Genomic DNA, 123,354 nt, shown 5'->3' on the forward strand with positions numbered 1-123,354 from the left:
TCTTCTTCCAATTATTTAACATTAAGAAACAAAAACACAAATGCAGTGCAAAACAGATATTTCCTAATAGACAATGCTGACATATTTTATTTACTCATCTTTATATATATTATGTGTGTGTGTGTGTGTGTGTTTGTGTGCATATATATATATATATATATAATATTTATATATATATATATATATATATATATATATATATATATATATATATATATATATATATATATATATATATATATATATTATTAGATTCTTTATTTCTAATTGTGATAGTATTTTGTAGATCACTTTGTATATGTCATGGTTGTTTTAGTGTTATTTTATCTGTTTTTCCCTTACTTGCTAGAAGCAGCTGGCTCTTTGAGCTAATATATATATATATATATATATATATATATATATATATATATATATATATATATATACATACACACACATTGTAACGTGCACGGGGGTAGGCAGCAGTAGGGCTGGTAGGTGACGTAATCACACACCAAAGACATTGTATTTGTAACATACCTATTTGTAAAATAACATAACTGCCAATAAAGAAAATGAACTGTCAAATCACAACATAACAGCGACACCTGGAGTGGTCCGGACCACTGTGACGTCTCAGCACTGAGTGGTCTGGTCAATCACTCGACAACACCCACAGTACAGAAATGTTCATTAATGATCAACAAATTGAGAATACGTTTTAAAAAAATGATTTAAAGTTGTTAGATTCGTATCTCAGAGAAACTGGTGAGGAACAGGAAATTAAAACAAGGTAAAGGCACTGAAACAATACGTTTAAAAACCCTAACTGTACTGCTGAAACTCGTCTTCTTTATATTAGCATCACAAGGGTATCCATGTATTATTAAAAAAAAAAAACAATAGATGAGCCTCTTCAGTGAGTTACAGGAAAACAATTCCATCTCGGGTTTCTGTGAAAGTTTAGAAATTTATGACGTCACAGAAACCGTAAATGTTATTATTTTCCAGTAACTCACTGAAGCCCATCTAGATATATTTTACTATGCCTGTAAAATATTTGGTTCCCTTGGTCTTTATGGTCACTAATGTTCATGTGCACTTATTACTACTGTACAGTAGCTCAGTCTTTGAATGTTAATATGATAGTGCTATTGATCTTGAGAAATGCGGTTTTAATTTATTTTGCCTTTTTTATATCGCAAAATATATTAATCAGTGATAGTATGACTAATTTAACCAATAATAAGCAAAGCTTATTTCCTCTGCATATTTAAAACTAAAACTTTTATAAGGGCTGTGCTAACAACCCCCCCCCCCCCCCCAAAAAAAAATATATAAATATATATATATATAGTAACAGAAACTCCAGCATTAACATTACATAGCATTCAGCGTTAAATAGTAACAATAAAAATAATTTTTAAAAAAACAAACAATACCGTAACTTATTTCTTGGAAAATATATAACATATAAATATCTGTAGTACAATATCAGCGTAAATAGTTACACAGCGCGTCGTTTTTAGAAAGTTCTAATATTCGCAGTGCTACAGTATAGTATAACTTACAAAACAGCAAAGAAAACGAACCTATTGGACCTATTTTCACATATAAACTATGTGAGAAATGTCAACAGAAATGCATTTCTTTCTTCGGGATCGTTGCTACAGAAGCACTAATGCCAGGTCCTTATGGGCAACACCCATGAAGAGGAGCATTTGTGTTCAAGAAATCTCAGCGCCTACCTTGAAAATACACTCCTGAGCAAATCTGTAATATTCTGGGGAGGGTGGATTTGTCCAGCGATGCAATGTAGTCCTGCAGGGAGACGGGTTCGGTGGTCCTCGGTAGGACAGACATTGCGACGGTCGGTCAGGCGAGTTCAGTCGATATAATCCAGCGCTATGCATGCATGTGCACTACAGTCTACGCGAACTGCGGTTGTGGCTAAATGCACACTAACAAACTTCTCCCTTTTTTTTTTTTTTTTTTTTTTTTTTTTATACTTGACGTACAATGCAGGAAATCCCCAGCTAGGCTTGTAGACAATCTATCCATTCCGCTTCTGTTTCAGTTATGGAGCTAATAGGATGTGTGAAAAAACAGTGGTCTGATTTTTACATTTGTGCCACTGTTTTAGTGGAATAAAACCTTCCAGCATTCACCACCTGTGAGCTTGTGAGGAGCGGGGAGCTGGGCACTGCATAGCCTGGGCAGTAGGGGTGGGCCGGTATACCATTTGCAGACACACACAGCACGTAAACACACATACACAGAAGTACAGTATATACAACACAAATGCCCAGATCGTTACACTGCCCCCACCTTAGTCTCTTTTTGTACCCAAAAAGTCTGTAGGGCGCAATGCAACTCGTAGCCGCAACCGGCCACCTCCTCCCTTAAAACACAGCCCCTCTCCCCTCATGTCCGGTTTTTACCCCCCGGATCCTTGTAAGGAGGTTAGCGGGCAGCGCTGTGATGCAGGCGGTCTCCTCTCCTCCTTCTGCCAGGCTGGGTCTTTGGTCAGGGGCGCCCGTTTAACCCCTCTGGTAACCCCTGGTCTTCTGTAAGGGGGTGCCCGTTTAACCACCTTACTACCCCCAAAACCCGAGTGACTTTTGCCCCGTCGGGGCTCCTTCACCAAGGGTGGCAATGCTGTCGGTGGCGCGGTGCACTCCAGCAGGGACAATGCCGGCAGTAGCAATGCTGATGGTGGCGCGGGACCCTCCGGTGCTTGCAGCGGGCAGCTCGGCAGCGTTAGCGCGGGACCCTCAGACAGCGGCGCTGGGCAGTCAGGTGGCAGCTTCGTGCAGTCAGGCGGTGGCGCTGGGCAGTCAGGCGGTGGCGCTGTGCAGTCAGGTGGTGGCGCTGGGCAGTCAGGTGGCAGCTTCGTGCAGTCCGGCGGTGGCTCTGGGCAGTCAGGCGGTGGCGCTGGGCAGTCAGGCGGTGGCTCTGGGCAGTCAGGCGGTGGCGCTGGGCAGTCAGGCGGCAGCTTCGTGCAGTCAGGCGGTGGCACTAGGCAGTCAGGCGGCAGCTTCGTGCAGTCAGGCGGTGGCACTGGGCAGTCGGGTGGCAGCTTCGTGCAGTCAGGAGGTGGCGCTGGGCAGTCAGGAGTTGGCGCTGGGCAGTCAGGCGGCAGCTTCGTGCAGTCAGGCGGTGGCGCTGGGCAGTCAGGCGGCAGCTTCGTGCAGTCAGGCGGTGGCGCTGGGCAGTCAGGTGGCACCTTTGTGCAGTCAGGCGGTGGCGCTGGGCAGTCAGGCGGTGGTGCTGGGCAGTCAGGCGGCAGCTTCGTGCAGTCAAGCGGTGGCGCTGGGCAGTCAGGTGGCAGCTTCGTGCAGTCAGGCGGTGGCGCTGGGCAGTCAGGTGGCAGCTTCGTGCAGTCAGGCGGTGGCGCTGGGCAGTCAGGCGGTGGCGCTGGGCAGTCAGGCGGTGGCGCTGGGCAGTCAGGCGGCAGCTTCGTGCAGTCAGGCGGTGGCGCTGGGCAGTCAGGCGGCAGCTTCGTGCAGTCAGGCGGTGGCGCTGGGCAGTCAGGCGGTGGCGCTGGGCAGTCAGGCGGCAGCTTCGTGCAGTCAGGCGGTGGCGCTGGGCAGTCAGGTGGTGGCGCTGGGCAGTCAGGAGGTGGTTCTTTCCGGTAGGCTTTTGCAATATCATTTTGTAGTTTATTTGTTTACATTATGTTACTTTTTTTTTTTTTTAATTATGTCTCAATCCTAAAATTTTAGGTGATGGAAAACTTTTGGCTATAGCTACAGTTCACGTGACATATTGCCAAGTGCGCTTCTAATTTTGTGATTATTACACATTTGGAGTTTGTACAAAAAAACAAGATTTCTTCACTTACCTGAAAAAGTTAGCTTTGAGCTACCACGCCGCAGTCTCTTGTCTCTGCTAATCGAGACATTTGAAACTATTATTATTATTATTTATTTCTTAGCAGACGCCCTTATCCAAGGCGACTTACAATTGCAAGCAAATACAAATACATTATTATTATTTTATTATTAGCTGACGCCCTTATCCAGGGCAACTTACAATTGTTACAAGATATCACATTATTTTTACATACAATTACCCATTTATATAGTTGGGTTTTTACTGGAGCAATCTAGGTAAAGTACCTTGCTCAAGGGTACAACAGCAGTGTCCCCACCAGGGATTGAACCCACGACCCTCCGGTCAAGAGTCCAGAGCCCTAACCACTACTCCACACTGTTCAAGTGTGACAAACCACAATTCAATAATACAGCAGATAATAGTGATAGTTACATCAGGATATGATTAAGTACAAAATACTACAGGTTAAACACTTGGCAGATTACAATATTCTGAAGTACAGGATTAAATGCAGTAAAAAAGGGGGCAGATAAGAGCAAAATAAATCACATTTAAATGAAGGGTGATAGTGTCCCAGGATACAACAGAGGAGTTCTACAGGTGCTGTCTGAAGAGGTGAGTCTTAAGGAGGCGCCGGAATGTGGTCAGGGACTGGGCAGTCCTGACATCTGTAGGAAGGTCGTTCCACCACTGCGGAGCAAGGGTGGAGAAGGAGCGGGCTCGGGAGGCAGGGGAGCGTAGCAGAGGTAGAGCCAGTCTTCTAGTGCAGGCGGAGCGGAGAGGTCGAGTGGGGGTGTAGGGAGAGATGAGGGTCTGGAGGTAGCTGGGTGCAGTCTGGTCAAGGCATCTGTAGGCTAGTACAAGAGTCTTGAACTGGATGCGAGCGGTGATCGGGAGCCAGTGGAGTGAGCGGAGTAGTGGAGTAGCGTGGGCGAAGCGAGGCAGAGAGAACACCAGGCGGGCAGCAGAGTTCTGGATGAGCTGGAGCGGACGGGTGGCGGACGCAGGGAGGCCAGCCAGGAGGGAGTTGCAGTAGTCTAGGCGGGAGAGTACCAGGGCCTGGACCAGGAGCTGGGTAGCATAGTTGGTGAGGAAGGGTCTGATTCTTCGGATGTTGCTCAGGAAGAATTGGCAAGTGCGTGCCAGAGTGGAGATGTGCTGGGAATAAGAGAGGCAGGGGTCCAGGGTGACTCCAAGGTTCTTAGCGGAGGAAGAGGGAGAGAGTGTGGTAGATTCCAGAGGAACAGAGATAGAGAGATCAGAGGAGGGGGAGGAGGAGGGAAAGAAAAGGAGGTCAGATTTAGAGAGGTTGAGTTTGAGGTGATGTGAGTGCATCCAGGAGGAAATAGCAGACAGACAGGTAGAGATACGGGAGGAGATGGTGGAGTCAGAGGTGGGGAAGGAGAGGAAAATCTGAGCATCATCAGCATAGAAATGGTATGAGAAACCATAGGATGCGATGAGGGGGCCCAGGGAGCGGGTGTAGAGAGAGAACAGGAGAGGACCCAAGACTGACCCTTGGGGGACTCCAGTTAAGAGTGGGTGAGGTGTGGAGGTTGCTGCACGTCAGGTTACCTGGTAAGTGCGGTTGGAGAGGTAGGAGGAGAACCAGGCCAGAGCAGTGCCAGAGATCCCCAGGTCAGCAAGAGATGATAGTAGAATAGAGTGATCAACAGTGTCAAAGGCAGCAGAGAGGTCGAGGAGAATTAGGACAGAGGAGAGAGAGGCAGCTCGGGCACACTTAAGTGAGTTGGTGACAGACAGGAGGGCGGTTTCAGTGGAGTGAGCAGAGCGGAAACCAGATTGGAGAGGGTCAAGCAGAGAGTGGTTGGACAGGAAAGCAGAGAGCTGGCGGTGTACAGTCCGCTCGAGGGTTTTGGAGAGGAAGGGTAGGAGGGAGACAGGACGGTAGCTCTGGAGGGAGGTGGGGTCGAGGGTAGGTTTTTTGAGGAGGGGAGTGATAGAGGCTTTTTTGAAGGCAGAGGGAAAGATGCCAGAAAGTAGAGAGGTGTTGAGGAGTGAGGAGATGAAGGGGAGTAGAGCAGGAGCAGCAGCTTGAAAGAGGTGAGTGGGGGGGGGGGGGGTCCAAGGCACACGTGGTGGGTTTGTGACCCTGGAGCAGGGAGGAGAGGTCAGAGTCTGATTTCTCTCTCTTTCTCCTCTTTCTCTCCTCTCTCCTCTCTCTCTCTCTCTCTCTCTCTCTCTCTCTCTCTCTCTCTCTCTATTTATGTATGTGTGTGTATTTAGAGGTGTGTTGTTGGCTCCAACCCCAAAAACCTCTTTAATGGCAGCAGATCCACTATGTGCCTCTGAAGACCAGCATACGCTGCTCTCTGTCCAGTTTCAAACCAGTCCTGCTCAGACCTGACACCGCATTCCAAGTGTTTCACCCCATTGATGTCTTTGAAAACTAGCCTGGTGCTTTGCTTTGGTGGGAAGAGATGAGGAAGTAGTTTGAAGCATGAACACACCCTGAGTCATCGTTGCAAACTGCTGAAGATCATTTTGCATGTGGCTTCCTTTTTCTATTCTGAGGTGATTATTTTGGGTTGACCACCAGCCAGTATTTTCACAGCTCAGAGCATTTTTCTTTCATTTTTAACCGTAGTCATTTTAAAAATATATATTTAATAATTGCAGGCCTTCTGAACTTTTTCAGTGCTTTTGTCGAGAAACATTTACTCAGAGAGAGTGGCCTACCAGGTGAAGTAGTGGGATCTAAAACACTGGGAACATTTTTAAAAAGACATGATTCGGTGCTTTTAAATGAGTTCCCCCCAGTAAGGGAGAATGGTGTGCTAACAAAGGATGAGACTTGATGGGCCGAATATGGGCCAAAAATTGTACTTTGTCATATTTTATTTTCACTTTCACTCTGATGAGGCCACAGTATCATACCCTGTGCATCTGGTATTAGGAACCCGCCTGGAGACCAGGAATGGAATGCCCGTGCCCTCTAGTGGAAGATCGGGAGATTGCATGCATTACCCCTTATTTGTTAAATTGTAAATTAATTTGGCTATACAGTCGTCCCCAGGTATACGGCTGCTCTCTATATCCACAAGCTATTTGGTATTGTATTCACTGTACATAACTAGTATCATTGCGGATTGTCATTTGGTGGCTGTTTGTTTAGTTTATCGGATTTTTAAAAGTGCCCCCTACATTGTCAGTTTGCCTCCTGTCTTGTATGTGGCGCTGTAACACGGGAGGACTTTATACATTGTCTATCACGTGATTAAGGAATGTCTGTGTAAGTTTTGTGACTTGCAATAATCAAGGCTTCAGAGTGGTTGAAGCTCACAAACCTATTCCCTCGTCGTACCTGTACGTCTCAAAAGTAAAGTTTTGACAAAGAAAAAAAAAAAAAAACATATTATAGTAAACGTGAATTTGTATTTAAACCATTACGTCTGCCATCACACTGGGTTTGAAGAACTTTCTGTTTGCAAGCCGCACTTCCAGTCCGCGTTGCACATGCTTAGCCCTTTCATCTAGAGAGGGGAAATGGTCCCCACCCCTTTTAACAGCTTTTTTCCTGTCATTAACCAATCCGCTGCTTCCCCAAGTGACTGACATGCATTTCAGCCAGTAACATGCTTTGACCCAGAAGGCACTACTGAGGTGAAATGACCCAGGAAGTGCAAGTGTACCATATCCTAGGAGTAAGGCACAGAGAGCTGTCTTTAACCCAGAGTAGTACCATATCTAAGGTTTGAAAGTGAAGATACATGTTTGATATAACACAACAATACTCACGTGAGACCCTGTTAGCTAACACAAGTGCACAACAGCTACGATTTAGAATTATTTTGTTAGCTACAATTATTTCAAAATCAAACATTTGATTACCTCTCATAACAATAACAATACGTCCCTTGCTACTGCCCAGACTGTATTTACACTCTAGATGATGACACAAGTTTATCCTGACGCCACACTAAATCCATTTCCTGCGCATATAAGGGCTCCACTGTTCTGCCTCACAACTTGGTCTGGTAAAACAACGGTACAGTTAAACCAAAACAATGACAAAATCGTGCCATATCACTGTCAATAATGTGTTCAGTCACCATGGAAACCCAAAACGGGTCTAAAGTGTTTATACTGGATTCATTTTTTAGATTGTTCCTAATTTATGCAGTCTTAGATATGGAAGCCCTGCCAACTTGTCTAAAACTGACGTGCTACAGGGAGATTCAACTTTTATATATCGCAAAATACCATTCAAACAAACTTCTCGCTCGAATTGTTTAAAGACTACAACTCCCAGATGACACCGCATCGATAGGGGCGCACGCAGCAAAATGTGCCGCGGTAATCCCGCCTCTTTCCCAGCATTCCTTGGGCGAGCGTGAATGGAGTCCGAAGCAAGATGGCTGCGAACGAGAACGCAATCAGCCCTCTGTTTGATTGTCCGACATGGTAAGCAGAAATTAAACTCAGGAAAGATACTGGAGGAGAATGAATAAACACGCGTGGGCGGGAAAGCGCTCTCGCAGCCGTGCTTTCGAAACGCCGCAGCGAAAGAGAGTATGGTTTAGTTGGCCGTGGTATTGCATGGTCTAGTTATGAGGAAAATGTGCTTAATTAATTTGTGTGTGAAGCAGTAATGCTTACTTTAAAAGTTTATACTATCATTGTTGCAGGAGTTGCATTAAACGTGCATTGCTGACGTAACTTTTGAAAGCGGTATCGTGCAGATGTGTGGGCGTATACTGCTGTGTCGATAAATAGTGTGTGTTTGTTTGTGTGTGGTGGGGGCTGGGTTGGTTTGGCTGAAAGTGTTACGCTAAATTAACCTACCCGAGGTAAAGTTACGTAACAACTGTTTACTAAGTAGCAACCCTTTCACGAATAACATAATCGGTGAAAAAAAGTTTTGGACACAATAAATCTATTTTTCATTGAACGTGTTCGTTTTTTTCCCATTGCTTTGTATGGGAGGGAGGGGCGGCAGGCATCCATCCATCCTCGTATGAGACTCGTGTATTTGCATGTCCCCATAACGACTAGAAGAGAGGTTTTGTATCTGTCACCATATGAGGTTGCCATGGATGAAATGGTTCAGCTGGAAATCACAGTGTGTCAAACATGCAACAACCGTATACACCCAGACGGGTTCATATGGATTACAGAGCACTTGGTGAACTGAGAAAAATCTGTCTCATGTCCTTTTGTAAAATGGTGTATTCCCCGCAAACGTTTTATTCAGATGGAATCCTCGTTATTATTTGATCTCCAGATGTTTAATAACATTGTGCTGCACAGCGGCCCCCTGCAGTGCCATGCTTGAGTGTTGGGGTTGAACACTTACCTGGTGGCCACACTGCTAATTTTTTCTAAAAAGTATTTTGGATGAAAAATAAAAACAAAATAGACATAGGCACTGCTAAATGTGTTAAACTATGTTCCTGTTCTAGTCACATGCTGCACAATCCCAGCCAAATCTAACAAAACTAACAATTTGCAATGCTTTTCAAAAGCTTATTGAAAAAAGATCCCAGAGGAATATGTTGTGAATGCTTTGCTTTACCCCACTGAATTAACTGTAAAGGAAAGGAAGGTCTCACATAGTTAAAGAAACACTTTTCTTGTGTGTTTCAGGCAAAAACAGCACAAAAAGTAGAAATCATTTTTTATTTTTTATCCCTGCCTTTGTTGTTTCTTCTCAATAAAATAGCATCGAGACACTTCTTTTGCTGTTTTCTCAAATGTATCTTAAACTCTTAAAATAAAATAAATGTGGAAAAGGGGGCATTGTACAAACCGTTTAGGTTTTCGTTGAATAAATTCAACACAACAGAAAATAAGATCACAACATGAAACACAACGCTGATATGTAACATTTCATCTACCTTGCAGTTTGGGTCAGTGTTTGGAAAGCGTGAAGCATTTTCGACTGACGTACCTGCAGCTGTATCACCCCGGTCTGACTCGCTTGCCAAATCTGAAGCAGCACTTTGTTGATCTTGTTTTTTCATATGTTAGTCCCACACATTAGATAGTGCTTTTTTTTCACTTGCCATTTCTGAAATGTCCTTCAAATCTGGCAAGGTGGTGCATACAGGTATTTTCCCAGCACTAAAGATAATATATTATTGCATACCACTATTTTCACGTCGCACTACTAAAGCCTTCTCTCGTTGATCAACCAATGAGCACTGACATGAGCAAAATGGGCTCTGAAATCTATTCAGAATGAAAGCTCAGCCAATCAACTTGCAGCGATTATACTGATGTCAATGCTAGCCAGTAGCAGCTAACAGAAACAGAAGCAGTATGAGGAATCAAAATGCAAGCAGAATGAAATGTGCCGGATAGCGGCGTCGATTTTAAGGTAAAGGTTAATTAATAGAGGAGCGGCTGTAGCTGCACAAAATCACGCTGGTCTAGGGGATCTGTGGACTCCTTTTGAACAAAGCTTGCCAATCTTTGTGTCAACAGACAAACAAACATGACCAGGGATGGAAGTAAGACTTGTATAGTGTATATGTTTTTAATATTGTATTTGAAAGAAAGTTGGTCTAAGTTATTAGGCTGTTTTTGCAGCTTCTTACCTCTTTGAAGCACTCTGCAAGACTCTGTATGCTGCTACTTTTCAATTTGAATCAAATTGAATAAAAGCTGCTTTTTGTGGAAAATAACTTATTGTAACATTTTTCATCTGGTTATCGATAATAGCAATGTAATTCTCCCACCACACAAGTACTGAATTTACTGCTCTTGTTTACAGGGCAGGCAAACCACCCCCAGGGCTGCATTTGGACGTTGTGAAGATAGACAAGCTTGTAGAGGTAAGAGCTGATTGTCATTTAAAAGGTAAGGGCAAACAACACAGACGCTTTTATTTTATAAGACTCTCCAGCTGTGCCATTCACTTGTTCAGTTTATTTATTTTTTTAACATTGACTTCTCTGCACATTTCAGTCAACCTGGGTTAGGGGACACACATGACAAGCTTTTGCCCCAGTGTAAACATTGCACCTCTTTGCTAATGTGAGTGGGAACGTGCATATTGCAATAGAAATGTATGTACCCAGAGGCTGGATCCTGTGGCAGTGACTGTGCATGCATACACCTGTATGTTGCACTTTAGGGTTTCATATCTGGTTATTCAATTGTGAAAAATGATTTTAGAGAGCACGTTATTTGAAGTATCAGAGCCTCGTGCTGTTCTGTGTTCATGCACAGTACCAACATAACTCACCTGCGGCTCAGAATTTCTTAACCAATTGTGATAAAGCTTAATTTCAGCATTCTGTACTGCCACTTGAGAGTATTAAAATCTTGAATATATTGGAAGAACCTTTCTATACGTCCGTGGATGTGGATGTAGATCTCATTGTTCGTGATGCGTAGTTCTGTATTTAGCCACATGTCAAAGGTGCAGGTTCTCACTGGAGTGCAAGCTTTGTATGTCTGTCCCAAAAAGTTTTGATTCCACAGCCCTCCACTACCCTGCATGAAAAAGCATCATGAAAACAAAGTTCAAGAATGCAAATCTGAGATCTTCTTGCATGTGTCTAACTGAATGTGCAACGCATCGTTGTTACTGCACACTAGGGATATAGTGGAAGTGCCTGTATGTATGTATGTATGTCAAAACATTACTGATCAGTTGCAGTGTAGTGAATTTAGTTCACTTTATTATTATATTTATTTGGCAGACGCCTTTATCCAAGGTGACTTACCGGTGTTGCAGGGTTACAATGTAAGATTCATATTTAAATACAGTATGGATTACAATAAGTGCAGTAATACTACAAGAATACAATATAGTCCAGTACATAGTAGGAGGGGAGGATCAAGAGATCTACAAGTGCAGTATAAACAGGTGTGTCTTGAGGAGGCAGCGGAAGGCAGTGAGAGGAGCAGAGAGAGTGAGAAGGGGTGTAGGGAGACACAAGGAATTGGTAGGAGGAGCAGTGTGGTGAAGAGCGGTAGGCAAGAACAAGGGTCTCACATTGAATGCGAGCAGAGATAGGTACCCGGTGGAGGGTGCGAAGCAGAGTAGTAGCATGAGAAGACGAGCAGCAGAATTCTGAATGAGCTCAAGGGGGCGGATAGCTGAAGCAGGGAGACCAACAAGGAGAGTTACCGTAGTGCAGTCTGGAGAGGACAAGAGCTGGACCAGGAGTTGAGTCGAATAACTAGTCAGAAAAGGAAGGATTCGAAAGAAGCGGCAAGTGTGTGTGATGGAAGAGATGTGTTCAGAGAAGGAGAGGGGATGGTAAAGAATAGCACCTAGGTTTTTAGCAGAAGAGGTGGGGGGAGAGAGTGATAGTCAAGGGATACTGAGATGGAGATGTCACAGGAGGGAGAGGAGGTGGAATTTAGAGAGGGTGAGTTTGAGCTGGTGAGAGTGTGCCCAGCAGAGGGATTACGTAAGCTTGATCCACTTGCTTGGACTAACATTAGTACCACTGATATCTCAAAATACAGCGTACCAAAAGTTAGTCAGCTCATTGGAATCATCAGTTAAACTAGTCCAGGTTTAGTTCTGATCGCAGTGTACTAAACCAGACCTTTGCGGGCACAAAAAAGACCCACATTAAGTGGATTAAGTCAGTCCTGTGAGGTCACAGACTACACTAGTTTGCATGTTGTGGTCTGTACCCTTTTCCTCAATACTTGCGTGCAAATCTGTTGAATATGGGTTATACACATGACAGCCGTGTTCTTTCCATTCTGTGTCAGTGTTACATCACAGCGGATATAATACCACACATAATGTATATTTTTATAAGTGTTTTAAATTTCTAATGCATCATTGCAGCACCATCCCATGTTAATGTGACATGATCTTGTGCTTGCTTTTCCAGTGCTAATAGAGTGCATGTACAGTGTTTTTATTACTCTGCTGCTGAGACTAATACCATACCTCCTTGAGCATCGTGCCCAACAGTGCTTTACAATGCGGTCACATATTATACTGTGCTATTTTATTATTATTTATTTTAACTTAAGCGTTTATTTTTCATCCTGTGTTTCTCTTGCCAATGTGAGGGGAGTTTATTTGAAAGAATATAAATATTGTTGCAGCTTTGTACCTTTTTATAATACAGCGATGGCCAAATGTTTTGCATCACCTCGAATTATTTTATTTATTTATTTATTTGTTTGTTTGTTTATTTCTTAGCAGACGCCCTTATCCAGGGCAACTTACAATTGTTACAAGTTATTGCAGTAAAAAGTATTGAATTATAAAATATCACTTTACGAGATATCGTAATACAGATAAGAGCAGATATGAAAGCACAATAAAATCAATTCAAGTAAGTAATATATATTTACAAGTCCTGTCTGTTAAAAATGAATAGAGAAAAAAATGTGGGCTAATTATCATTTCACTGCAGGGTACAGAAAACACTTTTTTAATTGTCTTAAGATCCTGGATTATATTTTCTGTATAATAGTCTATTGGTTGGTTCGCATGGTTGCTCTAACTTGGTCCACCTGATCAGATCAGCTGAACTGATTACCTGCATGTTCTGATTGGTACACTGCAATTGGAATCTGTTTTTGTCAGTTTCTTTGAAGTGGGCTAAACCACTGGTACACTGCAAGAGTTCTACATAGATCCTGAGCACTTCTTATCCAATTGTGATTGGATGTGGTGACACCATTGAAAGGAGTAGAACTCTTTTACTTGTGTGTGTGTGAATAACAGTATGCTTTTTGCATCTATCCAGTATGTCCTGAGATTGTGTACATTACCACATACAGTATTTTACAGTGACCTCATCTTAAAGTAAAATGCATAGCTGTTTGATTTATTTTTCATAGTTTTCCAAATATTTAAAAAAGAAAATTGTAGTCAAGCCCTAATATTCTTTTTTTTTTTTTTTAAAACTGTGTTTCTTTAAATTCTATACTGTGAATTAAGTTTTTTTTTTTTTTGAGGGTAAACATACATACTGTGCATGGGCCCAGGAGCTACACAAAATATATATTTTAAAAGTGGCAAACTTCATATAGCTTTGGTGACTGCAGCACCTGCTCTCCTCTGCATTTCTATACCCAACATACTCACAGTAGTTCTGATTGAGTATTTTCTTTTTTTTGCAAAAGCGATTATTAAACTGCACCAGATACTAACCTGCCTGTCTGCCCTGCAGTTTCTTTTAAACTGTCCAGTGCTGTGCGATTGCTGGGTCACTCGGGTGCAATATCAACCCTTGCCATGAGATGTAAGCTCAGAGTGCAGAGAGGACACCCTGCGTTAATCTTTTCAGTGCCTCTGCACAAACCAGAGGCACTGAAAAGATTTTACTTAAAAGAGCATTGTGTCTGTTTCATTAGTCATTTTATGGTCAAGTGCAGATTGCTACACAGTACTGGTATGTATGTCATGGATGGGTAACAGATATCACCAAATCAAGCACCTAAAACATGAAGAAACACAGATTTGTTTACTAGAGAACATAGTTTATTTTAATCTTAATATATTCACATCCATAGCTAAAACACTCAACAGAGTTACATTTCGAGATACAAAAGAAATTTCATGAATTAATTTACAAATGTTTTAACCATCTTTTTTCAGTGTCTGATATATTCACCCATTTAACAGTAACTGATATTTCTTAACGAGATTGTCAAATAACACAACATCTAGAACTGTAACCCATGGGTGTTTATTGAGTTGTGAGTGGCTGTTGTGTTGAGCTGTGTGGTTTCAGTGGTGTCACTAGTGGGCTAGGCTGAGACCACCAAACTCCTTTCATTGTGACCTAAACTGCAGAGAAACCCAGGCCTCCAGACGTGAAAGGCTACTGAATGGACCCTGTGCGATATGCTAGAGACCATGGTAAACGTCTTTAGTACAAACCCAAGTATCTGTATACATTTTCCTCTTTTAGAAACTGATCATTGATGAGAAGAAGTACTACCTGTTCGGCAGGAACCCTGATATCTGTGACTTTACGATTGATCACCAGTCCTGCTCCAGAGTGCATGCAGCCTTGGTCTACCACAAGCACTTGAAGAGGGTGTTCCTTATCGACCTCAACAGCAGTAAGTGATCGAGAGCCACCGCAGCCTTTACCTCACTCTGTCCTGCACAGCCTCATTTAGCTTCCAACAAGCTCTTTTCTTCACCCTTTTATTCTGTTGAAGTTTGTTACTTGTGTTTTACACCTTGATTTATAATACGCAGTCCAAGACAATGCTGTGGAATTAGGAGTTGCTGCCACCCTGTGCTGTAGGTCAGTTTTACTCCAGTGTTTCAGCTATAATCGGTCCATGTGACCCACAGCACAGGAAGTGATTTGATACTGGGAAGACGTTTTTTTTTAAAAATCTGTGTTAATGTAGAAAAAACGACCAGGGATGTACCGCCCATGTTGGCCACCCAAAGTTCAGAAACCAGCAACACCCAGTGTTTCAGCTGGGTTCTCTTGGCATAATAAGCTCTTGAGTTGTCTGTTTTCACTGGGAGCTCTTGAATGAAGTGTCTGTGCTGTGCCCTGTCTCCCTCACAGCACACGGCACATACCTGGGGCGCATCCGTCTGGAGCCCCACAAGCCGCAGCAGGTACCCATCGACTCGACGGTGTCGTTCGGAGCCTCCACGAGACTCTACACCCTGCGAGAGAAGCCACAGACCCAGCCGAGCACGACCACTGGGGACGCCAAGACAGGGGAGGACGAGGAGCTGAAGGGGCTGCTAGGACTGCCGGAGGAGGAGACCGAACTGGAGGTCAGTGCAGCAGAGACACCAGCCCTTGTGGAGAACCACATTAGCAGTTAAAATAAAAAATGGTGGTGACTATGATTTGCTGTTTTAGAAGTAACTGAACTTTGCCTCACACCACTTCATCAGTGGTCATATGTAGCCTATCTGGTGTCTGCTTAGGGATGGAAATAAGACTCCCATTGAATAGCAGTTTCATTCTTTCCTGGTTTTAGTGTGAGTTTAGTAAGACACACCTGTCCTTGTTACACTATGCATTGTGGCTAATCAAGCATGTGTCAAAATGCAGTAGGTGTCTTTTTTCCATACCTGCTGCTCTGACAAACTGGGTGGGATTTTAACGAGGTATGAGCTAGCGTCGCGTTTCCCTGGCGATACTATTGCAGGATATATGAGAAGAGCTCATGGTCTGTTAGAGGTTTTTCAATCGGTTGCTGGTGAGTGAAACTCAGGTGGTCAAAATCCCCAAACTAGGCTACTGGATTTCGCCATTTCAATACACCCAAACTGTTTAAGAAATCACAAGCACTGCATTTATTCATTCAAAGATTCTGAACAGTTTCTCATGCTTGAACAAGCATTGGTGCTAACATTGAGACACATGCTGCAGCTGCAATGCAGTCCTGATCCACGAATAACGATGCTTTGGTAGTTTGCTATGCTAATTAGTTTTAAGATGCAGGCCAAATATACATGTGTTTTCATTTAAACACATGTGTCTTTTTCCTTACACTTGTAGTCTGAAATTTAGTCATGAATTTTCAATAAGTTCAAGTTTAAAGATATGTTCAAGTTTAAAGATTAAATATGTTTATTCCTAAAATGTAGTTAATGTATCCGAATCTAGCACACCTCATGTATGTATGTATTCCGCCCTGGGTTGGCTACTACAGAATTATGTTTTGTTTTTGTCAGATTTGGATTTCATTGCATTCACGATGCCCTTTGGAATTTTTTCCATTTCAATTGATGACAGGAGTGGAAATTATAGTAGAAAATGCCAAAGGGCATGTAGAGTTGTTGGACAAAAAAAAATATAGATAAGTTTATGAAACTATAGAAATGGGACTCCTGTTGCACTGCTGTTTGTAGCATTCCAGGTTTTACTATGGACCTAATTACACAGCTGAGCGCCTCACGTATACACTGTGACTAATTAAGATCCTGGTAAAACCCAGAATGGAATGGCTATGCAATGGGAATCTTATTCCCTGTACTGCTAATAGGGTATAGGGGTCATCCGCAGAAACATAAGCAATGTGTATAGTCTCTGGTCTGGAAGCACGTGCCAACCGAGCACCTACTACTGTATCTGCGGTGTAGCATGAAAATAACTCCTCGGAACCGATTTATTACCAGAGTATGTTAATAAGTGTCAAAACCATCGGGATTATGTTGAAAAATATATTTTAGGAATACGTGCAACAAATGAGGAGGTTTGCGGAAGCAATGCGTTGTGTTTAAACCCTACAGACCGTTCAGTAACACTTGAAGATTCACTCCTAGGTGACACTAAGGGGTGCTGGCAGCTCATGTACCGCTCATCAGTCATTTGAAACTCGCAGAGGTGTCCGTCCTTGTGTCACACTAAACGTATATACCAACATACTAACAATCTATCAAGTGTTTTTTTTTTTTTTTTACAAAATAATTTTGCTACAGAACACCCTGGGTGAGCAATCCATTTTTAATGTTCTCTGTGTATGTATACACTGCAGAACCTGACAGAGTTCAACACAGCACACAACAAGCGAATCTCCACTTTGACCATCGAGGAGGGCAACCTGGACATCCAGCGACCGAAACGCAAGCGGAGGAGCTCCAGAGTGATCTTCAGCGATGAGGAAGAGATCATCAACCCAGGTACTGCTTCAGTCATAGTACCCTGGGGACATCGTGGTCACCTCAGTATAGCACTCAGAATCATGTGTAACCTCCAAGTGCATCTGGGGTACCTGTGGAACCATGAGCATTCCCCCTGCAGCACTGCCCTTCTAGTGGATATAACACACAGCACATTTGTTCAGGACTATATGGTATTTCTCACACAGCTAAAAGCAGGGTGTGGCAGGGAGACAGGTTTCACTCTGGTGCACCCGAGGTACTTGGAGGTTACGTGATTCTGGGAGCTCTACTGAGGCTACAGGGGTGCTTTAACCCTTTGCGGTCCATTTATTAATCGCACGTCAGGCACGTCAGGTCTAATTAATTTTCACACGCGCAGTTAATTTTAGACGCGCTGTTTAAAAGTATTTTTTTCCACAGTCAAACGGGTTTAAATGGCCCTGCATATCAACAAAGCACTCACTAGGCATCTCCAGCCCCGCCCCACCCTTTCGTTTGCTATAGCGTTCACCTATGTAAGAAATAAATAATAATAATAATAGTCGTACATACCGATCGATCATCTCCGGATCACTCGTTTTATCACCAAACTCCTCAATAATGCGATCCAAGTCATTATTTTATTATTATAACATCTCAAAAAAGCTCTGCAAATGTCTGTGTTTTCTGTGCGCTGATTCAGTCAGCCAGTTTGTTTACTTACGACCGCCCCCGTTATCTGATACCAGATACCATGTATGACTATTCATGAGATACGCCTTTTTTTTTTTTTTTTTTTTCCCGACTTGTCTCGGCTCCTGTCGCTCCCACTCGGCAATTGAATGGTTTTCTCGGCTTTTTCCGGAGAAAAAATGACTAGTCACCCGTTTATTGCGTTGCTATAATGATGTTGGACCCAGTCCGACAAAGGACCTGTGAGGAATAATTGCAATGTCGGACCCATTCCGACAATGGACCGCAAAGGGTTAAACTTGTCACCAGGACGTGACAACTGAACAGTGATACTAAATGAAGCTTAACAACAAAAGTATTTTAGTCAACATAACTGATATTCCACATCCTTGCCATGTTCTTTAGAAATAACCTTTTATATGATGAAATTTGATAGTATCAAAAGCAGAGTACTCCACCGCTGCAGTGTGTGTAATGCTGAACCACTGATTTGATTTTCGTTCTGCTCTTGCAGAGGATGTGGATCCCTCAGTTGGTCGTTTCAGAAACATGATCCAAACAGCTGTTGTTCCAATAAAGGTGAGTGTGTGACACTTCCCAATATCATCAATGATCCAAGGCAGTAGATAACTGCACTTTTACAAATGGAAAGATAGATAAAATACAGTGCATTTAAATTATTTTATTTATTAGTGTGGGCTTCTATTTGAATTACTTTAAAACCAGTTCATAATTAGATTCTCTTTATTTGAGTGATTTCAGGATAAGCGGTGTAACTGTTATTGCGTAGTATACAGGAAATCACAGTTTGATTAAATGGACATCGTAGAATTAGCTTCAGTGAATAGTAGTCTTAATAAAGGATGCCAATTAATAGTATCTAAACAGCAGATCATTTTGAACTCTACTCTTATCCTTTGCTGTTCAGTCCTAAAGTAACTTCCTAACTAACCAGCATAATCGGTGAGTGGTTTATAGTACCGTCTGACTGTGCTTTCTCTTCGCTCTGCAGAAGAAGAAGCTGGAAGGTCACGGCACGCTGGGGCTGGAGGAGGCGGTGGCCCGGCGCATGCAGAACTTCCCCTTCAGCACAGGGCTGTATGGAGACCTGCCCCCCACCAGCCACGAGGCAGGGGGGCACTCCCACGGGGCTCACGGGGGGACCACCATCCTGGGGGGACTCCCCATGCCGTTCCCCAACCTTGCCCCCGACGTGGACCTGACCCCGGCCTCAGTCCCGCCCACCGTCGCCCTGAACCCCACCCCCACCCCCGGGGCTGGCTTCCCCTCCGAGACACTCAACGAGCCCAAGAAGAAGAAATACGCCAAGGAGGCCTGGCCGGGCAAGAAGCCTACCCCCTCCCTGCTCATCTGACAGGGGCTCTGGACTGTGTGCCATCGGGGGCGCCCTTGCGCTGTGTTTGTTTTTTTATGTGGGAGGGGTGGGTGGGGCAGCAGGGTTTTGAAGCCGCATGACAGCTTTAAAAGTTTGAATAGCAGTAGTTTCATTGACCAAAAACATAGTGTGTTGTCACAGTGATTACAATACAGCTCCCGTTGCATAGTAGAGTAAAACCATTCCAGGTTCTACCGTGGGCCTAGTCAGTCACAAACACAGGTCCACAGTAAAACCTGAAATGCTCTGAGCTGCTAAAATACAAAGCAAATACAAACCATTTGTGACAAATCAATGTTATACAATGGATAATTGGGGGCCTGCTACACCCTACACAATACAAAGTTGTTTTTTTTTAATACAGTGCGTCTTTATTGGACCAAAGGGAGACACAAACTATGTCTGCAAACTATCTGTTGGAAGTATACTGTTACCATTAGAACAGAACTTTTTTCTGCTATCGTCCACACAAAATGCTTTTGTTTCTTCTTAAAGTACATTTGACTTGAAGAGACCTATTCTGTAATCCAGAAACGTGTAGACCCCAGGTGAATGCAATAATAAAATGTCCAAAAACACACCTGTAATAGTGCAGTCAAAGTAAGCCCACACACACCCCCACGTACTCACTCCCACACGTCTTCATCGTCCGGTAAATCCACACCTTTTCCACTGGTGTGCAGTGTTTCAGCAGAGAGGGGTTGGGAACACAACACAGGTGGATACCCTCCCTCCCCCCCTCCCCCCCTCCCCCTCCCCCCCTCCAGGCATGCTGATGTCTTGGATGAACAGCGTGGGGTTTTGATTAAGTGACCATACCTAAAACGTTTCTCCTTGCGGTTCAAAACTGCAACCCTCCCACTGGAGGCATAATAATCTCAGCAGCAGACCCAAGTCTCTGAGCACTGTCTGCCATGTGCATTGGGAAGTGGTCATTGGGATTGGCTGGTCATTCTCGTTTGTTTATGCGTTTCAGATTAGAATTATTAGTTGTGTGTTGCAGAATTGATGTTAGATTCTGTTTGTTTCAGTTTAAACTCTTTTGAAATGTTTGGACACAATCAGTAGAGTGCAGTTACTGTTTTTTTTGGTTTTGTTTTTGTGGCACTACTAAAAAATAAAAATGGTAATATAATTCCACATGCATTGTAAATCTTTGTTAAAAGTCTTTTGTGTTTCTTGTCTTAATGCAAAAGAGCTTGATGAAGATTTATAAAACATTTGTCTAATTATACTACCAAGTTTTCTTTTTATGTCTAACCTGCAACAACAAACAAAGCCCTGAAGTGATGACTGGGATTGAGTGTCTGGTGACTGGTGTCCAGATCAGGGTCAGTGGAATCAATCGAAACAGCAAAAGAAAGAGCTGCTCTGCACACAGGCTAAGACAAGCGGACAGCTTGGTGGAAAGCAGCAATATACAGCACACAAGCAAGCAGCGGTTTCTTTATTTATTTCAATTGTGATTGCAGAGTGACTCATGTGGCACGTGCTTGCTGAGGAGAGCTCAAGTGGAATAATTGCTTTGGCACTTCTGGTTTGATCACACCGACTCTGTCGTTATATAATCGCTGACTGTCTGCGGAATACATTTGTTTGCATGTTCAGATTTGTTATGCCAGAGTATCATCATGATTAAGAGTTTGGAGTTATTGCATAGCTGTGATTGGCTTTAGTGAAAAGGTTCTGCAGAATTTAGCATGGTTGAACTCTGCAGTGGTACATTGTTTTATCCACTTTGTTTAGACTTATTTATTTTAATTTTATATCTTTGTACACGTGAGTAGGGTAGATGCTGGTAGATGCTGCAAGATGCCTCTTTTTATTTTTTTTATAGCGTTTTCATTTTGTATTTGAAGGAATTGTTAATGAAATCATTGACAGGGCAAATGATATGTTTACTACAAGTTAAGTTCTCCATACTACATTCTTCCTTCAAACCTCATCAGACCATTTTGTGTTAGATTCTGTCCTTTCCCCTAATTGTCCATGTCTTGTAAGACACTGACCCACATGACTATCCTATTTCTAATGGTGTGGCTTGCTGATAGGACAGGGATGGTTACAGTTTTACAGCCCAGTAGAATTCCTGCTTGAATGTTTACGCTGTCCCTCCATTCTGTACCCTTCTTGCACTCTGATTCATTCAAAATCAGACCTTGTTGACCATACAGTTTGTTTACATTCCCTAAAGGTTGGTAATCTGCAGACAAACCTGCTTCCAGTTTTAAAAACTAAACAGGCATGTTACTGCTGTATCTGCCATAGAGAGAGACCATGGGTGCAGTCTGTTTTTGTATTTTAAAAGAAATGTCTACAGATTTCACTGTGAAAACCTCAGTTCAAGAATACTGAATTTCAGGAAGTTTTTTTAATCTGCATGGAGCATTGCATCTTGTGCCTCTCGATCACTTTTTCTTTCATTCCAAGGGGACACTTGCTATTCGTTAAGGTTGTAAAACTGTTTGTCAAATAAGAAAAACAAAATTACAACTGCAGGAACAGTCCAAAAATAAGGTATTCAAAACCTGGAAATACTAATGCATTGGCCAAACCATAAATACTTTCATTTTTTAACACTCCTTGCAGTTCCCAATCGCACCAATATTTATTAAAATAAAATAAATAAAAGGCGTTAGTGTTAGAATTAGTAAAGAGCAACACACTGTAGCTTTTTAGCTTCCACACAGTTTCTCTTTTGAGCTGTGCAGGCTTTGCAGTAGAGAAGTAGCTTTGGTGAGACTGTCTTAGTGTGACCAGTACACTTCTAGGCTCAGCCACTAGATGGAACTGCTAACAAGGTTGAGGTCTAAAGCCAGCCCTGTTGATCACTCCATGGTTGTTCAAATGTGCACCCATGACTGTAACTAGCTATGAGGACACCGAGGTTGTGTTCTCGGTTGTGTTTTTGCATCATCAATGCTGATGCTCATGTAAAAATTCTGGTGAAGTACAAAAGACTCCTTCATTTTCTCTGTTGGTTTGTTGTGTAACAGATTTAGCTTGAAACCTCAGTTTGACCTTGGTAGAATGTCAGCTCTGGTTACGACGCTGTGTGCACCCAACCTTATGTGCGCTTTCATGGTTAGCTGTCATTTTATATATATTGAAAACCAGGAGTCACTCTCTGCGGTTCGTTTGCCCCTTTTAAAAGTAGACCCAGGACACGACTTGAATTTTCATGCTTACGCGCTAATTTTAAATAAACAAAAACAAAACCTAGCTGTCCTCGAGCACTAACTAAACAGACCAGCAACCTAACTAAAAACAGGACAGCTGAGCTGTTTTCCTGTTAAAACAAACACAACAAAAAAACACAGTTTAACGAATAACAAAAAACTACACACAGTACTGTTTTTTTTTTGTTTTTTTTTCTTGATACGCTTGAGCATACAATCATGCGGGCTTTTCACACAGTAGCCCTGAGCAGACTGACTGCTCTCCTTATATACCCTGCACCTGGCTCTAATTTACAATGATAGCCAGGAGCAGGTGATAATTAACAATAAAACAATTAACAAATCATAATTAAACAAAAGCAATTAGTTTGGCAGGGAGGCTTTCCACCTTGTCCCTGCCACAAAACATGCTGCTGGGGGAGGCGGAGGGGTTTGTCAGCTCAGTGGTTCCTGTATTTGGTCAATGAAATTACGAGATGGACTCTTGGGAGGGCTTGTTCTCCATCCCTTTTTATTGCTGTGAATAGGCAGGATGATTTATATAAGCTTTGTACAGGTATTTGTACAGTTGTGTAACAGGTCTTTTTTCACACGTACTATTCAAGCTTTTAACCTGTAACCTGTACTTCATTGTAAATTAAAAGCGAACTCTGAATTTTGTCACAAAAACAAACTCTTGGTCCTGTGGTTTGTGAATAAGCGTTTGTGATTCATGTTCTCAATTGAAAGTGTGCGGAGTTATTCACCAGTCCTCTTGACAAACAGCTTTATGAGCTGGTCTGACTATACTGTGCTTTGGGAGGATTATCTGTGATCTAGCAAGAGATGGACCTTGATGGGCCTACCCACCCCTTCTTATAAAACAAAACGAAGAACCTAGCCGAAGAACTAAGGCTTTAAAATACATGTGCTTCCCTATTGTTAGCATCAACTATACTGTAAAACCTTGCTTAGGGCCGCCTTGGTGAAAAGGCCACCACAATTAAGACAACTGGAATTTGTTTCCAGAATTTCAATGTACCTTCAGGTTTTTTTTCCCCATTATACTGTATATAGCGTTGTGTATAGCAAATAACGATACAAATTGCCATCAGAGGAGAGCAGGTAAAAGGTTGTCACGCTAATATATAATTGATTTCAAACGCCAAGGGCTGGTTTCACAGACCCTGATTAGCACTCGTTTTGGATTACCTTACCTAAAATAACATTAGAGGGTCCAAGATTAGTTCTAATCGAGGTCTGTGAAACCAGCCTTTATTCATCACTCTTTAAAAGCCAGTAAACAGAAAAGAAATGCAAAACCAATTCTCACACCAAGTTTGACAGCAGGTGTTTGCATGTCACAATGCTAAATGTGTGACAGTTACAGATTGCACAGTGCAAGATCACAAAGGAAATAACCTTTAAACTGAGCGTCCAAAGCAGGTTTACCACAATATTCACTTAGATAGTGAGCATATTCTGCTGTAGTTTAATACTTATGCAACACATGTAACAATGTACATGTAGAATAGATTACTCGATAATTCCACCGAGAGGAAAGCTAGAGAAGTTTATAAAATGTCTCATAACTCTGATTTATATATATATGCATATACAAACGTATAAAATATTGCAGTTAAAGGAATGCAAATTAATGTTAAACTTGTTTTTTGGTTCTAAACATATAGAGTTTATTTTAGTTTATATACCATTGGGTGTGTTATAGCTATGGATGATGTTAGTTACAGTAAACTATAATAAAACTATGAATTTTATATGATGTCATCACTGGTGTGAACATTTGCATAATCTAAAGTGTAGAGGAATGCCTTTTACAATGTGTTAATGTTCATGTTGCAAAATAAAAACAAATAACATCGTTTGCAAAACAGCAATGTAATTATAGAACTTAGCAGTTTAGTTGTATTTTTGTAAAATTGCAAAGTGTTTTTTCTCCTTTCATAAAGTAGGCCAGGAGTTCACCCTTTGAGATGATACTCCACTGGGTTGTACTCCACAGACACACCTGATTTATCACTGCTTCTGAACCACCCAATGTTACCTCAGCTGAGGCACTCCACAGTTTATAGCTGCAAACCAGCCCGATGGGTCTTACTCCTGTTTAGAAGCTGGATGAACTGTTTACAGTGTAGGTTTGCACCATAGTCAAATGTGCCTTGATTTTGTGTTCAAGATAAAAATAATTTTAAAAAAAGCATTATAGTTTAAACTAGCCCTCTCTGTGCATGTGTGGCGCTCTGTGTCTCCACTTGTGTTTGTGAGTGTGTGTGTGTGTCTGTCTGTCTGTCTGTGTGGCTGTGTGTGTGGCTGTCTGTCTCTGTGGTTGTGTGTGTGTGTATGTGTGTGGCTGTCTGTCTCTGTGTTTGTGTGTGTGTGACTGTGTCTCTCTCTCTCTCTCTCTCTCTCTCTGTGTTAGTAGTTTTTTTTTTTTTTCCTTCCGTATAAAGTCTGCTAGTAACAGAGGGGACTGCAGACACACTGACACTGATCTTACACAAATTAACCAGAAATAATGGAGACTATCATCTTTATTACTGTGTAATACACTGTTTACCCAAAACATTTTCAGTCATTATAATCTCTAAAAAATTATGTGAAACTGAGGGGGCTCAGAACAAGGCTGCTTTGAAACTTCACTGTGCATTAAATGCTATTCAGATTGTATTTACATTTGAATGATGTAACAAATCATTTTCAAATAAAAGTTTTGTAATGCAATGTTTCTACAATAGTTTTAATACCAGCAAACACATTTTAGAATTGTAACAGAGGGGCAAACTGAGTGCAGTTTCAATAAAGTACAGAACAAGCACTCGCTTGAGAGAGTTGAATAGCTGAGGATAAAAAGACTCGGATAGGTCGACTAGTCTCCACTTTAAACAAATACTACTACTACTACTACTAATAATAATGTAAGCCAAGTATTTGATAATGTTTAGTGCTCTGTTTGCGAGTGTACTGTTTCATAACACTTTTCTGTTTGCGCACTATATTTTAAAACTGTTTTATTAATGTTCTGAAATGTCATTTCTATGTTAATGGATGGCTTTCGTCTATCTCAAATCACGTGACGAGCCATTAGAGGTTGGCTGCCTCTATTCTGTGCTACGCCTACCTTACAGGTGACCCGCTTTTAATTCACTGCCGGTATTTGGGCCCCGCCTCACGCTCACAGTGTATGTGGGATCCTAATTCATAGCGTGCTGGAAAGATAAGCACTCGAGTCAGAGTGAGAATGAAACTGGATGTACAGCAGAATGTTAAAAAGCTTGAGAAGGCTACAGACAAATCAATAATAATGCTGTAATTCAAAAACTTACACAAGACTGTTATAGTTTGAAATCTAGACTGACGCCCTCTGCAAAGATTCTCTAAAACATCATGGTGTGTGTTTTTTTTTTCAGATTGAATACAGGAAGCCCCCCTGTATCTCTGGTTAACCATCTTCGCCCGGAATGCAAGTGAGAAAGCAGCAGCCCCCTGTTGCTGCCTATATGACACTTCTGAGACAGTAAGCCACACAGCATCACCTAATTGTTTGTGTCACAGTGCTCCTTGCAAGAATATATGAGGGTGTTTGAGGGCTAATAAACCACAAGCATTTTCTGTGAGTGCTTGAAGGTGGTAACTGCTGCTGTATTCTGGGTGGGAGAGGAGGTAGTGACAATAAAATATTAAACTTGGACTGAGGTTAGAAGCATCAAATACCAAGTTACTGAACTGTATGCGAGGAGAAGCTGTCAGCGGTCTTTATACTGCAGTTCTGTACACTTTAAACCAGCATTGGATGAAGATTTGACTCAGGTAAGTACTGTATACAACATAGTAGGCTGCTCTTTTACAACAGGTGCTAAACATTTTTTTAAACCTTTTTTCTCCCACAATTTCACCTTTCCTTATTTGGAAAAAAAAATTAATTAAATCTATACACACACACACACACACACATATTTACTGAGACTAGAAAAGACAATCTCAGAATTAAAGTTTTTACAATTTGTTCCTCATATATATTTTGGGATGCTTTCCTATTTTAGAGTCTATACATTCAGACATTCCTATATAATACTGAATACACACACATATATATATATATGTGGTGTGTGTGTGTGTGTTTACATGCAGTATGGAGGTATAACTGCAGTGTACAGAAATGAAAGCAATGAAAAGGGTTTTTTTGGGGGGATGTACACAAAAGGTTTAAATGTTTACAAAATAATTTATTTCAGACAAAATCTCCTTTCAATTGTGTGGATAGTAAAAGTAAACATTTAACCTTTTGTATATACCCCCCCCCCCCCCCCCCCCCAAAAAAAAAAAAAACCCTCATTGTATCCAGTTTTTGAAATGAAATCTTGGTTTCACACGGATCGCTCGCTGCTTCTTGTTAATTTCTCAAGCACAGTATTTGATTTCATTGTTTTGCTTTGGTATATTGGGTTGTGCAGCAGAATGAATAAGAAACTCAAGATCAATTCAAGGTCACGAGAACTGCCATGTAGCTTTCAGCCCTGTCGCATGAAATGAATACACCTCAGCCACAATGGCAATGCTTGTTTATAAACTGCTGTACGAGTACCGTTTCTTTTTAAATATCATTTATCACATATAGTAGAATGCTTTTTTTTTAAACAACAAAGACCTGTTTAATTATTATTATTATTATTTATTATTATTTATTTCTTAGCAGACGCCCTTATCCAGGGCAACTTACAATCGTAAGCAAATACATTTCAAGTGTTACAATACAAGTAATTAATTGGAATACATATAATTCATTCACATGCATTTCAAATAACAATAAACAGAATAGCTTGTTTGCAATAACAGAATAAGTAAGGGCTCGTTTCTTACATGCACAGCTCCAAAGGTTTTGCATCCCCCTATAGAATTAACACATTTTGATTCATAAAGTCAAATGAAACTTGCTGAATAATGTTGCGTTAACATACTGAATTACACACCGCTTTGTAGTTTCCCACATACTTAACCGAAAAACTGACAAAGATTGAAATCTAACATGAAATACTGTACTACTATTATGGCTTCTAGTAGACTTCTGCGATATCATTTTGAAATTTCTTTAATTTTTTTTATATAATTATGTTTCAATCCTAACATTCTTGGTGATGCAAAACTTTTGGCCACAGCTATAGATGTAAGTTTTAAAAAATGAGCATGTAATATGAGCTGTAATCTCTGAAGCACATCCACAATGTTGGTTTTGTTTCACCGGGCTGCTCCCATTAAAGTGTGTAATTCATGGTACTGGTTCTGTTTTCTCTTACAGCACTCGTGTGATTAAATGGATCAGAACCCTGGAGCTGCTGTTCTCTCTGTGGTATTGTGTCTGTGTTCAGCAGGGATCTCGCCTCTAGCAACAGGTAGGCATTCTTCTCTTACAGATACTGAGAACAAACACTCAGTTTTAAATGCTGAAACATTGATAGACATTTATACCAGACCTGAAAACACTGAAAATTATTTGAATCAAGATTTCATTTTAGGTCACTAAGCCTTTTGCTCTGCATTGTCATAGAAGAACACAAGGTGTATCTGGAAGTGAACAAAGGGAGAATAATTGTTACTTTTGAATCTTTATAAGGTGTTTTTCACCCTTCATCATGCTGAACCCCATACCAAACAGCAGTGTTATAATGAAAAGACGCGCGTCCTGAAGAGAGCCACGCTGTCTTTGATAACTCTCTACTCTGCAGTGATAAGCCACAGCTGGGTTTTGTGAACGGCTTTTACAGCTCCGGGAAATCCAGCTGGATTTTCATTTTTAGTGGGAATCTCGGTGTGACTACAGACCACAGTGCTGCATGCAATCCAGCGGGATTCTCCAGTGCTGTAAAATGCTCTAATAAGGTCCAGCTTTGCTCATCCCAGCAGGTAGAAGTTGATCAAATTCTCACTTAATGGTTACTTCGAGTGAATTCATTATTATCTAAACAGTAGTAGATAAGGAGGGATTTGGAATGAAATTGCTATCAGTGGCACTTGAATGAAGTAAATTGATACTGACTATTTATATCCTCACTATTAATAGTTTTTTCTATATTCATGGGAGTTTAGCTCTGTGTATGTCTGGTGTTTTCCACCTTTGCTGGACTGTTTATTTTGCTGGGTTTCCGAAACCCATGGAAACTTGTGGCAACATTAAAAGGCTTCACCTTGAATTAATGTTAATCTATCAGACTATTCATCAGGTAAGCCCCATTGTGATGCAGCCCACTGTGATGCAGCCAAGGACAACTTGTTTAGTGCAAAAAGGTGAAGTTTAAGAAAAAAGAAGTTGGGTTTTCAGAAAAATAAGTGTTTGTCTATTAAATATCAAATCTATCATTATGTGACTAATACATGTTGGAGATTATGGGTATGAATATTAGTCTTGTAATATATGTGGAATGATTTCTACATATAGTATCGAGAATATCTTTATACTCAGTGAGTCTTAGATACTGTATTCTCCAGTTATTTTGTTTTAAATCTCTTTCCCAAATTATAATTTTATGATTAAAGTTATACGTTGCAACTAAATAAAATGTGTTACTATTACTACAGACACAAGTTTGATTAAGAATTAGACTGTTTAAATGTAACAATATGTTTTGTAATTGTATTAATAATAACATTTTCAGAGGGGTATAAAAGTTTAAATGTATAAAAGCAGAAACCACGCGCTGAATCATTGGGGTTCGGGGAAGTTTCATCCTCACCTTATAATTCAAAAATGATTTCATTCCTTTCTGATTCTTTATTATCACACACACTGCTTATTTATTAATAACAATTATATATATATATATATATATATATATATATATATATATATATATATATATATATATATATATATATATATATATATAGGAAAGCTAAATCTTGTGATTATTCAAACATAGATCATTGTATATTATGTCTTGTTATTGGTAACATATTGCATGTTAATCACTCAACTTCTCTTTTGATTAGATTTTTTTCCCCCATGATTTTTTTAATAGTTGCAGACAAATAATTCAACCTGGTATTTGAGTTTGCTTGTTTTTCTTCTTGTTAAATACATATATTGTTCGGCATTATCATTTATATGCAGTAATAAATACATTATTCAATGATATACCTGCATTTACCAATAAGCTGGTAAATAAGATGAACCGCTAATGTCCGAAAAGCAATCTATTTCTTCACAATTTCCGACATTTACCGCGAAATGTTTTTTGCAATTGAAAATGAAATATTTCTTGTTTTAAATCCCCATGCAGCTTTTCTAAATAAAGGGGTTTTAAAATTAAACATATTTTAACTTTCAGACTATTATCAAAAAGCAGATTTCAATTGGTCTCATCACGAGTAGTTGATCATTTCTGTTTTAGGTAATATTTTTGTTTCATTTATGTTTCTACAGGAATAGAGCGCTATGCTCGGACGGGAGACACCGTTGTCCTGCCTTGCAGAGAGGCTTCGGTGGGGTTCAGGGAATCGATACAGTGGTCTTACAATACAGCCTCTGGCACTCGCTCTACTTTATTCACTCTTCAAAGCTCTGGGACAATTATAACTGGAGTAACAAAGCTTAAGGACAGGAAACAGATTGTGCGCAGCTCATCTCTAAGGATACAGGAATTGAAAAAAGACGACTTTGGGACGTACACGTGTGATGTTTGCGTTAACAAAGGACTGCACTGCACGACAGTATCACAGATTTCCTTGTTGCTTTCAAAAGGTGAGTTCACGGCTTTGATAATCATTAGGACTCAGTTCACCCTTTAGCTGCTGATGAAATCGGAGTGAATGTAGCGAAGGCATGAGATTTTCATAGCAGCATTCTGCAATCTACAGCCCCTGTTGACTTGGCAGATTAATAATGATGGCAGGAAATGATCAGTCTCGTTTTGAGTGAGTTCCCTTCAATGCATATTTATTATTTAATTGAAATGTATGGGTGTTGTTCACAGTCAGTCAGAGCTACTTATTTATTTTGGGCAGCCTGGTTAACAATAATAAATAGTTTAAACCATCGTGTTGTTTCTGATCGGTGGTTAATACTGATATCACAATGCTGACTTTCTCCAGATGAAGATCTATCCGTCAGGGCAGGCGGCGCTGTGTCCCTGCTTTGGGTTTGTCATTAAGCAATCGGTGCGATGCAGGGGCGTCATTTAAAGCTGAGACAACATAAACATTCTGTCCCATGAATGAGAAAAAAACAAGCCAGTTTACAGCGTGCTGTTGTTTGTCAACATCGTTCTTATACTTAAAATAAATTATACAAAATGTGCAATGCAAGTATTTTTAAAGCACGGCACAGGTTTATCACAAACTCGAAAATGCCGTTCCAAGTCTCATTTTACAGTTACGGTCGCCGTTTTCACTGAAGTGTTTTTACAGGGGGTAAAGGCTTTATCGCTAACCGAATTGCTCTGCTGCCAGCTTTCGATATCCCAGTTAAGTAAATATTTCAGTGTTACATACTGTGACTACTTTACATTAAACAAATAGCGGTACAACATATATATAGTTTTACAGTAGCAGCTGGGACATTAGACTACTATTTCAGATCATTGAAAAAAAAGTCATGTATTGCATGGGCTGTACAAAAAGAGCCGGGGGTAAGAACGCGGTTTAACTCTTTATTACAGAGCGTCCATCCGAATACATCTCAACAGATCTGACACATGCTTACAACCTGGAGTTAAGTTTGATACATTTCATCAGTGAACACAAACTGCTAAATAAGCACCGCATTACTGTGAATGTCAAAGTAGAAATATGTAGCAACGTTTTAAATAACACGCCTACACAGATAATCACACATAAACTACAATCAAAAGGCGTAGGATCTCGCTTTCATCTTGGCAAATTTGTCAACACCAGCCTGTGAGTCGAATGTTTTTGCTTGTCGGGTTAGCTCGCAATAACCAAAAGATCCGCGCAATCTCTCGTCCCCGTGCTGCGTGTTATGTTTTAACCATTTTCATGCACAAAAATAACTTTTCATTTGCCAAACTAATACCAACATTTGCATACGGCGAAAATGTTAGAAAAATAAACCCACTGATTTTCATGTATAACATTGCCTAATCAATTCTTCCCATACAAATGCATATGTAAGCACTGTAACATTTTAAAACATTAATTATAGCAGCAACTTTCAACCAGAATGTACCTAATACTGTAGTGTACCACCTTCATTTAAATCTCATTTTCCACCGATCCACTGTGAAAGACATTACCATTCCGGTGTAGTGTTATTTTCAGAAAGGCCTGTGCGGTAAAAAGTGGTTGCTCGTCCATGCATAAACAATGCGTAAACAACTTCCGCTAAGAAAGCAGGGAAGTGCCCATTCAAATCTGGTATGTTATGCTGTTTTCGGTCTTTTGCATCTTTTAAAATTGAATTTATCATATTTGCCAGTCTTTTACATCGTTGTTAATATAATTAACATGTAGTACTTTGTATTTAATCACATCCTGATGTAACTATCACTATTTAATCATATCCTGATGTAACTATCACTATTATCTGCTGTATTATTGAATTGTGGTTTGTCACACTTGAACAAAAGTTATTGTATTTCTTGCTCTTATTGTATTACTTGTAACACTTGAAATGTATTTGCTTACGATTGTAAGTCGCCCTGGATAAGGGTGTCTGCTAAGAAATAAATAATAATAATAATAATAATAATAATAATAATAATAATAATAATTTATCATATTTTTCTACCATTACGAAAATAGTATGTGAATATTTATCATATGCAATACATTGGCGCTTGTACATTTTTTTTACTTGTGCAACTTTGCAGTGGGCTTCTCATTTTGTCTTGTTGGTAGTGATTGTTAATGTATAAATAATGGTAAATGTACCTCTTGTTTGAAACGGAAAACACCCAACAGATCGCAATTGATTGCACCTGTACCAAAATCAGACAGCGTACCAGGGGCGGCGCCACTCTTGAGCCTGAGGGGCCTGGGCCCCCCCATTTTGCTCATGGGCCCACCCAGTTATGGAGTGATTGACAATTAAAAACATTTCATGCCAAGCCGTATCAGACTGTAATCCGCTGCGGCGAGTCTAGCTCATCCTTGTGGTTCAAAAAATATATCCGTCCCACCCACCTCAGCACCGTTGTCATGGTTATGAAAAAAGAGATTGGTGATTGGATGGCTGCGATATGAGATCTTACGTCTTCGATACTGCAGTATCGAAATTACAGCGGGTCGGGACTCGGCAGCATACATACAGGAACGTTTCTTTCATTGAAAGGCATGCAAACCACCTGCTTGTGCAGCTGCTGTTTAGTTATTTTTTACGTTTGCAATTAGCTATCTAAGTACCTACACAGGGCAGCAGTGTGGAGTAGTGGTTAGGGCTCGTCGTGGGTTCAGTCCCAGGTGGGGTGCACTGGTGTTGTACACTCGAGCAAGTAAAAACGATAGGTTGCGGATGCAACCCCGGTTCCCTGAAAGAGAAAATAACCATCAAGGTATGGAAAATAACCATCAAGGTATGGGACATTGCCGTCAGGCAGTAGGGATTGGCTGAGCTTTATGTCAAAGCTGCCGATAGGCCTCCGCGCAAGCTGCCGTGTAAGCCCGCCCCCCTGGGAGCTTACTATACGCAACGCGCGGAGAGTCACTTCCTCTTTTGCCCTTCAGGCCGTGAAGGCCTCCAGAGCGACCTCGCGGCTTGATGGTTATTTTCTCTTTCGGGGTTGCATCCGCAACCTATCGTTCCCTTTCAAGTCGAAAATAACCATCAAGGTATGGGAACAGTGTACCCAAGCCGTCGCGAGGGAGGATTCTCGGCAGTAGGACAGACTTACGTCATAAAGCAACTGCGTAGGCAGTACATCTACACATATGCGGAGCTGCGCCTCAGCGTCTATGCTCGCAATGACACCTGTCCTAAGGTGGAATAGTCACACCATATTGTCAACCACTCTACACGTCCGCAACCTGAGGCGTCATAGAGTGCAACACAGATGCTCCAAATGACGGAGCAGAGGATTCCAGTACATTTAACTGGTAGAACCTCGTAAATGTATGCGGTGTAACCCAACTGGCTGCAGCGCAAATGTCAGACATCGGCACCCCTCTAAAGAGGGCCCAGGATGTTGCCATACCCCTAGTGGAATGTGCCTTCAACTGCCCTGGTGGCGGAAGGCCCATAGAATCATATGCTAACTGAATAGCATCCACTATCCAATGAGAAAGGCGTTGCTTAGACAACGGCTGACCCAAAGATTTAGAACCATGGCATATGAACAGCTGTTCTGTTTGCCTCACAGTCTTTGTGCGGTCAATATAACACCTCAATGCCCGCACAGGGCAGAGCATGTGTAACCGCTCTTCCTCTGGGGAAGAAAAAGGAGGAGGATGGAACGCCATCAACTCGACTGGTTGGTTCATGTGAAACGGGGATATGACCTTGGGTAAAAAGGCTGGATTTGGACGCATGGAGACCTTAGAACCGTCTCCTGCGAAACGAGTACATGATGAATGCACCGAAAGTGCATGTAACTCGCCCACGCGTTTTGCTGATACCGCTGATAGCAAAAACGCAGTCTTAATAGACACGAACTTCATATCCACACTGTGGAGAGGCTCGAACGGTGCCTTGGTAAGGGCTTCTAGCACCACATCAAGGCTCCATGACGGTAAACTGGTCGACCTTGGGGGCCGCAAGCGTCTTGCGCCCTTTAGGAACTGAGATGCCAGAAAATGGCAACCAGGTGATAACCCGTCAATGCGTACATGGCAAGCCGAAATAGCGTCCAAATACACTTTAAGTGTAGAGGGAGACTTCCCCTCATCTAGCAGCTTCTGCAGAAACTGTAATATCACTGCCATAGGGCAGGAGACCGGGTCATGGCCCTCAGCCAGACACCAACTCTGAAACAATTGCCACTTATACGCATATTGCGACCGAGTAGAGGGCGCTCTCGCACTCTGAATGGTGGATATAACCGCCGTCAAAAGCCCTAAGGCTGACAGGCGCTCCCGTTCAGGGGCCAAGCCCATAACTGCATGAGTTTGGGGTTTGGGTGCCATAGCCCTCCTTGGGCTTGGGACAACAGGTCCGCTCGCAGAGGGAGCTCCCTCGGGCGACCGTGCAACAACTGCACCAGACTCGGGAACCATATCCTCCGAGGCCACCGAGGAGCGATCAGAATCACTGTCACTTGCTCTACCCTGACCTTCTCCAAGAAGGCGGGGAGCATCGGAATCGGTGGAAATGCGTACAGGAGCTCTGGCGGCCATTCGTGAGCCAGTGCATCGACTCCTAGGGGGCTGTCGAGGTCCTTCACCGAGAACCACAGGGGACAGTGCGTGGTCTCTCGCGAAGCGAAGAGATCGACTTGCGCTGTGCCGAACCAGTCCCAAATGCGCTCTACCACCCGAGGGTGAAGACGCCATTCGCCTGCAAGAGGACCTCCTCTGGACAGGAGATCCGCTGCGTAATTGACTCTGCCCGGTAGGTGAACCGCACGCAGAGAGGCTAAACGCGGTTGTGCCCAAAGCAACAGCCGTGTTACCATCCGGTGAAGACCGGGGGACCGCAAGCCGCCCTGGCGGTTGATATACGCCACTACCGTGGTGTTGTCTGACCGCACTAACACGTGCTTGCCTAGAAGCACTGGCAAGAAGTGCCGAAGGGCGAGGTCCACCGCTCTGAGTTCCAGAGCATTGATGTGGGCCGACCTCCAGGGTCCTGACCACACTCCGCGAGTCCCCGACCCGTTCCAGACTGCTCCCCAACCCTGGTTGGAAGCGTCGGTCGTAATAACCTCCCTTCGGAAGATGGGACCCAAGCGTACGCCCTGGCGGATGTTCGACGGAACTTTCCACCAGCGCAGTGCTTCCCAGCAGGTTCGGGATACCATCAACCTGCGGTGTTTGTCTCTCTGCGGATGCAACGCGAAGGCATTGAACCAGGCCTGCAGAGGTCTCTGGTGTAGTAAGCCCAAAGGAAGGGCTTGCGAGGCGGCAGCCATCAACCCCAGCATGCGCTGACACAGCTCCATGCTGACTGTTTCTCTCAACCTGAATAGGGAGAGACACCGCTCCAGCGAGGCAACTCTTTGTGTCGACAGGGTCGCTTCCATGGACACAGAGTCCAGATGCAGACCCAAGAATTCGGTCTGTTGGCTCGGCACGAGGCGGCTCTTTTCTGAATTGACCTTCAGACCTAGCCGCTGAAGATGGTCTGTAACCATCTCTGTGTGCTGTGCCAACTGCTCCTTTGACTGCGCGCAGACGAGCCAGTCGTCCAGATAGTTCAGCAGTCGGACGCCTTGAGCCCGCAAGGGGGCTAAAATGGCATCCATACACTTCGAAAAGGTTCGAGGAGCTAGAGACAGGCCGAATGGCAGGACACAAAACTCGTAGACCCTGCTCTGAAATGCGAATCGTAGGTACTTCCTGTGACCCGGACAGATGGGAACGTGAAAGTATGCATCTGTGAGGTCTACGGTGGTAAACCAGTCGCCCTGCCGGACAGACTGGACAATGTGCCTGTGCGTAAGCATCTTGAACGACGACACCCGTAGGTATTTGTTCAGTAGTCGCAGATCTAAAATAGGGCGGAGCCCGCCGTCCTTTTTTGGCACTAGGAAGTACTTGGAGTAGAACCCCTGGTCGGTCAGAGCAGGGTCTACTAGTTGAATGGCACGCTTCTTGAGCAATGCCTGTATTTCTGCATTTAGAGCTGAGGACTGAACCGAGTCCTTCACTGCAGTTACCACCACTCCCCTGAAGGGGGGGGGGGGGGTTTAACCGGAACTGAAGGGTGTACCCGGTGAGTATAGTTTTGCGCACCCAGATGTCGTTGGTGCATTGTTGCCAGAACAGGAGCTGTGGAACAGTGTAGGGGTGGGTTAACGGCTGCCGGGGTTTCTCAGGGCTGCTTAGGCTGCGCTCGCTCACGAGGGGCCTGGCCAGAGCCACGAGGACGCGGTCTGCTACCTCCTCTAGGGCGCCACCCTCCGCGCTGCGGTCTTGCAAACGCGGGTTGGCTGCGTGCTGAAACCCCCAAAGGGGCGGTTTTACTGCCCTGTGGGTGCGCTTGCTGCTGCGGTGGTGCCCTGCGCCACTGGCGCTCCTGTGGCCGCCTTGGCTGGAAGGGTTTACTTGGCCACATCTTTGCCAACTGCTGCGACGCCTCACGCGCCTTGACAGAGCGTTGCAGCATCTCCTCCACCGCTGGGCCAAACGTGTGCCCCGGGGATATAGGAGCATCTAGCAATGGGGCCTTATCAGGCTCCTGTACCCTGGCCTGCAAGAGCCAGAGCTGCCTCCTTGCCACCACAAGGGAAGCAATGCTCCTGCCCTGTGCTCGCGCATTCAGCTGAGCCAGCTTAACCAAAAGCTGCGCAACTGCACCCAGCTCGGTCCTAAGTCCAACAGATGGGGACTCAGGCAGATCGCGAATCAGCGCCGCCTGGTAGACCGTCAGGAGGCTGGCCACATTAGACAGCCTAACTGCCTCTGTAGCCGCGGCATAACCCTTTTTCAGGTGGGCCTCCGTAATCCTACACTGCCTGTTAGGGCAGGAAGGGTCCTTAGCCAGCCCCGATAATGTCGGCGCCTTTACTAGCGCGGCGAACGCGGCGCCCACTGGCGGAAAGGACGCTAACCCAGCTTCGCTCGCCCCGTGCATGGTGAAAGCCGAAGCCTTGCGAGAAGTTGCAGGGGCGGAGGCCGGGGCTCCCCAGGTGGACTGCACCTCCTTAATAAAATCCGGGAATGCCGGGAGCATCCTGGACTGAAGGGGCGGAGCCGATGGCAACTCAAATAGAGAGCGTCGTGTTGGCTCTAACGCAGGCCAGTCCACGCCTAAGTGACGGGCTGCCCTCTCCACCACTGACCAGATAGGGTCATTAGTATCCAGCACTTCAGGGTCGTCCTGCCCAGAGTGCTGGGATGCCACCTCAGGCTCTGTGTCTTCAAAGAGCGGGTCTGCGTCAGATGCGTCCCTTGAGACAGCATCGGCGTCCCACTCTACTTCTTGGGGTTGGCCGTGAGGCACTGGTGGAGGAACCATCGGCTGACTAGCGATGGGTCCGGTTACTAGCTCTGGGGCCCGAGGCACCACATTCGCTAGGGTCATGAGGAGGGATTGCTGTCCCATCATGAGCTCCATGAACTGTGACATCTTGGAGGTGAGCTCAGTCACTCCAGATGTGTCCTGGTAACGCCTACCCCTTCGAGGGGAGCGAGAGTGCCTTCTCCGGCGAGGCGATCGAGATCTAGATTGAGACTCCCGACGGGGGCGCGCGCCCCGCGAGAGGAGGGACTACGGGAACGTTCCCGAGCACGCCTGACTGGAGACCTCTGACCAGCTGTAAGCTGGGAGGATGGGCTCCGAGGGAGCTGAGACGTCGCCGGCAGCGACACGACAGATGACGGTGGGGCCGAGACGGTGTGGGACGAGCCCGAGGATGGGGAACGACCTCCAACCGCCTTCCTAGCTCTCTGGCGAAGGGTGCGCGTCTGAAAACCCGCACATAGCTGGCAGTATGCCCTATCTGCCAGGGCAGATGCGGCATGGTCCTGAAGTGCGTGCGTCGAGCACTGCCGCGTCAAACGCCGAGGTGTGTGCGTCGAACGCTGAAGCGTCGGACACCAAGCGTCGAGCACCTGAAGTGCGTGCGTCGAGCGCCGCCACGTCAAGCACCGAGGTGCGTGCGTCGAGCACCGAGCGTTGAAGCATCGAGCACCGAGGTGCGTGCGTCGAGCGTCGAGGGTGCGTGCGTCAAGGGTGCGTGCGTCAAGGCGCCGAAGCGTCGAGCGCCGAGCGTCGAGCGCCGAAGCGTCGAGCACCGAGCGTCGAGCACGCCGAGCACAGCGTCGAGCACCGAAGCGTCGAGCACCGAGGTGCGTGCGTCGAGGTGCCAAGCACCGAGCACCGAGCGTCGAGCGTCGAGCACCGAGCGTCGAGCACCAAGCGCTGATGGAACGTGCACCGAGCGTCGAGCACCGAGCGCCGAAGCGTCGAGCGTCGAGCACTGAGCCCCAAGTGCAGAAGCACTAAGCACCACGCGCAGAAGCGCTGTACAAAGCGCCGAAGCGCTGCACCAAGCGCACAAGCGCTGACACCAAACGCGCCGGAGCGCGAGCGCCGAAGCGCGAGTACCGAGTGTGGAGCGCTAGCACAGACGCCTATGCGTCAGCTGACCCGCCAAGCGGAGACGCTAAGTGCTGGTACGGTGTCTGATGCTGTGCAATACCTACCTGATGGTGCTGGGGATTTTGCACGTTGGTGGTTGTCTTCCTCTGAATAGTAAAAGGGAAAAAAGTTTTTTTTTTTTTTTTGTTTTTTTTTGTTGGACGCTGTAGAAAGTAAGAGGGTGTAGTACAATACCACGTGGCGGGAACGCGCCGCGGTGGGGAAGGAACACTGCAGAGCAGACTACACGCACACGCACGGTCTAGCTTAGCAATACGCACGTGGGCCAAGGCCAACGCAACACGCTTCCGAACAAAAATAATAAACACAATATATATAACAATATATATATACACACAAAATATACAAAAAACCCAAACACAATAATAATAAGAAACAGAGGAAAGACGGAGAGACCACGAAGAAACGCGATGCAAAAGCAAAGCGAGAAGAGATATATAAAGAAAACAATATATATCTAACAATAATAATAATAATAATAATAATAACAATAATAATCACTGAAATAAACTCAGAGAAGGGGATAAATAAACCAGCTTTTCAAGCCTAAGCTTATGGAGTACAATCAGTGTACAGCTCTAAGTCCTACCGCTACTGAGGCTGAAGGCAAAAGAGGAAGTGACTCTCCGCGCGTTGCGTATAGTAAGCTCCCAGGGGGGCGGGCTTACACGGCAGCTTGCGCGGAGGCCTATCGGCAGCTTTGACATAAAGCTCAGCCAATCCCTACTGCCTGACGGCAATGTCCCATACCTTGATGGTTATTTTCCATACCTTGATGGTTATTTTCGACTTGAAAGGGAACCCAACGTATAAATCGGTAATTATATGTAAAAATGTGATATCTTGTAACAATTGTAAGTCGCACTGGATAAGGGCGTACGCTAACAAATATAATACAAAATGTTTAGCCAACTTTGCAGTAAACCATAGCTATATTTGTGTCTTAAGCATTAGCAATGTCCCGACAAATTTTGTAAAAAGAAAACGAACCGACGAAGCAACAAATGCGCCAGTGATGTAAGTACCTACATTTCATTTTATCTCGATTTTACAGTTGTGTATGTAGGCCTACTTATAACCAGTTTAGCTGCTTACACAATATTTTGTTTTGAAGTGTTTATTTTATTATAGTTTTTCATTTCTGAAGCCGTGCTATGCAGTAGGGTAATGTGAAAAAAAAGCCTTTTATGTTATATTTGTAAATAATGACTTCGTTTTCACAGTTTTGTTAGTTTCTGTTTGCACTTTGTCAAATGAAACGGTTTTTGCAGTTATTGTGCACAGTGTGTTTATTTCTGTAGGTTGTATGTATGCTTATGTGTTTTGTATTTGTAGTGTATACTTGCAACTACTGTTATAAACTGCAAAACATGTTTGCCTTGCTTCACTCGGCACCATATATTTTCAGTCTTGGCTAAGTTGCGCTGCTCAAACCCCGGGGAGATATTTGATGTATTCAGAGTTTTAATTGATTTAAATCATGTTTGTAATATAAACTGTTTCCTGTGACGTCAGACCTTTGGTACTTGCTCGTCCACCCGAAGTTGGGGCCCACCCAAATGTCCATTCCTAGCTACTCCCCTGCAGCGTACCACTTTCAATGTGACAACGTATCGCTCTCTGACATTGCACTGGTCAAGTTTTGGTACGTGTACCACATTCTGATGATGTACCACTTTCTAACACTACACTGGTACCAAACCCCAAAACGCACAGCACAGCCCTACACAAGCCAAAATCTCATTTTAAAATCTATGGTCCTTTTTCTTTACAGCATGTGTAAAAAATTGTACCTGGGTGCAGCAGAAAAGAATATCCACTAGAAACTGTCCTCAGGGCATCAGATGATTCTAGGGCATTTGTTCATCACCTCCACCGTTCACCTCTCCGACATCAACCCGCCCTGACCCTAACCAACCCCAACCCCAAACCAAGGTCTGGGGGGGGGGGCCCGCCCTATAGCAAAAGATGCCTCTAGTGTGATGGTATTTCACTGCACCAGCAGGCAGTCCTTCTAAATGATTCACTCTTGAAAACTCTGATACCAAAGCTGCTAAATTAACAGTGCCCGACAGAATGAAGCTGTTTCTCAACTCGTCTGTCTCCATACGAGACGTCAGCGCAGAAGATGTTGGGATGTTCATGTGTAATTATCAACAGTGACAAGTGTCTCCTTGGTTCTTTTACAGAGTAAGTTTAGGGATTTACACAACAATACTGTTTATTATAGTGCTGTGCTCAGAAGAGCCAGCTGCCCAGTGTAGCTTATATGATAGCAGGGACTCTACGTGACACGTCTCAAAGTGTTTATACTGTCCTGGTGGGATACCTGACTGTTCTCATTGATTCCTTCCTCAAATTGCTTTAGGGAAGTTACAGGTTGAAATTTACTACAAATGTATTTATTTTGTTTATTGTATTTATGATTGCTATGTAAGTTGTGTATTGTACTCTTAATGCACTAACACTGCTTTATATTTTTGTAAGACCATGTGACAGGTTGGCCGAGTGGTGACGTCACAGACCAGGAAGTAACCACACACAGACAAGGTACTACGGGTGAGTCACAAATGCGCTAATTATAAACAAAACAAAACACTACACCCAAAACAAAACACTACACACAACACACTACACCCTAAACAAAACACTACACCCTAAACAAAACACTACACTACACACTACACCCTAACCAAAACACTACACAACACACTACACCCTAAACAAAACACTACACACTACACCCTAACCAAAACACTACACAACACACTACACCCAAAACAAAACACTACACACTACACCCTAAACAAAACACTACACACAACACACTACACCCTAAACAAAACACTACGCACAAAACACTACACCCTAAACAAAACACTACACAACACACTACACCCTAAATAAAACACTACGCACAAAACACTACACCCTAAACAAAACACTACGCACAAAACACTACACAACACACTACACCCTAAACAAAACACTACGCACAAAACAAAACACTACACAACACACTACACCCTATACAAAACACTACACCCTAAACACACTACACCCTAAACAAAACACTACACCCAAAACAAAACACTACACACAACACACTACACCCAAAACAAAACACTACACACAACACACTACACCCTAAACAAAACACTACACACAACACACTACACCCTAAACACTACACCCTAAACAAAACACTACACCCTAAACAAAACACTACACAACACACTACACCCAAAACACTACGCACAAAACACTACACAACACACTACACCCTAAACAAAACACTACGCACAAAACAAAACACTACACAACACACTACACCCTATACAAAACACTACACCCTAAACACACTACACCCTAACCACACTACACCCTAAACAAAACACTACACCCAAAACAAAACACTACACACAACACACTACACCCAAAACAAAACACTACGCACAAAACACTACACAACACACTACACCCTAAACAAAACACTACACCCAAAACACACTACACACAAAACAAAACAAAACACTACACACAAAACAAAACACTACACACAACACACTACACCCTAAACACACTACACCCTAAACAAAACACTACACACAACACACTACACCCTAAACAAAACACTACACAACACACTACACCCAAAACAAAACACAACACACTACACCCTAAACAAAACACTACACACAAAACACTACACACAAAACAAAACAAAACACTACACACAACACACTACACCCTAAACAAAACACTACGCAGAAAACACTACACCCTAAACAAAACACTACACCCAAAACACTACACCCAAAACAAAACACTACACACCACACTACACCCAAAACAAAACACTACACCCAAAACACACTACACACAAAACAAAACAAAACACTACACACAAAACAAAACACTACACACAACACACTACACCCTAAACAAAACACTACACACAACACACTACACCCTAAACAAAACACTACACAACACACTACACCCAAAACAAAACAAAACACAACACACTACACCCTAAACAAAACACTACACACAAAACACTACACACAAAACAAAACAAAACACTACACACAAAACAAAACACTACACACAACACACTACACCCTAAACAAAACACTACACCCTAAACAAAACACTACACACAACACACTACACCCTAAACAAAACACTACACAACACACTACACCCAAAACAAAACAAAACACTACACAACACACTACACCCTAAACAAAACACTACGCACAAAACACTACACAACACACTACACCCTAAACAAAACACTACGCACAAAACAAAACACTACACAACACACTACACCCTATACAAAACACTACACCCTAAACACACTACACCCTAAACAAAACACTACACCCAAAACAAAACACTACACACAACACACTACACCCTAAACAAAACACTACACAACACACTACACCCTAAATAAAACACTACGCACAAAACACTACACAACACACTACACCCTAAACAAAACACTACACCCAAAACAAAACACTACACACAACACACTACACCCAAAACAAAACACTACACACAACACACTACACCCTAAACAAAACACTACACCCTAAACAACACACTACACCCTAAACAAAACACTACACACAACACACTACACCCTAAACACTACACCCTAAACAAAACACTACACAACACACTACACCCAAAACACTACGCACAAAACACTACACAACACACTACACCCTAAACAAAACACTATGCACAAAACAAAACACTACACAACACACTACACCCTATACAAAACACTACACCCTAAACACACTACACCCTAAACAAAACACTACACCCAAAACAAAACACTACACACAACACACTACACCCAAAACAAAACACTACGCACAAAACACTACACAACACACTACACCCTAAACAAAACACTACACCCAAAACACACTACACACAAAACAAAACACTACACACAAAACAAAACACTACACACAACACACTACACCCTAAACACACTACACCCTAAACAAAACACTACACACAACACACTACACCCTAAACAAAACACTACACAACACACTACACCCAAAACAAAACACACTACACCCTAAACAAAACACTACACACAAAACACTACACACAAAACAAAACAAAACACTACACACAACACACTACACCCTAAACAAAACACTACGCACAAAACACTACACCCAAAACAAAACACTACACACCACACTACACCCAAAACAAAACACTACACCCAAAACACACTACACACAAAACAAAACAAAACACTACACACAAAACAAAACACTACACACAACACACTACACCCTAAACACACTACACCCTAAACAAAACACTACACACAACACACTACACCCTAAACAAAACACTACACAACACACTACACCCAAAACAAAACAAAACACAACACACTACACCCTAAACAAAACACTACACACAAAACACTACACACAAAACAAAACAAAACACTACACACAAAACAAAACACTACACACAACACACTACACCCTAAACAAAACACTACACCCTAAACAAAACACTACACACAACACACTACACCCTAAACAAAACACTACACAACACACTACACCCAAAACAAAACAAAACACTACACAACACACTACACCCTAAACAAAACACTACGCACAAAACAAAAGCGCATGGTGGCCAAAATAAACAGACACAGTCTTCTAACAAGTAGCTTGCTGGTGTAACGCCAGCACGAGTAGCAACTGTTATTTTGGTCACACTTTAAAATAATGGCTGCAAATTCCTAATTAATTAATGTATAAATACCACAGGAATTCCACCTGAATGTCATACATTTCCTCTGAGTTCTGATGTTATCACAGTTAAGGTTATGGATAGGGGCTGGGGTTAGGGTTAGGGTTATGGATAGGGGCTGGGGTTAGGGTTAGGGATAGGGGCTGGGGTTAGGGTTAGGGATAGGGGCTGGGGTTAGGGTTAGGGATAGGGGCTGAGGTTAGGGTTAGGGTTATGGATAGGGGCTGGGGTTAGGGTTAGGGTTATGGATAGGGGCTGGGGTTAGGGATAGGGGCTGGGTTTAGGGTTAGGGTTACGGATAGGGGCTGGGGTTAGGGTTAGGGATAGGGGCTGGGGTTAGGGATAGGGGCTGGGTTTAGGGTTAGGGTTACGGATAGGGTCTGGGGTTAGGGTTAGGGTTAGGGATAGGGGTTGTGGTTAGGGCTTACACATGTGATGACATATTCAGGTGGAATTCCTGTGGTATTCAATCATTAATTCATTTGGAATTTGCAGCCATTATTTTAAAGTGTTACCGTTATTTTTATATCTTACTTCTCAAGTTCCTCCTCTTTGAACAACCAACCCTGATGAGCGGCTGATCCGCTCTTCAGTGTTTGCTTCAGGACTTACAGACTGAGGGTCAATGTGGCCCCCACTCTAAATTTTAGGGGGACATTTTCTTCGGTGAGGGGGTCAATATGTTTGATAATTCAGAACCAACCACCATTTCTTATTTGTGTTTCTTTTTAAATATGCCAGCAGAGTTTACTGACCTTTTGTTTCTGAAGAACAAAAAATAAAACTGTAAAGCTGTAGATACAACCAAGGTGTCTCTACAATACTCACTGTCACTTTTGGGGAAAATATTGGGAAATGTGTCACAGTGACGCTGGTGTGTCACTGAGCAGAGGATATTCATTGTACCAGATCACATTAGAACAGGGGTTTTCAATCTTTTTAAGCTGCATACCCCTTTCCAAAAAATGTAGTCCACCGCGTACCCCCATCTGAGATACAGTCATAATAAAATTAAAACTGAAAAAAAGATTTGTACAATAACATGATACAACAAAACACACAAGCCTTGGAGTGTGTGATGGATACAATTATAAAAGTTACAGTATTATAATGGAAAAAATATATATTATATTTACTTTTGGATAAAAATAGTCCCTCAAACAGGTTTCTAGTTGTTGGAAACATCCAACATAATTTTATTGTAATTACTAATTAATTAAAATCAACGAAGCCTCCGTGCTAAACTCAGTCACTCAGAAATGACATGGGACTATTCCATGATAGCAAATGGCAATCATGTATTTTTATTGATAATAAAATTACAGAAAAGGTGGCAAAGAAAAGTTCACTATCCACGGCTCTCTACAGCTGACCTCATTACCAAAACATACTGGCATTTTTTAATTCTTGGTGACTAAAAGGTACAATACTGATGCTAATTAAAAAATAATAATAAAACGCTTACCTAGTATCAGTGTGATAGATGTCCCTGCTTGTTACCACACACATTACTGATGATGGCAGAGAAATTGGAGAGAGCTTCAGTCACAAGACATTTTGGCGTTTTTAATCTCTGACGGTATTTCGTCTTGATCGCCCTTTGCTAGTAATGTACTAGTATTGAGCCAACAATCCATATTTGTTCACTGGATTGAAAACTAAAAACTCTCACACCAGACGTAACGGCTTGTCAAATTAGAACGCATGGCAATACTTCGGTTTCTGATTGGCCATACATTATGTATTTTGAAATAAACCAATAGTACTTAAGTTACAATATAACTTTAATCGGGTCATTGAAAAAAATATATATCGACTTGCAGGCATGAACACACACTGGAAATAAAATGAGTTAAAGACTAGGCTTTTAGCTTAATATATATATATATATATATATATATATATATATATATATATATATATATATATATATATATATATATCCCAAAGTCAGACTGCAGTAACCGCCCAACTGTTTATATGACATTTAAACAACAGGGTCCATTTATACGTACATATATAATATGTAAATTAGCCATGTGTGCACTGAACACTGTTACAGCACAGCAGACTGGTGTTAGCGATTAAACGTTGACTACATGATAAAAGTTTGCAATAGATTGGGAAGTGGTACTAAGTAAAATGCGTTGTCTGGCGTTTTAGAATTTTTCTCGCGTACCCCAGTTTAAAAACCGCTGCATAGAAGAAACCACATTACCAACAGATACAGTTTAATAGTCGTATTTAAATGCCATTGACCTGACTGGTAAATTCTTACTTTCCAGCTGCCCCTTTATTTTGACAATTGCCATATCAAAAATGGCTTTTTTTGACATGTTTCATTCTTAGCCCACAAGTAAATATTTTTTATAGTTTTCAAAGCAAGTTTTGCTTTATTTTTACAACACACGTTGATGTTGTTGATATGATAAACGCGTATATCTGCTTCAGGAACATTGAATTTTTTTCAAGGTTAAACGATGGCCCGTGTTGCACAGAACACTAGAAATAAAATGTCAAATATACAATATGTATTTCGTAGTTTTTGTCGATTTGCTATATTTTAGTACTGCACATAATGATATGGTTTTGAAAATGCTACTTACCAAAACCGTGACTGCACGTGAACTGCATTACATAATAATTTCCTTTATTCCGATTCCAGTGGTGTTATCTCAATACAAGATGTATTATATACAGTGCTGTATAACATCACATAAACTGTATTTATATATATTATTTTTTATCATGCCGTTATAGGCCTACTGTCAAAATGGCCAAGAGACAGTTAGTGCTTAACACATACTGAATTATTTTAGCATTTTTGTCATAGAAAGGACACATTTCACATATTTTATAACGTTACCGTAGTCAGCTTTTTTTTTTTTTAATCGATGCGGTTTTCGTTTCACAAATCTACTGCACTTCGTCTATAAACTTCTCCCATTCACTTTCAAATAGATAAGTTAACAGCGGATGAATTTCACAGTAATTTTAAGCACAAATATAATAGCCTACGTTTCAAGAGTCACTGCCGAAGCTGATTACTTATTCTTCCAGAAGTAATGGTCGGGTGTAACAGGGACACAAGGTTATATTTGCGCCGGGCCATGTTGTTAACAAGCCTGATGACGTTGTCTGTAAAAAAAAAAAAAAAAAAATTGACTGTAAGTTACCAGGGAGGGTGCGAGCGCATAATATTGGACTGGGGAGTTTAATTATGAAAACACAAGTGTAAACAAACAAGTAAAAAAAGATTAGCCTGTCGTCAGACATGTCATGTTAATACAAAATGCATTCATTTGCTGCGTATTGGTGTTGCGTCTGGTCTGGGAAGGGGGACATACGGGCGCGTTAAGAGAAATTCAACGGGACATTTTTTTTATTTCGGGGGGGAATTGGTGCAATCTTTACCGGACCATCTCTGGAGATGGCCACATTATGCACGTTTAGCTAGATGGGGAATGTAACCCCATTCATGCTGTAAAACAATAATAACAAACATTATGTGTTTAAACACCAAACAATACCTTTAAACATAATAATACAACACAAATACAAATAAACATGCAGAAGTGCCCTACTTACTTGTAGTCTCTGTTTTTATGTTGTACAGTTGACTATTATGAAATACACTAATGATTGTAACTCATTTAGGCTGAAGGCCCATTTGTTCTCTGAAGCCTTTGGAGTGTGAATATATTTTGTGTTTTTATTTTGTGTTTTATTTCACTTTTATTCTTTTGTTGTTCGGTCTTGTTTCACAGGCCTTTTTCCTTTTTTTATTATGAAGCTCTGCTTTGAGATGGCTTTGTTGTGAAAGGTGCTATATAAAAATGATTTGATCAATAGATGCATAGTGAATGCACAACAAAACAAGTACGATTTTAGACATCATTTTATTTGCCAGAACCAATGCTTTGTGAATAGTGCCTATAATTATTTTTAATCAACAGTTACAGCGTTGGATCCCAATACCACAGAGATAGTGTATGTCGCGGAGGGAGAATTCGTTCAGCTTCCCTGTGTTGGGATATCAAACCGGACGGAAGGCAGGCATGTGGAATGGTCATTTCAAGCGATTGGGGATCAGAGCCGAACCCTTCTCAATGTGTCTGCACCAGCATACCCCAGAGTCAACCCCAGAGAGACAGTGAGTCTGCTGCCCAATGCTTCCCTTCTCAATGTGTCTGCACCAGCATACCCCACAGTCAACCCCAGAGAGAGAGTGAGTCTGCTGCCCAATGCTTCCCTTCTCATCCAGGGAGTGCAGAGCCCCGACACAGGCACTTACCACTGCAGGAGGGACGAGCAAGAGAAATACCACATGCTTACTGTGTGTGTTTTAACAGGTAAGGACCAGCTCACAACTGACCCTGATTGTGCATTTGGAATTCTCCCAGCTACCCCAATAACAGAAACTCCTTCGAAATGTGGGTAACGAGTGATCCATCTTGATATTTAATAAAATAATAATAAAAAAAAAGCTGCATTTATAAATCACGACAGTTTGGCCACAATGGTGTAGAGGTTCGGTTGGCGGTAGTCATGTGTTTACAATGAAGAAATTCAGCCACCCAGGATATCCAGAAATATTTAGACCACATGCAGAATTGGGCAGAAACACAGGAAATGAAATGCAATGCTATCTAATGTAAAGTGTTACACGGTGGTCACATGAAACGATTCAAATACCAAGTATGTGGTACAGAACTAGAACAAGCCCTCTACGAGAAAGACCTGCAATCAAAACTAGGAGATGAACGAGCGCTGGTGGGACGAATGGCCTTCTCTCATTTGCACATTTCGTTTTTGTCTGAGGCATGTATCTCTATCTCTCCGAAACAATTTAAACACCTTGCAGATTGTGAAAAGACATTTACATAGAATGCAGAGGGCTCAGTTGAATTGATTTTAACAGAGGTTCATTAAATATCGTCGCTGTTTATCTTAGTCAAATAAGGCCAAGGTTATGGAATCCAACATCCCACCGTGTCTGAGTGTACGAGTCTGTATCTAGGGTTACAACTCCAGGGAGGTTTCTGCTTCAGTGATTTTAAACAGCAGCAGTTTTTGGATCTGCCACTGATCAGTTGAATATAGACCCCAGTTTACTGTGTCTTGAATGTTATGTGGTTGAAACAGTTAACTACACAATGATTAGGGGTGGAGTGAAAATGTATTCACAACCTTGTTTGTTTCCAGTGAAAGCGGACGTGTCTAGCCCTGTTTCTAAAGGCACAGAGGTCACTGTAAGCTGCTCCCTGCTCTGTGATCACACTCCCGAGGACGCTGTGCTTCAGTGGATGGACAGTAATGGGACCCTGCTGGAATCAAACACAACTCTTTCTACTGGTTCCAGTGCAGAGCTGGTGATTCCCAGTGCCTACAATACAACCCTGAGCTGCCTATTACAAGTTAAAGGACAAGCGAGAGCCAGCGTGGAATACACCATACCCATCCACGGTAGCGTGATTTTTTTATACACTTGTGAAATTGTCCCCACCCCTTCAGAGCCTTCGTTCCTGTCATTAACCAACCAGCTGCTTCCCCTGTTGACTGACATGCTTTCCAGCCAGTGGCACTGCTAAGGAGGAATGACCTGCGTCAGGCTACCTAAAAGGAAGGCATGTTAACTAAGAGTGTTATTTCATGTAGACTGATACCACATATCAGTTTTAAAATGAAGATTCAAACTGCACAGTCCTACCAAGTGACTCGGAGTGCATGACTGCAGACAGAGCCAATCTCCTTTACCTCACTAAATTAACAATAATCCAAGAAAAACTAAATGACATGCTATAATGTTTTACAGAAACAGAACAGCAGGGCAGCACTGAAACTGTCCTCCTCCCTGTGTTGTTGGGAGTAGTTGCTGTTTGTGTTGTGATTGCTGCCATCTTAATACTGCTTTTAAGAGGCAGAAGAACAGGAGACAAAGGTAACTTATTAATGTATAATGTGTTCTTGATTTAACCTTGTAGCAACCTATTGAGGTTGTGACCTGGCCAAGAGATGAAACTCAAGAATACAAAAAAAAAATCTTCAGACATACAAAAGTCCTAGAGTTCACGAGTTTATGAAATCTCAAACAGCATTGCATTGCTGTGCTGGCAATGGGATTTTTTGTGCCGGTTGTTGTTCCAGACTGTACCATGCTGTGTTAACACAGGACAGCGGGATTTGAATGGCAGAGATTTTTCACTTGTTGTATAATGTCCAGTGAGCTGCTGCTTATTTATAAGGCACTATTGTCCAGTTTTGAATTTTCTTTTTTTTTTTTTTTTTTTTTTTTTAGAAAATGATGTCGTTGGTGTTCAGCTGAATTCTACACACTCAGCAAGCCAAGTCCACGAGGTATGAATACTCTGATTCTCAAAGCTGCTTACTCCAAAGCAGAGAGTCACGTGGCTGTAGGTTACAGTGATCCACTTTTACATGGTGATGATACCTTTAATGTGTTGTGTACATCACCAGTGGGGCTATATAAGATCGGAGAACCGCTTTACTTTCACTGCTCCTCTGTTTCAATCAGTTTAGGTACTCACTCATTTGCATATCTTGCACACAGTATATAGAATAACACAAATGAAACTTTGTGCTTTAAGATCTTCTCTTATTTGTCACCGTTATTGAGTATTGCTGTGCCTGCCATTGCTGTGTGTGTTCTTTCCTCTGTGTTTGTTGTGTTTGGGATGGGCGGTGTGTTCTTTCCTCTGTGTTTCTTGTGTTTGGGATGGGCGGTGTGTTCTTTCCTCTGTGTTTGTTGTGTTTGGGATGGGCGGTGTGTTCTTTCCTCTGTGTTTGTTGTGTTTGGGATGGGCGGTGTGTTCTTTCCTCTGTGTTTGTTGTGTTTGCTATGGGCGGTGTGTTCTTTCCTCTGTGTTTGTTGTGTTTGGGATGGGCGGTGCGTTCTTTCCTCTGTGTTTGTTGTGTTTGGGATGGGCGGTGTGTTCTTTCCTCTGTGTTTGTTGTGTTTGGGATGGGCGGTGTGTTCTTTCCTCTGTGTTTGTTGTGTTTGGGATGGGCGGTGTGTTCTTTCCTCTGTGTTTGTTGTGTTTGGGATGGGCGGTGTGTTCTTTCCTCTGTGTTTGTTGTGTTTGGGATGGGCGGTGTGTTCTTTCCTCTGTGTTTGGGATGGGCGGTGTGTTCTTTCCTCTGTGTTTGGGATGGGCGGTGTGTTCTTTCCTCTGTGTTTGTTGTGTTTGGTATGGGCGGTGTGTTCTTTCCTCTGTGTTTGTTGTGTTTGATGGGCGGTGTGTTCTTTCCTCTGTGTTTGTTGTGTTTGGGATGGGCGGTGTGTTCTTTCCTCTGTGTTTGTTGTGTTTGGGATGGGCGGTGTGTTCTTTCCTCTGTGTTTGTTGTGTTTGGGATGGGCGGTGCGTTCTTTCCTCTGTGTTTGTTGTGTTTGCTATGGGCGGTGTGTTCTTTCCTCTGTGTTTGTTGTGTTTGCTATGGGCGGTGTGTTCTTTCCTCTGTGTTTGTTGTGTTTGGGATGGGCGGTGTGTTCTTTCCTCTGTGTTTGTTGTGTTTGCTATGGGCGGTGTGTTCTTTCCTCTGTGTTTGTTGTGTTTGCTATGGGCGGTGTGTTCTTTCCTCTGTGTTTGTTGTGTTTGGGATGGGCGGTGTGTTCTTTCCTCTGTGTTTGTTGTGTTTGGGATGGGCGGTGTGTTCTTTCCTCTGTGTTTGGGATGGGCGGTGTGTTCTTTCCTCTGTGTTTGTTGTGTTTGGTATGGGCGGTGCGTTCTTTCCTCTGTGTTTGTTGTGTTTGGGATGGGCGGTGTGTTCTTTCCTCTGTGTTTGTTGTGTTTGGGATGGGCGGTGTGTTCTTTCCTCTGTGTTTGTTGTGTTTGCTATGGGCGGTGCGTTCTTTCCTCTGTGTTTGTTGTGTTTGGTATGGGCGGTGTGTTCTTTCCTCTGTGTTTGTTGTGTTTGGTATGGGCGGTGTGTTCTTTCCTCTGTGTTTGTTGTGTTTGGTATGGGCGGTGTGTTCTTTCCTCTGTGTTTGTTGTGTTTGGGATGGGCGGTGTGTTCTTTCCTCTGTGTTTGTTGTGTTTGGGATGGGCGGTGTGTTCTTTTCTCTGTGTTTGTTGTGTTTGATGGGCGGTGCGTTCTTTCCTCTGTGTTTGTTGTGTTTGGGATGGGCGGTGTGTTCTTTCCTCTGTGTTTATTGTGTTTGGTATGGGCGGTGTGTTCTTTCCTCTGTGTTTGTTGTGTTTGGGATGGGCGGTGTGTTCTTTCCTCTGTGTTTGTTGTGTTTGGGATGGGCGGTGTGTTCTTTCCTCTGTGTTTGTTGTGTTTGATGGGCGGTGCGTTCTTTCCTCTGTGTTTGTTGTGTTTGGGATGGGCGGTGTGTTCTTTCCTCTGTGTTTGTTGTGTTTGGGATGGGCGGTGTGTTCTTTCCTCTGTGTTTGTTGTGTTTGGGATGGGCGGTGTGTTCTTTCCTCTGTGTTTGTTGTGTTTGGGATGGGCGGTGTGTTCTTTCCTCTGTGTTTGTTGTGTTTGGGATGGGCGGTGTGTTCTTTCCTCTGTGTTTGTTGTGTTTGGGATGGGCGGTGTGTTCTTTCCTCTGTGTTTGTTGTGTTTGATGGGCGGTGTGTTCTTTCCTCTGTGTTTGTTGTGTTTGGGATGGGCGGTGTGTTCTTTCCTCTGTGTTTGTTGTGTTTGATGGGCGGTGTGTTCTTTCCTCTGTGTTTGTTGTGTTTGGGATGGGCGGTGTGTTCTTTCCTCTGTGTTTGTTGTGTTTGGGTCGGGCGGTGCGTTCTTTCCTCTGTGTTTGTTGTGTTTGGGACGGGCGGTGTGTTCTTTCCTCTGTGTTTGTTGTGTTTGCTATGGGCGGTGTGTTCTTTCCTCTGTGTTTGTTATGGGCGGTGTGTTCTTTCCTCTGTGTTTGGGATGGGCGGTGTGTTCTTTCCTCTGTGTTTGTTGTGTTTGATGGGCGGTGTGTTCTTTCCTCTGTGTTTGTTGTGTTTGGGATGGGCGGTGCGTTCTTTCCTCTGTGTTTGTTGTGTTTGGGATGGGCGGTGCGTTCTTTCCTCTGTGTTTGTTGTGTTTGGGATGGGCGGTGCGTTCTTTCCTCTGTGTTTGTTGTGTTTGGGATGGGCGGTGCGTTCTTTCCTCTGTGTTTGTTGTGTTTGGGATGGGCGGTGCGTTCTAGGCGCTAGTACTGAATATTAGAGTAACTATATACTTTAGTTATCTTAACTAACGTATTCCTCTTGTTTAGAATCGCTTCATGTATTATTATTTAATGTGGTGTGGGGAGCAGGTTCTGGTTACACTCTGGTGTTCCTGCTGGTCTTGGAGATCAGACATGTTGGGGAGCAGGTTCTGGTTACACTCTGGTGTTCCTGCTGGTCTTGGAGATCAGACATATTGGGGAGCAGGTTCTGGTTACACTCTGGTGCACCTGCTGGTCTTGGAGATCAGACATATTTGAGAGCGGACTGGAGGCCACAAGTTCTTCAAATTTCTAAGAAGTCCCCAGGATGTGACGATTGAAACAGAAAATGATACAGACTGAATCTAAATAACAAGAAGCACACATTAAGACAGCTGTGCCTTTTCATAACAACCTTTTTATTTCTGTTTCTGTTTCTCAGGAGGAAGATGAAGTTAATTACGCTGCAGTAGAAATTAGACAGCCAGCCAGCACCAAGAGGAGAGAAATGATACAAGACGAAGGCATTTATTGTCTAATTCAAAAAATTAATTTTGAAGAATGAAAAAGATCATGTGTTTTTACTGTGTAAAAAAATATCTTCAATTAAAATTATCAAACAAACCTTTGTTACCATACTTGAAAGCAGACCGTGAGCTGATTCTGTCTATCAAATTCCAGTGCTCTGTCAGTATACGGGGATTCTGTGGGTTACATAACAGACTCTGAATAGACACTTTTACTTGATTAAACTCTCTCTATATATTTTATAAATACACTGACATTCTTTAAGTATTCCAAGATTACTTTCATTTTTATTTCAATTAAAACAGGATTTGAAATAGGAAGAAAAAAGCAAGTCATTCAACCCTTTGCATATTCTCTGCATCCATAATGTAATAACTTTAAACAGTGTATTAAGAACATAAGAACAGAAGAAAGTTTACACACGAGAGGAGGGCATTCAGCCCATCTTGCTCGTTTGGTTGTTAGTAGCTTATTGATCCCAGAATCTCATCAAGCAGCTTCTTGAAGGATCCCAGGGTGTCAGCTTCAACAACATTACTGGGGAGTTGGTTCCAGACCCTCACAATTCTCTGTGTAAAAAAGTGCCTCCTATTTTCTGTTCTGAATGCCCCTTTATCTAATCTCCATTGTTTCTTTTTTTCAGGTCAAAAAAGTCCCCTGGGTCGACATTGTCTATACCTTTTAGGATTTTGAAGAGATGATATTATAGATGAGATATTATAGTGATATCGCTCATATGTGAACATTATGCAACCAAGGGTTGACAGCTGCACATTGCAGAGAAACACATTTATTCTGCTCACATTGTGACATTGTCCCAAATCATACAAGTAAAATAAGAAGTATATATATTTTAATCAAATCTAATCACGAAAAGTAAACGTTTCTCCAGTTGAACTTAAAACTACACATTTATAATTATTTATGTTTAGTCACACTGTCGGCGAGATTCCCCACAAAAAGTTAACAAAAACAGAAAATAAGCTCTCTCCAGAGCTTATTTTCTGTTTTTATTCAGACATATTATGGCATCCACATTCTCCGGTTTCAAAGAACAGAGTTTGTTCACAAGCATCCCTGCTTTGCTGAACACACGCTCGCTCGGGACCGATGTTGCAGGGATACTTAGCATGCTCTGTGCCAAGGCTGCTAGGTTGGAAAAGTGTGTCTGGTTAGTATTCCACCAAATCAGGGGATCTTTGCTGATGTTTAATGGAATTTCAAAAGCATACATCATCATCTCTTGTTGGATTAAGGTTTCCTTGGAAGTAGTGTGTGTTTGTTGCCGTCCACGAAGTAACATTTCCATTGCTTGTTCGGTCTTCGTTTTCTTTTTAACAGGTAAGTCCTCTGTGCTGCTCTCACTTGTACAGGCACGATTTCTGTCATTTTCGAGGTTGTCCTCCACCAGCCTCACTAGTTTGGAAAACAGTGCTTCAGACACACAGGCTTTGGCCTGTTCATATAGGAAATCCAGATGGCGAAATCGTGGGGTCAAGAAATGACACAAAACGCAGTGGCATAACCTCATTACTTGTGTCATTCAGCTGATGTAAACAAAATCACCGAGACAAATTATGCACTAACTGGAACTGGAATTAGCAAATCAGTTGATTAAAGCAGACGGTGCCTCCTCTTCATCAGGAACTTCAGTCAGTCTGTGTTTTATCCCTATTGCAAGTGGGTACAAAGAACTAGCCCTGATGTTTTTCTCTGCACTCAAAAGTACTGTAGCCAGTTCGAATGGCTGTAGTAGTATCTCAGACATTAGCTTCGTGAGATCTAAAGTAGATGCGTCAGACGTTTTGGTCAAATCTGGGTTTGACAAAACAGCAATAACTGGCCATTTTAATTCAAGAAGGTGTTCAAACATATAATAAACCGTGTTCCATCTTGTTTGTACATCTTGTATTAACTTGAGTGGTGCTTTTTCTGTGTTCAGCATTTCTGTTGTTTCTTATTTAAAGCAGGTGTTGCCATCTCACTCTTTTTAAAATGTGCAGCCAGTCTCCTTGCTGCACGTATGGACTTGTCGTACATCCTCCAAGCTTTTCTGAATGCAGAGATTTATATTGTGCCCTGCACAGCTCACACTTGCCACGCTACCAAAAAGTAACACAGCACGCTCGCTTGCAGAAAGCAAACACATTGCTCTGCACATGTTGGCTGCGTTGTCATGAACACAAGCTATTACTTTTGTAGCCACTTCAAACGCTGTGTTTGTCTGATTGATCGCTTCTGCTAAATTCACAGCTGTGTGTCTCTCGTGTAATTTTCGTGTCGCTAATACTTTTGACTCGAGTTCCCAGTTTTGCTTATGTAATGGCAGGTGACTGTTAAAAGCGCTTCTTGTGTCATGCTTGTCCATACATCGGTAGTGATGGACATTGAATTACACTCTTAATTACACTTAAATTCTGTCTAAGCTTTTCCTTTGCACGTTCGTGATCCAGAGTAATGAATTTGGAGATTGTCTTTCGACAGGGCATTTCATAGCCCGGAGCAAGATTCGCAATCAGATTTTTAAACACAGCTCCCTCTACTATACTAAGTAACAGGGCTGATATCTTGTGTAACAACATCCACTATCAGGCCTGTTATTTCTGTTACTCTGACGCTTTTTGGATCAACTTTCTTTTCAAAATAAGCTGTCACTGAAGGGGTTGCTTCCTTTTGTTTTTAACTGGTGTTCCCGCTGTCGTATTTTGTCGGGTGCTGTCTTACTAAATGATCCCGCAGATTGGTGGTATTGCCACAGAAGCTCATTAAAACTCCACAAACAGCGCATTTTACATTCCCATTTAGGTCTTTTGTAAAAAAAAAAAAAAAAAAAAAAACTTCCAAACGTCTGACGTCAAAAAAATGTAACTAGGAAAACCTGATCCTGAAATGCAGCTCACCTCTAATTTCTTCTCTAGGTTTTTGTTTTTTGTCACGCTTATTACTGTGTGAGTGTGTGGCAAAGTGGTAATGACGTGCAGGTGAGTGCAGTGCAGAAGAATCACACAGACAACGTTGGTACAGGTGCAAGGGTGTTTATTTAATTTAATAAATGTCCAGAGCCTTAAGGCAAAACCTGCAAATAATAATAGTGCTGGAAGTGATACAGCGGCGTGTATCACTTCTATTTGTAAATCCTACGGGTTTGACCCGTAACCTCAAAGTCCCGTTCAGACACCCACACTAAACACAAACACAAAGACAGTGCGTGATTCAAGTGCTAAAAGGTGCAAAACAAAAGACAGTTCCTGTAGTGAAAAGGTGAGTGGTGAAGTCCGGGTTTTTCGCTGGCCTGCGGCTGCAGCTCCGGATCGTGCTCAGTAATCTTTGTGAGAAACGACACACAAGACAAACAGTGTAAATACACAGACAAGCAATCACTCGCGGTTTTTAGCACAAACAAGACGGGCTCCTTCTAGGTTATTTGATTTAACCATCTGCAAAGGAACAGATCACGCAAGCCATGCCCCCTATTTATACCCTCGCCCATGACCCCGAGGTTAACGAGCGCATCCGCTCCTCCAGTCCTCGGATGCCACGCCGCTTACCGTCTGGGTCACTGAGCTCGGGTGCCATAGCTCCGCCCCTTTCCGAACTGACCGACTTCCATCTACCCTACGGAATAAATTGTCGTGCCATTTCATTAAGGGTACTCTGTTCCTCGTGCACCGTGCCCTCACAGGTCGAGAGGGAGATCTAACACTAAGACTCATTCGATCTCTGTCACAGAGTGTTATCAGAATATTTGATTATGCAATAGACAAAAAAAAAAAAAGCAAAAATAATTACATTTGAAAGTATGCATTTTGCCAAATGCTTCTTGCTAATGAAAGGTTTAGTAGCTTTTTAACGTTGAACCGAAGCCTGCACTTTATTTCAGAAGCCAACTAAATAATACTGCAGTCTGGCAGGTAAAGAAATGCAGGAAAAGCAGCTGCCCCCCATTCCCTCCCAGACAGCACTGCAGCCTCACAGCGCCCCCTCCTGGCATTATTGCAGTCAGACCTGCCAGCGTGGCAAAGAGGTGCTTCTCCAGGGGAAGTCCAAACAGGGGCAGGTGCTGTTGATTGGTGCTGGAGGGCCTATCACAACCCCCTCCCCTACTTCTGACACACACATTCACTACGCTCCCCAGCCTGCCCCCTACCCCTGACACACAAACACACAAACACACACATTCACTGCGCTCCCCAACCCCTCCCCTACGCCTGACACACACACACACATTCACTGCGCTCCCCAGCCCCTCCCCTACCCCTGACACACACACAAACACACACATTCACTGCGCTCCCCAGCCCCTCCCCTACCCCTGACACACACACACACACATTCACTGCGCTCCCCAGCCCCTCCCCTACCCCTGACACACACACACACATTCACTGCGCTCCCCAGCCCCTCCCCTACCCCTGACACACACACACACACACACATTCACTGCGCTCCCCAGCCCCTCCCCTACCCCTGACACACACACACACATTCACTGCGCTCCCCAGCCCCTCCCCTACCCCTGACACACACACAAACACACACATTCACTGCGCTCCCCAGCCCCTCCCCTACCCCTGACACACACACACACATTCACTGCGCTCCCCAGCCCCTCCCCTACCCCTGACACAAACACACACATTCACTGCGCTCCCCAGCCCCTCCCCTACGCCTGACACACACACACACACACAAACACACACATTCACTGCGCTCCCCAGCGCCTCCCCTACCCCTGACACAAACACACACATTCACTGCGCTCCCCAGCCCCTCCCCTACCCCTGACACAAACACACACACACTTCACTGCGCTCCCCAGCCCCTCCCCTACCCCTGACACACACAAACACACATTCACTGCGCTCCCCAGCCCCTCCCTACTCCCTCACACACACACACACACACACACACACACACACAAACACAAACATTCACTGCACAGGCTTATCAACACAGACTGGATTAAGAGGCTCCTGAGCTCATGTAATAGTGCATTGACACAGGCTTATCAGCACAGACTGGATTAAGAGGCTCCTGAGCTCATGTAATAGTGCATTGACACAGGATTATCAGCACAGACTGGATTAAGAGGCTCCTGAGCTCATGTAATAGAGCATTGACACAGGTTTATCAACACAGACTGGAGTTTTACCAGATTTCCTGAAGCAAGTAAATGAAAAGAATAAAAATTCAAGCTAAGTGCAATGAAAAGGTTGATGACCATGACCCATAATGTATAATATAGTATAGATTAGGAAATACAGTAGCAATGAATTGTTGAAATTGGATAAGTGGTATTTAAGAGCTTCATTAGGCACGCAAATGAGGTGTTAGCATCAGGGTATAATAAAATGACTGATTTGACATTTTGATAAGCTTTTATAAGGGGGACCCATATTCTAAAATATGTTCTGTTTTCTCACACAGAAAGGAAGGTCATTTCGTTTTTGAATAGAGGTAGCTTTAGTACACAGTCCTTCCTCCCGTTAATAACTTGCATTCAAAAGCAACTGAATAAACAGAATCTGCAAAGCTGCTCATTCCTACAGTAAAGGGCCTTTATTACAGTATTTATAGCAACTTATTCAGCAGTTTCCTTTCATCCAAGGTTTATGAAGAGCTAAGTGCCATACCTGTGCCCTACCTGGAAGTTTACTGTGGTAAAGTTAACAGCAGCCTTTGTTATGAAGTTTTTCAGTGGGATTATTGACTGTGTGAAAGGTAGGTTAGGAGACAGTGGGTGTGCTTATTGTGTCAGGTCTCGATGAGCCCTCCCACTGTACTAGGTGAAAGGATACAGACTGTAGGGTTCCAGTAGTTTAATGATACAAATCAGTGATTAATCTAATTGGTTTCTATCCACTTACATCAGGTTTTTATTCACGCAGTGTTAATCACTGTCAAGTCTCCTTAATATATATGGTTCAGTGTGTTATATACACACACACACACACGCACACACACACGCACACACACACACACACACACACACACACACACACTATAATAATGCTGCAAATCATTCCAAAAAATCAACAACCTTTACCTTGCTTGGCAAAACCTGAGGAATTCCTTCTGAAGCCACGCCCACTGTGTGTGCTGCTCTATTTAAACACTGCCCAAACCCAGGAGCGTTATTCTGAACGCTGAGCTAATTAACAGAGAGCCCAGGTGTCTGTGCTCCTGACAAACATGTCTCTGATTAGGCTGCTCCTAGCACACACTGCCACGGTGTCTCTGGCTTTAGTTTTAACTGGTTTTATGTTTTTATACTTTTAGTCGAAATCCTCCAAGTCGTCTAATTACAACTTCCCCCCCGGCCCGCCGGCTCTACCTGTTATTGGGAACCTGAACATTTTGGACCTGCACCGGCCGTACAAAACGCTGAGTAAGGTGAGTGGCACTGGGGACTAGGCAGGGCATTAAGATCAGGATTGAAGTGGGTAGTTTGAGTAGGTTTTTACATGCATGGACACGTTTGGGGTTGGGTTTGTTTCTTTCTTTTAGTATTTCTTGAATTCTCTTTTAATGGCCTTCATTTAGAAGGGAATTGGTAGTTGTATTTGAAGAAGTGTTTTGTGCAGCTACTCAGCAGTGAAATCAGCTGTCTTAGTGCCCATAACATCTGAAAATAAATCTAACATGCAGGCAGGAGGAGGAAAATCATGCCCAAATCTGATCTGAAATATGAATGTGTAATATAGCAATTCCTTTATACAATTTTTACAATGGTAAAAACATAGACATGTGTAGTGAAGTACAGTGAAAGCATAGGCTAGCACAGCAAAATAGAGAAGTATGGAACAAAAATACAAAATAAACGAGCATGCAGCAAATGCATTGGTAAATATTCTTTCATTCTGAATTAGCTAGAAAACAAAAGTATTATTCATAACATATAGAAAATCCCTCAATGATTAAAATAAGCCTGGTATCAAATGACCTGTTAAAGAAACGAAAGACGCACTCTTCTGTACAGTGTGTTAGTAATGCAGACAGTATTTATGCATTTATTTCTTTATTTAGGATATCTGTTGTACGAATAAATACAAACATGGGCGTTTTTGGTATCAAATGCATTTCCAGCTGCGTGTTTGTCCCAGCACTAGTTCTGGCACAGATTCACACTGTTATTTACTCAAACAAATGAACAACTAGAAAACAAACAAATGACAAGCCTTCCGCAGCTCCCCTGGGCACAGGCCTGAATTAAAGCAACGTTTATGGTGCTGTCTTCACAATAATGTATCTGTAATCCAGAGCCAGACCTACACTAGCACTGTCGCCGGTGCTTCTACTGCAGCCGAGCCTCTCTGCGCTCAGTAAGGGTCCCCACAGCCTTGTGTCTGTGCAGTTTCATGACTCAGTGCCACCTTCTTATTACTCACAATTCATTCAACACAGGTCCTGCTTCTACAGTGTTCCTGCACGGCTCTCTCCTTTCTTCTCTCCTGTGCAGCCCAGACCCTCCTCTCAGTGTCCTCTCTTTAATAAACACCATCAATTACATTCATGTCAACCAGAATTAAACAGGCTCCACGTTAAAAATCCACAACCAACTGAAATAGGGAAGGACCATTTGTTACATTTACTAAAATTTAAATGGCAGAAGGCACAGGTGTCATTGTCCATCCATCAACAGTCCAAAGCACCTTTGTCCATTTCTCCATAGTCCAATTTCTGTGTTCTTGTGCATATTTTAGCCTTTTAGTCTTGTTCCCCTTTCTTAAGAGGCATTCTTACTGCAACACGTCCTTTAAGTCCTGATTTCAAGAATGACCTTCGTACTGTTGATCTGATGGACAACGACACCTGTGCCTTCTGCCAGTTCTGTTGTCAATTCAACACTTGTCTTCTTTCTATTCCTTAAGGATATTGTCATCAAGCATTGCTCATCCTTGTTAGACAGCTTTTTTGGGTCTTCTAGTCCTGGGTTTGTCAATTACAGATGATGTTTCTCTGTACTTGTTGATTATGCTTCGGATACCACACCTTGAAAATCGAGTGATGTGAGCTATTTCCGTGTCACAAAGACGGCCGGAGTGGGTGGCGTCAGACCAGAAGCAGGAAATAAACAGACAGAGAGGTGTGGTTTGGTGGAGCTGAGCGAATGGTTTCGCTCAGCATTTAATAAACAGAACAGAAAATAAAAAGGTTGAACAAACAAACACAAAACAGGACACGGCACTATACGCCAAAATAAAAAGACAAACAAAACAAACTATACCGACAAAACACGGTGAGCAGATTTTAACTATTATTATTATTATTATTATTATTATTATTATTATTATTATTATTACCTCCGTCTCCAATCCCGTTCTCCACTCACTGAACACCCAACCCTGAGTGAAAGCTATGTGTCTCTATATATACTGTTGTGCTGGGATTCAATTACTAATTAATTATTCACTTGAATCCCAGCACGTGAATTCATTACGTGCAACCCTGTGCTCACATATTACATTTAACCAGCATGTGAAGTGATTTGTGCCCTCCTCGTGCCTAAATATAAATCTATATTTTAAATCACACGTGAAACACAGACCCATTTATATCCCGTGTGCCAATCTATACACCAACATTAACACACGCACGCAATATACAACACATAATATGCACACAGGGGCGGGGCACATTGCCACATATACCCCCCCCGTGCAAAGCACACATGGCCTCAACGGCCACCTCCCCCCTTAAAAATCCAGCAGTCCAGGACAAAGTCTCGGGCTGGGAAGGGAGGCTTCAGTGGGCCCATGGCTGGCCATGCTGTCAGCACCCCTGCCGGTAGTGGCACGGCTGACAGCCTGCTAGTCCATGCTTGCAGCGAAATTGCTGCGGGGGATGCTGGTCTCCTGACCTCTCCCCCTTCCTTCATAGCCGGTAGCTCCCCTTGGTGGGGCTCCGACCACAGTACTGCCGGCAGCGAAGAAGCTGCAGTGGGAGCAGGTCTCCGGACCTCCCCCACGATCTCCGGCAGCAAAACTGCTGCAGTGGGAGCCGGTCTCCGGACCTCCCCCTCGATCTCCGGCAGCGAAACTGCTGCAGTGGGAGCAGGTCTCCTGACCTCCCCCACGATCTCCGGCAGCGAAACTGCTGCAGTGGGAGCAGGTCTCCTGACCTCCCCCACGATCTCCGGCAGCGAAACTGCTGCTGGGGTTGGTGGTCTCCAGACCTCCTCCCCCTTCTTCGTGGCCGGCAGCTCCCCTTTTTGGGGCTCCGGCAACCGTACTCCCTGTGGTGGAGGTACGGGAAGCAGAGACAGCTCCTGCTGTTCTGCTTCTGGCAGTGGCGGAGGCAGAGGTAGCTCCTGCTCCTCTGCTCCTGGAAGTGGCAGAGGCAGCTCCTGCTCCTCTGCTCCTGGCGGTGGTGGTGGCGGAGGCAGAGGCAGCTCCTGCTCCTCTGCTCCTGGCGGTGGTGGAGGCAGAGGCAGCTCCTGCTCCTCTGCTCCTAGTGGAGGAAGCGGTGGAGGTGGCGGAGGCAGAGGCAGCTCCTGCTGCTCTGCTCCTTGCGGTGGAGGCAGAGGCCATGGGGCTGATGCTGGCCACTCAGAGGGAGGCTGTGGCGGTGCTGGCTCCCTCTGCTGTGGCGGCTGGGCTGGTGTGCGCCGTGCTCCCTTCAGCAGCATAAACAGAGGCTGCTGGGGGACACCAGCATCCTGCCCTTCTCCCCCCCAGAAAAATTCAGGGGGTTGAGCCTGTAATTCCTCCCCTTCTGGCTCTTGGGACGGCAGCGATGGCTCCTCCCCCTTTAGCTCTCGGGATGGCAGCAGCAGGTGAACCAACAGGCATGCTTCCTCTGCTGGTGTAGATGGAGACAACAGGCATTGTTCTTCTGCTGGTGGAGGTGGAACCAGCAGGTATTCTCCCTCTGCTGGCAGCTTGGGTCCTAGGGCTGTGGAAGCCCCGACTTCCCTCTCTTCGGGCTGTGGACGCACCGACTCCTCCCTTTTGGGCTGTGGACGCACCAACTCCTCCCTTTTGGGCTGTGGACGCACCGACTCCCCCCTCTTGGGCTGTGGACGCACCGACTCCCCCCTCTTGGGCTGTGGACGTTCGGGCTCCCCCCACTCAGGCGTAGGACGTTCGGGCTCCTCCCACTCAGGCGTAGGACGTTCGGGCTCCTCCCGCTTGGGCTGTGGACGCTCAGGCTCCTCCCGCTTGGGCTGTGGACGCTCAGGCTCCTCCCGCTTGGGCTGTGGACGCTCACGCTCCTCCCGCTTGGGCTGTGGACACTCAGGCTCCTCCCGCTTGGGCTGTGGACGCTCAGGCTCCTCCCGCTTGGGCTGTGGAGGCAAAACCAGCAGGCCTTCTTCCTCTGCTGGTGGTTCTGCTACCTGGGCTGTTGTAGTTATGACCGCCTCCAGGTAGCTGAGGACCAACTCCACACCTTCCTCCCAGGTGCTTAGGGTGTGTTCCCTTGCATACGCCTCCCATCTCTCCCTGTCCATCAACCGCAGGAACCGGACGGCTACTGGTATTGACTGGGCCTCCAGCCCAGCATTTTCCAGGATCCAGTCCCGTACTTTGATGGCGTTTTCTGCCATTTTTTTTTTTTTTTTTTACTCCAAAAATGCGGTTCCTGCTCTGGCCTGAGTCCTGGAGGCGCTGTAGATCCCACGCAGGACACCACGTGTCACAAAGACGGCCGGAGTGGGTGGCGTCAGACCAGATGCAGGAAATAAACAGACAGAGAGGTGTGGTTTGGTGGAGCTGAGCGAAAGGTTTCGCTCAGCATTTAATAAACAGAACAGAAAATAAAAAGGTTGAACAAACAAACACAAAACAGGACACGGCACTATACGCCAAAATAAAAAGACAAACAAAACGAACTATACCGACAAAACACGGTGAGCAGATTTTAACTATTATTATTATTATTATTATTATTATTATTATTATTATTATTATTATTATTACCTCCATCTCCAATCCCGTTCTCCACTCACCGAACACCCAACCCCGAGTGAAAGCTACGTGTCTCTATATATACTGTTGTGCTGGGATTCAATTACTAATTAATTATTCACTTGAATCCCAGCACGTGAATTCATTACGTGCAACCCCGTGCTCACATATTACATTTAACCAGCACGTGAAGTGATTTGTGCCCTCCTCGTGCCTAAATACAAATCTACATTTTAAATCACACGTGAAACACAGACCCGTTTATATCCCGTGTACCAATCTATACACCAACATTAACACACGCACGCAATATACAACACATAATATGCACACAGAGGCGGGGCACATTGCCACATTCACTCAATATTTTTCCTTTATGCAAGTCAAGGTAGTTAATAGTAGAAAACACTAGTGGAGGCTTTGAGTAAATTTTTGATGCTCATAATGCATCAGAGGAGAAAATGCAACATGTCTAAGACTTGCACAGCAGTGTGTGTGTGTATTATATATAAATTATAATTTTATAAGAGTGAATGAACTAAAATGGAGATACTAGACTGATCCCAAGAGATATAACGTGTCCAAGAAGAAGACCTCCAGGACGATGGCAAAATGAAATTAGGAAACACACTGCAGCAACATGGATGAGAGACGCAGCAGACAGGCTTTTGTGGAAGAATCCTGGGGAGGCCTTCATCCAGCAGTGGATTGAAAAAGGCTGAAGATGATGAGATATAGTACTAACACGCACACAAGGTGCATGTGTCAATTTTCGAAACTACACAACGGTATGCAAGCCTATACTGTAGTAACATACAGCTGTGGCCAAAAGTTTTGCATCACCAAAAATATTAGGACTGAGACATAATTTTAAAAAATAATTATATGAACATAATTTAGGACTTTTATTTAACATCATATAATTAAAGTAACTACAAAATGATATCGCAAAAGCATACTGGAAGCCATAATAGTAGTACAGTATTTCATGTCACATTGATAAATTAGTACTGATAAATCTAATGCAAATGTCACAAAATGCTAATGTAGAGTACATTTTTAAAAAGCTTAGCTACCTAGCAATTGTTTCATGATGCATCAAACAAAAAATTATAAAAACTGAAGGCACTTCTGCCTCCCGGCTCGTACGAGCTGCTGACTTCAGAAAAACACAAGAATTCATAGCTCTAGCCAAAGGAGATTCTGAGCAGCACACACATGACTATCATGAGAGTAACGGACTGGCAGAGAGGAAAATCCCTGTCATCCTCACTGGAACGACAGGAAGATATCTTACAAGCGCTTTACAAACCTTTAGGCAGCGCAGCATCCAAAGAGAGGAAGAGTTCTGGGAGCAGCACAGAAATGTTGGTAGTGCACGGCACATATTTTCTTAATTCACTACTGTTCACTACTGACGCTACGCCACTGTAATGAGCGGATCTTGCAACTTACAGTCGAAGTTCTAACAAGCAGACAAACTTCCCTGCTAATGCTTTGAGAATCATCGCTCCTCCTCTTCTCTCTCCAGCTCTCAGAGACGCACGGCAATGTGTTCACCTTCCACATGGGTCCCAAGAAGTACGTCATTTTGACAGGCTATGAGGCGGTCAAGGAGGCTCTAGTAACCCAAGCAGACGACTTCTCAGAGAGAGGCCAGACGCACATTACAGAAAAATTCTCTAAAGGCGGGAATGGTAAGAGAGGCGTGACTCCAGAGTCCCTTCATCCAGACCTGAGCAGTAACAAGTTAGCTTTAACATTTGATAAGTAACTTGAACTGCAACTGTTTAGAGCTGAAAACAAGTAATAATGTTTAATTAAGCAAATTATAGTTCAATTAAGGGTCTAGTTAATAACTGAAAGCTTGGTTGGAATGAAAACCAGCAGACACAGGGGGTCCCCAGGACCGAGTTTGAGAACCCCTGCTATAGAGGGTTAAAGGACACAGACAGTTAGCTCCTTATGAGCAGTAGTTGCCTATTGTGTACCGTTGATTGGTAGTGTAACACAAGATTTATACAGGTGTAACTTCAGTTACATAACTAGACCCTTAACTGAACTGAAAATTTTTGTTTTCAGCTCTTAAACAGTTGCAGAGTTCAATTTACTTAGACAATGTTATAGGTAACTTGAACTCTGTGTCATGAAGGCGCTCATCACTATAAGAACACACAGACACAGTTCCCTATAAAGACTTTCTCAGACTGGTATATTGTATTTAAAAAAAAAAACGTAACTCTAACTCTTAGATATAAGACAAATGCAATGTGTGGATTTTAACTGCCATGTTTTAATTAATAATTAAGCTAACAACGTAAACATAGTACTTGCCTGTTTGCTTAAACGCCGTTGGCGGGAGAGGTCCTGGGGGGCAGGGCTTGTAACAAAAGGGTTGTGTTGCTTGTTAAATAAAAAAGCCTATTTATGGCAGAAGTTAACAATGCATTTATTTTAAGCTAGACAAGGTTGAGAATAAAAATGTTTGTATATAGTTCTGCCGCAGAGTTTGTGTGCATGGGTCAGGTCTACAGACTGACAGCGTGCTTGGAGCTCTTGGAGGACGTGAACCTGCATGTACCAAGTTGGTCTCCTCACACCAGGTGCGATGCGATTTTTTTTTTTTAATTGGCGACCTGACACTTTCGCAGCGGCGATGCGACAGGTTTGAAAACTGACAGATCTGTACAATTGTTCAAAATTGCTGTTGACAAAACTATGATCAAGACTGGTAGGCCTACATATTAGTCAATATGATGTGGAAATGGAGTGTCTTCTCTGACGGTATTTCAACATATATGGCAATAAATCATACACATCAGGCTTATCCAGTTCCTTTGAAATGGACTCCCATATATTATCTTTCAAATCTGTATCTTTTATAATTGTGATGCACTTTGTCATAAAGCTGTAGGTATTTTTTTCAATGACAAGTATTATTGTTTCCTCCGTTGTTTTGGATACTGCTTCACCCTGATCGACCGCATGCATTGAAGCTGTTTTCTAATTGCTCAATGCCGTAGTTGACGCGCAGCAAATCACAAAAAACAGGATTGAATCCTATTTATTTCGCGTCGCTCCGGTGCCGCCTGTGGTGTGAAAGATACTTATCAAAAGTATAGGTTCTAGTCATTTTGACGCATCGCTGCAGTTCCACTTACTACATCGCACCTGGTGGGTAGCAGCGGGAAGCCGGGCGCGCGCACAATGTTAAGCTTTGAGGGTTTTCCTCATAGAAAGTAAATATAATTAATTCCTGGATTTCAAGGTTGGTGAAATTTTAATAAACAATCGTTAGATGCGGTTTTGTTAAATTAAGTTATCTTATGCACAGTGAATTGATGATACATTTGTACTTGTTTTAAAAATAACTATTTTAGATTTTTGTTTAATCCAGAGGGAGGAGTCTAGCCCTTAGACTAGTATAAAAATATTCTGGTGGGTCATTACAGGTGGGTTAGTCTAGAGCAGGGCTTCTCAAACTCGGTCCTGGGTACCCTGTGTCTGCTGGTTTTCATTTAAACTGAGCTGTCAATTACTTACCCATACCCTTAATTGAACTAATCATTTATTTCAGCACTTAAACAGTTGCCGATTTCAAGTTAGCTGTAACATTTTATAAGTAACTTAAACTCTGTTTCCTGCAGGTATTGTCTTTGGTAAGGGGGAGTCCTGGAAGGTGATGCGTCGATTCACCCTCTCCACTCTGCGGGACTTTGGGATGGGGAAGAGGACCATTGAGGACCGGATCATCGAGGAGTCCCAGAGACTGGTGGAGGTCTTCCAGTCCCACAAAGGTGATGACCAAACCAAGAGCAGAGATAATAAAGGGTTGACCCTCAATGGGCACGAAACACAGACCAGACCCAGATCCTGCAGCTGTGTGTTTCCTCCCAAGCCTGTTAGTTTGAAAGTTTCACATTCTGCTCTGCTCTCTTCTGTTGTGACTTTTTCTTAAAGTAAAACTTAGACAAGTAGGCTAACTCTTTCAGATAGTGCCTTCCTCTGAAGAAAGAAGGCTAATGTTTTGGCTACTGCTTTCTTGTAGTGCCATAAAAATACTTTCTTCTGAAGAAGGCACTAGTAGAAGCGTTTTTCTACTTGCCTTTCCTTCTTCTAGTTTTACCTTCTAATTCTTATTAATAGTTTGAAGTTATGGACAGCTTTTCTTGTTCCCCCCACTCTAAGGAAAACCCTTTGACCCGCAAATCATCATCAACTCTGCTGTCTCCAACATCATCTGCTCTATCGTGTTCGGAGACCGCTTCGACTACAGCGACGCACAGTTCCTGAATCTGCAAAGAATGCTGAATGAGAACATCAGGCTGATTGTGAGCCCCAAGACACAGGTACAGTGTAGTGATTCGACCTCCTAATTTACAAAGCTGGAGTCAAATTAGTGAAATCTCACAGAACCAGTGTAGAATTGTTTTTACACCAATTTTAGAAAACAGTGAAATCCCTATTGTTTGTAAAATCTAATTATCAAAACCGAAGAAACTAGTTTTTGTCCTTGTGTGTGTCTCTGTATAGAGTTGTATGAAGAACATGCAGTTTTGCACATTGCTACTTGTATGTAGATAGCTTAGTAAAATAAACCAACTACACATTCATTGAAAGTGAACTTGCTTGTATTGATGCAACCCACGCCTTCTAGACCTTAAGGAGTGACGACAAGTTTTTTGGTGTTTTGCCGTTTTCAGGTGCAAAAAAATTGTAATTTTCTTACTCATAGATGACGCATTCTGAAATATTTTTCATACGGTTCATCATTTGAAAACTATAATTCTTGCCTGTCAGATAAAAAGGTACTGAATCCAGGTACACATGAACCCCTGTATATACTGATACAATCGTCCTGATACAGATGCAACAGGTACAACCCTCCTTGTCTTTCAGCTGTATAACATGTTTCCTTTCCTGGGCTGCTTCCTGTCCGATCACAAGAAGGCTCATACAAACGGAACAATACTGCTGGAGTACTTTAGAAATGCATATAAGGATTGTAAAGACGGTGTGGACAGCAATGACCTGAGGAGCTTCATTGACACGTTCATCTCCAGGCAGAGAGAAGAGGTAATATCAGCACAGCAGAGCCTCTATCAGGGACCAGCAGTGTGGTCTTAGTGCATTAAAAGTGCAGTTTTACTGCATATCTAGTGGAAAAGCCTTCACACAGTGAAACCAGGCAGAGAGAAGAGGTAATATCAGCACAGCAGAGCCTTGATATCAGGGCCTGGCAAGGGACCAGCAGATTTTAGTCTTGTAAAGAAAATCTTTTTTTAGTGTGTAGGATTTAACTTTTTATTCCCTGTTTCTAACAGTAGTTTTGTGAAGGTGCTTTGTTACAATGTCGTTGTTGTAGATTTACCTGCACAGTTTATCACTGAGTGTTTGAAGTTGTAGATGGATTACCTTGGAAAGGAGTTGTCACTGATGCCCTTCATTGTTTTACAGGAGGCCAGAAATTCCAACAAGTATTTCCACGAGGAAAACATGGTTGCCACCGTGGGGAACCTGTTTGCTGCAGGGACTGAGACCACCTCTACCACCCTGCGCTGGGGGCTGCTGCTCATGATGAAGTACCCCCACATTCAGGGTGAGCGAGGGGATACCCCCATTTTCGAGAGAGAGAGAGAGAGAGAGAGAGAGAGAGAGAGAGAGAGAGAGAGTGAGAGTGAGAGTGGCTTCACGGTCCTCCTTATCTTCTCCTTCCCCCCTCCCCTTCTCCAGTTTTCTCTCCTAAGAAGAGGAAGAGCCACCGGACTCATAGATCGGAGAGCTTGAAGCAGCTGGATAAGCTCTGGGAGGCAGTCTCCCAACAAGGAAACATGTTAGCGGAGCTGTTGCACGACTGCACTGCTACACCTGCTCCCTCTGCACCATTACAGTCACGGAGTAGTACATGCAGAATGGCAGCGAGAGGATTTGCTGTCTATCGCTGCTTCTGAGGAGGCAGTCGATCAAGAGTTCCTATCTGAGGAGGGTGACTCAGATGGAGCAACACCAGTAGCGCATGTGTTATTATCAGCACAGCTTTTGCCACTGATTTAAGAGGGCCACAGACGTTTTGAATGTTCCATGGCCTGTAGATGACAAGCAGAAACACTCAATTTTTGAGGATGATCCTGCTTCCTTTCAGGTGTCTCCTCCGGTACACCCGGAATACCTCTTTGAGGTGCATTCATCCTGGGGTCACTCGGCTACAGCACCCGCTGCTTCACGTTCTTTGGGAATGCTGTACAGCCTGCATGAGGCAGAAGAAATTGGCATGGCTGATATTCCACCAGTAGATGCCGCTATCGCATCATTGGAGCAAGCCCCAAAGATCGCGCTTTTAAAGAAAGATGCTGCCTGCCCGAATAAGCAGTGCAGGGTTTCTGAGATTATATTTAAAAAGGCTTACTCAGCTGGGGTTTTTGCTGCACCACTGGGTAATTATAACAGCATATTGGTGGCTTACCAGAGCAGTTTGTTAAAATCTCTTTCACAGAGTCACAGACCCACACCACACAGCTCGAGGAACTGTGGCTGGTGAATAAGAACCTGCTCTGTATATGAAAATTCAACAGGTAGGCAGTGGGTAGGAACCTGGCTGCTTTAGCAGCTGAAAGATGTCAGCTCTGGCTGTCTCGGGCACACACAGCGGATGCTGACAAGGCATCATTGCTGGATGCTCCCATTACTCCAGGACACACTTGGATCTGCAGCAGATGACATGCTGCAGCGCTCTTATCGGGCGTGGGAGTCTACGAAGGAACTGGTGCGCCTGCTTCCAACGAGGCTGCCTCCAGTACGTAGACCGGCGCCCAACCGGAGACCGAGGTTCCAGCAGTCTGAGAGACAGGCACAGCCGGCTCCTGTTAAAGCCAGAGGGGGTTTTCACAACCGACACGCGGCTGCACAAAGGGGGAACTTCAATAAGTTTCGCCGTCAAGCACAAAGGCAAAAGCCTCAGGCAAAGCAGCAGCCCTAGTAATTTGCTGCCACAGACCCAGGGCCCTTTATCAGGGTCACCTGGAGTACTGGCGTCAATGCACCTCGGACACATGGGTGCTCAAACCTCTTCATATCAGTAATTGCAGTGTGTTTGTAAATCCTCCCTGTTAACAGACAAAGTCCAGGAGGAGATTGAGAGTGTGATTGGGAGGGAGCGCCCCCCGCAGGTCGAGGACAGGAAGAGCATGCCCTACATGGACGCCGTGCTGCACGAGATCCAGAGAGTGGGCAACGTGGTGCCCATGAACCTGCTGCACGAGACCAGAGTGGACACAACCTTCCGGGGGTACAGGATACCCAAGGTGAGACAGACAGAGTGTATAGGGGTGGTCTGGTCCACACCTTCATCATGCAAATTCTTGTTTTGAGGGCATTGCAGTTCCTCTATGTCCAACTTCAAACACTCCTCATATGATACAATGCTCCCTCTATTTCACTGTCTGACTATCATGACTTAGTAAGGCACTCAAACCAGCAAGCCTCTTTGTAACCCTAACCCTCTGCCATTCCCATCTCAAACCAGCAAGCCTCTTTGTAACCCTAACCCTCTGCCATTCCCATCTCAAACCAGCAAGCCTCTTTGTAACCCTAACCCTCTGACATTCCCATCTTCACCCCCCCCCCCCCCCCCTCCTTTGTTTGTTTGGAAAGTTGATCAAGTGATAGCTTTAAGGGTGGAGATAGATAGGGGAGGTTAGGGTTAGGTAGATTTGAGATAGATAGGGGAGGGTTAGGGTTAGACAGATTGGAGGTAAATAGGGGAGGCAGTGTGTTCTGCATTTTGTGGGTTCTTTCCTGGGGGTAGTACTCCGTCTGGAACAAGCTTTTGCCGAAAGCAAGATTGACACTTGTTTTAATTAATGGTCTGTCTTTTATTACCAAAGAATTCCTCTTAATACAGCAATATCAAGTAATGTAGGAGTGATATTAATGTACAGTAATGTATCCTCATTGGTATAGCTGACAGTACAGCCCTGTCTCATTATATTAGATTAGCTTTGGTATTTTTCCTTTCTGTAAATGTGTGTCTGTCTGTGTCCCAGGGTACCCCGGTGATCCCGCTGCTCTCCTCCGTGCTCTCTGATAAGACACAGTGGGAGACCCCTCACCAGTTCAACCCCAACCACTTCCTGGATGTGCAGGGCAAGTTTGTCAAGAGAGACGCCTTCATGCCCTTCTCAGCAGGTCAGTGTGTCAGAGAGGAGCAGGGACCAGGTTAGACAGGATTGAGGCTAACCCCCCTCCACCCCGGCATTTTAACTGCAAAGGGAACTGCTATCAATAGAGGTGCAATCAGCAACCAGTTTCCTAATGGAATATAGAACAGGTAACAATCGCTACAAAGCCTTCAGATTCAGCTGAAAACATGCAGGTGCATATTCTACTAATACAATATATGCAATACAAAAAGTTTATTATTGAAAAGCAAGAAGACAACCTGTTTTCATTAGATTCTCCCATTTCGGGATACAAATCAGTATGCTACTGTCTTACAGCTACTTTACTAATCCTGAAGTCTCTCTCTGTGTGTGTGTGTGTGTAGTGTAGTGTAGTGTAGTGTAGTGTAGTGTGTGAGTGTTGCAGTACGAGTCAGTAATCCTCTGACCCCCCCCCCCAGGTCGGAGGGTGTGTCTTGGAGAGACCCTTGCCAAGATGGAGCTCTTCCTCTTCTTCACCATGCTCCTGCAGAAGTTTCACTTCCGCCCGCCCCAGGAGGTCAGCCCTGAGCAACTGGACCTCAAACCCACCCCTGGCCTCACCTCCGGACCCCAGCCCTTCCAACTGTGCGCCCTGAGCCACTGAGAAACCCTGTGATACTGCGACCCTGCCTTACTACATCTGCTAGACCTTACTACAGCCACAGACCCCTCACACTGGACTCTTCAGCCACTGAGAGCCAGAGAGACCCAACCTTACTGCAGCCATGAGAACCCTCAAACAGGACTGTACTCTGTCGGCCAAATGATAAATGAGGCGTGAGAAAGTTAAAGGGGAAGTCTCATGTAAATCGTTTGTTGGCTTAGTCACAGTTCAAGCGTTCACACAGGTTTTAGGAACTAAAAAAAAAAGATCTTGCCACTGACTTTTTCAGTTGGAGCCTACTGCTGTTGCTCCCAAAGACCCGGCCTTCCAACGACTCCAGGTCACTGCGACGGTCCTGTCCGGACCTCCCAATCAGCTCGGCACCGGGCGAGCCTACCTGTTTGATTGGTTGCCTAGCAATGCGTCTCCTGTTCCGCGTCCCAGCTGCACACATTTACGCAAGAACTAGCGGCAGGGCCTTCCCTGTCACAAGCCTCCAGGTTTCTGTCTCACTACATGATCATTTTGCAACATGAGAGCTCAGTGGCATATCATGCTGGGTACCTGCAGCATAGCAGTCCGCACATGCAAATAACTAGAACGAGGAAAGGCAAGCACTCCTCAGATAGTTCACTTGCACTTCCATTTGATCTCACAAAGCCCCAATGAGACTTCCCCTTTAATGAATGCATGTTCTGGTTGAACACCCAACATCTTCCTGTGTAATGATATTATGTCCAAAAAGAAACAAAGATCAGGACTGTAATAACAATACAAAGGTGTGTGTGGGGTGGGGTGGGGGATCTGAATAAATCAGGAGATTAATATAGAAATAGCAAACCCACTTAATAGCTGTTAATGTCACATATTATCACCACATTGAAATGTCTCGGCCAGAATGTAATAGGAGTCAATGGAAATAATCTCCTGATTTTAATGTCACTTTGGTTATTATCACTGGAAAATAATGGTGTAAGATTAGAAAGTTTGCTTGTAACTAAGTTTCTGTTCAGCTTCAAAGTGTTCCAACACATAAAGTAACACAATAACACACATTGGTTTTTCTGTGTTTTTTCTCTTCTCCTGGTTTTGAAGAGGTTTTAAGTTCACAAGTAGAGTTCCACTCCGCTATAGAGTCATCCTAGACCCAATAGCTGAATTTCACCTTTTCCTCACCTGGTTGACTGGCCTCCTGGTAACACCGACAGCATTGACTTTCTACACGGACCATGTGGCCTCTTTGGTAGCATAACTGGTGTTGGCTGAGGCTTTTCCAAATAACTCAAATAGCCTTAAGGACTCTCAGCTCCTCAGAAAACGTTTGCCGCCGATCCTCTTGACATATTTTTGTTTGGTCTGATTTTCGTACAGCGCTTACTACTCTCTGTACCCCTCAAGCCCGGGTGAAGCATTGTGCTGCCTGTATCGCTTTTTGGCTATTCCCGCTGATTTTGTATTGTAGACTTTTGATATTCCATTTTGTAGTTTCTTAGATTGCATGATGTTAAATAAAACATCGAAATTATGTTCAGATTTTTTTTTGTTTTGTTTTGTTTTAATTGTCTGCATCCTAATATTCTACTAGGTGATGGAAAACCTTTGGCCATATATGTAAATGATATTCAAGTACATAGCCTACGGTGTGGTACTGACAACTACCCTACCGCATAGGGCATACCGCTCCTGTGTGTCCGTGTGCAGACTAGCGGTACCGCAGCGTGAAAATGCCCAGCGGTGCCACGCCGTGCCTGTCTGTCTCGGCCTTAACTCACCTCACATCTGGGCTGTAAGTGCGGCCGCTAAATATCCTGCTGCACAGGCGGCGCTCATTGCGACCCTCATTATCAGGATTGCAGCTCATTATTTGTGCGTGTTGAGTAATATTGCATTGCTCTTAAGCTTACATAGGCCACTGTGCAAAATAATTGCCTGACCGCTAGGCAATTTAGACTTTGCAGTCGCAATTGTTTGCACTGCGCCTATCCTTACAATAGCCCCATAGACTCTAGTTGTTTGTCCCTGTATTTTCTACATAAAATTAAAAGGCCTATTAGCCCTTTTTATCCCTTAAAAACAAATATTAAAATTAAGTTAAACTTACCTAGGTATGCTGGTGTTGACTAGCTTGAAGATACTTTTTAAAGATGAATTAATTAAAATCATCTGTTCAGCTCTGTTTCTGAGTCGCTGAGTGAGGTAACAGAAGCGCGAGGAGGGTTGACGCTGGCTGGGCACTGCGCGCCGCTAGCTCGTGCATGCAAACACACTGCTCTTTCTGTACCTGAATAATATAAAGCTTCCCGACCATCGGGGAGTGCTTTTGTGCACTGACATGGCGGTGTTTTAACTTTGCGACTGCTTTTCGTGTTCCGAGCAAAAGTCAAAAATGGCCAGGAAGGATGAGAACAGTCTCAAAACCCCGATTCTGACAGTATGAATAATATTTTGCAAATGAAAAAGGTTGATGTGGTCGGAGTGAGTATTTTCCGTATAAAGTGGTTCCGTCTGTTTCAAGGAGTCCTAACGGAGGTGGGAACCTAATTGAAACAGGCTCCGTGCTAAAATAAAAAAAAGGTGTTCTGTGGGTGGAGTGACTCTATACTAATGGTACTGGAGCCCAAAGTGCTGCTAGGGATTACTGCGGTTTTAGAGGATGAAACTGATAATGTAGCTTGGATATAAATTAAATTTATACAAATCAACAGGAAAAAGGAACGTTCCTCAAAAACAAAAAACAAAAAAACTATTCAGTAGCCTACTATTTACACACTACCTATCAGTCTTGCTGACTGTGAGAGAGGTTTTAATACAATTAATATAATTACACGTACTCCCTAGCTCTGGCTGAATGTGGTAAAATCATCAAACGCATCCTCTCAGCACATTTCTTTCTGTGCATACCGGCACCTTTTTAAAACCACTTTAAACACTCTACACCTGACATAAAGAAAAAGCTGACAACATTGTAATGCATTTTTGTTTTTACAAATACAGGAACATTGTAAAATTGCACTCCACTTTCTGATCGTCCGCTGGCACCGACCTAACCCAGGTGCATGTTGTCTCCCATTCTTTATTGTAGCTGCATTATTTATTTATTCATTTAGCTTTTACGTTGTTGCTTCAATTTTGTAAAAAGTATTCACTAATGCTATACTGAACTATACTCGCGCTACATTTTCAAATATTCTAAGCCCCAGTGGAAGCAGACTGGCGTAACCATAGTAACAATCAGATGGGCGTGACAAAGTAAAGAGCGATTCCTATCAATGGGCTTCAGCTGCACACGCAGCCTACACTGTGGTACCTGCACTGTCACACTGTTTCCAGCACAGTGCATCCTGCGTCCCTTCATATTCCAGTTTGAAATAATGTGTTGTTGAGTAGTCAGGCCCTTCTTGAGGAGGTGTCAGGATAGCAGTGATCCAATTCACTGGGCATCCCCGTCTCAGCCGGGAAACCAAACACTCAAAAATATCGTTTGTTAAAAAAAAAAAAAAAAAAAAAAAAGTTATACGTTAACCGCAGAAGTGCCAAAAGATCGCCTCATTCGAGAGCATTATATTAAACAAGGACCCATTCAGACAGTTGACCAGAAAAGCAATACTGGTGTGCGCCTGCAGCCTGTCAATCGGGAAGCTTGGGACAGCCTGCCAGCATGTCTAATGTTAAAGCAAACTGCCGACCCTTGTCCTTGGGTTTTAACCCAATGACCAAGATTGATTAGTCCTAAATCAATGAACGACAGAGGTAATCTCACAGCAAGGTATATATATTGTAGCGATCTTGGTTCCCGTAGGCAGGCACATCACACAGGGCGAGGCAATCCACACACAGGCGGAGGGCGGGCGCGAACCCGGGACCTCTTGCACTAAAGCATAGCGACGATACGCTCCTTGCAAAGGAGACGGCTCTTTTGTATAGCGGTATCGGCGCTGTGCATTAGTGCGAGAGGTCCCGGGACCGCGCCCGCCCTCTGCATGTGGATTGACTCGCTCTGTGTGATGCGCCTGCCTGTGGGATCCGAGATCGCTACAATATACTGATGTACCACAGGAGGACGGCAGCATCTGCTGCTGCCAGTATTTATATGGTCCACTGGTATTTTCAGGAAGGGACAACGTCCTGTCTCAATCCTAAAATTTTAGGTGCTGCAAAAAATTTGGCCATAGCTGTACTTAAAAGTGAATCAGATTAAAGGCTTGGCCCTGTCAAAAAATGGAAAGTTTCTAGAGATATTTGTACTTTTGCCACAGTGGCAAAAAATTCCTGGCTACTCCAGTGAGGTATATCGAAGATTTATTTAAATAAAAAAAAATTAAAAATAAATAAATAGTAGCCTACTGTATTGTATATAACTTTTATTTTCTGCACGTATGCAAACCAGATCAGTACAGTTATGCTATGTTCTTGCATAACACAATATTCTTGTATCTATCTGTTTTTAATAGATAGAGACTTCAGATCGATCTGCCCAACCCCAACTCCTAACCCCTAACCCTAACCCTAACCCGAAAGGCTAATATTCGGAGACAATGCCAGCGTTTTTTCATGACAAATGGCCAACTAATGTACAAACACAAAGTACTTCTGAGAGTACTACACCGTGTTTCGGATGAAGCACGCTGCACAGAAGATATGGAAGTTTCAAACGGTCACGTGATGGAGACACTTTGGCCGTCACGTGGGTTTGGTGAAGTTCAGTAGTCTCATGATCAGACAAAACTAATCTCCCTCTGCCCGTGGTTGGATAAGTTCTACCCAAATATGCTTCTCATTGGTTTAAACCTGCCGTCGATCAAATATATTTTGCGCAATGAATTGTCATGTGACGCTGGTAGTGTTATTAGTTCTGGCTGAGCGCAGGAGTTTGCAATACGGATCTGAATTCAGCTCGGAGCAAGTTTTTCAAACCCGAAACGGTGCCGCTCAGCTGAGGCTATGGGGCTGTGCAATTGGGCTCTCATCTGGAGTTGTGTCATAGGTAGGGGGTATTTAACATTGAGGAAGGCAGGACCTCGTAACGTTTACAACAACGTTATATGGTTCTATTGTATTACTTTACAAAGAAAGTGAAATTGTTACACTATATATATATATATATATATATATATATATATATATATATATATATATATATATATATATATATATATACACACTACCTGTCAAAAGTTTTAGAACACCCCCATTTTTCCAGTTTTTATTGAAATTTAAGCAGTTCAAGTCCAGTGAATAACCTGAAATGGTACAAAGGTAAACGGTAAACTGCCAGATGTTAAAAAAAAAAAGTTTAGGTTACCAAAAACTGAAAAATAATGTACATTTCAGAGTTATACAAAAAGGCCTTTTTCAGGGAACAAGTAATGGGTTAACAACTTACAGCTGTTCTGCAGCAATGGAAGTAAATTAAGCCTTGAAAGTTGATGCTAACAATTCCTACAGGTGTCCCAACTTTTGTTGATTACTTACAAACCCTCTGTCTGTATAAAAGCAGTGTTGGAACAGACTGTGTTACTACACCCTCTTAAGCATTATTTGGACAGTATTGTACTGCAGGAAGTAGTATATTGCTCTCATAATGGCGAGAAAAAGGCAATTAACAAAGGAAGACAGACAGACCATTATAACCCTTAAAAGTGTAGGTCTTTTCTTTAGAGAAATTGCAAAGAAAGCGAAGGTGTCAGTGAGTACAGTTTCCTACACCATCAAAAGGCACTTGGAAACTGGAGGAAACTCTGACAGGAAGAGGTCTGGCAGACCCAAAGCCACAACAGAATCAGAAGACAAGTTTCTGAGAGTCAACAGCTTGCGTGACAGGCAGCTCACAGGACAACAGCTTCAAGCACAGCTTAACACTGGTCGAAGTAAGCAAGTCTCAGTTTCAACTGTGAAGAGAAGACTTCGAGCTGCAGGTTTGACAGGTCGAGTGGCAGTAAGAAAGCCATTGCTAAGATGGCAAAATAAGAAAAAGAGGCTTGCCTGGGCCATGAAGCACCGCCAGTGGACTACTGGAGACTGGAAGAAGATCTTATGGACCGATGAATCAAAATTTGAAATCTTCGGTTCATCACGCAGGGTTTTTGTACACCGTCGAGTAGGCGAAAGGATGGTTCCTCGGTGTGTGACACCAACTGTCAAACATGGAGGAGGAAGCATGATGGTCTGGGGCTCTTTTGCTGGATCCAGAGTCGGTGACTTGCACAGAGTGAGTGGCACCCTGAACCAAAAATGCTACCACAGCATTTTGCAGCGCCATACAATACCCTCTGGTATACGCCTAGTTGGTCAGGGGTTCATCCTACAGCAAGATAATGACCCAAAACATACCTCCAGGCTATGTCAGAACTACCTTAGAAGAAAAGAACAAGACGGTAGGCTTCAATCATGGCATGGCCAGCACAGTCTCCAGACTTAAACCCCATCGAGCTGGTTTGGGATGAACTGGACAGAAGTGTGAAAGCAAAGCAACCTACAAGTGCAACACATTTGTGGGAACTTCTGCAACAGTGTTGGGAAGAACTTTCCAAACAATATTTGATTTCTATTGTAGAAAGAATGCCACGAGTGTGTTCGGCTGTTATAGCTGCAAAAGGTGGCTACTTTGAGGAGTCAAAAATTTAAATTAAATTTTGTTAACCAAAACGATTCCATGATTTCTTTTTTATCGCCAATTGTTTATTTGTTCTATGCTTTAATTTCAGAGTACATTGAAACATTAAACTGCGTAAATTTCAATAAAAACTGGAAAAATTGAGGTGTTCTAAAACTTTTTATATATATATATATATATATATATATATATATAATATAAACACAATAATAATCCTCGACCTTAACAGCCTCTAATTTTGATACAGAGAGTACGGTAGCGGCACCTTATGTATTTTTTTTATATTATATGTATAACGATAGCGACCGTATTATTTTGCAAATCGTGTGATTGTATGATTTCGTCATGTCTTCAGTTTAAACAATGTTAAGATAGTACAGTAGTAATATAGCTCACTTTGTTGCTTTTTTTCTGAGACTCGTTTTTCGCTTGTCAAGTCAGAACAAGTTTACTGACGCTACAAGTTCCATTACAACATTATCGGGTGATGTGTAGCCTAGAGTGTGTAATTAAACCAGAACTCGCTGTCTAAATACTGTATCGATTTACTGTTACCAGACTTCATTTAATCCCTGTAGTTCCAGACACATTTTTATGAAGTCTGAATACAGCAACTAAACTTGTATCAAGTTGGCTTTATTCGGAAGTTGACTTTTGTTTTGTTTTGTACGGAATTGGGTATAAACTGAAACCATTGGCAGGGCTGAGTTGCTACATTTGTCAAACAGAGACGTCGACGAAACTCCGATGAATTAGCAGCGAAAGGTGTTAGCCTGACTTGTGTGCAAACAAAACCTCATTTAAAAGTTTAGCAAATAAAAACATAGTTTGGTTAAGAACCAGTATATTTGAGTATTAAGGATCCCTTGGTGCCCGTGTAACCCTTCTGCCTGCAGCCTGTCAATCGGGAAGCTTGGCACTCCTCGCTAGCATTTACCTCTTTGTGAACAAGTAGTGACATGCAGGTGAGGCTCGATGCCCTTTTCACTCCATTCCTGTCCTTGCTGTTAAATCGGTTACTCTATCCATTTTCACTTAGATGGGGAGTCCAAGTTTAATGCTTTTGCATGAAACCAACATTCATGTATTTGAGTTGATGCTGGGCAGAATCGTTTCATAATTCTGTATCTGTAACCAATCCCTCAGAACAGCTAACTGCACAGCTGGTTGAGTCCGCAGTGGCCTCCCTGACCTGCAGCATGTCCCTGGTTCCTCTATTGTCAGTAGTAAATGATTAATGGCTGCTGATTTATAGATGTTATTCCATTCTAGTTTTACTTTATCTTAGTGCAGCATTTGACACGGTTCACCACAATGTTTTACTTGGAAGGTTAGAGGAGACAGTTGGAATCTCCGGCATTGCTCTCAATTGGTTTAGATCATGTTTGTCCAATAGAGTTTCTCCTGGTGTTTTCACATCTGATTCTGAATTAATTATTTCTGTTTAATCTCTGTGTTGGACCCTCTACTGTTTAATATTCATATGCTGCCTTTAGGTCAGCTTTTCAAACGTTTTGGTGTAGATTTTCATTTTTATGCCGATGACCCCCAGGTTTATTTCTTTTAAAACACATTTTAACAAAGCAATCTCTCTTCTGTCAGACTGTATTGCTGATATAAAAAGATGGATGCATGATGATTTCCTTCAGTTAAATTCTGACAAATCTGAGATTTTGCTCCTGGGATCTGTGAATCACCTGTACAGTTACTTTCTCCTCACTGTCATTAGATGGTTCTGATATTAAAGTCAGTTCTAGAATTAGGAACTTGGGTGTTACTATGGATTCCTCCTTAACCTCTGAACCTCTGAATGCAGTGTTAGGACAGCCTTTTTTCACCTCTGCAATATTACCTGTTTACATCCTTTCCTATCATCAGTAGGTGCAGAAAGGTTAGTTCACACACTCATCGGCTTGAGATTGGATTACTGCAATGCTTTGTTCTGTGGCCTTCCTAATAATACTCTTTGGTTCCAATATGTCCAGAATGCTGCTGCTCGCATCCTAACAAGATCAAAATCTCGTGATCATGTTTCACCTGTACTATGTCAACTCCACTGGTTGCCTGTTAACTTTAGGATTGATTTTAACATTGCAATGCTAACCTATAAAGTTCTAACTGGTGCTGCTCCATCATATATTGCTGACCTGCTTACTCCCTGTGTCCCTGCTCCTGCGTTCCTCTGAGGCTGGTCTGTTGGTTGTCCTCCACTCCAGGCTGCGCACTCGGGGTGACGGGGCTTTTTCTGTATGTACCCAGACTTTGGAACTCCTTGCCAAATTATAAGTTCAGACTCTGGATTTTTTTAAAACTTCTTTAAAGACTTGCTATTTTAAATTGGCTTTTAACTGTACCTTTTGTTTGTTTTAAATCTTGTAAAGTGCTTTGGGATACTTGCTGTGAAAGGTGCTATATAAATGTTATATTAACCTGTGATTGTTGATCTTCCCTTAGTGCTGCTGGAAGGCAAGCCTGTGGCAAAGGCTCCTGACTTCGGAGCTGTTTACCACGTCTCTGGTAAGATGCAGCCATTCTTTATTTTTGATGATAGCCACGGGGACGGTTTCCTAAAACCTCATGTAACCTAAATAACTTTGTGGGGGCGTGGCTAGTCAATCATGTGAGGCTGTCAACATTCTTGATTCTGCAAACAAAACCAGTCTGGAGCGGAGTGGGGGCGGGGGGTGGGGGGGTTAATGGGATTCAGAAGCACTGATTCCTCCAGACCCCATTGAGTTTGTCTTGTAAACTCAGTACATGGTTTTCAGATTCAGCACAATCGGTTCTTTCTGCATGTAACCCCAGTAATGGAGATTTCCAGCACACTGCGTCAGCGAGTCATGCTGTTGAGGCAGAAACACTGGGATTCTTGAATACCCAACTGTTCAACAAAGTTCTGAGTGCATCTTTCTCAAATGTTCAGTCGATGTTTGGATTGGGGAGAGAATGTTGTGCGTGTTGAAATACATGTATACATAATAAAATAGGAGTTCCAGTAAAGAATCAGGGACTGCAGATGGCACCAAAATCTTCATGGTATTTATCATGGCACTGGCTACAGGTGGGTGCACTGCCAGCAGGTGAAAGAGAGGGAGAGTGCACCTCAACCCTGCCTGCTGTTCAATCCTGGGCCTCGCAAGCAGAGATCCACTGGTATTTTCCAAAAGGGACCTCATCTCTATGCGTTTACAGAAATAAATCTAAAATTCTACAGATAAAGATGACATGTTACATGAAACCCACTTTATCAGATTTAGTAAAACCAAAAACTGGAGCATTAGCCCTTGCTTGCTACGTGTGTCAATGCTGTTTCTGGAGTTTGTCTCTGTTTTGTTTCTTTTTTCAGTTCCTCTTCCAGGTATGGGGCTGTTCCTCTAAAATCAATTTTCTTGCTGAATTTGCATTTCAGAGCTGATTCCTCACATGTTTCTTGGTCTCGAAAACCCAGGAAACTCCCAAAGCAGAAGTTGATCACTAGCTTGTCAGCTGATTTCAGTTCATGGCTGTGTGGCAAAAATACTTTTTCCCTGACTCAAGAAAAGCCTGTAGGTGCTGCTGAGCCCCAGTAGGAAGCATGCTGTGGGTGTGTGTCTGAGTCCTCATGTATTAACACAATGCCTGTCTGTTGCAGGAGTGATCTCGCTGCCCTACGCAGAGATCCAGGAGCCCTTTGAAGCCTGGTACAACCTGACTGGAGGGGTCAGCCGCATCGACTACTACCATGCTGAGCTTCGGAGTCCACTGGCTCCCTTCACTTTGACCTGTGACCTGCTTTTGAAGTCTCATAGGAAATTACAGCAAGTAATTATAACTGCTTCTCCAGTTTAAACCTCTAGTTTGTGATACAACCAACATTAGGATTCAGTTCAAAGTTCAGATTAGCTGTATGATTTGTGAACTATCAAGAATGATTCAGACTAGCAAGGTATGTTGCGAACCCTCTTGAGTGTACTGTCCCTTTGGAGTGGCTCCGGACAGGCTGCTGTGTCAGAGGGGTTGACTCTCCGTCCCTCCCTCTGGTTTCAGGCCAAGTGCAGACGTACCAGTTTGGCTTTGAGAAGCCAGCCGGCTGCAGCTACAAGCTCACCCCCGAGACCACCGAGACCGAGGTCAACGTCATCAAGTGCTTCCAGGTCAACGGCACCAAGGCTGACCCCGTGCTGCCCCAGAGCGTGTTCCCCAGTCTGGAGGGGTTCCAGGTGCGGTGCTGAGTGTGTGCTCCAAGGATCAGGGGGCGCAGCCTGGGGGACTCTGCTCCAGTCCTCTATAGTGCACCCTTCACAAACCAGACATGTGGATGCCAGTTATATGAGGCACTTACTATTATACAGCTCATGCAAACAGCTCAAGCTTATTTCATGATTGATATATCGTCCATAACTGGTAAACACCCCATGGTGCTAAAAATAGAAATGCCAAAAAAAAAAAATAGTTTCAATGACAAATGTTTAGACTAGAAGTCAATGTCTTCAGTTGTATTGAAGCTTATTTTAGAGATTCTGTAATATGATAGGAGTCTGCAATATTCATTAAATATAGGTTGACTTGGGACTCCAATACGATCAGAGAAGCCATTCCCATTACGGTATTACCCTGGGATGCTTTGATTTTGTTCACAAAACCGTCTACTTTCTTATTTTAAATGTCTGTCACCCAGCTGGTGAGGGAGGAGTACTTCCGTGGGCAGCTGTGTGAGGTGTGGCAGAACGTGACTCTGGAGGGCAAGAAGAAGAACATGTACATGCTGTGGGTGAGCAGCGCTCCGGTGCCATTCCACTACGACAAGTACGAGATGGATTACAGTGACTTCTCACAGCACCCCGACCCCCACGCCTTCTCTCTGCCTGACGGTATGCTGCTCTTTCTCCCAGAATTTTAGGATTGAGACATTTTATTCATTTTTAATTCTGAACATTAATTTGGATATTTTATTTAACATAATGTAACCAAAGAAACTACAAAATTATATTGTAAGTCTACAGAAAGCCACAATAGTAATACTTAGTACATGCTAGATTTTGAAATGTATGTTTTTCTTGTTTGTTCCCCCCCCGCCCCCCAAGTGAGTTTCTAACCGTGAAAGAGACCACAAGCCTCCCAGGGGCAGCCAGGCACTGCACGGATTCAGTGATGTAGTCTGTGTTTCACCCTGCCCCCCTCGGTCTCCACAGGTCTGCAGTGCACTGGGTTCCCCGGGCCGGGGGTGGAGCACAGGGTCCTGGCCAATCCCATGCAGGACTTTGTAAGCCCCTACCAGGAGGACCGCACCCACCGGCTGTTTGGACACTTCCGCGACAGATTCCAGCATCGCTATGGAGACGAGGAGCACGAGACGCGCAAACACATCTTCGTCCACAACCTCAGGTAAGGTGAAGTGGACTCTGCGCCCTCTGAACCCCAAACTAAGATGGGTGAGAGAAATGAGAAGAGAACACGCCCTGAGAAGAGAAATGCATAAACGTCTGTTTGTCGTAAAAAAATAAATTGCGTGACATCCATGAGATGCCGATGACTGACCAGCGGAGTTCTAAAAGAATAAGAAAGAAAACTCAAGACTTTCTCCTGCGCTCCATATCCGTGATTATGCTCATTTAGGTGTTTAAACTCTAGCAAATCCAAAGACCTCTGTGTATGCACAGGGCTCCAGTGTGTTATCAGTGTTCGTGGAGTCTGTGTGTGCACAGGGCTCCAGTGTGTTATCAGTGTTCGTCGAGTCTGTGTGTGCACAGGGCTCCAGTGTGTTATCAGTGTTCGTCGAGTCTGTGTGTGCACAGGGCTCCAGTGTGTTATCAGTGTTCGTCGAGTCTGTGTGTGCACAGGGCTCCAGTGTGTTATCAGTGTTCGTCGAGTCTGTGTGTGCACAGGGCTCCAGTGTGTTATCAGTGTTCGTGGAGTCTGTGTGTGCACAGGGCTCCAGTGTGTTATCAGTGTTCGTCGAGTCTGTGTGTACAGGGCTCCAGTGTGTTATCAGTGTTCGTCGAGTCTGTGTGTGCACAGGGCTCCAGTGTGTTATCAGTGTTCGTCGAGTCTGTGTGTGCACAGGGCTCCAGTGTGTTATCAGTGTTCGTGGAGTCTGTGTGTGCACAGGGCTCCAGTGTGTTATCAGTGTTCGTCGAGTCTGTGTGTACAGGGCTCCAGTGTGTTATCAGTGTTCGTCGAGTCTGTGTGTGCACAGGGCTCCAGTGTGTTATCAGTGTTCGTGGAGTCTGTGTGTGCACAGGGCTCCAGTGTGTTATCAGTGTTCGTCGAGTCTGTGTGTACAGGGCTCCAGTGTGTTATCAGTGTTCGTGGAGTCTGTGTGTGCAGACTCCAGCATAAGGAAGTGTAAACATTGGGTAAAACGCAGTGGCATGTGAGGGGGCTGGGCGGGGGGAAGATATATACACAGTGGTGTATTTGTTAATATTAACCTACAATGTTCAGTGTGGCAGATAGATAGTATTATCTGCTCAGGGGTACTAAGGTAATTGGTAGTCAAGTGTAAAACCAGCTGCACAGAACAGCAGGGCTGCATTGGAGCGTGACTGACTCCTCCCATTGCTGCCTCCCTCACCCCAGGTGCTGTGACTCCTGTGAAGGACCAGGCAATCTGCGGGTCCTGCTGGAGTTATGCCACAACTGGAGCACTAGAGGGCGCTCTCTTCTTGAAGGTGAGGGTTAACATGATATAGAATTTTTTTTTTTGTGTGTGTGTGTGGTTGGAAAAACAAAATTGTGTTTTAATTTTCACATCACTTTGTTTAAAACATCAGTTAAATTCATTGTTTTTATGTTGTTGTTTTTTTGAGTGTTAATATTGAATAATTACCAACAATGAATATACAGATTTTTATTTTAACCACGTCGGTTGAAATGGATGATGGGAGGGGAGTTGCTGACTATAGCAGCTAAGGCTCCTGTTTGTTCTGTCTCTGTCTCAGACTGGTTCGCAGGTGGTCCTGTCCCAGCAGATGCTGGTGGATTGCACCTGGGGCTTTGGGAACAACGGTTGTGACGGGGGGGAGGAGTGGAGAGCCTACGAGTGGGTGATGAAGCACGGGGGCATCGCCACCGCAGAGTCCTACGGGCCGTACCTGGGACAGGTCAGAGTGGGGGGGCTGGGGCACCACGGCACTACACAGGGGTAGGTCAGAGTGGTGGGTGGGGCAGCATGACCCCACACGGGTAGGTCAGAGTGGCGGTTGGGGCAGTATGACCCCACACAGGGGTAGGTCAGAGTGGCGGTTGGGGCAGCATGACCCCACACAGGGGTAGGTCAGAGTGGCGGGTGGGGCAGCATGACCCCACACAGGGGAAGGTCAGAGTGGCGGGTGGGGCAGCATGACCCCACACAGGGGTAGGTCAGAGTGGCGGGTGGGGCAGCATGACTCTACACAGGGGTAGGTCAGAGTGGCGGGTGGGGCATTATGCTTGCTTTTATTAGCACAGCATTCTCAATGTATTTTACTGTCTCGGGTGAATGCAACTTCCTCTGGCACCAGTATCTGCAGTAAATCCCCTTCCTGTGCAGCAGAGAGACCTGGACTGTGTGAGGCACTGGGGTCCCAAAACACGATGCATAGGAAGTGCATTTATAGGGCTCTTATAGAGTCTGTTACTGTGTCACTTGATAGGTCATCTCTCCTCAGCAGCGTCTTCTGGGTCAAAGCATGGTACTGGCTGCAAAGCATGACCGTCACTAGGGGAAGCAGCTGGTTGGTTACTCAAAGGTGTGCAAGTGATGGGGGGGACTCTCCAGGTGAAATGCCCTTAAGTGCATAAATACCTGAAAGTGAAGCTTGCAAACAGATTTCTTTAGCAGTACAAGATACCATGTTTTAAACTAAAAGTACAGGTTTGCTAGAAAGCACATAACTGCACATAGTCCTGCACAGCGACTGCTAGTGCATTCCAGTAAAATGTACAGTTATTTGTTGGCTGCCACCACTTTAAAGGAGCACAGGCCAAGACTGAATGGTGTTGCTGATTTTTTTTTTTTTTGTCTGTCTCTCCTCTCCAGAACGGGTTTTGCCACAACAACCAGTCCCAGCTGACCACCAAGGTGAAGAGCTATACTAATGTGACCTCGGGTGACCTGGAAGCTCTCAAACTGGCCATCTTCAAGAATGGGCCGGTGGCGGTGAGCATCAATGCCACGCACAAGTCCTTCCTGTTCTACAGCAGCGGGGTGTACTACGAGCCCCAGTGTGGTGAGTGGCGATATCAAACGCTTCAGAGACTGGCTCTCCTGGGGTGGGGGTGCACCACACACCGCGAGCAGTGCAGGCAGCTGGGATACAGGGAACATTGTCTCACAGCAGCGCAGTCCGTGCAGGCAGCTGGGATACAGGGAACATTGTCTCACAGCAGCGCAGTGCGTGCAGGCAGCTGGGATACAGGGAACATTGTCTCGCAGCAGCGCAGTGTGTGCAGGCAGCTGGGATACAGGGAACATTGTCTCACAGCAGCGCAGTGTGTGCAGGCAGCTGGGATACAGGGAACATTGTCTCGCAGCAGCGCAGTGTATGCAGGACTACCTAGGATTCTCTAGCCTTGGGTTTCTCAAATGAAAAGTACATTCTGAAAATGTGTTTGAAATTCACAGGCATAGTGAGTATTTTTTAAAGCTGAATTCAATTCCATTTGAAAAATCTAATATCCTTTTGGACACTGGCCAACTCACCCTGCCCTCTCTTCTCCTCTCCTCGATTTATAGTCTCATGAAATTGACTCCTGTATTCTTCGTGAGGAAACCATGCATGTAATAGTTTTAAACGGTTTATATAGATTCCATTGACAGAGCGACACCCTGCCTATCCTATCAGCAGTGCAAGTTTCTGTCCAGCAGTGTCTTGTAGAGGTGGGGCTACATTTATTTTCCTTGAGGAAAGGAATGCAGGTTTGTATTAAGACTTGTCTTTTTCTTCTGCAGGTAACACTGTGAATGACCTTGACCATGCAGTGCTTGCAGTTGGCTATGGCGTCCTGAAGGGGGAGCCCTACTGGCTGGTTAAAAACTCCTGGTCGACTTACTGGGGCAACGATGGCTATGTGCTGATGTCCATGAAGGATAACAACTGCGGTGTGGCGACCTGATGCCACATACGTGACCCTGGAGTGAAACCACATGTGTGTGGAATCGACATGCTTCATTATGGAGGAACAAGTCAAATGAATCATGATGCTTAATACCTCCTTTTTAATGTATAATTCAGAAAGCTTGACTGTTCAAGGGACCCCTGCTCCTCCACAATCCTGTTTTGTAATAAACACTTTACAGAAAATGCTACAAACTTTTGAAAATACCTGTAAAGTATAAGAACGTGCATGTGATCCTGTAATGCAGGACCTTTCTGAAGTGTTCTGACCTTGTTAATGGTTCACTGCGGGGCTGGGTCACAGTGACTCTGTGGGTTTGCAGTATGGGTCCTAGCACTGTGAAGAGAGTCTCTAATGTGCAGAGGCATGTCTGGTATTGCTGATCAGTGATGGATCACCTCACTGTCCTGATGTCTCCAATACCAGGACCCGTTTTCAATTGCATTCAGAACCCTGAACAACAAAAGGCTGCCATACAAATGTGTGTGTTTGTGTGTGTGTTTTTTTTTAATGCAAAAATGTCTGATGAATGTCTCTGCCCCTAATGGCTTTGTAATGAGGTTTGTGTTCTGCAGAACTTAATGTTGAATAAAATGTTTATTATTTTAAAGGCTTCTGTGATTTGGTAAATGTTAAATACATTTTTTTTCTGCATAATAAAAGGTAATGTAAACTGAATGGTACCACAGGTAATAATTTAATTAAGTATTTCTCTTCTGAATGGTACCACAGGTAATAATTTCATTAAGTATTTCTCTTCTGAATGGTACCACAGGTAATAATTTAATTAAGTAATTCTCTTCTGAATGGTACCACAGGTAATAATTTAATTAAGTAATTCTCTTCTGAATGGTACCACAGGTAATAATTTCATTAAGTAATTCTCTTCGGAATGGTACCACAGGTAATAATTTCATTTAGTAATTCTCTTCTGAATGGTACCACAGGTAATAATTTCATTTAGTAATTCTCTTCTGAATGGTACCACAGGTAATAATTTCATTAAGTAATTCTCTTCGGAATGGTACCACAGGTAATAATTTCATTAAGTAATTCTCTTCGGAATGGTACCACAGGTAATAATTTCATTAAGTAATTCTCTTCGGAATGGTACCACAGGTAATAATTTCATTAAGTAATTCTCTTCGGAATGGTACCACAGGTAATAATTTCATTTAGTAATTCTCTTCAGAATGGTACCACAGGTAATAATTTCATTTAGTAATTCTCTTCGGAATGGTACCACAGGTAATAATTTCATTTAGTAATTCTCTTCTGAATGGTACCACAGGTAATAATTTCATTAATTAATTCTCTTCTGAATGGTACCACAGGTAATAATTTCATTAAGTAATTCTCTTTCCTACATTTCTTTTTAATATATCATTTGTCACAGCAGTGTGGGACTGTCAGACTGCTGGATTAGGTCAGAATACCAAAGAGACGTTCTTAATTGGATGTACAGAATCCAAGATATTTACTGGTAATCTCTTCAGTCTATTCACTTTTTATTTGTCAAAGTTATAATAAATAAACCAAATCATCTGCACTGTAAATGTTTGTCACATTGCATTTCCTTCCCATCCCAGCATAATTGTACCCTTTAAAATGGTGAACTTCCTGTAGACTCTGTTTGTTTTGCACGTGAGAAATGTATCCATTTTTACTCTAATCAATACACGGGTAATCTGGAGGTAATCTACCAAACACTGAAAGCAAATCAACCAGCCTCTATTACTGTTACTAACATGCAGCCGCGCCTCAGTAATATCGGCGTGGAAATGCACTCAGTTGAAATCACTCATGCTTGCAGGTGGAGGATCATTTTGAAACTGTAGTCGGACTGTAAACTTTGAGCTGCTGAACAAAAATGAAATATGTATGCGCAATGGTATAAAGATAATATATAATACAGTTTTTGTTTTTCTATATCAAGTGTAAACGCGCCTTGCGGCTCAGGGTTCATTTTGCACATTAAAAGACCGACCCAGACACAAGATTGAAGGTTTACAGCGCGGATGCGCTATTTTGAATAACAAAAATAAAATGAAAACAAATGCCTAGCTCTGACGAGCACTAACTAAACACGAACAGGAACGCTAAGCTGTTTACCAGCTAAAAACGAAACAAAAACCACACACGGCACAACATGTTTTTTTTTACACTACCTTTGTCCAACTATTACGGCTGTACACACGCGCACAGCAGCCCAGAACAGACTGGCTGCACCTGCATTACTTTTTTCTATAGGCTGAACCTTGACTTAAGAATTAAGAATCTTTACCTATTTGTCATGAAAATGCATACGTTGCGTGATCTGTTTTCCGTGGAGAAATCAAATTCGGCCCCGTCCACACTACATAACCAATCTCGAGAACTGTATTCAAAAACGTTTTCATTAATACAGCTCAAAACGTCCACACTGAAGTAAGGTAGCGTGGGGTAAGGGGCCCCTCTTAAGGAAAATCCCATATTTGTCATATAAACTAATGTACATTTCTCCCCTTTTCATGTTCTAAATAAACTTATATGCACCCTCCATAGCTGAGTATAAACAGGAGTCTCTAGTGATATCAAAAAAAAAAAAAAAAAACACATTTCTGAGAAAGGGGCCTTTTACCCACACATGGGGGCTTCTTACCCCACATGCCACTCCAATATATGTTCACTCAAAAACACACTTCACTCAAATGTTTTAACAATTTTGAATAATCTTTTATTAACAGCATTTTAATTCAAATAACACCAACAAGAAGGGCTCTTTTTAAATATTTCTTAGACATAGTGCTGAATTTGGTGGAAAAATACAAATAAAATCAATAACAGTATAGCTTCTGAGTGCTGCCATTGTGATACTACTGTGACTATGAATTAATAGTCTTTCATCGTCCTACCGAGATGATGTGGGAGCTACTTTTTTGAAAGAAAGTTAAAAGATACCGGTATAAAGATTTTAATCTTGGAGACTAAAATACCAAGATCAGACACTGAAATGATTGTAGCTAATAATAATAACAATAATCTAGGCTACTTAGTATTGAACAATTTATTACAATTCTGTAACTTTAACTTTGTCATTCTTCATTGTACACACTTTTTCAGTCAAACTACAACAGAAGCTAAGACTGTGTTATAGCTGCCCTTGACAAACTTACATTAGGGCCTAGCTAGAGAGTCACTGTAGAAATTTGGGAGGGCTAAATAAACTTATTTTAGTATTATGATACAAAGTGTCATATTTTCTTAAAAAAACCCCTCTTAGCTTGCAATTTACTTCATCATAGGGTAAGAGGCCTCCCATAAGCTTACTCCAAACAGTGCGGGGGCCTCTTACCCAAAAGGCAGAGGTTTTGTTTTCATTGTTTTAAGGCCTGTGCATAATTAGCACCTACATAAACACAACATTATCATGAAGCCAATAGTTCAATTCATAATTTTAATATACACCCTTGAACCTGCAGGCCTCACAGTGTTCACACCATGCAACCGAATTGAAAAAAGTATTATAATTAGTCATAAAAGTAAAAACTTTGAGAAACTCTCACATGTGGTTTTCTGTTAAGCTGCAAAAACTGGTAGCAGGTGTGTCTAGAGGGCAGCAATCACCTCAACTGATTATAGCTGATTACATCATTTCCTGTTAGCACCAGGACAAAAAGGCCTCTTACCGCACCCTACCCTACCGTTTCATGTTTTACCGGGCTTAATGCGTTCACACACTATTAAACTAGTTCGGTTACAGTTCCTAGCAGTGGAAATTAATACGATAATATCCCACCATGCACTGTATTTGATTTTAAAATAATGTGTTTATGCTTCATATTAATAAAGGTGAATATTGTTAAAAGAAATAAAACAAGTATTTTGGAAAAAAGTAAAATGCGAACACACAAGTAGGGCTTTATTTTTAAACAAATTGAGCTGATTCTGTTTTCATAATTAAACTCAGAAAAAAGCTGTTAATTACTAAACAATCTTTGTTTTTACCTTCATAGTTTACCTGAGCCTAATTCTGGCCCCCTTAATTACATGAATTGTTCATCCCCGATCCTACTTTTAACTCGCATTTCATTTTTGCAGTCGCCTAATTTAACGCTGTGCTTTTGTTATTTCCCCCACTGTTTAACAGAGATGTCCTCAGATTATTATTTGCAAGCATAAAAATGATTAATTGAATACCCATTGTGGAGTGTACACTGGTAGCAAGCATTCTGGGATATTGGAGGATACACAAAATGTAGTTCGGTATTACAACGTCCACACTGATAAACCGCACTACCTCATGCGATTTAATTTAGAACCAGACTCGAGAAGGTATTAAACGCTGCGTAGTGTGGACGCAAACCATATTTAGCACTTTTAAGCTAGTTTAAAGGCAGGGCCTTAGTCTTTCTGCGCCTTGCTATTGAATAGGCACCAGTAAAAAAAAAAAAAAAAAAATCAGTGTCCGATTTCCTATGTGCCACTTCTGATCGTACATTCTGAATTGACGTCTCCGGCACCTTTTGAATAAGATCAAATTTTTTTATTATTTAACTCAAAGAATGAATATCTTTATTGAAAAATAAAAATAAATCCTATAAGGCCGTTTTCTTTTAATGTCCTACTTTTTAACATCCCTAAAATTGTAGGCCTTTTCCCTCACGAACAAGTGCCTCAGAGTCACACGTGTGCATTTTGTCTCCTTCAGTGCAAGCTTCACGTGCCCAAATATAGTTGAGCTAATGTTGTCTGGAGTTGACTGTCAGAACAATTCAATGCTGTACAGCAACTTAGCTACAAGCAAACTCTCTAATCTTATACCATTATTTTCCATAGTGATAATAAGAAGTGGTGTGGGCATCAGTTGTATGACTGATAGAGATTATTTATATGAGAGTGGGATAATAACCAGGTGATAGTGTAGAGAGAATACGTGTTTATATACCTAATGAAGATCATTCATTAATATGGGTAATGGTTTTACTTTAATGAGCACTCAGTTACAAAACGTCTCCCAGCCGAGTTCAAGATCACATAGACAATACAACACCGTTCTCTCTTTAATGAATTTCAGCAAAAAGGAAAACACAAAACAGAAAAGAAAATGAGTATCAATACAACACAAGTCAGTATAATAATCTCAGCAGCAATAACATTCAGATAATATCTCAGCTTCAGTGTAAATATAAATTACATGTAAAAGCAAGCATTCCTCAAGTGTCTAGAATTTGTCTTTGTATAAGAACTAAGAAGTGACCAGATTAAATACTATGAATATACAAGCAGGGTAACAGTTTGTGTGAATATGTCAGTAAATATTTCAAACGAAATCAAGTTCAATTCTAATCGGATATTATGAAATCACTTAATTCGTTATCAAAACAGCTGTTTATATATATATATATATATATATATATATATATATAAATATGAGAGAGAGAGAGAGAGAGAGAGAGAGAGAGAGAGAGATTAAAAATCACAACTACAATACCCATTGATTTATTCTTAAGAACCTGTCATTCAGTTTCATAGATCACTTTGTTATTATTCTAGCTGTTTATTGCTAATTAATTTTCATGAAAGATGAAAACTAATGTTATAAAGCAAAGCATGACACACCCCTTTCACACAAGTGTAGTTTCTGTGTAGTTTCTGTGGCTGAAGAGTCCAGTGTGAGGGGTCAGTAGCTGTAGTAAGGTCTAGCAGATGTAGTAAGGCAGGGTCGCAGTATCAAAGGGTCTCTCAGTGGCTCAGGGCGCACAGTTGAAAGGGCTGGGGGCCGGAGGTGAGGCCAGGGGTGGGTGTGAGGTCCAGTTGCTCAGGGCTGACCTCCTGGGGCGGGCGGAAGTGAAACTTCTGCAGGAGCATGGTGAAGAAGAGGAAGAGCTCCATCTTGGCAAGGGTCTCTCCAAGACACACCCTCCGACCTGGGGGGGGGGGGGGGGGGGGGTCAGAGGATTACGACTCATACTGCAACACTCACACACTACACTACACTACACAACACACACACAGACTTCAGGATTAGTAAAGTAGCTGTAAAACAGTAACATTCTGATTTGTATCCCGCAAATGGAAGAATCTAATGAGATTGTCTTCTTGCTTTCAATAATTAAACTTTCGGTATCGCATATATTGTATAAGTAGAATAATATGCACCTGCATGTCTTCAGCTGAATCTGAAGGCTTTGTAGTGATTGTTACCTGTTCTATATTCCATTAGGAAACTGGTTGCTGATTGCACCTCTATTGATAGCAGTTCCCTTTGCAGTTAAAATGCCGGGGTGGAGGGGGGTTAGCCCCAATCCTGTCTAACCTGGTCCCTGCTCCTCTCTGACACACTGACCTGCTGAGAAGGGCATGAAGGCGTCTCTCTTGACAAACTTGCCCTGCACATCCAGGAAGTGGTTGGGGTTGAACTGGTGAGGGGTCTCCCACTGTGTCTTATCAGAGAGCACAGAGGAGAGCAGCGGGATCACCGGGGTACCCTGGGACACAGACAGACACACATTTACAGAAAGGTAAAATACCAAAGCTAATCTAATATAATGAGACAGGGCTGTACTGTCAGCTATACCAATGAGGCTATAATTTCTAAACGGTTCATCCGATATGGATGAAAATATCCTCAAATTAAAGCTGACAGTCTGCACTTTAACCCCATAGTCAGTCGACGATTCCTCCTCTAAGAATGAACCCATTCTACTTATGAATAAGCCTCTTCAAAAAGCAGAACACACTGCCTCCCCATTCTATCTCGATCCTTGAAGCTATCACTTGATCTACAAAAAAGGAGGTGAGGGCTCAGAGTTCTGTCTGAATCTTAGTTTTATTTTATTTTCAAAAAACACAATTTGAAACAGATCACAGATTTGCCAATTTAAATACTGCTTATGATAATACAAATAATAAAACTTAAGATAGATTGATAATACTTCTACTACTACTACTACTACTACTAATAATAATAATAATAATAATAATTAAAGAGGCTTGCTGGTTTGAGATGGAAATGGCAGAGGGTTAGGGTTAGGGTTAGGGTTACAAAGAGGCTTGCTGGTTTGAGCGCCTTACTAAATTCACAATAGTCAAACAGTGAAATACAGGGTGCATTGTATCATATGAGGATTGCTTGAAGTTGGACATGGAGGAACTGCAATGCCCTCAAACAGTGTCTTTGCTGGTTTATTAGTCTGTATGTTTTCCATTTGAACAGGAATTTGCATGATGAAGGTGTGGACCGGAACAGCCCTATACACTCTGTCTGTCTCACCTTGGGTATCCTGTACCCCCGGAAGGTGGTGTCCCCTGTGGTCTCATGCAGCAGGTTCATGGGCACCACGTTGCCCACTCTCTGGATCTCGTGCAGCACGGCGTCCATGTAGGGCATGCTCTTCCTGTCCTCGGCCTGTGGGGGGCACTCCCTCCCAATCACACTCTCAATCTCCTCCTGGACTTTGTCTGTTAACAGGGAGGATTTACAAACACACTGCAATTACTGATATGAAGAGGTGTATCTGACTGAGAGAGACCCAGGAACACACTGCAATTACTGATATGAAGAGGCGTATCTGATTGAGAGAGACCCAGGAACACACTGCAATTACTGATATGAAGAGGTGTATCCGATTGAGAGGACCTAGGAACACACTGCAATTACTGATATGAAGAGGTGTATCTGATTGAGAGAGACCCAGGAACACACTGCAATTACTGATATGAAGAGGTTTGTGATTGAGAGAGACCCAGGACTGAATGGCAGGCAGGGGGTGTTCAGGTCAGGATTCATTCAGTCAATCAGTCACACACTCTCCCTGAAAGTAGGGGTACCCCCTCGCTCACCCTGAATGTGGGGGTACTTCATCATGAGCAGCAGCCCCCAGCGCAGTGTGGTAGAGGTGGTCTCAGTCCCTGCAGCAAACAGGTTCCCCGCTGTGACGGCCATGTTATCCTCGTGGAAATACTTGTTGGAGTTTCTGGCCTCCTGTAAAACAATGAAGGGCATCAGTGACAACTCCTTTCCAAGGTAATCCATCTACAACTTCAAACACTCAGTGCTAAACTGTGCAGGTAAATCTACAACAACGACATTGTAACAAAGCACCTTCACAAAACTACTGTTAGAAACACAGGCCAAAACAGAAAAAACAACCTACACTAATAAAATGAATACACACAGTGCTACTGCCCTCCTCTAACCCTAACCCTAACCCTAACCCTAACACAATGAATACACACAGGTCTAAACAGTGCTACTGCCCTCCTCTAACCCTAACACAATGAATACACACAGGTCTAAACAGTGCAACTGCCCTCCTCTGTGTTTCGAAAGCAGTGCCTGGGATATTGCACTTCTGAAAAGCTTGGTGGGTTTGACAAAATCCTGGCGGTGGACAAATATACTGCAGTTTGCATTCTTTAACTGTTACCAAGCAATAGACAAAAAGAAACCATCTATTGCAGGGGCAGTGCTATCAATATGTTTGACATACAGGTAGAAACTTGTAATATCAATAAAAATGATCAGCAGAGTTACTGGAGTTCAACATTAACCTGAAAAAGTGAGCATTAAAACACTGAATTTGTAAAATACGTTTAGCACAGTATTGCTGCTATTTTACCATGCTTCTCCCATGGTTATGCTGTGCATTATCATAATTTACCCTGGTTTGCCATGTTTATTAATATGCTTTACCATACCTTGCTATTCTTTACAGTGCTTCCCTATGCTTTACCATGCTATATTACACTTTGCTCTGCTTTTACTATAGGAACCCCTTATAAGGGCAGCATTGCTTACAGTAGTGTTGGTCACTGTGCAATCTGTACTGTATATGTAGATGGTAACACACACTGCAGTGTCCATGCTATAGTGTGCTACTTTCTATATCTGAACTGTTCAGTTCTGTACAGCACCTTGTAAACTCTCTAGTCTTGATAATGATCAAAGTGATATTATCAGGAGTGAGTCCTCATTCACTCCCATTATATTCTGACCATTAACAGGAGTGATAATGAGTTGGTTTCACTGTGTGAAGGCTTTTCCACTAGATATGCAGTAAAACTGCACTTTTAATGCACTAAGGCCACACTGCTGGTCCCTGATAGAGGCTCTGCTGTGCTGATATTACCTCTTCTCTCTGCCTGGAGATGAACGTGTCGATGAAGCTCCTCAGGTCATTGCTGTCCACACTGTCTTTACGATCCTTATATGCATTTCTAAAGTACCCCTGGAACATTGTTCCGTTTGTATGAGCCTTCTTGTGATCAGACAGGAAGAAGCCCAGGAAAGGAAACATGTTATACAGCTGAAAGACAAGGAGGAAGAGGGGGAGTTTAATGGTGAAAATGGCTGTAATGATCCTCCATTAAAGGATTACTGTATTACTCTACACAATGTCACATTGAAATAAAAAAAAAAGATCTGGGCCTAGTTTTATCATTCGTGCGTGAATAAATTACTATACTTGTTCATTCACATAAAGAATTGACACACGCATAATTAAATCCTTTCTAAGTAAAGTTGTTTGCATGTGAGACGGACATCAGATATAACCTGCACATGAATTGAGTGGTACTGTTTTCTATTCACAATTAAATTAATTAACTCTTGGTGCTTTAATTGCTACATGAGTGCAGTCCATAGCACTTGGATTGGGGAACCCAGCAATTGAATGGAAATTATTATTATTATTTTTGTATTGTACTGATTGCAGCTTTATAAATCAGACCTGAATGCAGCAGACACTAGCAGCACTGATCAAATTGAGCAGGAGGTCTAATCACTACACTGTACCTGTGTCTTGGGGCTCACACTCAGCCTGACGTTCTCGTTCACAGTTCTTTGCAGATTCAGGAACTGTGCATCGCTGTAGTCGAAGCGGTCTCCTAACATGATGGAGCAGATGATGTTGGAGACAGCAGAGCTGATGATGATTTGCGGGTCAAAGGGTTTTCCTTAGAGTGGGGGAACAAGAAAAGACCATCTGTAACTTCAAAAGCTTAATAAGAATCATAAGATAAAACTATAAGAAACAAAAGAAAGTTTTTTTATGGCACTACAAAAGCAGTAGCCGAAACATAGCCTACTTTCTTCAGAGGAGGGCACTAGCTGAAAAGTTAGTGTGCTTGACTTTCTTACAGTTTTACTTTAAAATAAGAAAAGACACAAAAGAGCAGAGCAGAATGTGAACCTACTTTCTATGCAATGATTTTAAATAACAAATTACTAGCAACTAGAGATGTGCTAAACAGAAGGAAGTGTCTCAGAAGAGGTGGATATGAAAACACAGACCGGACACTGATTTGTCAAAACTTTAAGAGGCTTGGGGGGAAACACACAGCTGCAGAATCTGGGTCTGGTCTGTGTTTTGTGCCCATTGAGGGTCAACCCTATATTATCTCTGCTCTTGGTTTGGTCATCACCTTTGTGGGACTGGAAGACCTCCACCAGTCTCTGGGACTCCTCGATGATCCGGTCCTCAATGGTTCTCTTCCCCATCCCAAAGTCCCGCAGAGTGGAGAGGGTGAATCGACGCATCACCTTCCAGGACTCCCCCTTACCGAAGAGAACTCCTGCAGGAAACATGAACACAGCGCCATTGCTACAGTGATACAACGTTCCCACCATGAAGCCAACCTGAAACTCAAACTCATTCCGGTATCAACCTGGAGCTGCCTGCAGCCTGGTCCAAGACTACAATATATAACCTGATCTTATTACACAGAGATCAATGATCACCTATCATACATACTAGACTACTGGTCCCTCTGCAACATTCTGCCTGTAGTGGATGTAAGACATACAGCAGTAAGAACCACCACATAAAACAATGAGGTATTTCCTACATCCTCTAGGGGCAGAGTGTGGCAGGGGGACAGGTTAATAATTACACTCTGGTGGACCAGCTTTGGTGCTTTAACATTCAACAAAATGATACAAAGTGAATCTAAACAAGAAAAATGCTTTAGTTAAGAGAATTGATGGAGAGTGAGCTTGAACAGGAGAAGCCCCCACCCCCCCATGGACCTGAGTGTCAAATGATGTCAAACGCCTAATGCACCACTTCAATTGAAACGACTGAAGAAACCACAGCCTGGATGATTGGTGCTCTCCACAGAGGCTAAACTGAAAGCACTAATCAACACAAAGCTGTTTGTTTCAATTGGAATAGTAAATTAGCGCAATCAACACCATTGACTGGCACCTGTAAACCAGACATTCCTGCTGCAGTTCTGGATGAAGGGACTCTGGAGGCATGTCTCTTACCATTCCCGCCTCTAGAGCTAGTGTTTGTGGTGTGCGTCTGGCCTCTCTCTGAGAAGTCGTCTGCTTGGGTTACTAGAGCCTCCTTGACCGCCTCATAGCCTGTCAAAACCACGTACTTCTTGGGACCCATGTGGAAGGTGAACACATTGCCGTACGTCTCCGAGAGCTGGAGAGAGAAGAGGAGGAGTAATGTTTCTCATTCAAGCATTAGCAGGGAAGTTTGTCTACTTGTTACAACTTCACATTTAAGTGGCACCACCAACTTTAAGAAAATGTGTGCGGTGCACTACCAACATTTTTGTGCTGCTCTAAAACTCTTCCTTTGTTTGGATGCTGCGCTGCCTAAAGGTTTGTAAAGCGCTTGTAAGATATCTTCCCGTCGTTCCAGTGAGGATGACACGGATTTTCCTCTCTGCCAGCCCGTTGCTCTCATGTTAGTCATGTGTGTGCTGCTCAGAATCTCCTTTGGCTAGAGCTACGAATTCTTGTGTTTTTCTGAAGTCAGCAGCTGGTACGAGCCGGGAGGCAGAAGTGCCTTCAGTTTTTATAATTTTGTGTTTGATCCATCATGAAACAATTGCCAGGGAGCCAAGCAATTTAAAAATGTATTCTGCATTAGCATTTTGTGACATTTGCATTATATTTATCAGTATCAATTTATCAATGTGACATTTTGAATTCTAACATGAAACACTGTACTACTATTATGGCTTCCAGTAGACTTTTGCGGTATCATTTTGTAGTTTCTTTGAATCCTAAATTATGTTCATAAAGTTTTTTGGTTTTTTTTAAATAATGGCTCCATCCTTAAGTTCTAGGTGATGTAAAACTTTTGGTCACAGCTGTATGTTACTACAGTATAGGCTAGCTTACTGTTGTGTAGTTTGGAAATTTGACATATGAACTTTCGTAAATAAATATATATTATCGCGAGCTATGTTGGTTCTCATGAAAGAAGATGCAGGAATCCAGGGAAAAGAACGCTTTTTATTAAACATGAACTGGCAGGCAAAACAGCACTCAGCAACATCAACAGCAACACCACAAGGCTTACAGCACTACTTATATACAACATGAGTGGGCCTGGTTGTAACCCCTACTTCCAAACGGCAGGCTGGCACCATGCTAGCTGAGGGTCCCAAGGTGGGCTGGCACCATGCCAGCTGAGGTGAAGGTCATGGCGGTCCCTCAGCGCTGTCTGGACCGTTACAATATTTTTAAGGGTCTGGGCTGCAGTCCGAGTTCTAGGTCAAAAGTGTGGGTCCGAATCCGAGCCCAGTCCATGTTTTCTACCTACCTAGAAGCAAGTATTAGTTTTTACTGTCCCGCTAATGTTGGACCAGTTCCCTGCGGTGAAGAGAGGTGAATACAGACTGACAATTTTGAGAGTCAAAGGTTATTGTGTGAAAAACACTATTATCCACATACTGCATTAAAGTTTTACTTTGTGTTTGAAGTTCTATATTGATTTACAAACCCCATGGTAGGTCTAAGGTCCTTGCTAAGATTTTTAACTGAGAAGCTCCAGTGCAAGTCATTGATTTTCTATTGCAGGACACAGAAGCTGTTAAAGGAGGACTAACCATGGTTTTACAATCTGTTCTCTTGCTTCTTATTCCCATTAGCTCCAGTTCATGTATTCTTGTAGTGACGATCTTTTGACTTTCATATTTTATTATAGTTTTTATATGAATTTGGTATATGGGTCACTCCATGGATGTGATTTAGATGTTCTTCTACAGTGTTGTCTTTGAGATATCTACATAATGTCTGCAAGCAAAGATCTTCATAATCAAATGGGGGACACTCAGTGTTTATGTCTATTTACATGAAGAAAAATCGTACCCACTGAAAACCGTGGGAGAAACAGGACGTAGTACTGTGGACACGCTTCCCGTGGTTTTGGCTCCTAGTCCCCCATACATACCCTTAATAATGATATCTGACATAGATTCATTGCAGCATATAAAGAAATAAAGCTAATCACAAGTCAAGGCTCCTAGTCCCCCTGTACCTAAAAACACCAGCAGGGAGGTACACCAGGAGGTGCACCATGTGGTCCAAAGCCTTCACAGCTTATTACAAAGGTTTCATTTGTGCAATCTAAACGGTGGAGTCTGGAGATGCAACAACATGGCTTAGTTGCTGATTAACTGCTGTTCATGCTTAACGAAATGGACATGTTGTTTCAGGTAACACATTAATAGAGCCTGTACAGTCCATTACTGTAAGTGCGTGTGTGCAGAACCCACAGCGCAGGACAATGGGGAGCGCTTACTCAGCACTTGAACAGGATGAGGTAGGGTTAGGGTTAGGGATGGAAAAACAGCAAATCCATCTTGATGCAATGTCTAAGAGCTTCCATACAGCTCACACTGATGTGTGAATGATGTCAGTGTGTGGAACTATACCCTGAATAATATATTATTATTATTATTATTTTATTTCTTAGCAGACGCCCTTATCCAGTGCGACTTACAATTGTTACAAGATATCACATTATTTTAACATACAATTACATTATTTTTTACACATTATTATAATATTATAATATCTGAAATAGATTTTCATTGTAGCATATAATGAAATAAAGTTAATCACGTCAATAGTCTTCAAGAATGTAATTGATGATGTTTATTAAAGAGAGGACACGGAGCGGAGGATCTGGGCTGCACAGGAGAGAAGAAAGGAGAGAGCCGTGCAGGAACACTGTAGAAGCAGGACCTGTGTTGAATGAATTGTGAGTAATAAGAAGGTGGCACTGAGTCAAGAAACTGCACAGACACAAGGCTGTGGGGACCCTTACTGAGTGCAGAGAGGCTCAGCTGCAGTAGAAGCACCGGCGACAGTGCTCGTGTAGGTCTGGCTCTGGATTACAGATACATTATTGTGAAGACAGCACCATAAACGTTGCTTTAATTCAGGCCTGTGCCCAGGGGAGCTGCGGAAGGCTTGTCATTTGTTTGTTTTCTAGTTGTTCATTTGTTCGAGTGAATCTGTGCCAGAACTAGTGCTGGGACAAACACGCAGCTGGAAATGCATTCCATACCAAAAATGCCCATGTTTGTATTCGTTCATATAACAGAATTATAAATGACTAAACGATATCCTAAAGAAAGAAATAAATGCATAAATGCTGTCCGAATAACTAACACACTGTACAGAAGAGTGCGTCTCTGGTTTCTTTAACGGGTCATTTGATGGGTCGTACCAGGGCTATTATAATCCTTGAGGAGTTTTTATTCTAATTCAAAATTAACGAATATTTACCACTGCATTTACCGGTTCATTTTGTATTTTTGTTCCATACTTCTCTATTTTGGTGTGCTAGCCTATGCTTTCACTGTACTTCACTACACAATTCTATGCTTTTACCATTCTAACAATTGTCTAAAGGAATTGCTATATTACACATTCATATTTCAGATCAGATTTGGGCATGATTTTCCTCCTCCTGCCTGCATGTTAGATTTATTTTCAGATGTTATTGGCACTAAGACAGCTGATTTCACTGCTGAGTAGCTGCACAAAACACTTCTTTAAATACAACTACCAATTCCCTTCTAAATGAAGGCCATTAAAATAGAATTCAAGAAATACTAAAAGAAACCCAACGCCAAACCTGTCCATGCATTTAAAAACCTACCCAAACTACCCACTTCAATCCTGATCTTAATGCCCTGCCTGGTCCCCAGTGCCACTCACCTTACTCAGCGTTTTGTACGGCCGGTGCAGGTCCAAAATGTTCAGGTTCCCAATAACAGGTAGAGCCGGCGGGCCGGGGGGGAAGTTGTAATTAGACGACTTGGAGGATTTCGAGTAAAAGTATAAAAATATAAAAGCAGTTAAAACTAAAGCCAGAGACACCGTGGCGGTGTGTGCTAGGACCAGGCTAATCAGAGACATGTTTGTCAGGAACACGGACACCTCCGCTCTCTGTTCATTAGCTCAGCGTTCAGAATAACGCTCCTGGGTTTGGGCAGTGTTTAAATAGAGCAGGCACAGTGGGCGTGGCTTCAGACGGAATTCCTCAGGTTCTTGCCAAGCAAAGTAAAGGTTCCATTCCAAAAAACGGTCCTGTGTCATACCTGGGTTTGGGCAGTGTTTAAATTAGGTATGACTGGTTTTGATTTTTTCATGGTTTTGATTTGTCCATGTCTGTCACATGAATATGTCGTCACACGAGTGGAAAAGCTTGCAGGCATTTTTAACATTGTGATCAGAGAGACAGAGTGATCTGCATTCCACAACCTTTCCATTAAAATATAATGTGGTATTATGCTGTACTGATATAACAAACTATGGGCGATTACTTTATATGAATTATCATGTTATGTGTAGCACCCACAAGATTTAAGTAAAGTACTTACGTGTTTAAACCTGTGTGATATCTGGAAAATGCCTGTTTTTTTTGTGTAAACTAAAGTACTGTAGTTTGGGAGGCAGCCTGTTGGTGGCGCCATTCGAGAGAGACTGATATAGATCTGCATTGTTACTTGTTCTTCAGAATGTCACTGACCACTGAAGCAGCAACGCTGACTTTGTCTCTCTTAACTGATATATTCAGCTTAGTATTTGAGAGGTTTATTATGTTCTTATAAGGCAATAACTTTGTTAGGACGATATATATATATTAAATGCTGTGTAACCGGGGATATCTCTCTCTCTCAGGACTACATGTCCACGTGTTTAATGTGCGACTTGAATTAGAAATAATTCAAATAATATTGTATAAATTGTTATCAAAAATGAAAACTAAATGTTTGTCTCTGAAATGTACTAATGCAACACAATGTTTCTTTCTGTAACTACGCGTTTTATTTTAAATTGTGAAATTAAAGAGAATGTCACTGACCACTGAAGCAGCAACACTGTCTCTCTTAACTGATATATTCAGAAAAAAATATAAATCTGCCACGGGACTCGACGACGATACCGAGGACCTGTAACATGTAAGAATTGCACGAATGTAAGAATTGGCTTTCTGTGGTGGTGTACTTTTTATTCTTTCAAGTAGCATATATCTATAATCGTTTTTGGGATATATTTTAATATAAAATGTATACACTATTGCAGTTTTGTTAGAGGATACATTAGTTTATCTCTAATGTAATCATAGTTTTACATATAGACTGCCCCTGTTTTCATTTACGTCTCAAATTCTGGGCCGCTTTGCTTTTCACATAATGTCCCAAATTCTGGGCCGATTTGGTTTTTAGATAACGTCGCAAATTCTGGGCCGCCTTGGTTTTTAGATAACGTCCCAAATTCTGGGCTTCTTTGAATTTTTGAATTCAGCCCAGTTTTGGGGACTCAGCTGACAGCCGAGTTTCTAAGTCATCCATGCACAGTTTACCATAACTGGATCGTGAATTCATTTGAGAGTAACCCTTAGTACATGAATCAAAGTTAATGTATTTTTTACTCTAGATGAAGGCCGTTTATTTTGACAATAAATAATCACAAAATAAAATCATAAAGTGAGGGAAAGGAGACTGGGAGTCGAAAGTGAAACTAAATGATTGTAGTAATTTTTCTTTTACCCTACCCTTCCCAGTCTTTTCCCCGCCCCTCTTTTGCGCAAAACCTGCACTCCGATTCCCCTCCACACACGTGTACCACCATGCAACCCCGGCACGCACACACCACCATGCAACCCCTGCACGCATACACACCACCATGCAACCCCTGCATGCACACACCACCATGCAACCCCTGCACGCATACACACCACCATGCAACCCCTGCACACATACACCCACCATGCAACCCCTGCACGCACACACACACCACCATGCAACCCCTACTTGTATACACCCACCATGCAACCCCTGCACGCATACACCCACCGTAGCAATTCTTTGCAAAATATATTTTCGGGTATTCAGCCCTATTCATGTCTATGGCAGTGTTAAAAAACACATTTTCAGTCATATTTCTCGAACCAGAGCACCTACAACCACCGTTCGAAGGGTTCTAGACCAGCCTGAATGTAACATGCCCAGTTTCGTAGCAATTCTTTATAAAAAATATTTTCAGGGCGTTCAGCCTCATTCATGTCTATGGCAGGGTTGAAAAACACATTTCAGGCATATCTCTCGAACCCGAGCACGTAGAACCACCATTCAAAGTGATATAGACTCAGGGGAGCACCCCAAACCAGCCCCTAAATAGGTGTGGTGGTTCACCCAAAAACTCATGTCATGATGAAAAAATTCACTTTGCCAAGCCGTCCTGGCATCTGAACCATGAAAATGGTGACTCCTTGTGCATGGGGCCCCGCATTTTCAGCATGATGGCATGTCAAGGTTGTATTTCCAATAGCTTTTGAGCTCCAGGTTGGCAAAAAAAGTCTAAACTGGTGTCCTTTCTAGCTGGGGACACGTCGCTTGGAGGGATCGTCAGGGGCCCCGAGGTGGACCTCCGTACCGATTTTCAAGTCTCGGGGACCCCCGGAACCCGAGATACAGCACCCTGAATAATGTCTATCCCATCTGGCGGTGGGGTGGCGTATGAACCCGTGGCTGATGTCTTTCTTCAGCTAAGACTCTTGTGCATGCAAAGAGTGCCCTTCTGAGTTCGTTGGCCCAGGGGTCATGGAGATATGGGTACGATAAGAGACCACCCCCTTCCCTATGGCAAATCCCATTATAAAAACACCATTGGGGTAAGGCTCGACCAATGGAGGTCGTAGGTCGTACGAACTCGGAGGAACCCATTTTCTTTAGCTAAGACTGTTGTGCATCTAAAGAATCTAAAGAGAGTACTAGCGAGTATGTTGGCCTAGGATTTGTGGACTCATGGGGTATGACAGGAGGACCCCCCCCCCCCCCCGACCACGATTTCCTATAGCAAAATACATACAAAAGATGTCCATTATATATAAGACCTGAAATGTGCACATTTTGTAGTGTATTTATGCAACAGAAGCACCAATTTAAGTCCATTCCAAGTGTTTTGTGATCACAGTATCAGCTTGAGTGTATCGGAGCATAGTTTTGCACCAAAAGCGAGCAGAGACGAAAAAAGCACTATATACCCTATTCTTTAAAATATCACTTTGAAGTGCAAATTTGAGGAACGCAACCACTTAGCAACTTGCAAATTGGTACTGCAATTTAAAGACTTGTAGTGTCAGACTGGTAGTCCCTAACTGATTCAAGTGTTTTTGGAATGATTCTTGCAAAGACTAATTTTTAAGAAAAAAGAGAGATTGACAAACAGCATTTTGCTTTATATGCAGAAACGGGCAACTACAAGAGGGTGTCAAACAAGCTGTAAATGTCCTAGGAGGCTACACAGTACCTCTGGGTATGAATCCAGATGCTCGCAGTACCTGTTCTTAGAGGTCCGAAACCACTGTATCGCTGTATAACTGTATACCCTATAAATATCACTTTTTATTGTGTATTTGAGGAACACAGTCTATATGTACAGCAGTTCTGAAAAACCCCTACGCCTCACTATATAATGATGGACATTACATAAGCAAATGAGATGTCCTTTTTTGTTTGGTATCCTAAATGTTTTCTGGGAGAGTTAAAAATACATTAACTTTGATTCAGTACTAAGGGTGACTCTTAAGTGAATTAACGGTCCAGTTTATGGTAAACTGTGCATGCATGATTTAGAAACTCGGCTGTCAGCTAAGCAGAATATCTCAAAAACTGGCCTGAATTCCTGGGGTACCGAGCTGCCTTCACACATATTACACAATATTCTAGTTAAGGGGGGAAAATCAAAGGGCTTGGTGACCACACTTTTTACCCTCCTTCTCCAGGCATCATACAAACCTTTGGTGATTAATACTGTTTGGAAAAGGGACTTATCCTTTGTAGATAAAGAAATATCTTGAGTCACAGTATGGAATAATTTAAGGACAGCTTCTGAGAATCCTAATCATCAGCTTATCCACTTCAACTTTCTTCATAGAACATACTTAACCCCTTGCAAAAGATGTCATATGAAACTGGCCCGTACTCCCCTCTGTATGCTCTGTCCCCAGGGTACCGTAGGTACATTCTTACATATGGTCTGGGAATGTCCTGATGTGCTTCTGTTCTGGAAGCAGGTCTCTACAACCCTATCTGTTATTCTTGATAGTGAGATTCCTTGTTCACCTAAAATATTATTATTAGATGATGACTCTTCACTTGATCTTTCTGTTAATCAAAAACGGATCTGGGTAGCCGGCATCACTGCCCTTCGTTGGCAGCCCCCCCACTCCCTTCCCTGGCGTCAATGGATTCTCTCTTTCCTGGACATTGTTCATTTGGAGCTTTCCACCGCTCTGATCCATGGGGCCGGGGAGGGGACTGTGCGGGCCTGGGAGTCGGCTTCAGACTTTATCAAGACCTTCCTGGACAGACCTTCACCTGTTATTGACTGAATTCTGCTTCTAGGGTCCTTCTTGGGGTGGGCGGGGCAGGTTGGATGGGGTGGGAGTTGCCATCGGGGGGGGGGGGAGGGGGGGTCTAATTGTTTTGTGCATTGTATTGTTTTCTTTAATTAAATAAATAAAAAAATTGATCACAAAAAAAAAACTGGCCTGAATTGGAAAATGCAGAATTTGGGACGTTATCTAAAAACCAAAGTGGCCCAGAATTTGGGATGTTATCTGCAAACCAAATCGGCCCAGAATTTGGGACATTATCTAAAAACCAAAGCGGCCCAGAATTTGGGACGTTATCTGAAAAGCAAAGCGAGCCAGAATTTGGGACGTGAATGAAAACATGGGCAGTCTATATGTACAACTGTGATTACATTTGATCTAAACTAACACATCCTCTAACAAAACTGTAATAGTGTGGAAGGCATATATTTGATATTAAAATAGATTGCGTAAACGATTATAGATATATGCTAAAAAGTACACCATTACAGAAAGCCAATTCTTACTTTCATGCATAACATGATAATTCATATAAAGTAATTGCCCATAGTTTGTTATATCAGTACAGCGTAATACCACATTATATTTTAATGGTAAGGTTGTGGAAAGCAGATCACTCTCTCTCTCTCTGATCACAATGTTAAAAATGCCTGCAAGCTTTTCCACTCGTGTGACGACATATTCATGTGACAGACATGGACCAATCAAAACGCGAGACTGTTATGCGGTTCCAGCCCAAAAACCGGGCCTGTGTCATACCTCGTTTAAATAGAGCAGCACACACAGTGGGCGTGGCTTCAGAAGGACTTCATCAAGGTAAAGGTTGTTGATTTTTTGGAATGATTTGCAGCATTATAATATTCTGAGAATGTTGGGTAAACGTAAGATTTTTTGCTGTTCTGCTTTTCAAACCCTTATGACATGGAGCAGGATATTATTATATACCTAATGCATCTAGGAATAATGTGTTGGTAAATACCATATTCATAAAATGAAATGGTTAGAAAATAAAACACATTTTATTATGTTTAAAAAAGAAATGCAGAGATACATCGACACCTTCAATTGCTTAAATAAAAAAGCAAAAAATACATGATATCGTTAATGTATTTACAAAATAATACAGTTCAGTTATAATACCCTGGGTATGCTTGTATAGTTAACGTAATGTACAGAGCTTGTAATAATACAGTTGAGTTATAATACCCTGGGAATGCTTGTATAGTTAATGTAATGCACGGAGCTTGTAATAATACAGTTGAGTTACAATACCCTGGGAATGCTTGTATAGTTAATGTAATGTACGGAGCTTGTAATAATACAGTTGAGTTATAATACCCTGGGAATGCTTGTATAGTTAATGTAATGCACGGAGCTTGTAATAATACAGTTGAGTTACAATACCCTGGGAATGCTTGTATAGTTAATGTAATGCACGGAGCTTGTAATAATACAGTTGAGTTATAATACCCTGGGAATGCTTGTATAGTTAATGTAATGCACGGAGCTTGTAATAATACAGTTGAATTATAATATCCTGGGAATGCATGGCTAATTACAGACATGTTTGTCAGGAACACAAACACCTCGGCTCGCTGTTAATTAGCTCAGCGTGCAGAATAACGCCCCTGGGTATGAGCAGTGTTTAAGTAGAGCAGGCACAGTGGGCGTGGCTTTAGAAGTACATCATCAGGTTCCAAGGTAAAGGTTATTGACTGATGTTTCCAAATGCTACTTGCCATTTCAGCAAGACTGATACACCTTCAGTGTGTTAAATATGGAGTATGCTCTACCTGTGCTTTTAAGTTCTGTTTAAAAGCCTGTTCGGGTTGTCATCATTGTAATCTTTTAAATAGCCGCAGTTTACCTGCTGTAGGCTTTGTTGTTTAGGAATTGCTTGGTAAAATCACATAATGGGATATTTCTATAAATACAGTTTATTATAAAATAAATGAGTTTATTTTTCTTTAATCCTAAAGCTGTTCCTATAGGTGTTGAATATCCAAATGAAATGTATAGAGGTGTCCATGTTATTATGCAGAAATCTATAGGAATGCCTGTATTATTCTACAGAAGTGTCTTTACATTGTCTTCTATAGAAGTCTCTAGGAATTCTGTATTATTTTACTGATGAATCCATGGAGATATGTGTATTTTTTGTACAGATATATTGAACAGTCTTTATTATTCTAGAAATGTACAGGCTTGTCTATGTATTGAACTTCAGTACATCATAGCTAGCCTACTAGGGTTAACCCTAAAAAACACTTTACCGGGCTTACAGTCATTTTGCAGTTTCCCCATGTTTATACTATGCATTTGTTATGATTTGCCATGTTTTTAAAATATGCTTTACCATGCTTTCACTATGCTTTTAAAATGAGATTGAAACCTGTTAATCAGTTGTGACAGAAACTGGGAATCTAGGAAGTAAAGCTATCCTCCAGCGAGTGCTGTACATGAATGTGGACACCCTGTACCATTGCTGTGCAGATTATACACCCCCCCTTTATCATCTCCGGCGAAGGCGATCAAGTGGGGGAGGGTGGGAAGTGAGTGGGGATATGAGAAGAAGTTTCTTTGTAATCCCAAAAGGTTTGCACTCTGCTGTAAAGATCTTGAAATGTGACCCCTAGCTTTTGTGTTCAGGTATTTTGTCCATCATGACGCTTGAATGAAACTAAACTTTCTGAGTATGCTGGCAGTAATGCACTATACTGATATCAAAGCATTTCTTCCAGTCTTTAATTAACTCCTGTTTTATTCAAAGGATTAACCCTCATTTTCATGCACACCAGGCTTTGATTTGCATGTTTCAGGTGAACTTAAGAAGAGAATTGGTGTGCACAAATCAGCGTCACTGAAAAAGATTTTTACCAGCTTAGAAGCTGGATGGAAACCCAGCTCTGTAAACATTATGTGAAAAATAGCCAATGCACTAGCTGAGTCTTTCATTGATCCTTGACTGATAATCTTCCCCTGAGAAATGAACTGCAGGTTCACATGATGTCCAGTCAGGAGATTGATAGCATTGTAAAATGTGCTACACTGTAGCTACGTCTCATTGAGATGCACACAGGAGAGTCACATGAAGAGACTTGTTTATTGAAGCAGGGGATTCTCAAGACTTGAAACTCTAGCACCAGTAATACAATACAGCAGCAGGTTCTATCTTTCAATATTAAAACAGGAAAAGATTTTCAAACCAGCTCTAAGAACTAAATCCCAGCTGACTGCAGACCCCTCTGTCTCACACTCTGTATCTCTGAATGCATTTACACAATTATTACCTCAGCCTGGAGAAATCAGATTTCTCCAGGCTGAGGTTTTGCACTCTGACTGGTTTATTTTTTTGGTATAACAACACTTTCTCAAGTCTCTTATTGTTTTGACATTTTTTTTGCCACCACACCAAAAGTTCACTTCCTTCCCGCGTAATGCAATCCCACCTGAGCCTTCCACTCCCATTCCATGCTACACTGCAAGAGGGGGTCCTATTACCTGCAACACAGGAAGGAAATGATTGTGGAGAGGAAATCTTTATCAAACTGTGACAGAGACAGAATGATTCTTGGTGATAAATCTCTCTCCCAACCTGTAAAGGGAACAGAGTGCCCTAGATTGGATGGCCAGACAATCCATTCCCAGGGTTAGATGGAAGTCGATCATCTAGAAAAGGGGCGGAGCTACGATACACTAAATCATCGACCCGGAAGGGAAACGACGTGGCAGCGGTTGCACTAGTGAACCAAGGGGTCATGATTGACGGTAGAAAGGGGGCGTAGCGAAGTGATTTGTTCCTTATTATGATTAAACGCTAAACCTGGAAGGAGACCTGTATTGTAACCGTGAGTGTTTTGTTTGTTTGTCGTGACTAAAAACTGTTTGTTTGTTGTTATTAGACGGCTAACACAATCCGGAGCTGTCCCTAAAGGCCAGCACTAAACCCGGACAACACTTCAATATTGTTTCACGAATAACTGTACACCACGAGCTCTATCGTGCTCACTGTGGACTTGTGATGGTGTTTTGTGTTACATGTGGGTGTTTAAATATTGGGACTAGTAGACATGCTAGTCATTCAAAGCATTTGGATTTACCTAGAACTGTGACGTCAAGCATACTTTAGCCGTATGCGATTGTGGTTTAAGCATCTTGTTAAACCTCTATTATAAACTGCAAGCACAGGGAGCTTTCAATAGAGTCTATGAGGGCTGCTTCATCTTCAGTGTGATTGACTGGCCCTGTCCTTAAAGAAATGTATTTACCATACCAATCCCCATAGTTGTCTTCTTTTAAGAGCTCATATACATACAGCAAGAGCGCTTGAAATGTAAGGTGTCCGATGTTACAATTGACCCCATGGCCAGGGTCAGTTGTAACGGACGGTGGGGTCAGATGTAACATTCTGTGAAGAATAATTTAAAAAAATACAAACACATTTAACTCAAGAATTTAACTATGAATGTTTTATTGAATAAGACCAATTTTCACATGAAGCAAATATGTTTGTTTTTATTTAACTCAAAAACTGGAAATTTATTGAAAAAAAAAGTTCATATTAAGGCCATTTTTTTGTCATACTTTTTAAACTTTAACATCCCTAAAATTATCGGCCTTTTCCTTTTCTGTTAAGAATAATGACAAAAATACTAACACATTGTAGAGACATTGTAGTCAATTTGGTCACGAATCCATTTTCTTGAAATAGAGGTAATTATGTGGAATTGCTTTCTCTGATCTCTGACTACGACAGCATGTTAAGCAATCGCTTCTCAATAGCCACAGTGTTCTCGGGTACCTGTAACAAGATTGCAAACAGCTTCATCTCTTCCTGCCTCAGGTTCTGCTAGATGCAGAAGTACAAGAAGGAAGCCAAGTACGTAGCTACGGAAACAACCGATGTGCTGTGAAAATGTGTTACATTAACTACAATAAAAATAATAAAAATGCTTTTAAAAAGACCAAATTCCCCATTGGGCTTATTTATTATTATTATTTTTAAGATTCTGTTGATTTTTAAGTATTAATTACTATGCAGAACAGCCGCTATAATATCGTTCTCTTTATTAAAAATGTGCACAGATTAACCTACTGATTAATCAACCAATTAAGCGATAGTGCAAGTCGAAAGTCAAGGTCAACTATCACACAGTAGAGCCATCATCGAGAGGGCACTATCGCTATTAGAAAATTATTTTTACTATTGTTTTCTTTAAAAAAAAAAAAACACACCTTAAAACCTAGATTTACCTTGAACTTGTACTGATTCGTTGGGTACCTTTCAGCTGAGTAAAGACGTTCTAAGAAAATAGTGCTGAATATGTTTTTAAATAAAAAACAAAGGATCACATACATATAAAAGAGAAAAACAATGAGTTTTTATTTAGTAAATTGTTTTTTTATTTTTTATTAACTTAGGGATTTAAACCCTTATTTATAATACCACTCTAAAATGCCTCCTAACTCACCATGTTTTTACCTTCAGCCAAAGCCTTTCTCTCCTGAATCTATATATGAATGAAGCAATAGTGATCAGCTCTCGGCACTAGCAGGTCCAGGATTGGTTGCTTTTGTGGATGCAAAGTATTGATTGGCTGGTTTTGGTGGATAATAAAATTAATTTTGACCAATTGTTTCTTTTAGTATTTACTGTCCAATAGATGTGAACTATGCTTAAAAATACAGCAAGTCAAAAAGTAAAAAGCCAGCACTTGCGCGGATTGATTTTAAATTTGATTCACAGTTGGCGTTGAGACGTTCCAGCAGGCATCTACCATCTATTAGAGCCCGCTAGAACTGGAAGCTGATTGGTCGACGGTACTGAATCAATTTTCTAATGCCCATAAATTAACCATCAAAAATTTTAATCGACTGACGACCTAATTTCAAAAGGGTCCAGTGTGAGGGGTCAGTGGCTGTAGTAAGGTCTAGCAGATGCAGTAAGGCAGGGTCGCAGTGCCACAGGGTCTCTCAGTTGCTCAGGGCGCATAGTTGGAAGGGCTGGGGGCTGGAGGTGATGCCAGGAGTGGGGGTGAGGTCGAGTTGCTCAGGGCTGACCTCCTGGGGCGGGCGGAAGTGAAACTTCTGCAGGAGCATGGTGAAGAAGAGGAAGAGCTCCATCTTGGCAAGGGTCTCTCCAAGACACACCCTCCGACCTGGGGGGGGGGGGGGGGGTCAGAGGATTATTGACTCGTACTGCAACACTCACACACTACACTACACTACACTACACTACACTACACTACACTACACACACACACACACACACACACACACAGAGACTTCAGGTTTAGTAAAGTAGCTGTAAGACAGTAACATGCAAATTTGTATCCCGCAAATAGAAGAATCTAATGAGGTTGTCTTCTTGCTTTTCAATAATCAACTTTCTGTATTGCATATATTGTGTTAGTAGAATAATATGCACCTGCATGTTTTCAGCTGAATCTGAAGGCTTTGTAGCGATTGTTACCTGTTCTATATTCCATTAGGAAACTGGTTGCTGATTGCACCTCTATTGATAGCAGTTCCCTTTGCAGTTAAAATGCCGGGGTGGAGGGGGGTTAGACCCAATCCTGTTTAACCTGGTCCCTGCTCCTCTCTGACACACTGACCTGCTGAGAAGGGCATGAAGGCATCTCTCTTGACAAACTTGCCCTGCGCGTCCAGGAAGTGGTTGGGGTTGAACTGGTGAGGGGTCTCCCACTGTGTCTTATCAGAGAGCACGGAGGAGAGCAGCGGGATCACTGGGGTACCCTGGGACACAGACAGACACACATTTACAGAAAGGTAAAATACCAAAGCTAATCTAATATAATGAGACAGGGCTGTACTGTCAGCTATACCAATGAGGATACATTACTGTACATTAATATCACTACTACATTACTTGATATTGCTGTATTAAGAGGAATTCTTTGGTAATAAAGGACAGATTAAAACAAGTGTCAATCTTGCTTTCGGCAAAAGCTTGTTCCAGACGGAGTACCACCCCCAGGAAAGAACCCACAAAATGCAGAACACACTGCCTCCCCTATTTACCTCCAATCTGTCTAACCCTAACCCTCCCCTATCTATCTCAAATCTACCTAACCCTAACCTCCCCTATCTATCTCCACCCTTAAAGCTATCACTTGATCAACTTTCCAAACAAACAAAGGAGGGGGTGGGGGGTGGGGTGAAGATGGGAATGGCAGAGGGTTAGGATTACAAAGAGGCTTGCTGGTTTGAGATGGGAATGGCAGAGGATTAGGTTTAGCCCTTCACTAATTCACTGTTTTCAATATATCATGATTTTTTGATGTGTAAATAACTCAGATAGTGAAATAAAGATGGTGCATTGTATCATATGAGGAGTGTTTGAAGTTGGACATGGAGGAACTGCAATGCCCTCAAACAGTGTCTTTGCTGGTTTATTAGTCTGTATGTTTTCCATTTGAACAGGAATTTGCATGATGAAGGTGTGGACCGGACCACCCCTATAAAAACTCTGTCTGTCTCACCTTGGGTATCCTGTACCCCCGGAAGGTGGTGTCCCCTGCGGTCTCATGCAGCAGGTTCATGGGCACCAGGTTGCCCACTCTCTGGATCTCGTGCAGCACGGCGTCCATGTAGGGCATGCTCTTCCTGTCCTCGGCCTGCGGGGGGCGCTCCCTCCCAATCACACTCTCAATCTCCTCCTGGACTTTGTCTGTTAACAGGGAGGATTTACAAACACACTGCAATTACTGAGATGAAGAGGTGTATCTGATTGAGAGGACCCAGGACTGATTGGCAGGCAGGGAGTGATCAGGTCAGGATTGAGGTGTTTTTTCTCTGTGTCTGTGCCTGTGTCTCTCTAAAAAGCAAAACATGTTTCCCTCCTGAAAGTGGGGGTCCCCCCTCGCTTACCCTGAATGTGGGGGTACTTCATCATGAGCAGCAGCCCCCAGCGCAGGGTGGTAGAGGTGGTCTCAGTCCCTGCAGCAAACAGGTTCGCTGATGTGATGGCCATGTTATCCTCGTGGAAATACTTGTTTGAGTTTCTGGCATCCTGTAAAGCAATGAAGGCCAATACAATCTATCGCAGGGGCAGTTCTATCAATATATGTGTGACATACAGGCAGAAACTTGTAATATCACTTCAATAAAACTGATCAACAGAGTTACTGGAGTTCAACAGTAACCTGGCAAAATGAGCATTAAAACACAGTGTTGATAGAACAAATGTGTGTGTTTTGTAGTTGAATTTGCACAATAAGTTTAGCACAGTATTGCTGCTATTTTACCATGCTTCTCTTGTGGTTATACTGTGCATTATCATAGTTAACCCTGGTTTGCGATGTTTATTAATATGCTTTACCATACCTCACTATTCTTTACAGTGCTTCCCTATGCTATATTGCACTTTGCTATGCTTTTACTATGGGAACCCTTTATAAGGGCAGCATTGCTTGCAGTAGTGTTGGTTACTGTACAATCTGTACTGTATATGTAGATGGTAACACACACACACTGCAGTGTCCATGCTATAGTGTGCTACTTTCTATATCTGAACTGTTCAGTTCTGTACAGCACCTTGTAAACTCTCTAGTCTTGATAATGATCAAAGTGATATGATCAGGAGTGAGTCCTCATTCACTCCCATTATATTCTGACCATTAACAGGAGCGATATTGAGCTGGTTTCACTGTGTGAAGGCTTTTCCACTAGATATGCAGTAAAACTGCACTTTTAATGCACTAAGGCCACACTGCTGGTCCCTGATAGAGGCTCTGCTGTGCTGATATTACCTCTTCTCTCTGCCTGGAGATGAACGTGTCGATGAAGCTCCTCAGGTCATTGCTGTCCACACTGTCTTTACAATCCTTATATGCATTTCTAAAGTACTCCAGCAGCATTATTCTGTTTGTTTGCACCTTCTTGTGATCAGACAGGAAGAAGCCCAGGAAAGGAAACATGTTATACAGCTGAAAGACAAGGAGGAAGAGGGGGAGTTTAATGGTGAAATGTCTGTAATGATCCTCCATTAAAGGATTACTATATTACTCTATACAATGTCACAATGAAAAAAATACATCTGAGCCTATATTTATCATTCGTACGTGAATAAATTATTAGATTTTCCACATGCATAATTAAATCTTTTCTAAGTAAAAGTTGTTCACATGTGGACATTTTTCCATTCAGCAGACAGAGACGGACATCAGATATAACCTGCACATTAATTGAATGGTACTGTTTTCTGTTCACAATTAAATGAATTTCACTCTTTGTGCTTTAATTTCTATACGAGTGCAGTCCATAGCACTTGGATTAGGGAACCCAGTAATTGAATGGAAATCCCTGTCTACTCCAACCTGCATTTGTTCCCTGTATTGAAATTGAATGCACCGAGGACACAGTGAAATGACCGAGTCCCAAACCCCAGGCATCAATGTGCTAAAAGAGGCTCATGAAATGACAGTTATATCTCCGATCTGCCTTTGAAAGCTACCGGTGGCCAAAAAGCCAAGAGTAGCCAGAACCTGAATATGTGCAGCAATAGGACGTGCAATTGCAATTTCAGCAATACTTGCATCAATAACAAACATAATGAGAATTACATATTGCAATAATTGCAGATCTTTAGAAGATTTAATAGGAGTTTGATCTTATCTTCATCTTATCTGACTGCACCTTCATAAAATCAGACCTGAATGCAGCAGACACTAGCAGCACTGATCAAATTGAGCAGGAGCTCTAATCACTACACTGTACCTGTGTTTTGGGGCTCGCACCGAGCTTCACAGACTCATTCACAATTCTTTGCAGATTCAGGAACTGTGCATCACCGTAGTCGAAGCGGTCTCCGAACACGATAGAGCAGATGATGTTGGAGACAGCAGAGTTGATGATGATTTGGGGGTCAAAGGGTTTTCCTTAGAGTGGGGGAACAAGAAAAGCCATCTGTAACTTCAAACGCTTAATTAGAATTAGAAGGTTTAGTCTACTTTCTTCAGAGGAAGGCACTAGCTGAAACGTTAGTCTACTTTAAAAGAAGAAAAGTCACAACAGAAAAGAGCAGAGCAGAATGTGAACCTACTTATGCAATGATTTTAAAATACGAATTACTAGCTATTAGAGATGTGCTAACCAGAAGGCAGTGTCTCAGAAGAGTTGGATATGGAAACACAGACTGGACATCGATTTGTTAAAACTTTAACAGGCAATCTGGGTCTGGTCTGTGTTTCATGCCCATTGAGGGTCAACTCTTTATTATCTCTGCTGTTGGTTTTGGTCGTCACCTTTGTGGGACTGGAAGACCTCCACCAGTCTCTGGGACTCCTCGATGATCCGGTCCTCAATGGTCTTCTTCCCCATCCCAAAGTCCCGCAGAGTGGAGAGGGTGAATCGACGCATCACCTTCCAGGACTCCCCCTTACCAAAGACAATACCTGCGTGAAACATGAGCACAGTGCCATTGCTACAGTGATACAACGTTCCCACCATGAAACCATCCTGAAACTCACTCATTCCAGTATCAACCTGGAGCTGCCTGCAGCCTGGTCCAAATCTACAAACTGCAACCTGATGCTATTACAGAGAGATCAGTAATCAACTGTCATACATACTAGACTGGTCCCTCTGCAACATTCTGCCTGTAGTGGATGTAAGACATACAGCAGTAAGAACCACCACATAAACAATGAGGTATTTCCTACATCCTCTAGGGGCAGAGTGTGGCAGGGGGGCAGGTTAATAATTACACTCTGGTGGATCAGCTTTGGTGCTTTAACATTCGAAACAATGATACAAAGTGAATCTAAACAAGAAAAATGCTTTAGTTAAGAGAATTGATGGAGTGTCAGCTTGAACAGGATAAGCTGAAAAAAAACTGATGAAAGTCTTCAAATCTTATGCAGTGTCCCCCAGTAGTCAAGAAATGTATTTTTTTCAAACTAGACATGCAAAAACAGGCCTTATGGACTGGAGGGTCAACTGGTGTCAAACGTCTAATGCACCATTTCAATTGAAACGACTGAAGAAACCACTGCCTGGATGATTGGTGCTCTTCACAGAGGCTAAACTGAAAGCACCAATCAACACAAAGCTGTTTGTTTCTATTGTTTCAATTGGAATGGTAAATTAGCGCAAATCAACACCACTGACTCTCACCTGTGAACCAGCCATTCCTGCTGCAGTTCTGGATGAAGGGACTCTGGAGGCACGTCTCTCTTACCATTCCCGCCTTTAGATAAATCTTCTGTAGTGTGCGTCTGGCCTCTCTCTGAGAAGTCGTCTGCTTGGGTTACTAGAGCCTCCTTGACCGCCTCATAGCCTGTCAAAACCACGTACTTCTTGGGACCCATGTGGAAGGTGAACACATTGCCGTACGTCTCCGAGAGCTGGAGAGAGAAGAGGAGGAGTAATGTTTCTCATTGAAGCATTAGCAGCGATGTTTGTCTACTTGTTACAACTTCACATTTAAGTGGCACCACCAACTTTAAGAAAATGTGTGTGGAGGAGCAATGACTCTCAAAGCATTAGCAGGGACGTTTGTCTACTTGTTAGAACTTTGAATGTAAGTTGCAAGATCAGCTCATTACAGTGGCATCAGTAGTGCCCATTTTTAAAAGATGTGTGCCGTGCACTACCAACATTTCTGTGCTGCTCCTAATACTCTTCCTCTGTTTGGATGCTGTGCTACCTACTTCCAGTGAGGTTGACAGGGATTTTCCTCTCTGCCAGCCCCTTGCTCTCATGTGTGTGCTGCTCAGAATCTCCTTTGGCTAGAGCTACGAATTCTTGTGTTTTTCTGAAGTCAGCAGCCGGTATGAGCCGTGATGTACCTTCAGTTTTTATAATTTATTATTTGATCCATCATGAAACAATTGCTAGGTAGCCAAGCTTTTTAAAAATTACATTTACCAGTTCCAATTTTAGCTTCCAGTAGACTTTTGCAGTATCATTTTTTTAGTTTCTTTGATGACATGATGTTAAATTATGTTCATGTGTTTTTTTTTTTTAGTTAATGTCTCAATCCTAAAATTCTAGGTGATCCAAAACTTTTGGCCATAGCTGTATGTTAATAGGCTAGCCTACTGTTGTGTAGTTTGGAAATTTGAAATCTGCACCCTGGAGAGAGAGAGAGAGAGAGAGAGAGAGAGAGAGAGAGAGAGAGAGAGAGAGAGAGAGAGAGAGAGAGAGAGAGAGAGAGGGAGAGAGAGAGAGAGAGAGAGAGAGAGAAAGAATTTTAGTCAAAAGTTTACATTCCCCAATGGAAATGTATAATTTCTCAAAAACAAATTAATGAGGAAAAAAAACGTTACAAGAAATAGAATCTACAATTATTTATTTCAGCAATGTTTTTGCAAAACTCCAAAAATGACAAATTCAAAAGTATTCATACCCTGACAAAGAAAATGAAATTAATAGCTAGTCGAGACACCTTTAGCAATAAAAACCTCTTTTAAATGATTAGGATATTTGTCAATGAACTTTTGGCATAATTCTTTAGTGATTTTTCACCATTCTTCAATGCAAAATTGTTCCAGTTCATTCAAATTCCGAGGAGTTCTTTTATGCACAGCCTTCAACTCATTCCAAAGATTCTCAATCAGATTTAGATCAGGACTTTGACTAGGCCATTCCAGAACCTTGATTGTATTCTTCTTTAACCATTCTGTAGTAGATTTTGATGTGTGATTTGGATCGTTGTTGTGTTGGAACGTCCAGTTACACTTTAAACCAAATTTTGTAGTGGAGGGTTTCAGATGATTGGACAATATCTTCTGGTATGCTACGAAATCCATTTGACCATGTATTGGAACTAAATTTCCTATATCATTAGAGGAAAAACTGCCCCATAGAAGGATATTATCACCTCCATGCTTGACAGTAGGTATGGTGTTCTTTTCTTTGTACGCCTCACCAGACTTTCTCCAAACATAACGACTATCAGCATGACCACATAGCTCGATTTGTGTTTCATCACTCCACAAAACCTTTGACCAGAACTCCATATCCATCATTCAAATGCCATTTTGCAAACCTTAACCAATTGTCCTTGTGACGTTTTCCTAAGAGTGGCCTTTTCGTTGGCCTGCGACCATTCAGACCTTCACCATGGGGGTCAGTGTGGAGTAGTGGTTAGTGCTCTGGACTCTTGACCGGAGGGTTGTGGGTTCAATCCCAGGTGGGGACACTGCTGCTGTACCCTTGTGCAAGGTACTTTACCTAGATTGCTCCAGTAAAAACCCAACTGTATAAATGGGTAATTGTATGTAAAAATAATGTGATATCTTGTAACAATTGTAAGTCGCCCTGGATAAGGACGTCTGCTAAGAAATAATTAATTATAATAATAATAATGCAGTACTCGACCTATCGTTGAAATGGAAACCCCAGTCCCACTTGTAGCCAATTCAGTTTGATTATCTTTGGCAGTCAATTTTGAACTGTTATTAACCTTCCTCATAATTCTTCTACTTGTTCTTGGTGAAAGAGCCTTCTTTCTTCCAGACCAAGGGAGCATTGTAACAGTACAGGGTCTTCAGTACAAGGTCTTCAGATAGCTCTTTACTTTTTCACCATATTGATTTATTGGTAATGACAGCAATCATCCTATGCCTGACCATTTTATACTCTAATAATGTTCACCTACAATCCAGCATTTTCTTGACTTTTCTAGAATTAGATTCTGCATTATGATATTGAAATTTCTAGCACCTTGTCGACAATACTATCATAGCATCAAAGGGTATGAATACTTTTGAATTAGCATTTTGAGTTTTGCAAAACAATTGCTGAATTAAATAATTCTATTTCTAGTAACTTTTTTTTTCCTCATCCACAAAAGCAAAACGTTTGCACAAAAAAAATCCTAAAACTCTTTGTTTGAGAAATTTGTAGAAATTCTAAATTTCCATTGGGGCATGTAAACTTTTGACTACAACTGTGTGTGTGTATATATATATTAGTGTGAGATAGCACCCCCTTTTGGAAGTGTGGCTAGGCTGCTCTCCTCACGCAG

The 123,354-nt window shown here is 42.7% G+C and overlaps 6 protein-coding genes, 1 non-coding gene and 1 pseudogene across 11 annotated transcripts in view; 5 read left to right on the forward strand and 3 right to left on the reverse strand.

The window, feature by feature from the left end:
• Nucleotides 1–1,922, reverse strand: part of LOC117414180 (protein THEMIS2) — a 31,491-nt gene extending 29,569 nt beyond the window's left edge. For both annotated transcript variants that reach the window (XM_058999568.1, XM_058999567.1), the window contains exon 1: nt 1,731–1,922. In XM_058999568.1, coding sequence (XP_058855551.1) covers nt 1,731–1,845 — 115 coding nt within the window. In that variant the 5' untranslated portion in view covers nt 1,846–1,922. The remainder of the gene's footprint in view (nt 1–1,730) is intronic.
• Nucleotides 1,923–8,115: 6,193 nt separating this feature from the next.
• Nucleotides 8,116–23,282, forward strand: LOC117414252 (nuclear inhibitor of protein phosphatase 1-like). The gene is made up of 7 exons (XM_034906687.2): nt 8,116–8,244; nt 10,556–10,616; nt 14,685–14,838; nt 15,306–15,523; nt 17,236–17,380; nt 18,549–18,613; nt 19,047–23,282. Exons 1-7 carry the CDS (start codon nt 8,195–8,197, stop codon nt 19,407–19,409), a joined length of 1,056 nt encoding a protein of 351 aa, XP_034762578.2. The 5' UTR covers nt 8,116–8,194; the 3' UTR covers nt 19,410–23,282.
• On the forward strand, nt 13,905–14,085 carry LOC117414272 (small Cajal body-specific RNA 1). The gene has a single exon (XR_004546156.1). It is a non-coding gene; the product is annotated as a small Cajal body-specific RNA 1 (non-coding RNA).
• Nucleotides 23,283–26,231: 2,949 nt separating the features above from the next.
• On the forward strand, nt 26,232–54,414 carry LOC117964018 (uncharacterized). Of its 3 annotated transcripts, none has more exons than XM_059000371.1 (9): nt 26,232–26,416; nt 27,903–27,996; nt 30,024–30,341; nt 41,301–41,363; nt 48,587–48,982; nt 49,836–50,096; nt 50,446–50,571; nt 50,929–50,987; nt 54,233–54,414. In XM_059000371.1, exons 2-9 carry the CDS (start codon nt 27,918–27,920, stop codon nt 54,353–54,355), a joined length of 1,425 nt encoding a protein of 474 aa, XP_058856354.1. In that variant the 5' UTR covers nt 26,232–26,416; nt 27,903–27,917; the 3' UTR covers nt 54,356–54,414. The 3 variants fall into 3 exon arrangements, with proteins under 3 accessions (XP_058856354.1, XP_058856355.1, XP_058856353.1); XM_059000370.1 differs by having other exon boundaries at nt 26,233–26,416; nt 41,301–41,372; XM_059000372.1 differs by lacking the exon at nt 50,446–50,571 and having other exon boundaries at nt 41,301–41,372.
• A 6,034-nt stretch (nt 54,415–60,448) lies between these two features.
• On the forward strand, nt 60,449–75,080 carry LOC117414055 (cytochrome P450 2K1-like). Of its 2 annotated transcripts, XM_059000181.1 has the most exons (9): nt 60,449–60,711; nt 66,757–66,922; nt 68,873–69,022; nt 69,414–69,574; nt 70,125–70,301; nt 70,683–70,824; nt 72,339–72,526; nt 73,268–73,409; nt 73,843–75,080. In XM_059000181.1, exons 2-9 carry the CDS (start codon nt 66,793–66,795, stop codon nt 74,025–74,027), a joined length of 1,275 nt encoding a protein of 424 aa, XP_058856164.1. In that variant the 5' UTR covers nt 60,449–60,711; nt 66,757–66,792; the 3' UTR covers nt 74,028–75,080. The 2 variants fall into 2 exon arrangements, with proteins under 2 accessions (XP_058856164.1, XP_058856165.1); XM_059000182.1 differs by lacking the exon at nt 66,757–66,922.
• Nucleotides 75,081–78,887: 3,807 nt separating this feature from the next.
• Nucleotides 78,888–90,328, forward strand: LOC117413666 (procathepsin L-like; annotated as a pseudogene).
• Nucleotides 90,329–94,747: 4,419 nt separating this feature from the next.
• On the reverse strand, nt 94,748–105,077 carry LOC117414080 (cytochrome P450 2K1-like). The gene is made up of 9 exons (XM_034906536.2): nt 104,675–105,077; nt 100,970–101,135; nt 100,126–100,275; nt 99,497–99,657; nt 98,832–99,008; nt 97,543–97,684; nt 96,974–97,161; nt 96,047–96,188; nt 94,748–95,627 (listed from the first exon to the last, which is right to left on the reverse strand). The coding sequence occupies exons 1-9, from the start codon at nt 104,873–104,875 to the stop codon at nt 95,443–95,445; spliced, it is 1,512 nt and encodes a 503-aa protein (XP_034762427.2). The 5' UTR covers nt 104,876–105,077; the 3' UTR covers nt 94,748–95,442.
• Nucleotides 105,078–113,815: 8,738 nt separating this feature from the next.
• LOC117962870 (cytochrome P450 2K1-like) overlaps nt 113,816–123,354 on the reverse strand; it is a 13,598-nt gene continuing 4,059 nt past the window's right edge. The window contains exons 2-9 of the mRNA XM_034906537.2: nt 120,562–120,727; nt 119,627–119,776; nt 119,100–119,260; nt 118,133–118,309; nt 117,252–117,393; nt 116,864–117,051; nt 115,976–116,117; nt 113,816–115,519 (exon numbers count right to left, since the gene is read on the reverse strand). Coding sequence (XP_034762428.2) covers nt 115,335–115,519; nt 115,976–116,117; nt 116,864–117,051; nt 117,252–117,393; nt 118,133–118,309; nt 119,100–119,260; nt 119,627–119,776; nt 120,562–120,727 — 1,311 coding nt within the window. The 3' untranslated portion in view covers nt 113,816–115,334. The remainder of the gene's footprint in view (nt 115,520–115,975; nt 116,118–116,863; nt 117,052–117,251; nt 117,394–118,132; nt 118,310–119,099; nt 119,261–119,626; nt 119,777–120,561; nt 120,728–123,354) is intronic.

This window comes from Acipenser ruthenus, chromosome 25, assembly GCF_902713425.1.
Source record: "Acipenser ruthenus chromosome 25, fAciRut3.2 maternal haplotype, whole genome shotgun sequence".
Classification (NCBI taxonomy): domain Eukaryota; kingdom Metazoa; phylum Chordata; class Actinopteri; order Acipenseriformes; family Acipenseridae; genus Acipenser; species Acipenser ruthenus.

What these genes read in the sequence shown, in the direction of transcription:
- LOC117414080 (XM_034906536.2), bottom strand. Translation starts at nt 104,875, where the DNA reads ATGTCTCTGATTAGCCTGGTCCTAGCACACACCGCCACGGTGTCTCTG. An exon ending in GGTCTTCCAGTCCCACAAAG is followed by an intron (nt 99,658 to 100,125) that starts GTGATGACCAAA and finishes CCCCACTCTAAG; the next exon opens with GAAAACCCTTTGACCCGCAA. An exon ending in GTGTGAGCCCCAAGACACAG is followed by an intron (nt 99,009 to 99,496) that starts GTACAGTGTAGT and finishes CTTGTCTTTCAG; the next exon opens with CTGTATAACATGTTTCCTTT.
- LOC117414252 (XM_034906687.2), top strand. Translation starts at nt 8,195, where the DNA reads ATGGCTGCGAACGAGAACGCAATCAGCCCTCTGTTTGATTGTCCGACA. An exon ending in CTGTTTGATTGTCCGACATG is followed by an intron (nt 8,245 to 10,555) that starts GTAAGCAGAAAT and finishes TCTTGTTTACAG; the next exon opens with GGCAGGCAAACCACCCCCAG. An exon ending in AGGAGGAGACCGAACTGGAG is followed by an intron (nt 15,524 to 17,235) that starts GTCAGTGCAGCA and finishes TATACACTGCAG; the next exon opens with AACCTGACAGAGTTCAACAC.
- LOC117964018 (XM_059000370.1), top strand. Translation starts at nt 27,918, where the DNA reads ATGGATCAGAACCCTGGAGCTGCTGTTCTCTCTGTGGTATTGTGTCTG. An exon ending in TTCCTTGTTGCTTTCAAAAG is followed by an intron (nt 30,342 to 41,300) that starts GTGAGTTCACGG and finishes TATTTTTGTAAG; the next exon opens with ACCATGTGACAGGTTGGCCG. An exon ending in ATACACCATACCCATCCACG is followed by an intron (nt 50,097 to 50,445) that starts GTAGCGTGATTT and finishes AATGTTTTACAG; the next exon opens with AAACAGAACAGCAGGGCAGC.
- LOC117414055 (XM_059000181.1), top strand. Translation starts at nt 66,793, where the DNA reads ATGGGTCCCAAGAAGTACGTCATTTTGACAGGCTATGAGGCGGTCAAG. An exon ending in ATTCTCTAAAGGCGGGAATG is followed by an intron (nt 66,923 to 68,872) that starts GTAAGAGAGGCG and finishes TGTTTCCTGCAG; the next exon opens with GTATTGTCTTTGGTAAGGGG. An exon ending in GGTCTTCCAGTCCCACAAAG is followed by an intron (nt 69,023 to 69,413) that starts GTGATGACCAAA and finishes CCCCACTCTAAG; the next exon opens with GAAAACCCTTTGACCCGCAA.